Genomic DNA, 121896 nt, shown 5'->3' with positions numbered 1-121896 from the left:
CACTGCCGGCCCAGCACCGCCCGTGCCAGCACCGCCCATGCCGGGTGTGGGCACTGCCAGCACCAGCACCGCCAGCACCAGCACCGCCCGTGCCAGCACCGCCCGTGCCGGGTGTGGGCGCTGCCGGCCAATGTGTCCCCGCCCACGTGGCTGCAGCAGCCAATGGCCGCTCAGCGGGCGTGGCCACGTGCGGAAGTGGGCGGGGCCGGTGGAGCGCGGGAAGCCGGGACGCGGGAGTGGGCGGGCTCTGGTCGGGGTCTCGCCGGGTCGCGTCGGGCGGAGCGGCGGGAGCGGGACTCGGGTGGTCGGTCGGGACGGGGCCAGAGGCAGCCCTGGGGCGAGGGAGATGGAGTTCTCCAGCCGAGCGAGGCAGAAGCATGCACGGCTGGCTGGAGACCGGCGGGAGCAGTACCCTCACAGCCTGCAGTTTTATCTGGAGCCCCCGATGGAAAGCATCTCCTTGGTGGAGTTTGAGAGCTTTGCCATTGACCGCCTGAAGCGTGAGTAGCGTCCCTCCCTCCCTCCCTTTACCTTCCTCCTCCTCTTCCCCCCCCCCTTTACCTTCTCCTTCCTCCTGTCTCTTCCTCGATGCTTTGAATCCTTCCTGCCATGGCTGTGTATATTTCTGTCAGGCCTGGACGCTCTGTTCGCCTGACGTAAACGGGAGCTGGGCTGGCTGCCGATACTGCCGTGAGCTCCTGTTAAAGGAAAACGCGTTGCTCTGCGCCTTTCGGAGAGCTGAGCCAGATTTCGCTTATTGTAGCTGTCGGGATTGTGTAGTTTTGGTTTACACGGGAGGTTTCTATGAGCATGTTTTGCATTCTATGGATGTTGTGACATATTTGATGTCTCAGTACTACGTTTCAAGTCGTTGTGGCTGGCAGCCAGGGGTTCCCCTGAAGTCCTGAAAACTGCTGGATCCAAGTTTCCATTAGAGTTGAAACCATAGTTCTGAGATGGATCTATTGGAGTTAGCTGTCTGTCTTTCCTGGCTGACAATATGGATTCCAGAATTGGGCCAGCTGTTCAGGACTCACAGGCCCCATTTTATCCTCCATACTTCTTACCCTTCTGCTCCTAATACCACTGAAAGCAATTCCTGTGGCCTTACCCCAGTTTGTGCCTTTCCCAAGCTGTCATACGTTTAGTTTGATTTCAGCATGTTGTCTCTAACATGGACCTTTTCTTTTTTTGCTCAGTGCTTAAAGTAGTTGAAAATCTCGGTGTGAGCTATGTAAGAAGTAGTGATACATACAAAACTAAACTGGAGGCTGAGCTCCGGAGACTGAAGTTTCCATACAGAGTAAGTAAAGATCAAAGCACTGAACTTTCTTGTAAAATAAACTCTCTATTTTTTTTATGCCATTCAAGAATAGCAAATAAAAGCAGAGGTGATGAAATGCTATTTCTAAAACTTCAATTCTGTCATTTTGTTAGAGGTGTAGTTTTTCTTCGAAGGTATACATTACTTTCTTTACAGTAACCCTGTTCCCCTATAAGTCGGCATTTGTTGTGTAAAAGATGACTGCAATGAACAGCAATGGTAAATTGATTGTGAATATTTAATATGCGAGAGATAATTTCTCTGAAATAATTAGAATATGTTCTATAGGCTTTGGCTGAGGATGATTATGAGGCAAGAAGAAAAGATCATATCTCTCATTTCATACTACGCCTTGCCTACTGCCAGTCGTAAGTACTTTTTGGATTGTGCCGTACACTTACTATTAATTCTAAATGTATACAGGCAGTGCTTTATTATAGACATTACAGATGCTTCAGAGTTGCATGGCTACTAAAGAGAGGCTTTTTTTGCTCAAAGAGGAATTTTTGCGGGGATCTGATTTCAGCTGTGATGAAAAGGGATATGTGGAATCAATTAATACCTGGATTTTATAATAACTAAAAATTTTACAAAATTTTGGCTTTTAAACACATGCAATTGATTTCAGTCTCTTGATAGCTTTTTTTTTTTTTTAATGAAAGCATATCAGTATTAACTGTTTGTCAGGCATTTGCAGTGATTGATAACATAGTATAACTTCTGTATATGCTACGTTGATAACTGACCGAAGACCCGACTATTTAAATAGGCTTTTTATTATTGTATAGAGAGCACTGTTTTCTGACCAACTGAAAATACCTTCTGAGTTTGAGGTTTCATCTACTGCCTCTGTTTTTTGTCCGTATTCACTGCTGTGGCTGGTTGCACTGCAATTTTTTTGTTATGTGAAATTTCAATCAAAAAGTTGTTCCTGTAAACCACATTCTTTTTGTTTCCCCTGTAGTTTTTGGGTGAAATTAGAGATTGTCAGTGCTTCATGTCTGCAAGTAGTTTTGTTATACATTTGTATGAAGTCTTTACTCCGTACCACTGCAGTCTTTTTAGAATTAAAACTGGCAGATAAGAAGCGTATTGAATTGTTAATTCGCTAACCAAGCCACAATACAGTTAATTTTAATTAAGTGACTGTGATAGAATGCATATTATAATACTGTGATAGCTGACATGACTGAAGTGCTGCTATGGATATAGATTTGTGAACAAAAACAGGGAAGGTGAGTAGTTGGGATTGTGGTCTAACCCAGGATATGGAGCTGGAATGGATGGGGCTTTTCTTTGAAAAGGCTTTGGATTTCTGCTGCAGAACATCTGATCAGAGTAGGAAGTAGCAAAGGCCTCAAAAGCTTGCCTTCAGATGGATGAAACCTCACCAGAACAGGCCCTGGGTGACTTTTAAACACCCTGAAATCTTCCAGATCATTCATATCCCATCCTGTTCTTTCAAGTGACATCTGGGCTGTGCTGAAGACAGTTTGTCAATGTGTGTGATCAGTGAGACTGCTAGATCCGTGATGCATGTAAAATGAGGAACAGGTTGTGGATGTGAAGATCCATACCAGCCTTCTCTGCAGTGACTCTGATAGTGTAACTCGAGATCCTGAAAGAAGGGAGCAGATTGAATAATAGAATTGCAACTGAAATCCTTTCTCTATTTTACATACATAATTTATGATTGTGAATAACACGTTTAATATTGCCTTCTTTCTAGTGTCCAGGTTTGTTGTATTTTTATAAACTCCCTTAATCATACTAGTCCTGCATTGTATTGTAAGTTTACCAAAACCCCCTAAAAGGTAGTATCCTCAAGTAGTCTGGGGTCTAAAAGGCCCCTGAAAGCCTAGTGGTTTGTATTAGTAGCATTTTGAATGATCAGTTTGGCTTAATTCCAAAGCCACACTTTAAACATTTAGTTATTATTTAGATTATTCAGACCATTACTTTTTTTGTGGGAGATGAGATGCTTTGAGGGTGTTGGTAGTTAATAAAAATTTTGCTCTTGTGGAAGGTAAGAATTTGACTGAAGTTCTTGCTTCATAAATAAATTGGAGATACTGTTCAAACCCTGTGTTTCAGGGAAGTATCTTAAAAATTAGACTATAGGCAGGGCAGAAGTGGGCCGCTTGTTGAAGGTGAACTGCTGTGCACAAATGAATACAAGCTATTGTGGGCCACAGAAGCAGCAGGAAAGAGCCTGGCTTTGTAATCCGAGGGGCAGGGGAAAGACCTCTTTAGAGTGAGGAGGGGTTTTGGATAAAGCTCTGGGATGCCCTTTGGACAGCCTGCAGATGTCGTTTTTTGTTCCAAATTTATACGCACTTGCTGCATTTTGATGAAGTAACTTTTAGTTTCTGCTTGTACTTTCAAAAGGTGGATTTAGTGCTTACTCATAACATAGAAAATAGCATTCTAAGAACTGTGAGGTGAGCCTGTACCCAATGTTCCCTATTCACTCTTGAAAAGCAACTACTTTGGGGGTATTTCTATCATCTACAACTGGCAAGTTACCAAAAGATAAAATTGGAAGGCAGAGAGAGTATACTGTACTTCAAGTTTTTATCATACGAGGTCAGAAAAAATAAGGCTGTCACAAATCATTAGGTTAATTGAAGAAAGTTGTTAAGGTAGGAGTGATTGAAAAAATACACTTAAATAGACATAACTGCAAACTAGCTTGAATTCAGTTCCTGAGGCAGCTGTGTGTACATGTGTTTACATTTTCCTGTGACAGTGGTTTTCAGTTTTTAGTTGGCCAACAGTGCCATCCAGGGGTAAAAGTTTATATTGATTTCTCTTTTCTAATCTCTTATCAGTCCTCACCTGTAAATTGGATTGTTTTGATTTGGTTTTCATATGATCTGAAGTGGCCAGCTCCACCATTCTAGTCAGTTAAATTTGTAAAGTAGTCATCATCTCTTGACTTTCCTTCTTCTGCCTTCTGAAAGCCAAGACTTTGAAACCTATTCCTGTTTGATAGGGTACTTACAGTCTTGAGAGAACAGTTTCACACCTCTTCTAATGTCAGTTAGATCTGTCAAGACCAGGAAATAGAATAATCTTGTTTCATTTGCTTTCATGGCAGATGCAGATGTAAAGATAATTTTATTTGCATGTGAATGGGGGATTTTGCTTTTGTCTAATGCATCTCTCGTCTCTTTAGCAAATCAGCTAAGAAGAACCTTGAAAGTCACAGGAGCATAATTTTTCACTTTACTTTCTTAAGATGGAAGAAATTAATTTTACCTCTGCTCTGACAGCTAAACTCTTCTATCCAGGAAACTTACAAACATACTTTTGTGCCTTTTAAATTTTTTTTTGTGTTTGATTTGTGTCTGTGTCACATAACAAGGACATAAATTCTATTTCAAACTTAGCAAGGCCTGTTCACTACTCCCTGACATTTCTTTCTATATGATAAATTAGATTCCACTGCTAAAATTGCTGCCTCTTTATGTTGAGTAGCATTTCCTTTTGTGTGTTATCTGTACCCATGTTCCCCTGCTGTCTAGTCTTTAAAACTGAAACTCTGAGTAATCCATTGGTGTTGGTTGCCTAGTAAAGCAGTGATCTGGCCCATGCCCAGAGTTTTCATAAATCAGTGGTAAGTTGTTGGAACTCTTGCATTAATTGTGGAATGTTAGCTACTAGTCTTAAATTCCAGATTTACAAGCATCTGCCTTTCCTGAGGTACTTCTTTGTTCATGCTTCTTACAAGTACGCTGATTTTTCCTACCCCTCCTTGGCATGAAGAGTATTTCTATTCCAAACCCAGCCCCTCAAGTGCTGTTCCCTATATGAAAGAGGCTGTTTTTTAAATATTATTTTTATAATTGGGTATCTATGAACTGGTTTAAACTGTTGGGTAATCTGCACACCAGGAAGTTAAGTGGCAAAAAATGAGGAGATATTCTTAACATATACACTTCAATGATCTGCAACTCTCTCAGCTTCAGCAGCAGCTTGGTTAGTTATCTAATGACAGTGATGTTGCTTTTCAGTTAAGCTTGGGGTTTTGATAATAAATATTATTACTTTGTATGAGTTTGAGATGAGATTGTACAATTCTTTCCTAGGAAAGTCAGTTTAAAAGTATTTGCTGGACATACACAGTAGTGTGAAGTAGCTTGTCAGCTATTTTGTCAGCTGCAGGAAGAATCCACATAGATGTGTGTTTAAGAGAGAAAGTAGTATTTTCTTGTTATGGTAACTTAAGTGGGTAGGTGGGATTACAGCCTTTGATCTGCTTTCCTGAAGGAAAGGAACTATAGACTGGCTGGCCTCCAAAGCAATTATATATAATTGTGTTTGTGGTTTGTTTGTTTTTTATGTGTGTGTGTGGTGGTGGTGTTTTGTTTGGTTCCCTCCACAGGAAAACAAATGCACTGTAAATCAAGGAAAATGGAAAAAATTGCCACATCCCAGGGTTTAACTATAGTCCAGGATGGCCAGAGAAGAACTGCAACAGATCAGTCATTAAAGCATTAACTTCTATTTTAGGTTTCACTGATTATTATTACATCCCAAGCACTGGCACTGTCCACAGGATTATATTTTACAAAGCACCTTAACAGCCTTTCTGTTTGGCTGTTTTATGTAAGAATTACTTTTCTTCAAGCCATATTTCAAGCAGAGGTTTTGTCCACAAAACCACAAACAACTCTGTTGTGATTCACATGTTCCCTATGGGAAAAGATGCTTAAGTATTGTAAAGAGAACATGTAAGAGTGCAGTATTTCTGTGCTCCATGAATTCCAGTGGTAGTGGTGCCCAGGGTAGTTCTCAAAGGACAGTTCAGGAGAGTGCCCTGTGGTAGTGAGATACAGCATTATTTGCATTCTGTGCTTGCACATAAAGGGTTTGTTACTGGCACTCTGGTACCTACTTGCTGTGGCTTTGAGTAACATGCTGATGCCTGAGAATCTGAGCACTAGGATGTGAAGAGTTCCATGAGTACTTGGATTGGCGTCAGTGTTCTTTTATTTTGTCTTCTGACTCCTGTCCCTGTGTTCCTGTTTGTTCTACTTGTTCAGATGCAGTTGCTAAACCCCTTTTTCTCTTTTGTCAAGAGTTAAATCTGTTAAGTTAGTTCTGTTTGTGTTCCTCACCCAACTTCATTGCCATATATTTTCCTTTTGCCTGTTTCCAGGCTATTTGTTGCCTAGAATAGAGTGCACTATTGTCATGTTTTCTGAGATGCATGCATATTTCTTCAGCTGAATATACACCAAAAGTGACAATTAAAAGAAGTAGCCTTCAAAATATATTTGCCTCATCACATTATTTGTGATGTTAATTGTACAAAGAAGAAATATTGTGCCATGTTGTAGAAAAAAACTGTCCTTTAAATACCAAGGGAGAATGTTACCTACAACTGAGTATTTTTATCCAAAACAAGTAAAAAGTATTGTCTCTCCACAAGTCTTTTCTGATTGAGTGTGCATTACTGAAGGTTTCCTGCCTTCACTTCCAAGCTTCTAAGTGTGTGGGTCAAATGCCCCAGTCAGCATTACTGTTGTGTTGACTAGGTTTGCAGTCTAGTTCTCAAGCAAAGAAATAATGTATATTCAGAAATTTTTTTTTAATTATTTTTTTTACAGTGAGGATCTCAGGCGTTGGTTTCTTCAACAAGAAATGGATCTCTTTCGATATCGCTTCAATGAACTAACTGAAAGTTTAATGCAGAAATTCCTGGAACATGTTAACTTATCATTTGAAGCTGTAAGTGTGTTACTCTCTGTATTTATGTCTGTTGTTTTTTAAAATTCTAATTAAGATAGTTTTAGCAAATGTGTTTAAAAAAACAGAGTGCAGTTATGGTTTACAAAAGCCTAATCACAAAGAATTTCTAGACTTGGGGAATAGTGTGCGTGAGGATCAAGTGATGTAATTTTGTGCTACAGTAAGAGAAGCTCAGTTTGCTTCAGTCTACAAACACAGCTGAAAAAATGTGTAATTACACAGGTAAGTTAACAAGGTTTACTAAAGCTAAGAAGTATTTTTGAACCACATTTTTGAGTGGATTTGATCATAGGTCATAAAATGGTTTGGGTTGGAAGGGACCTTAAATATCATCTATTTCTGACTCCCTGCTGTGGGCAGGGACATTTTCTGGCAGACCAGCTTGTTCAGAGTCCCATCCAACCTTGCCTTGAACACTTCCAGCAATGGGACATCCATGACTCCTCTGGGCAACCAGTTCTAGGACATCACTGCCCTCACAGTAAAGAATTTTTTCCTTGTTTAAATTTACTTCTAATCTAAACCTACTCTCCTTCAGTTTGAAGCCATTCCCCCTTTTCCAGTCACCACATGGCTATTGTGAAAAGTCCCTCTCCATCTTGTAGGTTCCCTTCAAGTGCTGGAGGCTGCAATTAGGTCATCCCAAAGCCTTTCTCTACTGGTTGGTAGTTCACAGGGTTTTCTCTAAGCTTTTTAAAGATGGGTACAATGTTTGCCTTTTTCCATTCACCTGGGACTTCTGACTGCCATGACTTTTCAAATATCATGGGGGAGTGGCTTGGCAACTACATCATCCAAGTCTCTCAGGACTCTGGGATGCATCTTACAGGGTCCCTAGTTTGTGTTATTCAGATAAGAGCATAGTTTGTGTTCTTCTAATTAATTTTAAGATGTGGTTTCTTGCTACAGAAACCTCAGGAAGACTACAGTGACCTGGGAACTTTGTACATTGTTCCATTTGTGAGCACTGACATCTGGAAAATTATGTGCAAAGGAAAAATAAGTGCATTCAGTGACTGCTTATGATAGCTGTTGAGGATGTAGTTAAAATTTAATAATCCAAGTATGAAAATCCTGTATGGATTGCACAAAAGTGTAGCTTTCTGTGTTCCTGTCTCCATGAGGACACAAGGTTACATGTTTGTGCATGCTAAAAACCATTTTGACTCTTCTTGTTTGTGCATATTATATGAGTTACTGGAGCTATAGGTGTATAACCAAGACCCTGATTTATCTTAAATAACAAAAAATTAGAGGCTGGTGTCAAATACTGTAGCTACAAGTTGTGGTTAAGGATTTATTTATAATTTTAAGAGAAATTATGTCCCATTAAATAAGTTTCATTGTAACTTAGACTTGCACTTACATGTAAATTATCCTGTTTTCTTTTAATAGACAATCTGGTTTTTGCCCATTAAGTACATGCTATGGAGAATGCAGAATATAAGTTGTCCAAAATTCTGTAAATGCTCTTATTCCACAGTTGTTTTCTCATTATAACTTAAATTCAAAACATTTTCTATTTTGACTTAAATTCATTCTATTTCTTTTGATGAAAAACCTTGAAAATACAATACCTGTTGAGACAAACAACTGTTGGTGTTTTAGGGATATTACAAAAGAGCAGCTGCTGTTATAAACTGTTTTGTTTGTCTGAGTGGATTAAAGGAAAATGTCTATTGCAGTGTCTACATTAATGAGTCTAACAGTATTTCTCACTGCTGCTATGAACTGTTGGGAAGCTCCAGCTTTGCCTGTAGCTCTTATTGTAAACTTGAGTGAATAAAAATTAACATTCAATCATCACTCCATTGAGAAAGCCTTTCTCTTAAAATACCTCTTATTAGAATAACTTAAATATTCTAAGATATGTGGCTGATGTACATTATATGTTGCTGGACTGAAATATCTGGTATCATTGCAGGTTGGTACAGTACGATTTGTGCAGTGTTACTCTTAACACAGACTTTCCTGTATCTTTGACAGACTATTAGAAATGCCATTCTCTGGTTCAACAGACCTTTCAGTGAAAGGGGTGTTTGTGGAGCTGTATTTTTGTTGCTTATTCCCCAGCTTCATATTCTCCTGTCACAGTTTCAGCATTCAGACTTGTAAGAATAAATTAATGTTTGCAGATTGTTGGAAATAGCTAGGAGTATGGCTTGGTTTGGTGCTCCTGAATGTGCCTTCAATATGTCAAAATGATTAAGAACCTTACCTCTGCTGAGGCAAAAAAAAGCATCACTTCATTGAAAATATCCTTCTCTGCTACTGCTTTCACCCCCTGCTTCCAGTTCTCCTGGGAGTTTAGGCAAAACTAATCCTTCCTTGCACTACCATGTATGAAACATTTGAATATTACTAATGAATTCCATATGTATTTGTCGAAGGTCTAAATGCTATGGAGCTATGTAGAGGCCACTACAAAAGTAAGGCCACTCTAAAAGCAGTGTTCTTTTAGTGTTCTATTTGTAAAAAGAAATGCTTCCTTTGAAAAGGAAATCAGGGTGAACAATTCTCCTCATGTTTCCTTGTTAGAAGTTACAATGTTTTCATGCCTTACTGTGCATAAAACAAGATGGAAATCAAACTTTGTGCTCTACCTGTTAGAAAAAGAGATGGTCTTCAGAAAAAGGAAGTAAATTCTGATGTTCCATTTTCTATATGGGTAAATGGATAGAAATTCTATTACAAAGCTTTTGATTGCTTATGATGCACTAAGAAACTCCTAGTTAAATTTCTTTAACAAGAGGAGAGGTCTCTTGCATTTTCTAGATATTGATTCTGCTTTTAGAATCTGAGAAAGGCCAGGGTTGTTAAAGCTTGACCATGGCATAGTCTGGCATAGCAATGTTAGCAATTCTAAAAACCACTGTAAAATGTGATGCTCAGTATTTATTAAAAGAGCTGGTCAACTCTTTTGTGGGGAGGAGGAATAAATGGATTGTCTTCTACAGTTTTTTCACAGTTGTCTTCATTTACAGCACCAACAAAGTGAACCTAAATTTGAGAATTCAATAACTCTCACCTCTTACCTTTTCTTGCTTGCATGCATGAGAAAGTGATACTTACATATATATTTTGCAGGGGTTTTGCAGACAAAATTCTGAGATTTTGTGAATTGTGGATTGAGGATTATTGCTTAATAGAATCAATAAATCTTCAATCCCACTAATGGATAATATTTAAGAAGTTATAAAGATCTTTCTGTATTTAAGATATTTGAATACTTAATAAAAAGATCATATTTAGCAAATTCTGAAAAGACTGAAGATAACTAGAGGAAAAAAATACCAGATTTCCAAAGGTTTTTTATGTGATGGTCAGCTGTAGGGAGTTGGATATGATAGTTCTCTTCTCATGGTTCAAGAAATTTGTAATCAAAGAGCAAGAGCTTTCTGTAGTTAAAAATAGAAATGGAATTTAAGGAAAACTAATGTTTTATTTTTTTTAATAGGATTTCTTATGTCTAGTGGCTGACATTTGTATTGCTGATAGAGCAAAATACGCGGCACAGTGTTTATTACAGTTAGTAAATGCCTGCTCTGGGGAGTTTTGCCTAATAATACAGATGCCTTTCACTTGAAAAAGGAAGGCTGTAAACTTAGCAATATTCAAGCTAAACATGAGGACTTCAGTATGATGAATATGTCTGAACATGCACAGGATTATTGCAATTCAAAATTTTTACAATGTTTGTGAAAATAAGCTGTAATTATTTTTGTACTAGGTGTTGGTAAAGCAGTGTAAAGATGACATAGCATGTCCTCATCTGCTTGGAAGCCTTCCCAAACATTTTTGAACAAGCAAAATTTAGTCATGCATTTTTTTCATCAAAATGCCAAGCACTTATGCAAATGTTTCATATTTCTAAAGATCAAGCAAAAGCAATCATCAGTGCTTGTCCTGATTGTCAACTTGTGCAACTCCTGCATCTACAAGAACTGTCAATCCACAGAGATTGCGGAGTCTGTAATTACAGCAAACAAATATCACCAAATATCCATCTTCTAAGAAATTAAAAAACATTCATGTATTCGTAAACACCTTTTCAAGTGTAGTTTTTGCATCCTTACAAGAGAAACATCCAAACATGCTTGTCAATGTTTTTGCAAGCATTTGCTTCATTAAAAATACGTCAAAAAATAAAAAACAATAGTCCTGTTTACACAGCTCGAAAGTTAGCCACATTTTTAATAAATTAGTGTTTGCCATACATTTAGCATTCCTTATTCACCCACAAGTCAAGCAATAATAAAAAAAACACATCACACTTAAAAATCTCTCTTAAGTAAACAATTTTGTCTGCTTGGAATTCCCATATCTACATTTAATACAAATCATGGGAATTTGAGGATTACATAAATTCTTCCTTGGAAAGTTTTTACAAAGCTGGCACTGGATTAAGTTAGTCCCTCTTTAGTATTCTTTAAGAAGCTTCTGGGACTTGGATTTCTTGGGGAAAGATACTTTTTGAACTACTAACATGCAGATTGCATGTTAATCACTTGTAGGAATAGCTTTGGCTAGTCTCTTCTCTGACAAGTGTGGAAGATGCCTGGGCAGGTACTGCCCAGCCTAGTGGAACATGGCTTTGGTGCTCAAAATTTTACAGTACTCTGAAATATTATTGTTTATACCTACCAATTTATGCCAGCATGAGCAAGAGGTAGAGTGCATGATATTGAATAAAATGTGGAGAAAGGATGAGGGTAAAAGGAAAGCAAGAATACATCTGTGCTTTAAGAGTATTTTCCCCTGATACCTTTATTGGTTTTCTGTCACAGTAAAAGGGGAATAATGGAATGGTTCTGAAGGTGTTTCAGAATGTTTTAGTCTGTTTTATACTTTAAATATTTTAAAAAATGAAAGATTAAGCTATTTAAGGGACAATACTACCATCATCCAGATAAATATGGAAGCTTTTTATGTATGGCAGGTAATTTTCAGCACTCATGGCATATTAAATAATCTCTGTGCAGAGTCAGTCACGTAGGGAGCATCGGAAATCCTTAAGCAGCACTCAAGAGGAGTAAATACTGACATTTAAGGTGACAGAGCCCATCAAAGAGAATATGCAAACACAGGTGTGCAGTTGAGATTTACATCAATTTAGGAGATGAAAGTATTAAAATCTTGCTATAAATGAGTAATTACATCAATGATGCCTGACAGTTTCTGGCAGTAAAGACACTAACAGATTTAAAGATATTTAAAGGGAAATTTGTGAATATTTAGTAGTCATTGTAGGAAATATTTTAATCTCAAAGTACGTTTTTCAGGATATGAAGGAATTAAATAAATGGTTTTACAGGTAAGTGATATTTAGGCTTCAGCTACAAAGCTGTTCTTGACATGGTTAGAAACATCTCCTTTGAAGCCCTCAGTCTGGGTTTCAGCCTTTTGTCTGCTCTGCCTTGCATAATTTTTTAAGTCTCCAAGACCTGCCACTTGTTCTTAGACATCAGATGGAAGATTAGTCCTTTTAGCAGCTGCAGCTGTAGGGCTGTGATACATCTTGTGCTGATTTGGAACATTTAATGAACTTCTGAGTCCATTTCACTTGGTTCTTGTGAAAACTTGCCACAAAACCTGTTCACCTTAACCAGTCACACTTTCTCTCCCTGAGGATGGTCTTAGGGTCTCTTCTGTTCAGGTGGACAAATTGTTCTGTGGTTACTTTCAAATTGCTGTGTGGGGTTAATTTGTTCTGTTTTTTCTTTTTTTCTTTTTTTTTTTCTTTTTCTTTTTTTCCTTCAACACTCTAAGCAGCATTTTGAAGATGACAGTAGTTCCATTTGCCTTGCCTATGAAAATGTTGCAGCTTTGCTTGCAAAATTCCCTGCATTGGTGTATTCAAGTCTCACAGTGGTGGTCATCATTCTGCTGCTTTACTTTCCTTTTAGCTTTTTTAAAAATAATGTCAAACCAAACATATTTCTTCTTGTTCTGTCCGCTAGTTGAGAAAGGTAGGGCTTTTTTTTCCTGTTTGTTTTTTTCCGTCTCTTTGTATTTGCCTTCTATCCATCATTATACTTTCTTCTTTCTTTAAGCCTTTCTTTGTGTGCTGTTTTTTGTCATTTCTGTGAGCGTCCTTTGCCGTTTTTACAGTTTTAGATCAGATTTTCTTCTCTATCCCGTTCTCTAGAGCTCTTGCAGTGCCCCCAGCCTCATGGCATTTTAGTATGTGATCTGTTCCTGTTTTAATATACAGGTTAGGAACTGAAGTATTAAATTTTACTTTGATTGTGGAACATGGTTTAAGACATCCTTCCGTTTTGAGTTCAGTTCTTCCACAAGTGGCTTTTCCAGTGGTTTTGAACCCAGGTTATAGAAGATTCAGTGGAACTGTCTGGTCATTTGTGTGTGAAAGTGTCCTTTGGTGACTTCAAGGGTGTTTGACACAATAGGACACCTGCTTTTCTTATGCCCCTGAGGTCTGTGCACTGTGATAACGGCCGTGAAATCAGCTTAACACAGTTGGGTTTTTTTGACACAGGTGGATTGCTGCTTGTCTCATGTTTTTTTCCTAAGTACTGTTGGATGCTTTGATTTTTTTGCTGTACCTTTCCAGGAATTTAACTTGCATACGGGAATATGGAGTGGAGTAGAATGCAAAATTGAATTATGAATTATTTTTTGGTGCTATTCTGGTCATCATTTTGACTGTTCCAGTTTCTTTATCTTCAGACTCTTAGTACCTCTTTGTTGCTTCCAGAGGAAATGAAGATTAATAGTCATTACCGTGTCTTAATCGGTGTAAGGATGTTGTATAGTTGGATTTATATTTCCTGCAATGCTTCTGTTCACTATTATCTTTCTGCATTGTGCAGAAGAAATAAACTTCTTAGTGTAGTGTAATTCATCTTGAATACATGTTTTGCTATTTTCACTCCACAGAGCAGAAAAAAAATCATGTTTAGATTAAACTTTCTTACCTCTGAACAGCCTCTTGAAATTTAAAACATATTATAACCTTTTAAATAACTTTTACATTAGATACCTTATTTTTTGGGTAACAGCCAGTTATTTCAGAATCAGATGTCCTGATTTTTAGATGCTACTGTAAAGCACATTATTTTAATAAATGCTTTGGATCATAGTAATGGGGAAGGAATGGCAGATGGGAATAGTCAGTTGGGGGAGCTCAAGGTCTTTAGTGCATCTGCAGACATTTGAAGGAAGGAATAAGAACTGCAAAATAAAATGGAAAGAGCAAAATGCATTAGAGATGGATATTTTTTCCACAGTAGCTCTTTGATGATGCAGTTGAAGTGCATTTTAGCTGCTTTAAGCAGTAGAAATTAAACTTCTTTAATTTCCATTTTTATGATCAGAGTAGTCCTATGAGAGACTTTCTGATATCACTATTATGCTTTCTTCAAAAACATTTATCTCGGCAGTTGGGCAGTTGTATAAATATTTGTAGTTCAGCTTCTTGAAAAAACACTTTATGACTGCCTTTATTTGGTACAGAAGATCCTAAAGTCAGATGTGGATTAATGGGAATGGGGACTAGTTTGTGTCCCTGTTAACAACAGATACGTTTGAAAGAATATTCGATGTCATGTCTACCCACTAAAGGGCTGTGACTATAATTATCCATTTTGGAACAGGTGTTAATCCAGAATGTCCTTCTGATAAGGTTTATGGCTTTTCATTTCAGGGGCATCAAATTATATTTCTTCCTTTCCCAAACAGGATGGGGAAAAGTAGAAACTGGAGTCTATATTACTGTGTGGAAAGTTATGCCAAACTAAGATAATAACTATGCAAGTAGGCTATGGTTTGCATTTGCTAAGGAAATGGTTCTGAATTATATCTTACTTTTCCACTACTTAAATATTGTATTTGCCCCTTTGCTTGAAAACCAATGATGCTTATCTTACAGTTGACAGCAAAGGTCGTAAGTGATGCATGCCTAAGCGGGAAATGTACCTTATTGCCAAATACATAAGTATTCTGTCATTTAACTCCATGCTTAGAGTCAGAACAGAAACAGAATTGTGTGTGGAAAGGTTTAGGAGTAGGGTGGTTTTTTTAAGTGCTAGAGTTGGTTAAATAAGACAGTGAAACATGTACTATTAATACTTGAAAAAACATAGTGAGTTATTCTCATCTAAAGGTAATTAGGTTGATTGCCAACCAGCCTGGATATTCTAGTGAGCTAACATTTTGAGGGATGGGTAGATGGGATAAGGTTTGATTAAAATATTTAAGCTTAAAATGAGTGGTAATATCTCTCACAGACTTTTTAAATAAAGCTTGATTTTAATTTTTTTTATAATTTTTTTTTTTTGGGTGCACTGGCAGGATGTATGGGGTGCCTCTTTATTTACTCTTCTCTAACATATCCCTGAGCTGTAAGCATTACTTTGTTATTAATTACGGAGAAAACCGGTGCATTTTGCTGCAGTAATTCTAGTTGCATATACTTATTTGCGCATATGGTGTTGGTGATAGTCTATGAAATTGTAGAATTGAGTAATAGATGTGATTAAAAAATATATAGCTACTGGGGATTTCCTTTTTCACCTTCATAAGCATAATGAACAACAGTTTGTAAATGATGCAAAATGCTAATTAAAAGTTTTAATTTGGCAATCATCTCAGTTTGATTAGAAGCAGATGCTGATTATCTGCAGAAGTCTAAATGGACCGTTAGAAAGTCTTTCATATTGCTTAAAATTGACTTGTGGAAGTAAAGTCAAACTACAGCACCGAATGTACAGTTACTTATACCCCTTTAGAGCACTGGGGCACTATGATTCTTACTAAATGCTTTTGTGTACTTCATAATTTGAGTTAATTAGGAGCTTTACAGTCCACAGTAAGGCTGAGTCCTAGGTACTATATGTGCTCTTTCTGGATTAAGTACATTCTCTTTACTGCTTTGAGAAAGTTATTTGCTTTGAAACAAAAGTTGTGGGAAAGGCTACAGTAAAGATACGATGAATAAAAGCATTCTTCTTAATCTAGCTGAAAGCACCTAGACAACAATTGGAATACAGCCTGAATCCTGAGGCACATGTTCTGCTGTAACTCTGGATTTCTAAAATAAAATTGAAATGGCAGCTGTGCCAGAAATGTAGTGGAAAATAGGATCTTGTACACCAGGCTCTTCAGCTTAAGGTAGAAGGAGCGGAAAGGGGTCCCACGCTGCTTGTGTGATAATGTACTCTAGCACTTAGTTGTTGACCAGGTCATACTTGACTGCCATTTATCTAAAGACTTGGAAAAGGTGAAAAAACAGCAAATCCTCATCTCATCCTTAGAGATTTTCAGTTCTTAGCAGTTGGTAATTTCGGATTATTGGAAGAAAGTTAGTATGGACAAGCAGAAAGGTGTCATCAAGTGACTCCTTTTTTCTATAAGTATTTTAGACATTCTTATGGGGAATGAGAAAAGAGAAAATTGGGAAATCAAGTGTATTTTTAATAATTATACCCATATCTTGTACAGGAAGAAATTTTTTTTTAATAATCAAGTTAAGTTCTTTTATAGTGGTTGAGGTTAATAATGTTTGAAAAATGAATTTATTTTTTACATAGCAGTGAATGCAGTAGCTTTGGAGTTGTTTATATTGTTCCTTAATACAGCAGCATAAAAGCTGGTAGGATGGTTTCTGCAGGATGTAATTACTCTCCAAGTAGAATTTACTAGCTGCTGTTTTGGGCATAAGCTTCAGAAAATGATCTGCCAACTTTGAAACACTCTTCCAGGCTAATCCTGTGATTGAATCTAGAGAAACATTTGTTAACAAGTTTCTTTAAAATTGCATCTGATGTTATTATCCTGATTTGTAAATGAAAGAATCTTGTTGATGTATTTATCAGAAGGGTCTTCTGTTAGCTCTTTAGTCATGTGTGACTAACATGATTGTGTTAGTGTTTCTAGGTAATCCTGTAGTAATTGTTTTGTTCAGCTTTCCTTTAAATGGATATAGGGAAATGTTTGTGAGGGATGTGGGAGACTGAACCTGTATCACTGAGTTTCTCTGTGATTATGGTAACCATGAATTAGCTGCATAGTGAGGCAGATCATAAAATATTTTTTCTGTGCCCACTCTTGACTCAAAAAGTAAAACCCAACAATGTTTCAATTGATGGATAAGAATAAATAATAATATATAATAATTACAATTTATATTTTTAGGTATGCCAGCAGGCTGAACTTGAGCTAAAATACACAGCTGTAGTACTTTGGAAGATAAAATTTCCTTCTTAATTAATTTGTGCTTGGCCAAAATGAAATTGATAATCATCAGGTTTTTGAATGACAGATTTATGAGCCTTTGGAATGTTTTCTTTAAGGCTCTTCATCCTTTTAATTGGTAGGAGAGTTGGGAATGGTGTCCTTTGCTAATCAAGCCAGTATTCATTAATTGGCTGATTACACTTTAAATTTATATTCTCAAATTTAATGGTATCTAGGTTAATACTTTGGTATTCTAGTGCTAGCTTAGTTTGTAGTGTGATGAGTGGCAATGGAGAAGATTGATTAGGAAATGGTTATTTTTTCTGCTTTATACCTAGAGTCACAATTAGCAAAGCATCGATTGACACCACCTGTTTTTGGGAAGGATGTTGTGCTATTAGAGTACTAGCTGGTCTGCAACTAAAAGCAAATTTTAGAAAGTTAACTTTCTAAGGATACCAGTGCACATAAATACCTGACGCTGAATTTTGGAAAAGGAAATGTCTCGTTAAAGGACTTTTGGATTGGGTTCTTTTTCCCTTTGAACTGAAGATTGACGAGAGTGAGGCAGTTTTCTCTTGTTTGGTCTCAGTTGTTTATTTTTTCTTATCAGCATTACAAGGTACAAAGAGCTACGTGCACTAAGATAGAAAAGGGGTAAAATGGCTAACAAAGATCTTCTTCAAAGTCTTTTATATGTCCATTTACCCAATTAACAGATGCCAACTAAATTATTTTTCTTAGTGACCCAATGACCCAACACCTGTGTGCTGCACTGCGGCATTTTCTACCCAATCACCTACTACTACCCAAAAACCCCTAGGAGAAGAACATGGAGAAGAAAGAAGGACAAGAGACAGCACCCTAAATCCTCCATCTTGTCTCCTGTTTTCTAAACTAGTTTTTCACCCAGTGATTTAAAAAACTTTCTAATCTACACACTTACACTTTTCCTATCTAACTTTAGCATTTGTTCTCATGTATCACCATGAAAACATGCTCATGAATTTCATATTATATGAAATTCAGTGTTTTTTTGAATCCTATAACTAAGTACTAGAAACAAGGGTACTCAATCTGTATCTCAGACTCCAAGGAAAGGACTTGTGTGTGGACTTCTTGTTCCTTATTGGGAGACGTAGAGACAGTAAAACTAAGTAGTTGGCACATATATAGCACTATAATGTGTGCATGCATCTTTGTCTCTTCATTAAAACAGTAGGGATATCAAATTTATTTTGAAGTTTTTGGACTACCTCACTGACTGTGTTTGTTTAACCAAACCCTGCATATTAAATTATTCATATTTTAATCTAAATTTATGTGTCTTTGTGTTTCCAGGACAGTTCTGTGATTAAAAGTCAATGAATAAACTGCAGGTAGAAAGCAAGAAAATTAGAAATAATGCAGCTTCTCCTGAGTACTTGCTTCTTTCACTTCCTCTCTTTTTCAGTCTTTATTATTTCTAAGTCTCAGGAATTTATGATGAGTTGTTGAATTGTTTCAAGCTATGCTACCTGACCTATGTCAGGAGAGATCCTTTTCCTGGTGTTCTTTGCTTGTGCAAAGCAGTCTGACATAGTGATAAGTGGTTTATTAAACTGGCTGCAAATGAACGAGGCAAAACGAGTGAATTGTTTTCTTTGAGGAGAGTTCAGTCAGTTCTGTGTGGAAGGTCAGATGGTCATCAGGTGAGACCCTCAGAAGAATTCTATATTTATTTATTTTTTAATATTTTGAGCAACACAGTGTTTTATCTGGTGAAGATGACCAAGTTTGGTCAGAAGTTAAGCAGCCTGTTTATCTTTCCAATCTCAGAATCCTAAAAGCTGTATTTAATTGTATCTCATTTTTTAATGATTACTGGAATGTGTTTTTGCAGGTGCTATTTTAGGATGAAATTATTAAATATACAACCTGTAGTACTCTCATTTAAATAATTAAAAACCCCCAAAACAACAGTAAAAAATAAACTTTTCTAGCTTCTGTGAACCAAGAAAAATTGGAATACATGTTTCACAATGCTCTGGATGCAGTGATACAGGCATGGCCTCACTGAAAGCTTGAGTCTGACTTTGGTCTATGAGTAGTGCATTTCTTTGCATTGCAACTTCAGTCGATTTGATGAGAAAATGGTGAAATCATTAGTGCCAATGGAAGGTTATTTTGCATGTTCCAGTCTTTAGGGAAGCCAATTTTGAATGCATTCTGGAGTAATTTTCCAGCTTTAGTTAGGGGTTAGGATTATCCTTGTTTCCTCTTTCTCTCTATTAGCTAAAAACATGGAGGTCATGTGAATTTGGTAAAAAGGCAAGGAGCAAAGTGTTTGTGGGGCTGCTGAATGTTTGCTTAACCTATAAGATACTTGAGCCTGTAAGAAGGAAATTATTTAACAGCTTTATGTATATCATTTATGTATACAATAAATAGTGCTTTGCAATAATGTCTGTGTTTGCTTAAAAAATACAATTTCTGATAAAACTGGTTTTTTGGTCACACTGTCCACAGTCTTACCTAAATCTTTAGTCATGGTCCATTAACCTGGTTTTTTGAGGGTTCACCAGGATCGCTTTTACCCCAACTATGTTAAATTGTTTCTAATGACATGCAAGAAAAATCTAAGATGACTGTCACTACATCTGTACAAAATTGAGATGGTCAAATTACTAATAAAGGAGGATGTAGACAATTTGTGAAGTTTGGAATAAATTCCCCTTGAAATCAAGTGTAATACTTAAAAAAAGGGTTTTGTTGATGAAATTGAACTAATTTGTTTTGGAAGAACAAATAAGGAATCCTTGCCTTTCCCTCTTCTTGTTCTCCTCCCAGTATTGCTGGCCTGTCTGTAAAACAGTTTCTGGACTTCTTTAATAGCTCTCCAGGAAAAAGCTCCACTCTGTCCTTGGCCTGGCTTGATGGAGTTATTTTTAGTAAGATATCCTAGAAGAAATAATGGAATTGTAACCACCATTGCTATACAACGTGTTGTACTGTTTCTATATGGTCAGTGAGGGTTTGGAATGCCGTAGTGCACAGACTCTCCAAAGGAAATTCTACTAAGAATGCATAAAATGGTTACATTTAAAGATTGAAGCCACTATTTTGGAATTAAAATGAAAACTTACGTGTCTGGTAGGTTGCTTGCAGGCTGTTGCAGTGACTTAGATTTATACTTACTTAGACAAGAAATAGATCCTCTGGAAGGAATAATGGAGTGTTGTTACCACTGTGTGAAATTTGCATATGGTTTCAGTGTGTCATTTTTGAAAAGCAGGAATTTTTCAAAGTCTAACAAGAATGAGATTGTTAATGAGAGTATTTTCTTGTTTCATTTATAGAAACACATTTAATTGTTTTGATACAGCTGCTTTGTTAAAGAAGAATGCTTTCTTTACAGGCTGCTGAGCTTTACATTTTTACATGCAGAAATACAATACTGTTGTGTATTTCCTCTCTCTTCAAAGCTACATTCTTCTGCCTAGCTGGCATCTTTATTATTATTTTTTAAAGCTGATTTTCCTGAGAGAGTACTACAGATTACATCAAGATGCAGACAGGGTAACCATAAACCTTCTCAGAATTGCTGCCTTGGCTATTTCGTATGCATACATGAAATCCCTGTTTTTCTCTAAGCTACTCCTCCAAGTCTGAAGTTAAATGGTCTATTACTTCCAGGAGAAGTGGTTTTTTGTGGTTTTTTGTGTTTTTGGTTTTTTTTTTTTAAGTTTTCTTGGGTTTTTCAATTGAGAAAGAAAAAAGTTTTGTTTAAATGCCCATTTAACTGCTTATCAGTGTTGGTCAACAAATTAGATATTCTGCCCCATTCAGAGAAGAAAACTGCTTAAGCTCATCCCTTTCCAATGGAAAGACATTGGGTGACTTCATTTTGCATTTGGAATCTGCATATTTATTGAATGCGATGGCCTGGGTTTGGTTCCTGACTATTCCCTAAAATCTACCTTGACTGCAACCTTGTATCAGCTCACTGTAGGTATTGGAGCACACATCCAGTTTATGGAGAGCAGTGTCATGTGTTGTGCTTTGGTGACACTTCTGTCCCTTTGTATTTTGAGAAAGTATTCTGCCTTCCTTAACATTTTAATTCCTTTCTGTCAGAGACTACTCCCATTATACTTCATCAAAAGCATGTTATGCAAATGTGTGCAGATTTGGGTGCCACAATATAAGAAAGACATAAAGTTATTAGAGAGCGTCCAAAGCAGGGCCATGAGGATGGTGAAGGGCCTTGAGGGGAAGCCGTGTGAGGGGTGGGTGAGGGCACTTGGTGTGTTCAGCCTGGAGGAGACTGAGGGGAGACCTCACTGCAGTTACAGCTTCTTGTGAGGGGAGGAGGAGGGGCAGGCACTGATCTCTTCTCTGTGGTGACAGTGACAGGGCCTGAGGGAATGGCCTGAAGTTGTGCCAGGGGAGGTTTAGGTTGGGTATCAGGAGAAGGTTCCTCACCCAGAGGGTGGTTGGGCACTGGAACAGGCTCCCCAGGGAAGTGGTCACAGCACCAAGCCTGACAGAGCTCAGGAAGTGCTTGGACACATGGGGTGACTCTTGGGGTGTCCTGTGTAGGGCCAGGAAATGGACAATCCTGATGGGTTCCTTCCAACTAAGCATATCCTACAATTCTATGAATTCTATGAATCCTGAATATAAGATTAGATATAATTTTGTTAAATATGTATTTAAAAATAAGCTGAAACTGTTCTTTTTGTTAAAATCTGGTGAGGTCAAGTTCTTGCTAGCTGTCATTTATTCATCTTGCTTTGTTTTAATGCATATCTAGAGACAAGCAAAGATTGTCACAAGTTTTATTTTAGAGATGTTGGCTTCTAAAAACTGTTTTGCAGTTCTTGTTAATGCTTAAAATTATTGTAATTAATTATTGTAATTAAAATCTGCCCTTCTGCCTCAGAGGGAGGGTTGCTTAACACCATTGACCACTAGTGTTTTGCTGGTTTCTGCTTAATTAATTGTTAGTGATCGCTTGCAGTATATATAGCTCCTTTTCTCTTTTCAACTAAACTGATAATATTATAAATGAAGTAATATTTTAGCTCATGCTAATAAAATAAAAAAGCCTTATCCTAAAGTATTTCTATTTTTAAAACAAATTCTTAATTTTAGATTGGTGAAGACCTGAAAAATGAATTGGCTTATGAGTTGAGTGTGTCAACCCCTGGCTTCAGTCTGCCTAAAGTAAAAGAACAAATGTTCTATAAGGTAAGTAAAAACTGCTGAGTCTCACACATCTGTGTTTATTCTCTCTCAGTTAAATGCAAAGTTACTAATTTTACCTAATAGTCACAGTAAATCCAAGTAGGTAAAAGACTAATGAGAGTTCCTCTACGTCATGTGAGTATAGGGGTGGAGGGAGAGACTGGGAAAAAGAAGGAAGCTTTGAACTACCAATAATGTCTTCTGTCCTCTTACTGTCATCCCTTACTTTTGCCACAAAAATGATCTTGAGTTTTAATGTTTCCCAGACAAATGATTTAATTTAGCTGGCTGTCATATTGTTCAGGATGGAGACATTCTCAAACATCTGTTGCTGAAATCGGGTTTGGTCTGATTTTATTAGTCAGAAATTGTTTTGCAAGAGAAAGGGAGAGGAAAAAAATTGTAATGTGGCCCACTGATTCTTTGAAGTAAAGTTGGTTGGGTTCCAGATCTGCTCGCAAAACCTTTTGTATGTAGCTTACATGAATCACATATTTCCAGACATTTGAAAAAGAAATTCATTTTCAAATAACAAATCAGTAAGTCAAGCAAAGCTACATAATTGGGTCAATAGTTGTAGACACAAACTTTGAAGTAGCTTATTTTACCTAGTTGCATGACTTTCTGTAAGTAAGCAATATTTTCCCACCAAAATAATGATTAGCTATTCCAAAGTCAACATTTAATTTCACAGTCTTTGAGTTTTGTCTGGAGACAGTGTTAAAAGAGAGAAAATGACTTAAAGTTTTACTGGTCCATATTGAATCTTAGGGCTGTAAACATTGTTGCTGTGTTATTTTGCTTTTCCACAATGTGGGTTTTTCTTCTTTCTCAGGTTGGACTTGCAGATGCTGTGGATTTATTTAGAGCCAGAAAAGTATTTATTAAAGATGGCTTTGCATATGTGCCATTTAAGGAGATTGATGTCATTGTTTTGAATAACTATAGGACAAAACTGTCTAAAGCACTGGCGGTAAGTCAGATAAAGTCTGATTTTTATAACTCTTCTTGTATTGTTTGGTGACACTCTTGGACAATAGCTTTTTTGGGTTCTAAATTTACATGCTTCTATCTGGAGAATACCAGAAACCTTACTCCAAGTACTGGCTGCACTAAAAAACATTCATTGTGAGCTGAGTGTTCATTAATTTCAAATGGTATTTAGCATATAATGTGAATTCTAAAGAAATTTGTGCTAGAGGATTTTAGAAATTGTTTCTCACAGAGATAGTAACATGCCCTTTCATTTAACGTGTTACCCCTATGCACACAACTGTTTCTTCTACTCATATCTATCTTTTCTCCTCTGATATTTTGCAACAGTTTTTTTGTTGGAACAAGTGAAATAGTTGTGGGTTTTTACCTATGTTCTGTTGGTAAGAACTGAGATTAGCTCACTTGGTTAGAGCATGGTGCTAATAATGCCAAGGTCATGAGTTCAGTCTCTGTACAGGTCACCCACTGAAGAGTTGGGGTTGATGGTCCTTGTGGGTCCCTTTTAACACTGAATATTCTATGAACTCAAATGAGGATAAGCCAGAATATGTCAGGCAAAGGTAAAGTTCTTGTTGTATGAGTATTTGAGTTATCATACCTGGTTAGGATATCTGTGATAAACATGGTATGTGAATGTCCTTCTGTTAGTAATTTGGTGATCAGTTCAGGAATTGCTTGTTTTACAATATGAGACTCTTCACAGGGATTAAAAGTGGGTGGTCATGTCTAACACACAAAACTTTCGTCCTAGAAAATGCAGCATTGAATTACATGAAGGCAGTTTGGATTGCTTTTCACAAATGTTTTCAAAGCCTTGTATTGTTATGTTACATTAATACCAAGGTTGACCGTGAGCTTTTAGTAAACAAACAGTGGGAAGCAAAAATGCTTTCCTTTATCAAATTAAAAAAAGCCCCTTGTCTTTTCCAAGGTGCTCTGAAATTGTACACCTTATGGGAACATGCTTGTGTTGAAGATGCTATACCTAGGTCTCCAAAGCATTGAATGATTTGGGTGGTTGCCTAGCCTTGTTACATTGGTCATAACATTGCAGATGCATGTCACCATCCTGCATGTTAGAGTGATTCTAGTTGGGGTTGTAAGGGAGGAATGGAGTGAGAGTGAATTGTTGTGTTGGCACTGAGCTTTGAAAGAACAGTGAATAATTCATAGCACTGACTTTTAAAAAAAGTTTCATGTTGACAGTGGCAGAAATTCAGTTCAGTCAGTTATGCTTTAATCACTTACTAGTCAAGCCCATGAAGCATTCAGATGTTCTCTTTCATCATTTAAAAACAAGTTTGACATCCCAACTGTGGCTATTTCTTAAGGCTTTATAATAAGAGGAGTTGGTATTAGTCAAGCCTTCTTGGCAGTTCGAAGTACAACTACAGATGTTAATTTTATGTGCAAAATCAATACTGCAAAGGCCTTCTTTATGTATTCTCTGACCCATTTGATAGTAAATAATTTCCTTGTGCCATTAATAATGATTAAACTGTAGAAAGCTTGAACATTTTCTGTAACATGTGAGCTGTAATGTTAGTTCAACAATTGTTTTATAATGGAACACCATTTAAATTCATAGAAGTTTGCTTAATGTTTTATTCATGAGGGTTTCACAGTGTTTACAGTAACATACAAAATTATGCATCTCATATTTGAGGAATGTACTTTAAAATTCTGATTTTTTTAAAAAAAAAAGATCAGAAGATTCAGCTTAGTGTCATGGCTCAGACCCACAGACCCATATCAGAGCTATACTGGACCCAGTACTGCACAAAAGAGGATTGCTTCAGAGAAATCTGAAGTGGGACAAAAGGGGGAGAGGATAGAAGAAGGATCTGATGCATGGATACATGATGGAAGGATGAACCCACACTGAAGCAGATGGAGAGTTCCTGAAGGAACCACAGCCTGTGGAGAACCTATGCTTAAGGATTTTTGTTTTCCTGGAGTGCATGCCATGGGAGAAAGCCCATGCCAGAGTAGGGGGAATTGTGAGCAGGCAGGAGCTGTGGAGAGGAGCTGTTCTGGACTGAGCACAGCTGCGCCTGCTGTCCACCTGCTGCCCTGGGTGGAAGCTGTGGGAATCTCAGGTGGAGGAGCACAGTGCAGTTGATAAGAGAGGGAAGCAAAGGCATTGTCTTGTTTTTCTCTGCTCCTCACTGTCTGAGTCTTATTGACAGTAAATTACATTAGTTTCCCTCACGTTGAGTCTGTTTTGCTTGCAGTGGTAACTGTTTATCAATCTCCCTGTCTTCATCAGCATCTGTAGTAATTTGGCCCTTAGGTTGGGGTGAGTTATCTGTGGCTGTTCTAATATTTTGTCATGAGGTTTGTAGTTCTGCTGAGGTTGGAGGAAAGGAGGTTCAGCACTCTGGTTCCAGCTCACACAGCCATGTTAGCTTCTGTGTTTCCTGGTCTCTTTCTCTAAAGCAGCTCTCTGATAAATTCAAGGTGTGAGGATCCTAGATACTGAAAAACCTAACTCTGACTGGGATGCCTCCCAGTAGTGTTTGAATCAAATACATTGAATCTTTATGTCACTTTACCTTAATGAACATTACATTCAGAAAATGCTTTGTCCTAAAGCTTTAGTGTTTTTTGAACAATATATTTTAAAGCCATAAACTGATGCTTGAGAATGTGTAAATATTCCTGCTGTGTGAGTGCTTTTTATGGTGTGCTGACGAGTTTATTTTACAAAGACTTGTAATTATCCATGCATAACTGAGCCATAGATTTATTATACTTTTTTTAAATACTTCCCCTTTTTTTTTGCCTAGCAATTGAAGTAATAACTTGGCTGGTCTCTGAATTGTTGCTTTTGTGAACATTCTTTGTCAGAGCACCATATAGGATCTTACTGTCTGCAAATTAAAATATAACCTAGAAATAGCACTAATTGGTGCCACAAGAATTTGATTCCAGTATTAATACATACAATCTTGACAGAGCATTTTTCTTCTTAATTTAATACTAGCACTTTTTTACTTTGAATTGCTATCTTGTGTAATCTGAAAAAATGTCTACAAATAAAATTGTTGGTTTTGAGGACTCGCTGCAAAAGGAAGACCTCACTGGTGCTTTCTAATTTTGTATATTTTTTTCTTGATTCCTTTCCTGATTTGGTATGTAATATTTTAAACAGTTAGAAATGGGAATCAAATAAGTTGCATTACTAATATTTGTAATGATTTATCTTTTAAAATGAAATATTAGTCAAATAAATACGCTATTTTGGTTGACTTATCCTATAGCTACAAAGAACCTCCTAATTCAGAAAAGTATTGGTATACATAGCATCATCTGTGAAACATTTTCTTCCTAAAACACCTAAGTTTTTAAGCAGTGGAGCAGAAGGCTTTATGTGGTGGCATTAATGGGGAGAAAGTATGATTGATGATGGTCTTGTCACTTGAAATTCATTTCAGGTGTTGTGTTCCCAGTGTTAACTCAAAGTAATTCACTGTAACATAAATGGATGATTTTTATAATATGCACATACAAGGTTAGTAAGGTAATAACTTAGGCAGTGTAAGGTAAAATGTGATTACAGTGACTTTGAATCTCTCAGGTGAAGTTTGCAGTGAGAATTTTGCAGAGAAGCAGCTGGTCTTCATTTCTGATTATTACAAGGTCATTGTCTAAGGCACAGGTCAGCTGAATAAAATGGTGATATTCTGAGTGGGAGAAGTGATATTCAGGGAAATTATTTAGAGTGTGTGTGTTAAGACTGAAACTTGTATGTTGACTTGTTACTGGACTTTCCTTTGTGGCTTTTTTTTGGCTGTTGTCTCATTGCTGTCTGTTTTCTAAAATCCATCCTTCAGTGTTTTATCTCCTTTACTAATTGAAGTACATGTGTTCCTTTTAGAGACCCCATAGATTGCTAGCATAAAGTAATTATAAATAAAGTTAGGAGGCTAAATGAAATTTGACTGTATTCAGTATTTTTTCTATTTCTTCTCATGTCTTCTTGCATCTTTCATACAGAGTTTAAGAGTTTCTTAAGTACAAAATTTGCAGCATACGCAATTGGTGTGGTCTCTACATAGTCCTGTCTGGTTTGATTTGTATGAAAGTGCTTCAATCTTCACATCGATATTTCATGGTAGTCAAGCCAACAAAACAAGATTTGCATTATTTGAAGCATGTGGAAGGCTTGCCTAACTAAGTTGTTCCCCAAATTTCAGAAAAAAAAAATGGAACTGAATATATTAGTTGAAAGTACAATTTTATTTCTTTGTTGTGTGGTAAATGTGATAACCTGAAAACTTAGTTAATATGGCACCTGTTAAATGTCATTTATTAATATGCGGGTAGCAGTGATTTGCAAACAATGCACTTTAGTCAGTGAGAAAGAATTGTAATAGAATATGCAGTTGGTGAGTAAACAAAAGTCTGCATCTCAGGATGACACTGTTACAAATTTGCATTTTTCCTGATTATTTTCTCTTGGTGGCCTGTGACCCACAGCCATTTGCAATGTGATAGCTGTAGCAGTATCTATCTGGAGTTAATTTCATCCACTGTACTCTGGCTTAGCAAGTTTATGGAGCAGGCAGAAAGAAATGGGTTGAATCTCTAAACATTGTGATGACAAGCTCTCCAATTACATGATATTTTTTTCACACATTTTGCATTAAAATATGGAGAATGGCTGTTCTCCTTAGTAAAGTGTTATGGTGTCCTAAGCCAAGGAATGCACGTTGCACATATGACATTAACATCTTCTTGGCATTGTGGCTAATGAAAAACATTGTCTGACCTTTGGGGAAGGGCTAAATCTTAAATCCCTTTTTTAGTCAGAAGGAAAAATGGGAGATGACTGTCAGTAGATCGAAATCAGACACGATATAAATTGAACAACTGGTAGTCATATCAGGTCTTGGCAGATTGACGTATAGAATCTTTTTAGAGTTTGGAGCACTCCTTTAGGCTGTGTCACAGTAAAGTATGCACAAGTCTTATCTCAGCAATGCCTTTGCCAAGAGGTGTTTAAAAGAAACTCTACTGTAAAACTAATTTTAAAAAATCCCACTAATTTTGCTGATACACAACTCAAGTGTTTTGAACTCTTTTAAGAAAAAGGTAGCAATATGCTTTTTGAACTTACTGAATATTTATTTTCAGATTTTTAAATATAGATGAAGTAAATATTTTTAGAAATGCTTGTCACTGTTAGTATTACTGCAGCTAATTTCTGGGTGGCCTCATTGTATGACTTTCCATCTTACTGCAGTTTTCCAAAGGGTATTTAATCTGTTAATGTATTACTCCTTCAATTAATTGCTCATTTGCCTACCTATGCTACAGAAGAAGTGGGCTTTTTTTTGTAGTTCTTGTAAATGAAAATTATTTGTCAGAACAAATTTTTCCTAGTATTAGGAAAGCAGGCAGTATATTTGAACATCATTTTTACAATAAAATCACACTCTGGTGTCTTATGGACAGCCTGTACAGGCTATCACTAGAATTCTTGGAGTGCTTTCTTCCTGAAATATTTGAAACATGATTTAATTAGGCTGCAGATCTGAGCTGGAGTAGTTAAAATTTGGCTGTAGTAGCATTGGGCCTGTTGGTGAACCCTGCCCCCCTCCCTACCTAGCTGTGCCTTCATTTTCACCTCTGGCTTGAAAAGAAGCAGGTCCTGCTTGGATAATGACTCGTCTCCAGGAAAGCATCAGGTGCCTGTGCACTGCCTGTGCTCTGCTGCCAGGCTCCTACTGGCTCATCACTTTCCTTCTAGTGGCCATCGACGTACCTGCCCCACGAGTGTACTGCTGTATCCCTGAATGTTTTGACTGCAGGGATGTTTTAAAGTAGGGTAATCAGTATCTTGTGCTCAGCTGATTCTGAATGGTCGGTTGATTTGGGGTTTCTTTTGACTGGATTTCCTGTTGGATTACTGCATAGATCCTATGTGAGAGTTATGTACGTTTGGTAGTGTCAACATACATAAATGTTTTGTATCATCTCATTGGTCTGATGATAGCTTATCTGTGTGAGGGAGGAGGCAGTAAAGTACTATAATATAGATATTTTGTTGTAAAAATGGATTTTGGAAGGTGATGGTGTATTTGGAAGTCTCAATTCTATGTGAAATTTTGTAAAATCTTGCATGTGCTCTGTAGATTTTTGCCGGGACACTGAATTAGCTGTCCACTGTTTGAGTTGTAGAAGGGCAGAAAATAAGGTGAAGTATCAGGGAAAAACAGACCAATGAAGATACTCAGTTTCAATTTACATGGAGCTTGTGAAAGCTTTCTTTAGCTGTAATTTTTTTCTGTATTTATGTAAACAAATTCCTTTTCATGTAAATACTAGTATTTCTCTGTTTGTAAGGATTGATGTTTAATTTAAATAATCTGTGTTCTTGAACAAATATTAGAAGGCAAGGGTCTCTTTATTGCCATCTGTCACAAGTTAAGCAAAATGACATGGTTTATTAATGACTGCAGTCTTTGCTATATATGTACACATGAAAAAAAATGGATTAAATTTGGATGTACTCCTTAGAGCCTTTTAAGTAACAGAAAAACCCTTGAGTTTTCCCTGTTATTTTTGTATTTACAATGGCAAAGTGAGGTGAAGGTTGTTCCGTGACTATTTCTTAATCCCAAACATAGTTTGTGTTTCTTTTTACTCCACCCTTTTCATTTATAGACAGTAAAAATAAAACTAAAAAATGTGGAAATCCCAACACACTGCCCCCCGGACTCTCTGTTTAAAACTAAAGTGTGAATCAGGGGAATCTTCTTTGGGGATGGTGGAAATGTAGAATTACTTTTTTTTCAAAGTGAGTAGAATGCCACCAGTTGTCAAAGTGAATGAATAAAATCATTAATCACTTCTTACTCCAGATGACAGGCGTTTAAAGTAATTTTTGGAAGAGTTGAGTCTCCCAGGCACTATTGTAGAGTGCTAGGCATGTGACACCCCTTCTTGACAGAAACCAAATATCTGTTTTTCAATAAAAGTTAATGATAGCTCATATTGCATGAGAAAATAAATAAAAGAAATATAATAGGAGGATGTAAATGAAAAAATAAGGACTATGAATTAATTTATTATATATTTAAATTTAAAATCAGTCTCTTATCTGTCACACACAATACATTTTTTTGTGTTAGATATTTTAATAAGTGTGATTTCAAAGACAAATTACCTATTTATTTTGAAATGTAATTCTGAACTTTACTGAAATTTTCTCTAGATTGTTGCTACTGAACAAATTAAAATCTTGGGGTGAATCTGCTTTTAAATTTGGTATGTTCCCTGATGTTCTTCTCTATGAAAAAAAGGCTTTGGAGAGCAGGCATCTTCATGCCTGTAGTTACGTTTTCTTTCTTCCCTCTCAGTGCTTTTATTGCTCATAAAACTAGCCAGTTTTAGACTAACAGTTTTAATAGCAAATCCAGCTGGACTTTTGATCTTAACTTATTTCACCAGGTATGAAGGTGGGGGGAGTGTAGTGGATCATCTGATGATGTGGTTTTGCCAAAATTTAGGCTGGGGAATAATCCTGAGTTTTCATTATCAGTCCCCTTTCTAGAGGAAAACTAGACAATTCTATTAATTATATTTTTTTCTTATGTCATAGGATAATGCTGTTAGAGCCTGCAATAGGAGCAGAGATGATTGAACTAATAATTAGAGAGGCAATAATAAAAAAGTTCTTCCAAGCTGCATGTTTTTCAAACCACCACTGCGTTTAGATCTGCGACTTTGGGATTTTATAATGATTCCAAGACAATGGGTAATTATTATGAAATTAGGTCCACAGCCTAGTACTTGGCTCTTAAGAAAGTTAGTTTTTTTCAGGCACAGATGTGGGATACTTGAGTTCAGTTGGTGCAAGGGAGAATACATCATACAGGGCACGAGCACAGCCTGTGCTCTGCTGCTGAGGGATTAATAAGTAGATGTGGGCTGGTGGAGAAGGAATGCCCCTGTGCTGCTCAGTGCAGGGTGCTCTGCCAGCACTGCTGGCAAATCTATGCAGAAGCTGTGTGAAGGTCATTGTGAGCACTTCTTTCAGGTGGACAACTTTTCCCCAGGCATGAATGCTACTATGAGGAAGAGAAGGATATGAGATATTTGAAGAAGAGAAATCCATTTTATTTTGTTTCATAACGTCCTTTGCCTTTGTGACAGTGTCTAGAAGCCACAGATAATCTCTCAGGAAAAGAAGCAGCTTTTGTTTTAGTGTGTGTTGGTTTTTTGTTATTTTTAAGACATGGTTACCACTGAAGCATAATACTTTGTATAGCAAATGGTAACGTACTCTCATCAAGTAATTACTCTGAGCTCAGGATTAGTTCTTCTTTTTTCCTTACATTTTTTTTCTGAATATTGGCTAGCACTATTGAAATCTAAGTCAGTCACCAAGATTTCCCCGGGCACTGATGTGTGTTCCTTAAGCCACTTAAATAGTGTAGCGAAAGCAACCACAATGGGATTATGTGGTGCTGTTGCTTAAACTTTCAGTACAAGTGCTGCAGTTTGGATTGAGTGTAGTTCACATGTAAACAAACAGTAGGCTCAGTGTACGACAGCAAGGCGCCCTGGCAGCAGAGAAGGTTGATAGTACCTTGGGCTTTATCAGCAGAAGTGTAGTTAGGTAGGTGGAGAGAGCTAATTCCCCCTTTACTTTACACTTAATACACCACATTTAGAATAGTATGTCTAATTTAGGGGCTCACAGCATAAGAAAGACTTTGATAAACTGGGGCAAGTTTTGTAAAATTCTACCCTCTGTGTTTTCTGCCTGTCTTTACTGCTGAAGTTGAACCTGCTTACTAGATTGTCAGCTCTTTTCTGGAAGAGCTATTCTCCAGTGAGTTGGCCATCATCCTGCACCATTCTGTCATAGGTACCAGACTTCTCAGTTGTGCTTGGTGAATTTCAATTACAATCAGTCACCTAAATTGCTTCTGCAGCCAAGGAATAAGAGTGGCACAACACAAGCCCAGGCAACACGTGCAGTGTAGCACAGTCCACAGTGTAGCAGAGGCTTGGCTTACTCAGGCTCAATGTAAATGGGATCCTTAGCTGCTTGCATTTCACAGTGAGCAGTAAGCTGGTTAGTATCACTCCAACCTTCTAAAAGCTTTTCAGCCATCTAATTTAACCTGGACTATAAAGTTGCAGCTTAGATACAGGGATCTGGTATCCAAAGTCTTGTCAAAGCCAAGGCAAATGACACCTGCTATTCCTTACTCACAGATGTACTTGTTTTTGTGACAGAAGGAAGCCGTTGGTTAAAAACAAAGAAATTAGAAGTGCATTTCAAGAATACTAACTTTATGGCTTTCCCAGGGTCTGAAGTAAGACTGCCTGGCCTTGTTCCCCACTCATCCTTATTCCTCCATCAGAAGTTGGATGGAGGACTTGCCTTAAGCCATCAGGAGCCTCTCCTGATCAGAATAGCCTTCCAGCAATGGTGGAGAGTGGGTTCACAAGTTCAGCTCTCAGTACCCTCAGTTACATCCTGAAAGGTTTCACATGAAACCTGCATGAAACCTTGCATGAGAGGTCATTTCCTGGTAGATCTCTTACTGAATCCTTTTTGACTACTTGGTAGTTCTTTGCTTCCTTAAATAATATTTATAAGGTGCAAATGTCTGGAAGTTTATCAGTAGAGATGAGCGAAAAACATGAAGGTTAGAATTGCTCTCAAACTTGCATTTGTCTCTAATTTGTGGCATTACTCTTAGAAGCTAAAATACTTAAGATCTAATTGATTTCTGTTTACTTTTGGAAATTTGGGAAGTCATTATGTAATACTCCTTTCTTTGTTTACTATGTCCTGTCACTTAGCAAACATAATTAAACTATTCACTTTTAATATTATGTGGAAATGCTATAGCAGTTGCATTTCAGTGACTGCATAATTGGACTCAGAATTTTCCTGTATTTGCAGGCTTCAATAGGCAAAGTGGGAATTTCAAAATAGTTTTGGGTAATTCTGTCAGTTTTCAAGTTAGTTTGTTTTGCCTCCTGACAGTCTTTATTCATCCCTTTAAAGTGAGCTCTGTGAATGTACTGTTTTCTGGGTTGGACTCGAATTTAAGGAAACTTTCAGAAAAGGAAGCTCAAGCAAGTACTAGAAATCCAATTCTTTGTATAAATTTTCCCTCCAGGCTGCTGCAGTTCCACAAGTTTACATCATGTGGTCCAATTGGACATTTCACCCAGCAAGCGTGGCGTTTGGAGTAGATTTCTCAGTTTCGTGTTTTGTGAGCTGACTCTCTTTATGAGCTACAGTGGCAGGTTTAGTTGTGGTCAGCACATGGGTGATGCAGTGAGGTCTGGGGGTGCCACTGAGCCTGGTGTGGCTCAGGCAGGATCTGCCAGAGCGTTTTCCTGTTTTCCCTGCGGGCCCGGGAGCTCCCTGTGGCTGCACCTCCTGGGCACGGCTGGCACTGGGACACCATTCCTGAGACCTCTGTGTGTCTGTGATCTGGAGCTCAACCTTTTACATCGGGTGCATTCAGAATTTTCAGTGCCTTAGGTAATATTTTGTTTTGCCCCTGATGTTAAGACTATACAGGTTAATCTTTCAGTCATTAGACTTCATTCCATAAGATTTAGCATCAACTAAACCAAGCATCTGACCATAAATGAGCAATTACATTTTTCTTGTTAGTTATTATTGAGGCTGCTTACAAATGATTTCTATGGTCAATTCCTTGTACTTATTTTCTTTCCCTAGTGTTTTAATTAATTTTCTTCCTGATGTCATTGTATTCTTACTAAATGGACATATATTCCTTTTTAATAATCTCTGTTAAAACTTTCAGTCATCTTTAAAAGATGAGTGGTCCTTTCTCTCTGAATATTTTTTACCAAATAGTGTTGATTCTGGAAAATAATGCTATCTGGATTTACCAAAAAAGCAGAAAACTGTTACTAATTAACTTCCTACTCATTTGTTTTGAAAACTGCTTCTGTTTGCCTGTCTTTTCAGCTTTCTGAGGTCATTGCTTGGGCATTTTCCCTCAAGTCCTCTATAACCTGAAATACTGCAGATGTAGCATCATCAGTGGACAGCTGGCTGTAAAAGTCACCTGTGTTTAGAGCTTTGTTTGTGCCTCATTGTGGTTATATTCATCACATCTGACCTTAATATGACCAGTATTCTAGTTTAACATCTCTGTGTTTGATCTTTTCCTGCAAATATTGTGTATTGGATCTACCAGCTGGATATTTAAAGCATTGTCCTGCATTCAATACTGGAAGAAGAGAACAGCCTATTCCTGGTACTCTGGAGCCACAGTGTCACAGATTTTTATTCTTGTCAGCACTGCTATGAAATTGTGTATCAAGTTCCTTTTAGAAAATATGTATTCCAGGTTTTAGCTAGTATCTCAAGGTTATGTCTAAAGCTTTTCAAGGAGAGGATGTAGCATCTTACAGTCTTATTTCTGCCAAACTTGTGTTCTAGTTGAATTATCTTCATTGTCAGATGTAGCTTATGTTGAGTTGTGTATTCCCTGCCTGGCAACAAATCCAATTCTTCAGCAAGCTTAAAAAAAAACAAACCACAATTCTACTATAGGCTGCTATAAAAGTAAATAGACAAACCGTGTTACTTGCTCTTTGTAGAGCCACAGCCTTAAAAATAGTTATGCTAGGTGGTAACTGTGCAGCTTACTGCAGAGGTAACAGAATTATTGACATGTGGCTCTGTTGTTACCTTCCACAGCACCTTCCACAGCACACCTGTGTTACACCAAGCTATGACTGAGAAGTAGATGAAAGCAGCAACAGAGTACCATGCTAACAGGATGATTTTATCCTTAGGACTTGTGGTGGTATCTTTAGTGAAAGCTGTATGTGTTTAGCATATGTGGGGGCGAGTACATTCTGAAAATCATTCTGCATATTGTGGCTTTTCTGCATGTGAACTTAAATAGAGTGCAAACATAGTTCGGATTTGCTTCTACTTCAGTTCACATCTACCTGATTTAAATGGCTGTATAAATTTAGGTTGTCTCACACATCAGGAACAAGCTGAAACCCTCTTACTGTCTATGTTCTAGCTGGTAAACTGACAAAGAAATAGAGTCTTGAGTAAAAAAAAAAAATATCAGTTTGGAATTCTTCTGCAGTTGTCTGCTCTTGCAGCAAGATAAAGCAATAAAATAGCTTTGAAAAATATTTGACACATTTTTTGACATAATTTATCTGTGAGCAACGATCCCTGTATAGCTCAGTTTTGCTGTTTTCCTCCTGTAACATTTCCTCCTGAAGTTTACAATGGTCTTTCTCAAAACAGTAAAAGTAATAAGAGGCATAGTACTTCCTGAGTAGTAGAGATCTGACTTTATAAATCCTAACCCTGTTGGTGGTACCTTTGTGATAAAAATTATTTTCTGAGTTTTCCTGGACTTGCAATTTTAAGCCTTGTTTGTGAAATTTCAGTCAGAATAGCAGTGTTGTATATACTTTCATGCTGTGTTGAATTAAAAATATAGTTTAATCAACTCTTATGATCTGGTTATGCAGCATTAAGTTAGCAGGCCCCACAAGTGTTTAGAAACAGGCATAGGTTTAAAAAAACACAGCTGGAGATACTTTGAGCACTTGTAAAGATTTTTTTCATGCCTCTTGCTGGCCATAGACCCATGAAACTGCAGGTCTATAATGAAGAAGAGCAGTGTCGGGTATACTTACTTACTTTTCTTTTTAGAAAGATTCTGTTTATCTGCAAGATGAAATAAAAGATCTTTGGTATATGAAGTGATTCTAAACCACCCTTAGAACTGCACTGTATGAGTTAAAACAGGTATTCTAAGTTTCTCAAGCTAGTCCTAGTAAATTACATTTTTCTTATAAAAAAGTTCATTGCTATTTGTTGGTGTATCTTACAATGCATTTAAGTGCTTGTAATGACTAACTAATGGAGTATATATATATATACACAAATAGAATGTTTTTATTCTTGTGTGTAATAATTTAAAACTTGAATCAAAATAATATGTAAATTTAGGAAAATAAAACAGACCTATCAGTGTAGTCAGTGAATTTAATTCACTGTTAATTAAAGTAGAAGATACATATCACTGCTGTGGTCAAACAGTTATGGAGAAGACATATTCACTTTGTGTCTGAATATTGAAATTCTGAATGAGTCATTCCTAAAACAAGATTTGCGTCATTAATGAACAAAGTGAATAGTGAGAATGGTTTATGTTTTTGTTGGCTTATTTTACCTTTTCAAGTTGCCCATCAGTCCTGAGTACTTTTCTCAAAAAGGGTGAAGATTTATTCAGTCTTTGTTATATCAACTGAGTCATTAAAAATTCTCAGGAGCACATAAGGAAGATTAAATCAAAGCGGACTATTTCAACTTTTCAACTGTTTCAACTAAACAACTTTTCCAGTGTAGCTCATTCTGTGATTTTGTAAACTTAAAGTTTATGGGGTTTTGCTAGAGATTCCTGGGTTTTTTCGTGCATAATAGACTGTTATGTAAAGCTCTTTTTGTTTTGAGTGGAGGGTTTTTTATTTGGTTGGTTTTTTGGTGGATAAGTTTAAGTGTACTTGGTTAACCATTAGGACTATGAAAAACAGTTGCATTTTTATTGAAAATACATGTGGGAATCAACAGAATCTTGTTTCTGAATATTTGGTGATATGCAAGAATTTAACATGCTATTTTAAACATCTTTGCTGTGTTTTGGTTCAAAAAGAACTTGAGATGTTTTTTGGATTTGAAATGTAATATTTGAGTTAAGCAATGATGTTTTATGGAAACTGTCTTGGTTTTTATTTTAAATTTTGTTGTGTCTAGACTTGACTGTTTAGGTTGTATAACTTGTGTTCTATCACCGTTTCTACCCAGAAGCCCTGGTTGAATTCTGTGACTTCCCTTGTAAGTTGCTTCTGACCTCTCTGGTCTCTTTTAGTCTCTTTGAAACTTGTTTGGTGCAAGGTCTTACTATCCAGTTGTATTTCCTTAGTGGTGATAGTCTTGAAAAATATTGATCTGACACTGTTGAAAATTGCTTTAGCAATTGTCAGCTCAAGAGCAAGGCAAATGCTCCCATAGAATATCACTTTGTGCTGTAGATGAAGGGGGACTAGTTTGGTGAAAATTGTCATCCTTGTCTTTATCCAAGCTTCAGACTGTCTCAGGCAAACAAAATGATACAGTCCTTGTACACATTGCCTTCTTCATCTGGAGTACTTTATAGATACGACATTCAGTGAAGAGCAGCTGAAGTGGCCACGGTTGTCAGAGACAGAGCTGAAGTGGCTCTTTCTGAAAATAAGAGGTATTTGGCCTTACTTGGCTGAAAACAACCTCTTGCTAGATGTTACAAAAGAGCCGGTCATCTTTAGTACTGCTTCACTGGTAGGAAGTTTTCTGTACTTTTTGTTTATAAATAGATTATTTAATTGAAAAAATATGGTAAAAGATAAATTAATTGGCTAATTAAAAACAAAAAACACACTTGAAAAACCTGCATGACAATTTAGTGTGTCTTTTAGAGCATATGGTTAAGATCATTGTAGTCTCCTAAAGGACTGCACACTGGTTTTGATTTACTCTTTTCATTTTCATTTCTCCCTATACCACTTGATAGGCTTGGGTGATGAAATTTGCAATACTGAATTGGAGTGAAACTGAGCCTGGGAAGAAGAGGAGGGTCACAGCAAGGTTGCATTTTGGTTTTTTCTTTGTTTCCCACCACCCAAATCTATTTGTATTGCGAATACATGGGCTTTTGCCCAGGTTAAGTCTGTTTTTCCCATAATGGCAATTGATAAGTAATCCATGGACTTGTAGATCTATTCTACCACCTTCCCATTGAGGAGGGGAAGTATCCAAATGGTTGGGTGGGAGTCTGGCCCTTAGCCAAGGTCTACCCACCAAATGGTTTTATGACCAGCTCTCACATCCTTTGAAGAAAAGAGAGTTACATCAAACAAATCTCCTCTTGTCAAGCTGTGACTGGTATCATGGACTCCAAATAGGGCACTTCCAGCAAGGGTCAGGTCTTGGCTGGTGGCTTGGCTTCTCTGCATAGTGGTTCCCTCTTGGGCTCAGCCTTCTGCAGTGTTGAATGTTCATGGGTAAGTCACCGCCTCCTTTTCAGGGCTATCATTTTTTATTTATTTGTTGCATTCTAATTCAGGCACTTGGCATAAACTCTCACTGGCCTTCTTGGTGATGTTGTTTCTTTGACCTTTTCTATATCTAAAGACCACCTGCTGTTGTTCCTCTGAGGTGCTATCATTGTTTCGCATTTTGCCTCAAATGTAAAAATGCAAACTCTTACGAGTTCATCCATTCTTCTTGTTTTTGTCCTGCTCATACCTAAACCATTAAAACATGCCAGATGTTGGTTTTTGGGCCAGCTTATACCAGTCATCTGTGCTTTCCTCACAGTGTATATTGGTATAATCTAAAGAGCTAGAGCTGGACAAATGTAGTCAAATTCTTATCTTCTGAATGATCCTTCTACTTGGACAATATACAGTTGTTTCTGCCACTTCTTGAAGACATTAGGCACAGAAGGATTGAATAAAGGAAAATAAGGATGTTGTGTTGCATGTGTTCTTCTATTTTGACTTACTGACTTTAAAGAAGAGATAATATTTTAGACAAGTAATTTCTCATTTGACTTCGCTTTCTAGAACAATGTTCTATATAGGCTGAGGAGTGACTGTGATTGCTTTGGCATTTCCTAACCTCTTCCATTATCTCTTGCACATAGAGGAGAACAGTGTGATTTTCTTGACTTTGGTAACCTTATTGTCCCAGATAATTTTTCTCCTGCTTGAGTGTTCTGTACAGGCTTAGTCATGGTAAAGTCACAAGTTGTGTGAAAAGAAGCTAATTTTCTTATGCAAAATGGACAATGGCCTTTCACATGATTTTCAGTAACCATTAGAGAAAGTGTTGTAAAAAGCAAAATTAAAGAACTGTGCAGGTTTGGAATCTGTGTTTTTACGGTCATAAGGAAGATGTGATGCTGAGTGCTGTAGGAAGTATGCTTAGTAGGACTTGCAAACACTTGCAAGGACTAAGAAAGTAACTAATGGGTGTATGTATATACCAAAAAGGAGTCACTCAGTTCACTTGGTCCCAGTTTAGTGAGGGCTTTTTAGCTGTTTTGGTGTCCAAGAGTTGTGCCCAACCAACTGCAAAAGAATTAGTAAGGTGACTCTCACTGCTAAGTGATTTTAAAATTTTTATTTGCTGTTGTTGTGTTGATAAACTACACAGAACATGACTGATATGATATGTATTTGGATCTGGTAACTTCTAACTTTGAATTGTGTATAGACTTTATTCTTTTTGTGCTATATTTAACAATGGCTTTGCTGAACTATGTAGAAAGTAGCTTTTTATGTGCTTTATGTACTCTTCCTCTACACGGGTTATTTTCTGTTATGAGAGCGTGCTGCAAGTAATTGCGAGCAGCTTAGAGATCCTTTAGGGCTTTATAATTACTCAGCAGCCATGGTGAAACAGATTTGATGCTAGCAGCAAGAGTTCCTTGGCTAATATAAATACTTGAACTACTGATTACAGCCACTGATCCTCTGCCAGTAGTAATTACATCCTCTGTTTCTCCGCCCTGAGGGTGCTGAACTGCTGTGACTTAGGAAAAACCAAACTTCTGCAGTCTGTTGCCAGACACTTGGCCAATACCGTTGTATATTTTCATGCCTCCCGATGGATCATAAACTGTGGTTTGAAGAATGTTGGAATGATTCAAGAATACAAAGGATATTTGGTAATAGGTTTTGCTTAACAATGTGTTGTTCTTGCTTCAAAAGATGGATACCAGATCTGTTCAAAGGCTAATGTTTGGAGAGTACGTGCTTCATAAAAACTCCTTTTTAGTACTTCATGTATTTGAAGGCATTATTGTAAAGTAGCTTACCTTATCTTCTGAAATGCACTTGCAGTACCTGATTTAGTATTTATTTGGGTTGGTTTTCCTTTGCACATTCATCCGGCTTCAAACAACTTCTGTCTTTCAGTCCTGTACTTTTGGTTGCTGGACTCCATAGTCTCTTGGTGCCTGTTTTTGTGTGTGGAGTTCCTGAGGTGGCCAGCAGTGTCTGCACAGTGTGTGAGCATGAGGAGTACATGGTCAGCCTGGCTGGGGTTAGCGGCAGGCTGGCTGCGAGGGGCTGCGAGGGAGAACATCCCTGGGGCCTGAAGCCACCAGCTTCACCTTCGCTCTAGCAGCTTGCTGTGTGCACTTCTGCTCTGAAAGGCACTGAGCCACAGGCCTTCATAAGGGTCAAACCGAGGTCCCACTTCCATAGTTAAGTTCTAAGGCAGCAATATTTATGTTTTATAAATAAGTAGCTTTTTTGAAAGCTTGGTTTTCTGCCTTGTGAAATTTACTCCTGAGGGAAGTGTTCTTATGTCAGAGTGTATTTGTTTATTCAGAAGTAAAATATTTGTAATAACTGTAAATGCAAATAATAGTTTAAAAAAAATACTAGAGCATTGCATGTTGTTTGAGTTTCTAGTAGTTTTCCTTGATACAAATGTCCTTTTCTGCTTTTTCAAGAAAATACTTAAGCATTAACTCTTACTCACGTCTGAGTAGTGTCATTGCTGTTACTGGCAATTGAGAGTTGACACGAAATAAAATGTTGGAAAATTATGATAAATAGGCTCAGATTAATGCTAGGTTTTAGCCTTATGAAATTTGAGTGCCTGTCATGTTTTCAGCTCTACACACTAAAGATAAGAATGTAATCACTGGTACTTGAACATCTGGGAAACTGGGGCTTAAAACTCTATCAGAGGCTGGCAAGATTTGATTTTCCTTCTTAATAAAAGATAATCAGTATTGTAAAATATGCACAAAGGAGCAAAAGTGTTCCAAATGCCTTTTTACTTTTAAAAGATGGATATTTTTCCAAGTTTTAGCAACAAAATGATGATTTTCAAGCTGTGCCACATATTGAGAGAATAAAGCAATTGAAATTCAAATGCTGCCTTCTGAGTTTTGAAAGTAAGAGATTGGTGTCATGCAGGCTGTTGTAATAAATCTTTTCTGTGTTGTTCATTACTAAAGATCAGGTATGGAATTCCTAAGGATTATTTAAACTTCTTTGAAATTGTATAGTAAATCTGTCAAGGGAAAAAAGTAAATATATGAAGATTTGAGAAGCTCATTAAACACAGAAAAATGTTTTGCAATTGTATCCTTTTACCTTAGATGTTAGTGTATCTATTTTATAGTTTAAGGACTGAATAAGATCATAGCTATGAGAAATGTCAACTTCAGTAAGTAATCCGGGTCGCTAAGAACAAGTGATTTTAAGATCTTTTGTTACTAATTTTTCCTTGAAGGAAATCTAAGAGTAAAATGATCTTGTTTCCCCTTCATTTCATCCTCCTGAAAAAGGACTTAGCAATCTTTTTAGAATTTGTTAATAAAATCATGAGTAATTTAAAAAATTTCTCTACAATGCAGATGAAAATGTGGACTTTTGAGGGTTCTTAGAGAATGGAAGCTCTTGCATGCAAAACAGAAAGGCTTAGTCGTTCAGAAATATTTGGTACTGTATTATGTATGGTTTGTATTATGTATTGTGTATTTGGTTTCAACAGGTTACCCAGGGAGATTGCAAAATCTCCATCCTTGGAGATATTGCTGAACAGTCCTGGTCAAAGAGCTCTAGATGACCCTGTTCCATCTGAGGGTTTGGACCAGATGATCTTCAGAGGTGCATTCAAACCTCGGCCACATTGAGAATCACAGTTGTTGAAAACCAAATACACAACATACAGTACAGACAGTGTTTCTTGATGTTCAGATGTTCACATGTTCCTGTGTTTCAGTTTGCTGTCCACGTTTCATCTGGTCCTGTCACTGGTAACCGATGGAAAGAGCCTGGCTCTGTCCTGTTTGCCCTCCCTTAAGTTAGGTATATGCATTGGTGGAATCCTCCAGAGCCTCCTTCCTCCATGCTGAACTGATCCAACTCTCCCAGTCTTTCCTCATAACAGATGCTCCAGTCCCTTCATCTTTGTGGTCCTGTGTTGGTCTTTCTCTGATATGTCCATTTCTCTTGTAGAGGGGAGCCTAGAACTTGGACAGATAATTGATTCCCAGTAGTAAAATCTTGTTACTAATAAAATCTAAATATCTCTTCTGAAGTTCTGTAATAAAACTGATTTATAGTAACTGATTTTTATACAGTAGCAGACATTTATTTCCTGTAGTGCATAGGGCTTTAGTAATAGGGTTTGTAAAGATAAAATACATCACAGTTTTTAACTGAAGGTTTTTATGAATGTCTACATTGATGAAGCCGTGTAGTAGTAATGATGACTGTGGAAAATGAGCTTTTAATCAAGTATATTGGATGGGTATATAGAGACTTGTTTCTTCTCTTTTTGACTATATAGTCTTTAGCATCAGAGAGCTTTTACTAGAGTGTGGTTGTTCTTAAAGCAGTTTTGGAACACAGTGCTAGACTGATGAAGTTTGTGATGGATTAATGACCACAAACCATGGTTTGTGACAGTGACTTTGAGGGTCTTTAAATAATAATCTTTCATACATTCTAACTAACTGCTTCTTGTGTGATATTGGCTAGTAGCTTCTACCAAGAAGAGATTTTATGAAGAGATTTTGGCTTTCTCACAAATGAAGTGCAAGGGGCTGTGTGTGTGCGTGTGTATGTGTGTGTGTAACTTTAAAATCATAACATTAAGACCTTGGGGAAATCAGTGCTGTCTGAGTTACCTTCTCCCACTTCAGTAATGCTCCATGGATGCAAGTTAGTTAAAACATCACTGTATAGTTGAACTGTAATGCTCCATGGATGCAAGTTAAAACATCATTGTATAGTTGAACTGAGGGCTCCAGGTTGTGTTGGGGTACTGGAATGACCATTTAGTCTGTGAACCTGGGAGAAGGACTGGAAAAGCAACAAACTGTACATAAATAATGCCAGAAAAAGAAACAAAGGATCTGCATGCAGCCAAAGAAAAGTAAACAGTAATGAAGAGATGAAGAATGGTTTGCATGAATCAGAAGTTCATAGTGAAATAAAGTGAAATAAAAGAAACTATCTCATTTTCCATGCTTGCTGTGAAGGTGAGTGTTCCATTGGTCTATTTGGTTTGAAAATTACTAGGTATCTGGAGGTTGATAAAAAAAAAAGAACGGAGGACTAAATTAAGAGTTGTGAAAGCTCTCTGTAAAGGCTGAGTCAGTTGTGAAACAGTTGATAAAATCACTGAAGAACCTTCACAACTATGGGAAGTATTATTTAACAGAAGATTTGGATTTTGCTGACAAGGTAGCTTCTTAAATGTCTACTTCAATCTACATATAATTAAAGCCTGAAACACACATACACTTGTAAGATGGAATCAGTAACTTATTTCTAGGGGAAAATATCTGTTAAGTATCTTCAGAACTGTCAACTTCAGCTTTATTTTAGTGTGCAAAAAAGTAGAAGAGATGAGTCCATGTACATGCTGTCATGCTCACATGCGGGTAAAATGATTATATGCACAAGTAATAATTTTGCAAAACCCAGCAACAGTTTGTTTAGCAATTAACAAAGTTTAAGGATTGAAAAATTTTGCTTTAAAGACTAAATATGAGACTCCAATCCAGGTGTTATTTATACCTCAGTGTGAATATGAAAGCCTAGACATTTCCAAATGGCAAAAATAAATCAATTACTTTTAGAAGCAAGTGCCTGAGGAAAACATTAATTATTATTCTGAGTGCATTTGACGAATGCTGAGCTGAAATTAGTGGACTTGGGTTTCTTCAGAGTTCTTAAAGTATTAGGTAAGTATCTAGGACATGCTAGCAAGGACACTGCACAACTCTTGTTTCTTCTCTTATGGAAAATTTGTCCTTTGGCAGCTTGAATTAACTGGCAAAATGAAAAAGACATTATTTATATAATATTTAGAATATATATTTTGCAACATAATTTATATTTTATTATACTTGTGTATAGGTTTTAAGGTTTTAGGTAAAGCATCTAAGCAACATTGATAACTATTGTGCCTTACCTTTTTGAGTCCAAAAAGAAAATGTCAGTGCTAATAATATAACTTTAATTAATTTGTTTGTTTTTAAGTAAGTTAGTTGCTGCCTTTGATTTGCTTTCCTTAGACATAAAAGGCCACTTTATGTTCTGTATGATTTTCTTTTGGCTAGCTTGTGTTACTGTGAAGAGGCATGTGTGTGTGAGGAGTTGGTCGGGAGTTTTATGTAATTAAATAGCAAAACAAAAGCAAACCCACAAAACCAAGTTCAGCCTTATATTGACACTTATATCATCCACCAGTGATTCAGGAGGGAAAGTTTTTCCTGTGCGTTAGAAATGTCAGATTTCTTACCTTTGTACTAGAAGCCCAGTAATGGTAATCTGTATTATTTATTTCCTTTCTTCCATAAATTTGGTGGTACTAGATGGAAATAATCTAAATGCTTTATGTATTAAATTATATTGATCCATTTAAAAAAAATGTTAGATAATGTCAAAAGCATTTTTTGCATAGTTTTGTTAGTTTTGAAGACTGCTATTTGCTGTTATATAGGTTGTGTGTTGTGGAATAGATGTAACATTAATTGTTTGGTGTAGTTTTTATTGATCATATTTCACTGTAAGTGCTGCTGAAATAACTTCTAATAGCTGAAGAAGCCTTGGCAAAAATTACTTATTAATTTTGTACAGTGCTTGGGATTTGTAAGATGCTGTGAAAGGTTAAATCCCAACTTTTTTCAAAAGAGAATTGATCAGTGTTAAAATGTCAGCTGTCTAGGTACAGCAGCATACTGGCATGCAAACACTGCTCTCTTAATCCAGGTTCCCCAGCTGCATAGCATTTGCATTGTGACATTTTGTAACAACATTAGCACCATAGCTGATGTTTCAAAATCAGTCAGTTTTTGTTGGTATGAGACAGCCTGCAGCTTAGTTGGATGTTGAAGGTGTTTTTCGGGAGCGTAATTAGCTTGAATTCTTGGGTTCTGGCAGTATCTGCATCTCTTAACTCTTAGTGCAAAGTCATACAAACCAGGTAATGTAATTCTGAAATGTCTTTTAAAAAAATAAATAAAGGCAAACCAAAGTAATATTAAGGCTCTCTCAGAAGTACAATATCTTTCTAGACATTGTGTCTGAAATTTAATCTAAAGCAAGTATTTTGGTGCTTGGTGCATTAAAATGCCTTACTGGAGAATTCATATCCTTTAAAACAACATTTTAGAGAACAGCCAGCTAAAATTTAGATTGTGGTGAAAATGAAGTTTTAAAGTTTTAGAGCTTCTGTTCTTCAACAATGCTTCTAATCAGAGAGAAATGCATTAAGAAGTCTTTTGCGACTATTACTTTGTGAGTCTGAATTCTAGAATAAAATGTACATGAAAACTAGTTTTTGTTGCTGAAGTCAGATTGCAGTGGGAAAGAGATTTTACGTGAACCATTTATGTTTGAAATGTCATTGTTTGGTAGAGTTTCCCTTTTTATATGAAAGCATGGCCTTTTAATTGGACTCTGTGTAAGTGGAACTGACACTTAGACATGCTATTTATCGTAATCTTGCTGGATATTTGTGCAGTTCAAGTTCAAGACCAGGCTGGATGGGGCTCTGGTCTAGAGGAAGGTGTCACTGTCCATGACAGAGAGTTTGGAAGTCGATAAGCTTTAAGGCCCCTTCCAGCCCAGACCATCCTGTGATTCTCTGTTGATCCTATAAATATGTAAAGAGTACTCTGAGATGTGTGTAGTGTATCTATAATAATACAGTGAATTATTTTTAACCTGTTCCTTATCTTAAAATGGGAATGAGAAGAAGAAAGCTTCCCAAAGGCTTTTGTAGCATCTCCTGAAGATTGTATTTTCTTTTGATCAGATGTGTACTCCAGAAGGGTAGCTAATCTGGATAAACTAGGGTTAAGGAAAAAAACCACAGAATTAAGGTAAAAACTTTCATAGAAACTGTATTCTCCTTTTCTCTGGTATTTCTGGTGAAGGGGGAAAGCTGGGATCTGTTGCTCTGACTTTGAGATATGGCATGGCTACAGTATTGTCAATAAAAAGAAACATGAATGGTTTGGTTAAATAAAATTGATAGTTCTGTTAGATTGATTACTAAACAGATTTTGAATAAAGTTTGTTTAGTGTTAATGAGTTAGTTGGAACAAATGTAGTGCCTGTTAATGTTAAATAGCTATTGCTAAAGGCAGTCTCTGTTTCAAAAAGTTGAAAAGACCTGAATAGGTATAGTAGAGTTGGATTAGTAGAGCATAAAGTAATTTTATTTAATTCCACAAAAGATAATTTCTAATTATTCCTTTAGATGTACTATTCCTTTAGATGAGTTGCTGCTGCAGGTACCATTATGATGTCATATTTTACGCATTGTTTCCATTTTTATGGAAAGAAGCTTTTACCTTCTTTCCCTCTTGCACTTTGCTACTGTGCAGGCTCATACTGTGCCTGCGTGATGCATTTAATGGTAACAAATAGACCATAGTGCATTTGGGCACAGATAGATCAGGCAGTAAGCTGGGCACAGGCCCTGCAGGGAGACCTTGACAAATTAGAGGGCTGGGCAGTCACCAACCATGTGCAGTTTAACAAGAGAAAGTGCCAGATTCTACACCTGGGATGGGGCAGCCCTGGTTGTGTGCATAGACTGTGGAATGAGAGGCTGGAGAGCAGCGCTGTGGAATGGGGCTTGGGGGTCCTGGATGATGGAAAGGCACATTGAGCCAGCAGTGCCCTGGCAGCCAGAGCAGGGCCAGCCCTGTCCTGGGGACATCAGGCCCAGCAAGGCCAGCTGGGCAAGGGAGGGGATTGTCCTGCTCTGCTCTGCACTGGGGCAGCCTCACCTGCAGTGCTTGGGTGCCACACTATGAAAAAGACATTAAGCTAGCTGGAAGAGTCCGAAGGAGGACAACAAAGATGGTGAAGGGCCTTGAGGGGAAGCCATATGAGGAGGGGCTGAGATCACTTGGTCTGTTCAGCCTGGAGGAGACGGAGAGGAGACCTCATTGCAGTCTCCAGCATCCTCATAAGGGCAAGTGGAGGGGCAGACACTGATCTCTTCAGTTTTATGACCAGTGACACGGCTGGATTGAGATAAAAACAGTTTATTAAACAAAAAAGAAAACCAAAACAAAAAACCCCACAAGCAATGCTTACTAGCAGCAGACTGATGCCCAACCAGATCTTGAGTGATGGTAACTTTGGAAAAACTACCCCTCAGCCTTATTGCTGAACTTGAGGTTATGAGGTCACTATCTCAGTTTAGCTTTGAGGTGTCTGCATGTGCCAGTCTGCAGCTCACCCTGCCCTCTCCTCTGATCATACAGGCCTTGGGACTTGAATTACCTTAAGTCACCAGTGTTTTATATTCTCTGTAAATTAAACTGCTTCAACATGATTAGAGTATGGAGCTGTGCTCTTTACTTGACAACATTTTAATGTCTTTCATGTATCAAAAATGTCAAATGCCATGTTTTTGCTTTTTTTTTTCCTTTGGTATGAAGATCTTTATGTTGAGTATCATATAGAGGTGAAAGCAAGGCTGTGCTTTCAGGAATTTGTCTAAATTTCATTTCAGAATGGTTGGAAAAAGTCTTCACAATCTCAATTTGGAATGTATAATAGGGATCATCTTTCAGAAAAATGCTGTTGAAAAAGCTCATAAAACTTAGCTGTTTAAAAACACTAGCAATTATTTACCATGATCTTTGTAAAAGCTGCTTTTATTTACAATGTGGCTCTGTTAATAAAAACATAAGATTATAAGAAGAAACCTTATACTTGAAAATGTTACCATTTTTTTTCATAATCCAGGCAAGTTGAAGGAAAATGTACTCTTTCAGTTAAAGTCATTCAAATATTTTGATGAGGTCTCCTCAGCTCTGTTTAAGGAAAGCTATCCTTTGTGTTAGATAGAAAAGAGCACTGTCATGAGGATCCCACATCTTCCTGAAAATAAACATTTGAAATAACTGGGAAAAGTGTTTGTTCTAAGATTTGAAAAGTGCTAGATCTTATTTTCACAACACTATGGTCTGTAGAGAACATTACCTTGTCCAGGCAACATAATAGAGGAAAATGGGGGGTCATTTTCCTCCTAAGATTTGCGGATTCAGAAAAATATTTGCCATGTGGATTCTCCTTTGACTTCAAACAACCAAGGGATTGGCTTTTTGCCCTTTAATGGTGGATCCTGAGACTGCCAAGCATAGGCCACCCCTTCCCTAGTCTTTCATTGTAGCATCAAGAAAAACCTTGGTTAAAGATCACTAGGTCCTGGTTCTGCCTCAATTACTACAAGTCTCCTAAATTAGTTTTAAACCAGTGTTTCTGTTAATGGATAGTGCTTACACAGAAATAGAGTTTATGGTATATACAACTTTGACAATAATGTTGATACTTTTTTAGGTTTAGAATGTTACCTTTTTTTTTTTTCTGCTTGCATCATTGTTCGGTCAGACTTTCATAAACATCCTGTCATAAATGCATGGTTTTTTTCTGATTAAATGCAGTATTTCAAGTACTGCATAGAGGAAAATACAGTATGCTTTTCATATGTAAAATTATACCTATGTATTTGTGTGCACCCAAATAATGTTTTCTGTATCTGTTAATAATGGAGAAAGAAGCATATGGTGTTTTAGGTGGTTCAATCTTCGTTCTCATAACTTTGGTTGGTGTTTAGAAGGCTTCCAAGATTTTTTTCAGAAATAGTTTCAGATTTTCTGGTTGTGTTTAAAACAGAATTAAAGGGTTACTTTACAGGGGATGTGAATATAAAACATACTTTAAAACTCAATGGCAGGAAAATGAGTGGTGGTTTTTTTTTAATTAAAAGAAACTTCTGAATAAATGAGGTTTACTGAAGTTTTAGTGTATCATATGCATCTCAGTCTAGTTCCATAAAACAAGGGAACGTGGATCATGCTGTAATTGCAAGATAGCTGTTTACTTTAAAAGGAGGATGGATGGGTTGCTGAGAAGTGCCAGGTTCACGTGTTCTGCAGCAGTCAGATCGGATGAGTACACTTGGGTTGCCTGGGACTGAGAAGAATCATGTTGTGGAACAGTGATTGCTGCAGTCCAAGGCTCCCTCAGCAGCAGAAACAGCCCCTTCCTCCTTCCCTGCTGTCCCTGTGTTCAGTAGCTTCCACCTTCCCTTGGCAGACAGCTGCTTCGAACCCCCTCTCATTTATTCAATGGATGGTTTGAGAGCTTGAGGTGCCCATTTCAAATTTGATCCCAGTCTGACTTCTGCCTAGCAGCAAAGGCTGTGAAATGGATGTAATGAATGGGTGTAAGAAATAACTTATTTTTAATGAGTATGTATACTAATTAATTAATACTGCATACTATTTTTGAGTTACCTGTAAAATACTTAAGAACTTGATGCTTATTTATACAGTGTGAAATACCTTGAAATTTCTAATATGTTCAAAGGTAGTTTTCAAAATACAGCCTAACTTGGCTGCCACAGAATCTTGAAATGCATTTTTATGTTCAATATTTTATGTTAGATATATGTCAGAATTATCCAAAGTGCTACATTTGTTGCTTTTATAGGTGAAGGTAGCCACCTTTTATACAGATACTAAGCAAATTTAATACATATATTTTTCCAGTTATTTTAGTTAATACACTAATTAACTAATATTCTACTGATAGTGCGACATGTATTTGTTGATCTATAGATTGCTAGGTTTATTTTTGCAGAAAAATTTGAATGTTTTAACAAGAAGATTAGAAGAATAAAAATACGTATTTTAGAACAATCAAATTCCAAAACAGGTTGTGCCCATTTAAAAAGAAAAGTGTACACAGAGGCATGTTTATATAAAAGTCATGTGGTGTTAAATACTATGTAAATTGCTTTTATACAAATCTAAATTATATATAATATGGCTTCATGGATTATATTTACATTGGTAGAGGCACAATATGATTTCAAATATGTTTGGAAAAACATATACCACTTTCAGTGATGTCTTGCTATTAATTCTAATAGCATTGCAATTTTAGAAAAATGATTTTTCACTGTTTGTTAACTTGTAAATATTTCTGCTAGCTTCAGATTCTGGAAGGCTTAGTTATTTTTGGTAGGAGAAATTATGTCTTACCCGATGTATAAAGTTGTAACAGCGCAGTGTGACTTCTAACATAATTCTGGCCTTGTGCTATCAATATTTTTAAGCTAATATTTTATTAACTGTACTCCTTTTTTCTTCCAGCTGACAGCACGATCACTTCCTTCCATACAATCTGATGAGAGACTCCAACCTCTGCTTAATCACCTCAGGTAGTATAAAATGAAAGCATACTACCTCATACAGATTAAAGTAATTGTTGTGGTAGAATGCCTTAGGTACAGGTTTTTTACAGACCTCATCTGTATGATTTGCTTTGAAAAAAAACCCCAAAAGTAATTCTTCAACTTAACAAAAGCTTTATGAATGACATGGAACATAATATATAGAACTAGTGTTACTGCTGAGTAACAAAAAATAGTTGTAGCTTTTATAAAGTGGTGGTTTTTTATAGCAACTGCAAAGTTGTTAAGCTCCTTTACAAACAAAATAGATTCCAAACTGCAGTGCTCAGAGCATGTGCTTTCCTTGTTGCAAATATTCTATACTCTCTCCTCTTTTTGGAAGATTTTGCTGTCATTGATGAATGGAGTACTAATTTGTTCTTTTACTGGACCTATGTAGATGACTGAAAATTGAACCATTAGTGTAAATAGTTTGCCTCCCTCTTAGTTGTGTGTGTGTGTATAGATATATATCTGTATGTAAGTTTTCTAGTTTATTTGTAGAAGAGGATAAGCAGAGAACTCTGGTCTCTTGTATTAATGATTGCTTTTTGCCACTTTATATGGGAGACTTTACTTCTTACTTTGGCCATATGCAGGAGGACAAATTCCATACAATTAGAGCGAGCTGGTTTAGAATCATGGGATAATTTAGCTTGAAGTGAACCTCTGGTGATGATTTAATCTAGCCTGTGCTCAATGCAGATCTGGTTAGATCAGGTTGCTCAGGTGTTAGTTTTTGTAGAATTTTTAATGTCTCTAAGGATAGAAATTTACTTCAATACTGGATGTCAGCAATGAAAGGTGTTTTTGAACACATGCATCTTAGCATTAAGATCATTGAAATGATGTTGGCTGAATTAGAAATGGAAATGTTGAGGTTCCATCATGGCAGCACTGCATGGGGAATTGAGATGCAGATCTGGTTTGCTGGATCATGCTCCTTATTTTCTACTCTTGTGCTCTACTGCTTGAGCTATCTGTTCCCAAAACCTGGCATTTTGTTTTGATTTTAAAAAATCTCATAATTTTTATTATATAGAAGGAGTTTTATGTTTTGTTTTCAGTTTAAATGAGAATAAGAAAAATAGCTTTCATTGTATCTGTGCTTATTTACATATGATTGAAGTTTGTTCAAGAGCAATGAATGAAATGAATGAGAACAAGGAATGCAGTGTTATTGTTACTGTTACATTGCTGGGGGTACTTCTGAATGCCAGTAACCTTCTGTGATTTTATTATCCTGCATCTTACTGGGATTGTAAAAAATGCACCTCAGTGGCATACCTTTCTCAATTTGAAGATCAAGAGCAATTAAGTTAGCTTTTTATGAATTGTGCTCTCTAGGAGTAATTACTGAGAAACTGAAAATTTCTTTTGATGTGCGTTCTGTTCTATGTAAGCGGAACAGTACTTCAGTATCACAGTCAGTCCTGTCTGTGCATTTTTTTTTTAAATAAGGAGAAGGGAAAGGTTCCAAAATAAGTTACTTTAACAGGGAGACTATACCCCACATTTATGCCAGCTGGTATTTTTGTACGTTCTTGTGTTACCTTGGATATGTATGTTATACAGCTGGTAAATCACTTCCATTTTGCTTTTGTGAAAATGGAGGGACTGTTTCCTGTTTATATTTTGTCACCAACCAAAACAATGATATAAATGCTTCTAAGTTGCCTGTTTGGAAGTTCCTTTAAAATGAACAAAATATATCAGACGTTGCAACTTGAAAAGCAACCTCTGGCAGGTGAATAGGCAGGTGACCAAATAGATCATCTTGGTTATTTATTTCTGTGAATCTGTGATCTATTTTGCTTCATCTTGCTCATGAGAAAGGAGAATATTAGCTAGTTGTAGACTTTTTTACCTTCATTATCTGAATTCGTAGAGCAGTATTTTATTTTTGGCATACATCAGTAGACCTCTGTGAGGGAAGCAAAAGCTTAGAAATTAATGAAAAGAGCATACAATTGTAGGTTACAGAGCATTGTTTAGTTTTTAATGCCCCACACATGCTTTGCCACCTATTCAAATCTGCTTGTGACTTAGAAATTATCTAGTCCTCAAAAAAGGTTATTTTACTTTGGATTATGCCTTCATAGATATTTTAACCCATGGTCATTATTTTTTAAAAAGGAAATAACATGTATTTTGTAATTGGATTGTTCAGAACTAGATATGTATTTTGTCTGTGATTTTGTTCTCTTTTTATCCTGTTCTGTTTCATTGGCTCTTTTTAGTACTATTTGTACTAGACCCAAAAAAAAAGAGAGCATTTTTAGTTGAAATGTTAAAGTATTTGGTGCAAGATTGTGTTTAGGGATTTCACATGCTCACAGTAGGCTACAAAGAGATTGAACTTGCTGAAACATTAACAACTTAATAGAGATGGAACCTTAATATATAAATGTGTGAGAAGAACACTTTTTCAGCTCCTGCTTTGTATGAGGCGTACAGGCTTGTAGCTCTACTGTTTAAAATATTCATCAGGAGTAATTTAAAATGGACAAAACCCCTTGTATGTAATCCCATCACACTACTATAGGATTGGGCCTATAAATGAGTTGTAGGGAGAAGCTGAGTTGTCTTAGTTTAGTCCAGTGAAAAAGAAGCTTAGGGAAGATCAAATAGCAGCCTACAAGTGTTTGGAGGACAAACATTGTAGTATTGGAATTTTCAATGGTAGCAGAGGATTTAACAAATTACAGTGATCACACTTAGCAGCTTGGGAGGTTTAGATCAAACATTAAGAAAAATGTCTATGCTAGAATGGTAGTGCAGCAAATTGCCCAGATGTAGGTAGTCTTAGTTCATTGAAATTTTTAGGATTCAGCTAGAAAAGCCGATGGCTTACCTGACTAATGTTGGCAGTAATCCTATTTTAAGTGGGGTGTGGTACTAAATGGTCTTCTAACATCCTTTACAAACAACATTTTGATGGTTTTGTTAATTCTGTCTTCAAATGATAGTTTGTAAGGGTGATAGAGAAACCAAGTTCTTTGCAAGACTGGATTTTTTAAAATGGATAACACAGTACTCATGCAGACATATTCACCCTCCTTCTCACTTATGTTCATCTCACTAGCAAGTAAAGAATACACAGCTTGAGATACTGCAATCATTCACTATTCTCAACATCTACAAAGTGCCCTTCATATCCTTACTAAATCTTGTGATGCACAAACACATCTGTGACTAACAAAACATTTATCAGAACTGTCCTACAGCTGTTTATTTGAAAGTCATAGGTCTCATTCTTGGAAACATTGATGCAGTGGAGATTTTTTTCTTGGTCAACAGCTGTGTGAATGTATGTACTGATCAATGGTTACAAGATGTGTTTAGAAAACATCTAGAAAAAAATCTTAGTGACTAAGATTTTGGGTTTTAGAAAAAACAGTTTCTAAGTGATTGAGTCAGGCTGAATGGAGAGAGGAATTTCTATATGGAGGTAAAATAAAACTTTTTAAAGTGGAAAGTGAAGACATTGCTGCTTGCATTCCAGTAAATCACAAAAATACATTATGAGGAACTGCAGATATTTCTAGATAAGAACAAAGCTTGGTCAGGAAGTAATCTCAATAGCTGTGTCACATAGAAGAAAGCATGAGTCCGTATAAGAACTAAAACTGAAAGCAAAAAAATATGAGAAGAAAGTGAGAATGATCACAAACCTGATTAGTTTGTGTTGTAATGTGTTTTCAACCTGGCATCATTTTTGAAGGTAGCTTGTAGATGTCAGGTATCAAGAAAATTGGACCTTGTGAAATGTCATACACTATTTTTTAATGTAACAAATTAATAACTTTTCCTGTTTGCTTACCATGATAAGAATATTCCACCTTTTCAGAATCTGAAAAGTAGAATTATTCTTTTCCCTCCTGGCCCCTCTTAGCTTTGAGTTTTCTGTTCTCACAGTAGATTTTCCTACCAAGTCCAGATACAATGGTCAGCAAGGTTCAGAGAGCATGTCCTATTTTTAACAGTACCTTCTGAAGGCTTTCCTCATTCACTTGCAGGAAAACTTCTGTGTCTTCTCTTTGGACCTTTTCTCTCCAGGCCAGTCCTTTCTATGGATTCAAGGAAAAAGTAGTTTTCTTTACCTTGCCAATTTTTTTCAGTATTGGTATGATTCTGATAAATACTGTAGGGTACAAACGGATGACCTAAAGTGATTGTGGTAGAGCAGCTTAAGAAGTTACCGACACTCATTCTGTGATCGCTTCCTGCAAGGTTTCCCAAACTGTTTTTTTACAAACAAAGCAAATCAAACAGAACCCACCAAAAAATGAAGTTGCCTAAGAAACAATTGTTATCTGTTTTGTGCTTCAGTTGTAATATTTTCATGAGTATAATTTCTGTTTCGTTCATAGTTTACTTAAAGTGATGCAGGTCTGTTTCTACAAGGGAATTTAGATACTTCTGTAGTAGAATTAGTGATAATAGACACACATGGTTTAAATACTTTAAATTATTTATACCTTTTGTGTAATGAAAAGAAAATCTATTAAGTACAGTAAGTTTGTCTAATGTTCCAGTGCATCCCAGAAATAAGACTAAGGAACAAATAAATGTACGTATAATTAAACACTGTTTACACTGTAATAAAATCAACTGTTAGTTATATGCTTTTTATATTTCACAGTATTGAAGTGTCACAGAATAATGTGTAGCACTTGGTATTGTCATTTAGCAAAATGCCTTTTTTCCTGGAGTTAAATTCTGCATGCCTTCAAAGACTTAAGGTATGGGCCTTGTAAGTTACTCACAAAACCCCTCTTGCACAAAGAAATTTCTTCTTACTCAGACTTTGCAACCTGCTTTTTGGACCAATAATCAAAAAAGCCCCTGTTTACTTTATTTCCTGTAATACTGCCAGGTTTTGAGTTCAGTCGGGTTCTGGGTTCTGCTGTAAGAATTTCCCTGGGTATGTTCTGCATCCCTGCAAATATCTGCATGGAAAAAGTATCTAAAAGCAAAAGCTGGGCATTAAATGCTTTTGTTTGATTTGAAATTACTTGGGTGACAATGTCTGTGTGGCTGTCTCTGCTGTAGTGTACGGTTACCCTGAACTTAGCTCAGCTTTCAAAAGCTATATACTCATACTGTATGCAGTATGAGTGAAAGATGAGACAGCACATGTAAATAAATTTCTGTGCTATTTTGGCTAGGACTTAAACTGTGTTGGTATGTGAGAAATGCAGGAAAAGCCATCCCAGATTTACTGTTACTCTTCAATTTTTGAGTTTTTACTTTTTTTCCCCAGTAGGAATCCACAGTGATACATCAGGGGGGTTTTAAATTTGTTTTTGTGGTACACAAATGGCAAAGTAGAAAGATTTTTATTTTTACTGGAAGAAAGCAAAAAGTGACCCTGGCTTCACAAAGAGTAAGAAGAACCCTCATCTCAGTTGCAGATATAGAAAGAAAGTAACCATGAGTGGTCAGTGTAGAAGTGTGAATGGTAAATTTATTCTTGACTAGCCTCATAGGTGGTAATTTTTTCATAGAAGACTCAATAGATGGGTTGGGGGAATCAGTAGCTGTTGTTTATCTTGACTTTAACAAGGTTTTTGACACTTGTAACACCCTCATTGACAACTGATGAAGTATGGGCTAAGTAGACAGACAGTGAGCTGGACTAAAAACTCTTAAATGCACTGTTCAAAGGTTTGTGATACGGGACATTAAGACCAGCTGGAGGCCAATCCCTAGTGGAGTACCTAGGGCCCTTATCTTCTTTAGCTTCTGCTTTATTGCCTTGGGTGATGGAGTTGAGTGTGTACACAGCAAGTCTCACATCATATAAGACTGGGGAGAATGTTTTGCACCAGATGGATGCTCTGCCTTTCAGATGGACTTGGGCAGGAGGGAGAAATGGGCTGCCAGGAGCCCTGTGAAGTTCAACAAAGGGGAATAGCAAGGCTTGCAGCTGGGGAGGATTACCCCATGTGCCAGTATAAGTTGAGGGTTGAATGGCTGTGAATCCAGAAGACCTTGGGGTGTCTGTGTGCCACCAGGGTACCTGTGAAGCAAAGAAAGCAAACAGTCCTCTTGCATGGCATTAGGAGGGACACTTGCAGCAGGTCAGGGGAGAGATGATCCTTCTGCTCTACTCAGGACTGGTGATACCACGTCTGCAGGGCTGTGTCCAGTCCAGGGCTCCTCAGTACATGTGAGAAGAGACGGAGAGAACTGAGGTTGTTTGGCCTGGAGCAGATAAATTTCAGGAAGTGTGTGTGTGTGCATTTTATCAGTGCATGTAAATAGGTGTCCGATAAGGAGGAGTAAAGAAAGAGTGAGAGTCTTCTCAGTGGTATCCAGTGATTGGCCAGGAGGCAATGGGCAGAGACTGATATACAGGAAATTCTGCCTAAACATAAGAAAACACTTTTTGATTGGCAGGATGGGAGAACACTGAAACAGGTTGCTCAGAAGGTTATGAGTCTCTGTCCTTGGATATACTCAAAACCCAGCTTTATGAGATCCTAAGCAACCTGCTGTAGCAAACACCATTTTGAGCAGGGGTTAGACTAGATGATCTTCAGTGGTCTCTCTGATCTAAATCCTGTATGACCTCTTCTTTCAGATATAAGGGACAGAGGGTTTCTTTGCCATGTTTGCTCTAATGTTGGCTTTAAGAGTCCTCATTACTTGGTTTCTTGTTTTTGCATGATATGAAATATTTGCAGCCCATAATTGATAAATTATTTTCTTTCTAAATCTGTAAGCTTAAAAATATTTTGGAACTGCTTTAAATGATGCCATACTATTTGCTTTCTTTTTCAGCCATTCTTATGTTGGCCCAGATTACAGCATCCAAAAGAACACCGGAAAAATTTCTCTAGAGCAAATTGATGCTGTAAGTTGTATTTCTGGAGTTATATAGGATGTTGAAGTATAACTTTTTTAATGCAAGTACTCTGTATACAAACTAAATGTATGGTCTTTATCTTCTTTTCATTCATCTTTGCTTTGTAACTGTTGAATGAAATTGTGTAGAAGTTCAAAACAAAGCAGAATTAGCTGAAAATGCATCTAATCAGGATTCAGATTCAGAGTGAAGTTGCAGTGAAATGCTTAATTTGCTGTTCAATTTTGTGTACTTGCACAAATGCCTAACATAATTATAAGTAGAATTTAACAAAATTTTCTTAACAATCTTGCAAACCGTGTTGTTTAGTTTATGATTACTGTGTTGCAGTATTAGTCTTTTTCACTGCTTCTTTTTGATTTTTGACTTACAGGAGGGATTTTGAAGACAAGGAAGTAAATAAAATGAAAGTAAAACATGTGATGTGAAACACTGTGCATAAATTTTACAGAGTTGATTAAAAACATTATAACTCCTTTATCCAGATTTTAGGAATCATATGTTTTCAGTGTCCATCTTAATCATGATAAGTGTTTCTCTGGCAGGGAGTTAAAATCCTCTCCCCTTCCCTAACCCCCCAAAACTCTATCAAAGGTAATTTTACCATTCCAGATGCTAAAATAAAGCAGAGGCAAGAAATATTGCAATGCAAGTGTGCAAATATTTTTCCTGACAGCAATTAAACCTGTGTTACTTCAGAGCTGGAGACAGTCTGATACTACCACCTGTATAACTGTGTCCTTGGGACAGAGTTCTTGAGACAGATATTGAGTTGGATAGTTTATGGACTCACTTGTGTTATGACTTTAGTCCCAAGGCTCTCTGTACATGCATATCTTTTCTTCCAGCCATTGGCATTTTCAAATGGAGCTAATGAATAATCACACTGAACACATATCCTACAAATTAAATGATCAGTATGCCCTAAACAGAAATTCTTCTCTTGTCAGCTCTCTGTGAAGTCATTCCCTCTCTGCATGCGGCAGTTGCACAGAGCCCTCCGTGACAACCACCACCTCCGTCACGGAGGCCGGATGCAGTACGGCCTCTTCCTAAAAGGCATCGGCCTGACTCTGGAACAGGCACTGGAATTTTGGAAGAAGGAATTTATCAGAGGAAAAGTAGATGCAGATAAGGTAATTCAGCAAATAAAACGTATCTCAGTATGTAGATGTGGGGATGTAATTAATGTCTACATTGTGCTTACAGATTTGAATAGATGCTTTTTGAAGTAGAAAACTGGGAAAAAAGTACAGTAATTTATTTTAAAGGTGGGAGGTTTTTTATTTTTTGCTCTCTTTGCTTATAATTTTAGTCATTTTGTTGGGTATTGACCTGAACTATCGGTAAAAAGGCAACCCATAAAGAGGCTTTTATAAATGTGGACTAGAAACATCTTACCAGTAAATTGCTAGGAAACCACTGTTCTTTACAAAATACAGGTACTACGTAACTAAATTAATTCACCAAGCAGATAAGTGACCAAACCTAGTACTGTCTGTGATACAAGGTTAGCCTTTTTTGTTGTTTAATAAAAAAAATATTAGTTGGACAGCTCTGTGTGAAGTAGTCTTGCCTTACCAAATTTACAGTTGAAGAATGAAAGAAGAAACTGGGGACAGAAGAACATGTTCCAGGAAATAGTGAGAAAATACTGTTCAGTGCACTGGGATGTTTTACTGACATATTAGTCATTGGCATCACTCTTGCCAATATTTTTGAGAGTATTGTGGGTGAGGAAGATGTAATGTCTTAATTTTTGGAGGATTGTGAACTGCTCCTTATCTTGAACAGCTCAGGTACAGTGAAGCAGGCTTCCTCTCTCATCCTTCTCTGCCTGGCCTGTAGTACGTGTTAGAGCAGAGTTTCGGACCTTATCTCAGTTTTGTGTGGAGTGTGATACTTTAATATTGTGAGATCTCAGCCTTCTGGATTACCATGAAGTATTTTGGAGTGCTTGGTAGACAATCTTTAGTTACCTAAGGTTCTCTGGGCCATGGCTATTTATACAAGATACAGGGCAAAAAATAAAGTCGGCTAAAATGAATTATGGTACATACTCCTCTTCCAAGACATAGAAGATAGATCAACTTGTCTGCAAATTTTTTGAGAAAGAGGAAGGGATTTAAAGGTATGATTTGAATGAGTATCTACTCATACTAAGCGTCTGTTTATCTAGTTCCTTAAATGTGATATGATTTAAAAGGATTAGGTAGTTTGTTGAAACAATCTTCGAAATGCATTTTTTTACCTAGGTCTCAGGAACATCTCTAAAGAGTGGCAGTAAATTTTGAAGTTAATGCCAGTTTATTGCTAGTTGTATTTGGTTTATGTGGCCAGGTTCTGGTAGTGGATGGGGCTATAGGGTTAGGTTCTGTGAGAAGCTGCCAGAAACTTCTGCCGTTGTCAGACAGAGCTAATGCCAACTGGCTCCAGGAGGGATGCCCTGCTGCCCGGGGCTGAGCCCATCAGCAGTGGGGGGTAGAGCCTCTGAGATAACATTCAAGAAAAGGGGGTTAAAAAAAAGCCTTCACAATAGCAGCTTCAGCCAGTGAGAGTGAGAATATGTGAGATCAACACAGCTCTGCAGACACTAAGGTCAGTGCAAAAGAAGGAGGAGGATGTGCACCAGGTGCCAGAGCTGAGATTCCCCTGAAGCCTGTGTGCAGCCCATGGTGAAGCAGCTGTGCCCCTGCAGCCCATGAAGGACCAAGGTGGAAAAGGGATCCACTTGCATCCCCTGGAGGACCTCATGCCAGAGCAGAGGGATGCCTGAAGCAGGCTGTGACCCTGTGGGAAGCCCATGCTGGAACAGGCTCCTGGCAGGACCTGTGGCCCCAAGGAGAGAGGAGCCCACACTGGAGCAGGTTTGCTGGCAGGATTTGTGACCCCATAGGGACTCACACTGGAGAGCAGGTCATTTCTGAAGGACTGCACACCATGGAAAGGACCACACTGGAGCAGCTTGTGAAGAACTGAATCGTGGGAAGATTCAACATTGGCAAAGTTCATGGAGGACTGTTTCCTGTCGGGGGGGCCCCACTCTGGAGTAGGGGAAGAGTGTAAGGAGTCTTCCCCCTGAGAAGGAAGGAGTGGCAGAATTGTATGGTGAATTCCCATTTCCTGTCTGCCTGCACCACCTGTGGGGAGGAGGTAGAGAAAATCAGGAGTGAAGTCAAACCTGGAAAACAGAAGGGATGAGGGGAAGGTGTTTTAAGATCTGTTTTTATTGCTCATTTCCCTCCAGTGATTTCATTGGTAGTAAATTACTTATCCGAAGTAGAGTCTGTTTTGTCTGTGACAGTAACTGATGAGTGATCCCTCCCTGTCCTTATCTTGTCCCATGAATCCTTTGTTACATTTTCTCTCCTCTGTCTACCTGAGGAGGGGAGTGATAGAGAGACTTGGTTGGGCACCTGATATCCAGCCAGGGTCAACCCACAACATTAGCTGAACTCAGGAAAATCCAGAATTTTCGGTTGCCATAGCCTATATTTAAAGGAACTGAAAGAATAAAAACAAGCTATTAGAAACAATAATAGTATAAAGACGCATTTGTTATTTCTGTTTTCATAAAATATTGGGAGAACACATCTGATTCTACCTGCTTGTGCTTTGACCAAATATGTACATGCACATGTATGAAGACATATATTCACTTTGGATCCTGTTTTCAGTCACAGGGTTATGACTTTCTATTATAGCATCTCTTGATAGGCCCTAGAAATAAGTGAAGGTTTATGATCCTGTGTTTAGCTTCAAGAGTTAGAAAGCATATTGTGAATCAAACAAGGAGTTTGGTTACTGTATTTTTCACAAGCAGGTTACTACTTCCATATAATTTTGGTCCTTTTCAAGTTCTAGATAACCAGCTTCAATCTGGGATAAAAAAGAAAACTAATTTTTCATGCCTCTAACTGAGGTTGGTGGCCTGTGATTTTTCACAGTAGTGTCATACAATGTTTAATGTCCTGAAAAAAGGAAGATTAATACTACTTACTGCTATTTTCTTCTTTTGATATTTTTATTTTCTGGCATTTGTGCCACTGTTCCTTTCCTGTAGAGTGGAGATAATTAATTACACTGTTTCATTTTACTGGAGCATTGTGAAGATGTATGATACTTTTAAAGATTAAGGTTAATGATGTATTACCTACTGACTCTTGTATTGCAAAGAGGGAGCGTTAAATTTGCTGGAAATGGTTATGATTTCAAAATTGTTGGTTCATTTTTGTCTTTAATAGCTGCGACGTCTATGCCAATTTCCAATCCTAAGAATTCTTGTCACGCAACTTCGGTCTTCAGCAGGAAGGAAGTTACCATGAGCACATTAGCAGTGAACTGGCTAAGCATTGTCTCCAGGCTAAGCATAGGATATGGACAATTTGTGCCAAAAAGAACTCCTCCTGTGCTCTGAGTAACTGATTCAGGCATACCTCAGGGCTCCTTGATAAAAACACTGTAGAAAAGCTTTTAAGAAATTGTATTTTACCTTTAGAGAGGAATCCATGACGTATGAATGAGGGCTGAAGCCATGTAGTCAGTGGGGAAAAGAAATCAAGTAACACCTACAAAGAAAGTTCTGATAGAGATGTAGAGATGCTCTGTGAGTGAGGTGGGGGAGGGAATGGTCATGTATTGGCATGTTCACAACCGGGACAAATGCAGAATGCAAAATAAAACATTTTCTAATTTAGGCACTGCAATTAAAATTACTCTGCAAATTGCTAGGTTAAGAGTGCCTAAATGGTAAATTGTTGTTTTTCAGATGAAAGGATCAACTGCCAAATGTAGTTGATGGAGGAGTAGATGCATTACTTTTGAATGAATGGTTGTGCCAGTTGGCTTCATAACTTCAGTGTTCTTTTAAGACTGTTTTTTTTTTTTTCCTATAAGTTGTATTCTTACTCTAAACAGGTATTGATTCTCATAGATTTTTTTCACTGTTCTTGCCTAAAAAGTAACTCCTGACCCTGTAAAAAAAGAAAAAAAGGTGTGGGAGATGTGACTCCAGTGTGATTTAAAAATACACAAAGGTAATAAGATGACAAGAAAAATTAAATAATTAGAGTACAAATGTAAAAATGCTTTCATAACTGAAAATAAAAGTCCTCTAACAGGGATCATTCTAGTGGAAATGGTTACTGTTTTCAGATATTTTTGTATGATTAACCTGTGAATGTGAAAAGGAGGAGTTGGAAGATAATGCAGTATTTTGAACAAAGAAAAGAAGGAATGCAGAATCAGTTTCTTTAAGGTTTTATTCAGTTACTTCTTTAGCTAACAGCCTGGATCTGAGATTTTGATACAGATGGAAGGCTTTAAGGCAGCCCCTCACTTCTTGCTTTTCACTACTACATATACTTGATACATGTTCCTTTTCTTAGCAGTAATTGGTGTATGGTGGTACAAAACGCCCTCTTGTAGTACTGTGATTTTTTACCACTTTGTGCAGAAGTAAGATTTGCTGGTTATACACTCCTGTACTGAAAAGTAATTACTTTGGTACTGCACTTTGATACTTCACTAGTTTTAATGATTGTTGCATATGCTACTGAAGCACATCTTAAAATTGTGCAAGATTGTGGGGGTTTATTTATTCAATAAATCTCCAAAACTGAAGTATTATTATGTTGAGAAAACTATCCTTGTGACAGAGCAGCTTTATTGTCCTTGTGACTTCTTCTGGAAAATGAGACACGGCTCTTCAGCCCCTGTGTTCTAGGACTCTTTTTGCAGAGATGTGATGGCACTCAGGCTAGCAAAGCCATTTATTCATCCTGACTCAGTTTTCCAGATTAATTTACTGTAGTTTCTTGGGCATGTTGTTTTGTATCATAGTTGATTGCAAGTGGCATGGAGCAGGTTGTTTTCTAGCTGTCTGAGGTATGCCTCTTCATCCCTTTTGCTACTGAATGACAGGTGTTTTGCTGGAAGAAAGAAAAGGAAAGGTCACTTAAATTCAACCTTGCTCAGAGTCTGTTATTAGTAAAGAAGCAAACCCTTCACAATGAAGCTTTTGAACTTAAGTTGATCATTGATATATTCTTGTTCCTTCCACACGTGGTGATCCTGTATGAAGCTGAGTACTGATAATGTGACAGCCATATACTGCATCCATATGCAAAGGAATATGTCTCCTACTCTGTTAAGAAACAATGAAACTAAGCCAAATGATAGTTCCAGTGACTTTATTTTCCTGGCTCTTTCATTTCTTTTCCAAATGATCTTAGGAGGTTCTGGAAGTCTGGATTCAAGAGTGAGCCTTTATCTTGATTGCAAAAAGCTGGTGATGATTGTTTCTACCAAAGCAACCAGAAATTCTTGAGGGGGAGCTTGGACTAGGGACCTTCTGAGGTCGTTTCCAGCCTGAATTACTGTGATTCTGCAGACAGGGCTCAGTCCAGGTGGAAACCCATGTTTGTGAGAGCCAGCCACTAGAGGGAGACAAGATAGTATGGAATAAACAAATGTAATGTATAGATGCAAATTAGAACTGTTTATGCTCTAGTGCTTTGTAAGTCTATACACTTACGTTATTTTAAAAGCCCTGTGTATTTAAACAAAAGTAGAAGTAGGCACTTGGCAATCTTCAGGTCAGTGCTTTTAAGCATGGTGCAACTATCCCCAGTACAATTTATAATGCACAGATGATGTAGTGGTTCTTTAAAGCAGCCTCCACCTGCTCAAATCCTCAGGAATATTTTCTCTATCAGTCAGTTGGTTATGTTTGGGTTTGGTATTTCACTTTCTCATTTCTTAGAGATTTGTGGGGTTTTTTTGCTCTTAGATTTAATTATTTTCTTACTTTCCCCCTTCATATTGGGTATTGCTGGCTACTATTTTAGGAGCTACTATTTTTGATTCATAAATCTGAAAAGGATCTTTATTCTGTCACATTTTTAATTCTCTAATTATATAATTCTCTAATTGAATGTTATCTGCTGTTTTTGTTCTTGAATTATTTAAACTTTACAAATCTGCAGGCTAGAGTGACAGTTTGGACCAAACCTCAGTATTTAACATCTAAGAGACAAAGATAAAAGTGAAGTCCCTCTATATGGATTAAAATCTCATTTAAAAAAAAACTGTACATCAGTAGTACTGTAATATGTAAATAGGTGGCCAGGCTTGAATTCTCCTGAGATGTATAAACACTGAAACAGAACTTTAAGAAGATGTTGTTTTCTCTTCTAGGATATATAAAACAAAATTGTAATAAAAGTGCAGCATATATTGGCCGTAAGGTATTCTTTCCTGAATTCCACAGTGGAGGACTATGTCATGGTAGCAAAGTGTTGATAAAGGAAAGAATATGGTTGTTGCTTTCATTGGTTATCAGGGTTCTAGATACTCACATTATTGATTAAATTGTATTTTTGTGTTAAACTTTACATAAAATCACAAAGTTTTTTTTTCCTTCCACCAATGACTAAAAATTAGCTTCAGTAGAACCACTTACTATCTGTATTTGTCTTCGATAATTTGGAATTTATAGTTTCATACCCTAGCTGTAGTGAAATAGAACAGGTGAATTTTAAAGATTTTGAGTGAATAATTTTTATTATGTTTTTGACAAAATTACATTCTATTCATAATGTTATTATATGTTGAATGGCAGTACTTCCATAGTATAACTGTATGTTTCAGGCAGTATGTTTCAAAATGTGTTTTGTATTCTACGAAGTTAGCTCTCGAAATTTCTTTAATAACTAGCTAAAAGTGATTAAATTAAAGTGATTTAATTGTCAGAAGAAACACGAAAATGCATTTTTCATTTGCATGACTCATTTTTATTCCCAAACTTACTGTTTAATTTACATTAAACCTTTTCTTTCAATGCAAGTTCAAAATAAAATACAGTAATGTGCAGTTTTTAGGGGACTCAAGGCAGGCCTACATCCTAGGCCTGTGGGCTTGAAGTAAAAATTAATATTTAATTTGAATTTTAACCCCTAAAGCTAAAGAAAAGAGCCAGGTAAAGAAAATCCAAGTCTATGAAATCAGAGTATTTGTGCATAACTGCAAAGTGACTCAACCAAGATGTTGAGTTACGGGTTGATATGGTTGTTAGCAGCTAAATAGCCTCTGTGACAGTGATACACTCAGTAATACCAAGTTAAAAAGTTATTCTTGTTAGTTTCCAGAAATCAGCTTAGTATCAGCGAATCAAACATCAGGAGATCTACTCCTTTTCGTATAACTTCCTTAGTGGTCTTTTTGCATACAAATTGAAGCCTGGAGGACAACAGGTGTGTTGTTCAAATGGGACGTAACTGTTTTTGAAGGTGATACTCACCTGAAGACAGATGGCTGTTGAGATCGATTAACTGCCTTGATCCTGGCTGAAGAGAATAGTCTGGAGTCCCTTTAGTATTTTAATAAGCAATATGCAGAAGAGGCTTTTTGAGCCAATTTGTTTTATAGTAAAAATTTATACAACCAGGCATGAGAATTAAAGGCATGACCTCAAGCTACAAATACATGGATTACTGGTGTTGCATTTGAGTCAAGCTGAATTATTAGTATTCTTGTTGGTTGTATATGGAAAAAGATTCTGTTTTTTTTCCTTTGGCTATGGTAGTTTGCTAATAAGCAGTAAGCACTTATTTTAATAAGACTAAATTAAGTGAAAATCCTGAGGATTTATGTTGTGGGCAGCTGTTATTCTTCACTATTTGGTCCCATATGAATAGTTGGAGCTGAGCCTGACAACTAAGATTTTCTTGAAAAACCTCTTGGCATCTGGCCGTGGAGTTTGGAATCATAAAATCATAATATCCTTCTTTAGCTGAATGAAAATAAGCTTCAATTGCCATTAAAATTGGGTTAGTTTTGGCTTTATGGCTATCACAGTATGTGTGTTAAGTCCACACAAGATTCTTGCTGTCATGTATTGTTATTTAAAGTTGTGTTTTATAGGTGGGAATTCGTCCTTTGTTTCCTTCATGTCCTGTGTGTCCTGTGCACATTTGCTTATGCTTGCTAACACATTCTGTTCCTTTCTCTTGTGGAGTGCTTCAGAATTTTGAAAGCTCATTGGAGTGGTGTTGGTGGATTACTGGTCTGCATGGTTTGGTTTTGTCAATTTGTTTTGTGTGCCTATTGACTACAGCAGTAGGAAGGAGATTTGCAATGGATTCTGGAAGAGAGAGGACTGAGAGAGCACATTCACAGGGGTTGCATTTGATTGTATTCCAAAAAGGACGGTACTTAGAGACATGGCTTAGTGGTGGATTTGGCAGTGTTAAATTTATGGTTGGACTCAATCTTGAGGGTATTTTCTAACATAAACGACACTGTTTTTGTGATTATACTTGAATAACTTATTGCAGAGTGCTGTTAAATTCTACCAAATCATAGGAAGGAATTGGGACAAGATTTCTTACTTGCTGTATCAGAAGTAGAGATGATTAGCAATGCCTGTAAAGATATAATGGTGGCTAGAGGGAAGTCCCTGTTAGCGTTGTCAGTGTTACTTGTGTTTAATCTTGTGTACACAGTGGTTCTGGGAAGACTGCAGAAAATTAGCTCATCTAATCAGGGCTAGAGATAGCTGGTTTTTTCCTGTTTAATTAAGCATCGTGAGATGAAATCAAAATTGTTTAAAGTTGTTTGCATCAGATAATGATTTTTATTAGGACTTAGATATAAATAATAGTATGGAATTGCTGTCATTAAAATAACATGCCATGTTGCATTTGTGGATGTTGCTGCCTGATGTGATTAACAGAACAAGTTTTACAAAACAGTTGATACCATTTCTGCTTTCCTGATGGATAAAAAATTCTGACTTTGCTGCAGAGATTTACCAGTAACATCTACATTGTTCACATTTCTCACACAAATGTTTGTAGGTATTGCTGCTCTAACCTCTTTACTAAACAAAAAAATACAGACTTGTTCTGTGGCTGTTTGTTTCTCTTCTAGTTTGTTTTACTTTTGGTTCCAAATTAGACAAGTAAACAAAGCACATCATAATTCCAGTTGACACATAAGAAGTCAGATGATAAAAAATCAGATGTGAATATAAGATTGCATGTTCCACTTAATTTAGGAAAGTAAGATGAAAGTAATTTTTTTTTTTTTTGCATTTCTGCCCATATGCTATGTAAGTAAACAACACTGAAAAGGTACTGTTAACTTACAACTTTATGTAAACATAAATACATAAATACACATGCACACCCCTTCCAAGGGTAGATACTGCACCAGTTCTTTTTGGCAGGGGAATAATCTGTAACTTCACTTGATACTGTTTTCTTACAGTTTGTGTATAATTTGTTTTTTGACTGACAAACTCAAAGTTCTGAGCACTATAAGGAATAAAAACAAAGCAAACCCTTTTTTACCTTTTACTTGTAAGAACTTGTAAGCAGTATTGCCTGACCTTTTAAACCCAAGGTGCTTGCAGGTTTATCCGTGAAGTTAAGGATTCTAAGGAGGAAATGTCTTTGGGACATAATTATGTTTTAATTATGCCCTTAGCTAATGTAGACTCATATGAAACTCAGCCATATTTCCGTGTATTTCCCTCTGAAACTTTCCTTTTTCAAGCCTTAAATTAAAAATCAGCACATCAGTGTCTCTTACAGTTATCTAAGCTTAAGAATATTGACAAAAATCTGTTTCACTTTTATTTAATAACTGTTTTTCATAAGAAAGTATTTTTGTTACAGAAACTTCTCATTAAAAAACACACTAGTTTTTGCATAATAGATTCAAAGTCTTAAAGCAGTATTTCTTAAATGAGATGGATCTGGAATAGACCCTTTATTTTTCATCATTTTTTTGTTTCATGGGTGTTATTCCAATGGACCCCAGCTAAAGATGAAAACATTAAAGAGTAATGTACATGAAGGCTATAGTGTGCACATAAATACTCGAGGAATCACAGTAATAAGTGATGGTAAAATGTGTTTCAGTCCAAACAGTCCCTTTTTCAGTTTTCCCAATTGTTCTAGTTGAAACTGGAATTCTGCAGTCTTTGTTGTAACACTGATGTTATGATGGTATTTGCCTGTGATGCACTTTAAAATGTTATAATTTGTTCAGCATTTTTTAACCTGTTAAAAATGTATGATTTTCAGTTCTCACCTTCCAAATTACATTAAAAGGGAAAATTTTGGGCATGCCTGTGGCATGTTTTACTGATAGAGAAGAGCTCTAGCTATAATCTCTCTTCCAGGGCATTAACAGTGTTAGCATAGTTTTAGTGATGTTTAGCTGTGATAGCTACCATAAAAAGAAATAGGATCACTTTTTGTAGCTGTTATATATTAGACACAGAAATCTGTATTTCATAATCTAATGTATGAGCTGGTTGGTGATATGGTTCTTGCAGTGAAGAGAGTGAAAGCAATAATTATCTTTCCTGTACTAAAACTAATTTAGATCAGAATCTTCTCTCTTATGACTTGTTTTATTCTCAGCAACACACATTACTGTAGATATTCCATGATGTAGTGTCTTGTTAGAACTGCATGTATAAAAATGAATGTTGAAGCCTTGTTGAAGACCTTTAATTTTCTAAGATTCCTTTTGTAGTCTTGAATCACTTGTCAGTCCTTGCACTTCATTATCAGTGTAGAAGGACTGTACTTGTCAGAAGAGGTTTCTGTTTCATTGGCCCTTGCAGCAGCAGCAAGAAAATCATTCCAAGACATTTTAAGAAAAGTAATAGATGTATTTGCCTATGTGGCTGATAAATTTTTAAGTTTAGGGATATTGAAGTATCTGAGTGCCACTAAATATAGAGCTTTTAGTAGACTCTTTTGAATACCCTCTTAACCATACAGCTCTCTCTAACCATCTGCTGAAGAATACCTGCTGCACATTGCTGCACACACCACTGGTAATGCATTTAAGCTCTTTGGCTATTTACCCCAAGTTCTGAGATATAGGGGGTTAGCTGTTTTGGAGATGAAAATCCTTTCATCCGTACGTTTTTATTACCTTCCAGGACAAGCTGAATGACACAGCAGGTATCTTCCAGTTTTTTCCTGTGCTTTTTAACAGAAAAGTTTTAATAGAATTTTTTTAAATCTTGGTACTCTTAGTTGAAATAATACTTTAAAATCATTTTATCAAACATTCAGCTATCCTGTAATTGTGTAAACTGTTTTCAAAAACAAACCCCAAAATTCTGAATACTTTTGTTTGAGAACGTCCCTGTAATTGCTGTAACATCATATAGCCATCATATTAAGTCTATATTCAGCCAGTAGATCATGGCTATGTTTATATTCAGTCATCCAGAAAAGCAGCATATTGTATCAAATGTGCACTCTGCTGAAATATCACAATAGGCAAGATGTAAATAAAAATGTACTTTTGCTTTCAGAATTGATTTGACATTCTGCTTCATGTCTTTGAAATCTGTTGACTCTCATGAATAAAAACGGAACAGCTCTTCATACATTATTTGTTCTATGTGCAGTTTATGTTTCAGAAATTTAACATACTGATTTAGGAATGGGAAATGATGATGATAGGGCTTAAGTATTTCAACTTTTTAGGTATTACTGCTTCTTGAAAGAAGAAAACTAATTTTGTATGAAACGTACAATACTATTTAGCTGTGAAACTGAATTCCATAGAGTGTGGTATGTGCTAGGCTTTTGCTTCTCCTTGCATCCCTTCTTAAGTCCACTTACAAAGAAGAAAAACAAATGTCCTCAGATATGGTTTCTTTGTGGTTTTTTTGGGGCTTTGGATGTTTTTGTTTGTTTGTTTTCTGTTTCCCTGTTTCTCTTTTGGTCACCTGCTGTACATGTAGGTGTGGAAGCATGTGGTCTTTATGGCAAGTTTTCCTGTTAGAATTCCAGTTTGTTTTGTTTTTCATTTCATGTACTTACTTAATGGAGTTGAATTTGGTGCATGAGAACTGGGGCAATGGTAGTGAATTCTAACAAACTTTTTTTAAAAAAAACAACAATTGGAATAGTTTGTCTCCTTCTTGTAATTTGTTACCACAGTTATTTCCCTGTTTTCAGAAGTTTACATCAGGCACTGAAAATGAGATGTGTGTTACTTCTTCTGAAACAGTTCAGAGCCGTGGTAGTAGAGCTTCTTCTTCTGTTCCCATTTTCCCTGCAGTCAAGTCATCTTTTAGTGAGGAAAAAAAAGATAGGAAAATAAAGCTTTCTTTTGTCAAGTGCAGAAAGGCTCTTGTCATAATTGCAGTCTAGAGTTGAAATATGTCTTGATTATAGTGCACTTTGCATATGATAGAATATAAAATGCTCTTTTTATATAAGCAGTTATCTTTATTATGACAGCAAGGGCTGATACCTGCTTTCCTGCACTTCTGTTTGGTCATTAGCTTAAAATGTGATTTTGTCTTTTATTGTCCTGTTAATAAATAAAAAAAAATCTGGTTTTACAGCAGAGTTTTTAGAGAGAGAATGCCAGTGATTGTGAGCCAAACAACGTTGTTAGGAGAGCTCCAATATCTAGTTTACTCTGTGTTCAAAAGGATTTAAACATCAACTATCCATGTACAACATGTTTAGTGTTTCATTGCCTTGGTTTTGTCGTTCTTTTATGACTGCCTCAAAAAAGTTAAGTGTATATGTTTCTAGAGTAGACATAAGGAATACTTATCACCTGAGGAATTTTATTCATTACACAGTCTCCTTATAATTTTATTTTAAGAATTATTGGATTTTTTTTTTCCAATGATCAATTTATCTAGAAAATAAATCATTTTTTTTAAATCTGCACTTACACTGAGGATTTACTGACATCTTGAAACATGTGATTGGGACTTAATGTCCTTTTGTTCTGTCACTGATCCTTGTCCAAGAGGTTTAACCATATCTCAGTAAATGGCAGGGGGTTTTGTCACAGTTGTATCAAATTTTGATAACTTTGTCACTTTGGTTGAAGGGATGTTTTTCAGTTTTTCAGTCACTGAATCTCTTTGAGTGATGCTGCCACATTTGAAAATCTGAGGCTTAGGGTAAAATTCAAATAAAATTAAAGAACATCATATGAGAGCATTCTTGTTTAGGGAATTGGTAGAGCTTGAACTAGCAGTAGGAAATTAGTTTTTGGACTTTGGGTCCCTGGCCAGTCTTCATCCATCTTCCCTGTGAATCTGTAATACACAGTGCTGTTGTATACATACAAGTATGGATTTCTCTCAGTTTTGATACAGACGTACTGAATTTATTTTCTCTTTGATACACAGTCTCTTTACACTTGGATTATAAACTACCATTATGACTAATAGAAATCTAGCCTATATAGTCAACAGTGTCTAGAGAATGATTTATTTAATGAGCCTCCAGGGCAAATGGAATTGCTCCCCAGACTCCTCTGATTGCATTGACCACCATTGATGATAATGGTCATAATAATGATAATGCCTGGATGTATATGTCTGGAGTGGAATCTTATTTCTGCATTTGCAGTTAGTAACTGTTCTTCTACTGTTGAGCTTTCTTAATTATCAAAATAAAAATAGAGAGAGGACTGCCCCCCCAAATCACAAGACACCCCCCCACCCCAACAAGCAACAAGTGATGCACAATAAATTTGCTCCCTACGTGCTGACCAGTGCCCCCCAGTCCCCAAGCAGTGACCAGCAGCACCCACAGAACTTCGAGCAGTTTATGTACGAAGCATGATTTCTATGGTATGGAATATCCCTTAGCCAGCTGTCCCATCAGTTCTTCCTCCCAGCTTCTGGTGCAGCTCCTCAGTGGCAGTACATGGGAAACTGAGAAGTCCTTGACTCAGAGTCAGTGCTAATTATAAACAACCAAAACATCAATGTGTAAACAACATCGTTCTCATATGAAATCCAAAATACAGCATGGTACCATCTACTGGAAAGAAAATTAATTTTATCCCAACTGAAACCATCGGAATAATTTAGATACAAAAATAAATATAGCAATGTTTTGAAGTAGCTAATAAAATCTTTTGCAGGTGACCAAGCATGTGCCTAAGAAAAATTAAGGTGTTATAGAGACGCTTTAAGATGTGTTGTGCTGATAATTTGATGCAATATTTTTAGGCAGAAGACAGCCGCTGTGGTTTGTATTTTACTTTTCCTGGTTCAAAGTCTTGGTGCATGTAAATGTGTGAAGAAATTGTGTACATAAATTGTGTATTTAGCTAAATTATACTAAGGCAAGCTTAGACTGCTGAAAATAAAAGCCTACTGTATCAGATTTTTGCTAGTTCATCAGCCACACACTTTATGCTCATATGGGTAGTATACAAGGTGCTTGACTGATACAAAAAAAATTCTGATTTTCTTACAGCACATGAAACCATTTCCAGAGCTAAGTGGTTCTTGCCTCGTGTAGTTTGATAATCCTGGAAGTGGAGGGGAAAAGGTTTTTTTATACCGCTGTGAATTGGTCTGTGCTGAGTGATACACAATGTAGTAGTTGTCCAGCTCGGTTTTAGGTGATGTTTCTGATCTGTACCTTTGAGGTAGAAATTGGGCTACAGGATGGTAATTTAGGACAAATTTTTTGTTGTTGGCAGATAGAGAAGCATTTATTTGTGCTCCTAAATACAAATGTGCTTGCAAAAAAGATAATCTGAAGTCGAGGTTATTTTAAGAATGAGCTTAAAAGAGGAAAAGTTGCTTGGATAAAGATATGCCAACTAAGCAGTGTCAACAGTAATGATTTGAGTGACTGCCTAGGAAGTGGATGAAAAAGAGAACCAATTTTTCCAGCAGATACACAACTGTGTGTGATAAATTTATGAATTTGAAGCTATATAGGCTCAACAGTTTTAGACAGAAATTGACCAATGACTGTTTAAAAAAAGATGTTAAGCTGTTATTTCTTTGAATTTTGCAGACTTGGAACTAATCAGGTGGTCAGCCAAGAAGCTAGACAAAGTTAGTGCACCATTTTGTTTAGTTGATAGACTTTAAATAAATAAATTTCCCAGTACCGTTAGGAATAGATGCATAAAATCTTACAGGAATATATAAAAGTAGTTTTAACTGAAATATGAAAGTTTTGTGGAAGTGCGAACCTGAGCATACAGGGTTTGCAAGACCTTTCAGGAAATTTTCTTCCATCCTAATACGCATGCTGAATATCAGTTTTGATGAATTTTATGGGGCACCTAGTTCTATTTACTATTTGGAGGTAGTAATCTGCAAATATGGCAAGTGATATAAGGAAGGTAACTGTCAGTGATGACATGATGCCTATTGTTCAGTGACTGGAGTGGGTAAGCATTGTCGTTTCTTGTAGCTCTCTTTTGGAAGTGTGCTCTGTTATATCAAACTGATAATCACGGGGCAAACATGAGCCATGCTCTCCTGCTTTGTCTGTTGAAAACTTTCCTTCAAAGGAGAACATACACCTAACAAATGGTCCTTTTGAGGTACATCCTCATTCCATATCTAAAGATCTTGTATGTGTTTCTGTGATCAGAACTTGTTGAAAAAAGCTTTTCCTGAAATTTCTATCTGGAATATGGTAATCCGATATTAGGCTATGCCAGTTGCAAATTTATAGCTTTTAGATGTCTTTATCTATATCTGTCCCTTTTTATTTATACTATAATTTATAACTTCTATATCTTCTGATGAAGGCTATCTAGTACAGTATGCATGTCTTAACTAACATTTATTAGGCAAATTAATCTGCATTACCCTGATCCTCATGTGAATGTGCCACATTAAAGGTAAGTTCCTTGCTGCAGTACACTTACCTATACCAAGTGAACTTTCTCCCAAGCCTCCTTATTTCTGGCTTTGGACTATTGATTTTGTCCCATTTATCAGTACTAAGAGTTTTACTTCTTATAGGGAGAAGTTGTCTAAGAAAGCCTCAGTGTCACCAGGGCACCCAATATCACCGTTAGCACGTTCACTATCATACAATGGACATGTCAGTTCATTACAACAGGCACTGGTGCATAAAACCTCAAAACTACCCATTTGTCTGGTCTGAAGTGCTCTGCTGATGACATCGTGTGCATCCTACAGCCATGAAAGCCCTAAAAACCTTTGTCTATAGTGATCAAGTTAAAGTTTGGAGAGTTGACTTGCAGTTTTTTTAAAACAAGAATTCACATGGCTTCTAATGCAGAATTCTTGAATATTCCAAGATCCAAGTGGCAACTTTTGGTAGGGCTGCCTTTTCCTTAGTTTCTTGGCCTCAGCATCGATCAGTTCATTGCTTAAACGAGACGTATTTCTTGATCTCTTTCTCCCTTGCCAAACCCATGGCCCATTCACCTCACACATAAATTATAAATGTGTTGCAGATTTTAGAAAGCTCAGAGAGCTAAACAGAGGCACAGTGAGATAGTCCTGATGTGAGCCAGACAGTTGAAAAGTTGCAGAGGATCCTTGCTGTCATGTGTGACCAGCAGTAGGTCATCTCAAGAGTGTAATGATGTTGCTTTACTATTACTGTTTCATAGTAACTTAGGCAGTTTCTATTGATATTTAGCACAATTGTGGTGGGATGTGTAGAACATACCCAGCTTTTCTATGAATCATTTTTTCTTTTTGTTTTTGTTTTGTTTCATCTCAATGGAAACTCACACAGAGTACAAGGGAAATGTACTTGCTCCTGCAGCATCATTACTATTGAGCAAGTTCATATCACGGTTCAGTAAGACCCTCAAAGTTCTTAGAAAAATCACCAAAAATTTTTGGTGATTTTTCAAATCACTTAATTTGAGTCTGACATTTTACAGGTTGTTGCCATAATGGTCTTTTAATAGATTGATGTTAATATAGATGGTAATTGTAGTTTTGTGCATTTTCAAGCTGTTTCTCTAAAATAGTTTAAAGCCAAGCAATTTATAAGCAATTAGAATGACCTTGCAAACAGCTACATACGTATGTGATGTCTATAATTTATTTTGTTCAAGGAACTTTAATTGAACCACTTCAATTTGGAGCATTAGAATAAATAGGAAGGAACAGATCCCTCTGCCTTCTTGTTTCTGCGTATTTCAAACACGTCTAAGTTTACCTCAGTGCTTTTTCTAGCAAAACAAGTTGCTTCTTGTGGGATATTTTTTTTTTTTTTCAACTTTAAGCACATCCTAGAGTAATGTTATTAGGAAAGAATGAGGCTGACCATGGAGTTCATTCCCCAGTGTAAAAAGAAACCTGTTCTGCAGGTGTGTTTTCTATAATGAAATGCCCTAATTCATGGTTTCCTCCTGCTGAGGATGACCACACAGCCTGTCAGATACTGGCCCTATTGCTAGGTTGAATTGCTAAAATCCTGTTTCCTTGATCAGTGATAAGAAAAGCTGAATCACAAGGATGAGAGAGCTCTCAGTGATGCATGTAAGTGCACATGTGCCGACTTGTGCCACATAGCTGTGTTATTCTCTGCCATCTGCCACTGCAAAAAAAAATAAATAACCAAACAGGATTACAAGAAAGCAACAAGAAAACATCCAACCTGTCCCAAGGCCGTGTATTGTGTTACTGTGTAGTTGTTGTTTCTATTTGCTGCAAGAGCTGCTTCTCAGCATAAAGTAATGAGTTAGGTACTAAAAGTCATTTCTGTGGGCGTTAAGGCAAATGATGTGAAAAGTACAGCTCAAGATTTTAGTACACAGAACTGTTAAAGAGGAGTGATAATTTTCTAGGAAACTAAGCAGTACATCCTGATGTATTCACAATTTGCTTTACCCTTGAAAAAAAAATTTAGTCTAACTTAATTGATTGCTCAAATATCCTTTGTTAAGAAGATGAAATGTGCTTTAATTCATCTTTTGAAAAGGAGGAAAGATTCCAGAACTTCTGGGTAGAAGAATAGGTGGCTTACAGGATCACAGATTCCATCTTCAGTTTAATAGGTTCATGCAGAGATTGGAAATTAAAATGCAGACATCTTTGTATTTGATCCTTGGTGGTTTTCAGGAGTAACCAGACCATTTGCAGCTCCAACAGGAGCAGCAGCAGGGCTTGGCCAGCAGCTGCTGGTGCCCTGTGAAGGGATGGGGAGCTGTTCCCTGGCCCTTCCGAGTGTGAGCACACATCTAGAGAATTCTTTCTAACGATGAGTTGGTAAGCCCGACTCTATTGCTAGAAAACTTAGTGTTCATTTGCTATTCAGTCAACCAGTTCTTTTATCTCCTGAGCAAAAAGGTTGACTAGATAGGAAGGACTGTTCCTACCTGCTTGATACTGCCTTTGTCTATGCCGGAAAACAAAATGCTCTTTTCTTCCTTCCCTTTTCTTCCTTCCCTTTTCTTCCTTCCCTTTTCTTCCTTCCCTTTTCTTCCTTCCCTTTTCTTCCTTCCCTTTTCTTCCTTCCCTTTTCTTCCTTCCCTTTTCTTCCTTCCCTTTTCTTCCTTCCCTTTTCTTCCTTCCCTTTTCTTCCTTCCCTTTTCTTCCTTCCCTTTTCTTCCTTCCCTTTTCTTCCTTCCCTTTTCTTCCTTCCCTTTACTTCCTTCCCTTTTCTTCCTTCCCTTTTCTTCCTTCCCTTTTCTTCCTTCCCTTTTCTTCCTTCCCTTTTCTTCCTTCCCTTTTCTTCCTTCCCTTTTCTTCCTTCCCTTTTCTTCCTTCCCTTTTCTTCCTTCCCTTTTCTTCCTTCCCTTTTCTTCCTTCCCTTTTCTTCCTTCCCTTTTCTTCCTTCCCTTTTCTTCCTTCCCTTTTCTTTCGTCCCTCTCCTTCCTTCCCTTTTCTTCCTTCCCTTTTCTTCCTTCACTTTTCTTCCTTCCCTTTTCTTTCTTCCCTTTTCTTCCTTCTCTTTTCTTCCTTCCCTTTTCTTCCTTCCCTTTTCTTCCTTCCCTTTTCTTCCTTCCCTTCTCTTCCTTCCCTTTTCTTCCTTCCCTTTTCTTCCTTCCCTTTTCTTCCTTCCCTTTTCTTCCTTCCCTTTTCTTCCTTCCCTTTTCTTCCTTCCCTTTTCTTCCTTCCCTTTTCTTCCTTCCCTTTTCTTCCTTCCCTTTTCTTCCTTCCCTTTTCTTCCTTTCCTTTTCTTCCTTCCCTTTTCTTCCTTCCCTTTTCTTCCTTCCCTTTTCTTCCTTCCCTTTTCTTCCTTCCCTTTTCTTCCTTCCCTTTTCTTCCTTCCCTTTTCTTCCTTCCCTTTTCTTCCTTCCCTTTTCTTCCTTCCCTTTTCTTCCTTCCCTTTTCTTCCTTCCCTTTTCTTCCTTCCCTTTTCTTCCTTCCCTTTTCTTCCTTCCCTTTTCTTCCTTCCCTTTTCTTCCTTCCCTTTTCTTCCTTCCCTTTTCTTCCTTCCCTTTTCTTCCTTCCCTTTTCTTCTTCCCGCTTTTTAAAAAGACCTGTAAAGTCACTTTGTCAAATGTTCCCTATGTATTAATTAGTCAATGTTTGTTCTGAGCTTTGGATGTCTTTAAGCCTTGTTAATGATGAGTGCTGAATTTTAGTCTTCTTGTATTGACTTGATTATGAGCAGCATCTTGATGGAGAAGTTTCTTTTTTACTGCTAGAGTCAGGTGCAATTTAGGATTTTATTCTCAAAGTTTGTTTATATTTTTGTACACATTTATCATGTATATCATATATATCATATTATGTTATAGAGTTTCAAGTAACTATATTTTCAAAATCATTGAAGTGTTTTATATGAAAAAAATACATTTATGTTTCTATTCTGTTTTTATTGTATTTAGGCCAGTCAAGAGATTTCATAAGTATATGAATATTCTGACGTACTATTTGGACATACACAGGCCAAACAGGGAACTACTTTTATCAATAGAAATGAGAATATCCTTGCAGTAGTAGTGTTAGCAGTGATATGTTTGAATGTTTTTTCTCAGTATATTACATTCTATTAGTAAAGTACCAGAGTAAAAAATGAATTTAAAATGGTTTTTGAGAAGAAAACTTACATTCTTCTGGGAACTGTGTATATTTAGATGTAGAATTTGAGATTAATGCTATAATTTTGAATTGAGCAAGAACAGAGTTGTTCCTCTTATTTATTTTCATAGTTCTTTTTTGAGCCAAAGAGAGAGAGAAGAGGTATAATTCTAAATATGATGCTTCATTATTTTATCATATTTGTGGTTTTTTAGAACTTGAAGTATGTTATTTGAACAAATGTTCTTTTATGTCTTATAGTATCTAATGCAATTTAATGGAATCTGTATATTAAGTAATCTGATTTCTCTACAGATTTTATGTCACCTTTTACCACATAAAAAATGACATGAACTCATCTAATTGAATGGTTTCCACAGGTCTTACCTAAAATGATACATTGACAGCTTTGTGCTCGGCTGTAAAGACAAATGTTTGATTACATCTATATACTTCGGAAGATTTCATTTTATTGGAGGAGTTGGTAGTCTACTGGTAGACAAAAGAGAAAATATTTTCTATTCAAGCAAAGTATACTTCATTTTAGAATCTGAAGAATTGAACTTCAGTGCTGAAGAAACGAATAGGTGTAGCATTATACTTTGGGAGGACAAGAACATGAACCAGAGTAAAGAAATCTGTATGTCCGGGTTTTTTTGAACTGATCAGGCAATCAATTTGTGGACACTTGTGAAAGATTTTAAATTACCACATTTCTCCATTTACTGATATTGTGGGGTCCAAAATTTTGATCTTTATGTCATCTTATCTTTAAAGCCATTACAGAATTAGCTGAAGAGACCTTAAATCAGTGCAGTTACATACTTCTCTTGACTTGTGTCTGTAAAGCATGTATATGTACAAATGCAAGTTTGTGTAATATAAAACCCAAAGCTAGCAGTGAGCAACTGTGTTTTTATTTTCCTCAGTTTGAGTATGTTTGGAAAATTTATTTTGTTATTCCATATTTCTATTTGCAGAGAAGGTAGAATTACTGACCCAATATGTAAGAATTTATTCTTCTGGTTTTTTTTCAGTTTGACAAAGGATATGCTTACAGCATTCGTCACAGCTATGGGAAAGAAGGAAAGAGGACTGATTATACCCCATACAGCTGCATGAAGATTATCATGTCCAATCCACCAAGTCAAGGGGATTATCATGGTGAGTTCCTTAAGGGGAAAAATCCCAAGCATTTACAAACAGCAGAATCCCTTGGCTAGAGAAGTTATTCCTGTGGTCTCTTAAATTGTGTATTTAATCTCCAGACAGTAGTGGTCTTGAACTGTTATCTTTAGATCAGACTTGGTAACTGCAAGTTTTATGTACGTTGTGTCATGCAGTTCAAGGAGACTTTAAATGTGCAGATGCTTTAAGAAATGACCAATTCAAGGTGTTCTGAGTTATGAATTCAGTTGTACAGGAAGTCTGAAGTTTGCTTAGGTATTTTAAAAGCTCCCACAGCTGTATGACTAAACATGGAAAATCTGCACTTGCTTCACTGTTATTATGCTAATACTAAGTCATTAATTCAATTGTGTCTCAGAACTCACTCTAGGACAAAAAAACAACACTACTTAGGTGGAATTTTCTAAGGTACTTATAAAGTTATATTTTTACAATGGACTATGCTTTTAAAGACCAGTTGTCTCTCATTCCTTTTATTTTCTTGGGTTTTTTTTCCACAGCTATTAAATATACCAACAGTGTCGTTATTGAAAAGGAACTAATTTAAACTCTTTTCCTGTCAGTGAATAGGAACTGTGGCCTGTTTATGGTGTGATGTTTTATGTGACTCTTGAGCCTGTGGTGCACTGATAACTCTGCAGTAGAGTAATTATTTAAAGAGGAAAAAAAAAAAAAAGCAATTGTACACATGGGTAATTAACTTTCCTATTAATAAGCTGTTAGACAATTAGGAACAGCTTAGCTGGTCTCTTGAGTGCCTTACTGCACTAACTCCTGAGTAAACAGCCTTGTTTGTGAGCTTGCTTATTTTTTACTGTCAGGGTGCCCATTCCGCCACAGTGATCCTGAGCTACTGAAGCAAAAGCTGCAGTCATACAAGATCCCTCCCAGTGGAATAAGTCAGGTAAGGCATATTTTGCTTGACACTTTCATTAACAAGGTATTGCTTTTCAGTTTTACTTTCTGTTTGTGTAGGAATGCCATATGCAATTTGTCAGTATGTATTGTGAAATATCTCTTCTTATAAAAGGCTTAGACCTGAATTTTGGCTTTCTGGCTGCAGTGTTCCCACTGATGTGATGATTATTTATTGTTTAATATTATGAGTAGGTTTATTACAATAGTGGATACAATCCAGAATTTTTTTATACTTTATTTTGCTGCACTGTGATTAAAAGACGTTTAAATGAATCTGGCAGTGTTTTAGAGAATTTATTTTTACTCTTGCAGTGACTTGCGGATGACTGCTATGTAGTCAGTACTCAAATGTAATTCTTCGCTGTAATAAATTTCTAAAACCCAAACATTCCTCATTATCTGTTGTGCTAACTTCCTCTGAACAGCAAAAGCACATGAAACACCTAATGAAATTAAGCAGAAATTTTTATCGTCTTTTAAAAACTGTAGGCTTAAATTGAAAATCTATCTTACATAGCAAAAACAATGTAGGAATTGGAACTTGGAGATGTGTCCTGAAGAACTTGGAGTTCCACTGCTTGCTCTAGCAAGAGCTTAAGGCAGTGAGAGGTTTTCATCATTTTCATTGGAAGAAATGTACTGGTGAGGTTTAAGCTGAGACCAAACAGTTGTGTGTAGGTCCATAGGAAAAAGCTGCTTTCAACTGTAGTCTTCAGTTCATATGGAATGTCACCATTGCTTGTCACGCATTAACAAACTGTTGTACTAGATGGAAAAGAACAGAAGAGTTCCATTCAAAGCAGTCTCCTTTGGAAGGATTAATTAAGATACAAATTAAAAGATAATTGTTTTAGAGAGTTCATTGTTCACTATAGTAATTCTTCACAAATTCCTGAAATACTTGTACTTTTTCCTAGGAATGTTTTTTCTTTTTCTTTTTTTTTCCCCCTGTTTTCTTCTGGTTCATATCAAGAAGCATCTATATATCTGACAGGCCCTAGAGATACTTCCTTTGGCTATTTTTCCTTATACATACAGCAAGAATTGATGCTGGTCTGGAATTTTTATCCCGCTAATCATTGGAAAGATTGGTGAGGATTTACTGGCTTAGATGCCTTGCTGTATGTGTGGGTAGGATTTAGTACAGGTTATTTCTTCAGTGAATTTGCACAGTAAGACAGTATCTTCATATGTAATGTAGTTCCTTATTTAATGTGAATTATGATTTTATTTTTGTGTGTGTATGTGTTTAGGGTTTTGGTTTCTTGGGTTTTTTTTTTGTAAAGTAGAATTTGTATTTACTAGAATAGAAGTCTTACATTTTCTTATCAAAAGTGACTAAGAAAAATTGTCTCCATCAACATCTTTTTTGTCCAGAAATGGATGTTGTCCTGTCTGTGACTTTAGTGTTGTTTAAGTGCAATTAGGGTAAAGGGCTCTTCAGTGTCCACTGCTAGTGTTAAAGAAAAAAACCCACAAAATCATATATTGTCCATGTGAAACCTCTAATTAAAATAAAATAATGTAAAATAAAAGGTTGGCTGTGCCTGGGTTCTCAGAAATTAATCTCTTAAATCAGACAGTCTTTCAGATAGCCAGTAAGAGAAGAGGAAGAAAAATAAAAAAATAAAATAAAAGTTCCCATCTGTCTCCAAGTTGTCATTATTGCTACCCTTCCTTTTTGCTCCATTTTTATGGTCCAGTAATGTTTGTGTGACTAATAACAGTTCAGGATCCTTCAGTCCAGACAGTGGCTTTTAGGAGTCTTCTCTGATGTTGATGACAGTTGCTAAGTATCAGAAATGTTTGTTTTCCTTTAGCTCTGTGAATAAATATTAGGGGTGGATGGAGCTCAATCATTCAATGGGCTCATGTAACTACATTTCCAGTAGCTTGGTCTCAAGACTGGCATTCACTCAAACCAAACCCTTTGACTCTTAGACTTCCTTTTAACTCCAGGTCCAGTGAGAGCTCCCTTATAAACTGTTAGACACCTATTTTTAATGAATGGTTTGGAGCTTGAGCTTTTAGCTATGTATTTCAATAAATGGTTTGTTTTTTCTGGAGCTCAGGACCTCTTATGCTTGTTCCTTGCTCTGTTCCAAAATTCTGGGAATGATGCATAATTTTTCAAACATCAGTTTTGAATTTAGCTATGCACTGATGAATTGGTCCCCCACTGGGATTTTCGTCCTTTGTTTTAGAGTGCTCACGTCTTCCCTCCAAACCCATAAACAAGGCCCTTCCTTGTCGTGGAAGCTTGTTCCTCATGGATATCGTGTGAGCCACAATGGGGTTGTGGTCTTTTTACCCAAGATGCTCAGTTTTCTAGTGTTGTTCTCTTTTGTTTCTGGGGGTGTCCATACTCTTAACATGCATGCACCCTTTCCTTTAAAGTTTATAAGAGTTTCTGAGTTTTTCCAGTACAGATAAAGCATTTGGCTGCTGTCTGGTAGTAAAAAAATCCATCCTAAAGGGCTTTTTCACAAGACTGGGTGTGAAAAGGGAAAGCTGGACCTTGTGATGATGGTACAGAGCAAATACTGCAACACCGCATGTAACTTCAGTTGTTGGTCTGAGCATTAGACTGCTTTCATTGCATTCATTTTGTAGTACTGTCAGTAATGAAAAAAGTGATCAAAGCATTTGAACATGTGAATCTGCTCACTATGAAGTATTTGGATCCAATCTCTTATTTCAGTCTAGATTTTCTGAGGCTGTGTCTTGTCTAGGATTGTATCTGCTGAAGTAATTGTCTCAAAATAATGCAGCAGGTGACTTACAGGTCTTGCCTAGTTATCGTAGTGCTTAAAGCAGAGAGCTAATCCTGATGTTTATTCCAAGAACTGAATTATTTAACTTGTATTAATTTCATATTTTCCTTAGGTTAGCCTATATTTGTGATAGTAGCTTAAAAAAAACCAACAAAACAAAAGAACCTGCTTGGAGAAAGAAGCATTAGCTGAGCATCTAATGTGTGAATGTGTAAATATGTATAGCATTTGAATTTATAGTATATAATTTTTCATTTCTCTCTTTCTGGTATACTGCTGATGAGGTAAAATCTTAATGAAATCAGGTTTGATAATAGCTAATTAATTTGAAGAATATAAAGATTAAAGTATATATTAAGATACGTTTTTTCATATGAGACATTGAACAAGTGCATATAATGACAGGACAAGGGGGAATGACTTCAAGCTGGAAGAGAGGGAGGTTTAGATTAGATAAAAGGAAGAAAGTCTTTACTGTGAGGGTGGTGAGTCACTGCAACATGTTGTCCAAAGGCTTTGTAGATGTTCTGTCCCTGAAAGTGTTCAAAGCCAGATTGGATGGGACATTGAGCAATCTGGTTTAGTGAAAGGTTTCCCCATCCATGGCAGGTGGGTTTGAACTAGATGATCTTTTAGGTCCCTTTCAACACAAACCATTTTATAATTATGTGATAAATACACCTGTTGTGATGCTGTACTAAATGCACTGTAATGTGTTGTCTGCACATCTTACATATAGGGAGTTAGAAGTTATAGGCTTTGAATTATTTCAAAATATCTATTATTTTTTTCAGAAAGTTTTCTTGTAGAAATTACCTTTTTTCAAAATCATGTCAATAACAATACCAAAAGCAAAAAGTAGTGAAAATTTCTGGTTCTACAAACAGGAGAAACAGAGAGTTTAGACTAGTTATTTCTGCTTCTCTATGAGTAATAAATTTCTTTAGGGAAAAATACCCATGTCGATGAACAGCAGATAACTTCAGAAGAAGGCTTGTTCTTTCTAGTAGAATTTTTCTCTTAATTTAAAAAACTCTTTTTTCCTTCTAACTGGGTTAAATTAAAGGTTTTGATTAAGTCACTTACTGAACTTTGTCTAATATTCTTCAACAGATTTAGTGTTTTGGTGGGTTGAAGATGCTTCAGACAGATGGAAATAAATAAGCCAGTCTGTGCCTAGCCTTGTGAGATAGATACATGTTTCTATGGATGAAAAAAAATGCCATCAAAACACTGAACAAAAAACTGCCAAACCTGCAAAAAAACCCCACCACAAGACCACCACAGTGAAAAATACCCCCAACACTCACCCTGTTGATCTAATGTTTAAAAAGTTTTAGATTATTGCTGTCCATAAAAATATTTTCCCTTGCAGCTAAAGAAATTTTCCAGGAAAAGGTAAAAATTAATTGTACATAACTGAGTCTGTAGTAAAAAGATTTTCATGATAAGTTAATTCTGCAATGTAAAAAACCCAAACTCACTTTGAGTAAGTTGAAAATAACAGTAGATAATTATAGAACCCCAACTATCCTGCTATGCAACATCTTTACTTTGAGTGCTGAGGATCTGTAAAAAAATCAGGTGGCTGCATACATCTGCCAAACATCATCTCAGCCTCATTAGCAGTCAGTAGAGCTACATCAGAAAAGCAAGTTGCAGATGGCAGTGAAGAAAAAGGCACATAATGACAAACAGGATAAGTCCTTGAGTATGTACCTCTACTTACAAAATAAAGCAATGCAGTGTAAATGGCTTAATATATATAGAGGCAAAAGAATGCTGTTGTGAATTAAGCTTTGAGTGGAGGTCTGTTTCAGGGAAATACTGGGGAAAAACAGCTGCAAGCTTGCTTTCATTATGGACACAAATGTAGGTGAAAAGATAATATTTATTAGGGATGGTAAATCTGTTTCATTTTAATAAAGGATTGTTAGTTTCTCTTACAGAGAGGACTCCTTTCTAGTTGGGCTCCATTCTATTGCCTTGTTTAACCTTTTCTGTTTCTTCTTAGCAACTTCTTCCCTGATATAGCAAGTTAATGTACTAAAGCTATTAATCTTTAAATATGTTAAATATGCCCCTTATTCCCCCTCCCTTTCATATACGCAGAAGGTGAACCTGGTCTTCCATGATGTGGCCAGTTGAAACTTATATATATACACTAACTTTTTTAATCTCTTGGGGTTTATACTAAGAATTTTTCCATCCCTGAGTTTGTTTGCTCACTTAAGGTTCTGAGATTTAAAATGTATTTACACCTAAATTTAGAAAACTTTTCATTTATATAATTTTTTACATGTAATCTTGATTAAATAAAGAAGAATCTTGAGAAAACCTTAAGTATTTATAAACTAGGTTGAATTAGCTGACTTATTTCAACTGGAACATTCAGGTTAGACAGGTCTGAATGCTACAGAATATTGTGTATATTTTCTTTTAACTAACCAGTGGACAAATAGGTCTTCTGATAATTGCTCCGTATTAGGCAAGAAATACTTTTTAATAAAGTATATACCTATAACGTGGTTAGCATTTTCTTTAAAATAGATATGGCTCTTTTGTATGGTAGATTATATTGTAAGGAACAAACAAGCAAATGTAAGGCAATATGAAATTATTTGGAATAGATGAGTTTTTTCAATTCTTAACTACTAATTTTTTCAGTCAATTTCAAGGAGAGAGGAGAAAAGAAATGGAAATGTATGTATTTTTATATCACTTCATTGCCTAGCTGGCCTTGGCCTTTCTGTTTTACAGAAGGTTTAACAGGAGGTGGCAAGAGGGATAGAAATGTAATCAGTTGGGCTATTACAGAGAAATAATGGGGCTAAGTACTTTCCTGGCAGTGTGTTGCTGTTTTTATCCATTCAGCAAATGTAATTTATTTATATATCTGTCAATAAATACGAGGCAGCATCCGATAATGAGTACAGCAGGGATTTAAGCTGTATATTGCTGTGTTTGACACAAAGGTCAACCTTGGGAAATGGCTTGAAATTAACATTTCTTGAAAACTATTTTTCCTTCCACTGAGGCTATCTCTTAATTCCAGCAATTTTCTCTGTTTGATAAGCAGAGAGAGCATACATTTTGATTATATAAAGGAGGGAGGAGGTAATGAAACTTTAAAATATTTCAACCAGCATTGCATTCTGGTGATAAGAATGGGACTTTGTGCAGCACAGAAGAGATTACCTGAAGTAGAATTGGAAAGCAAATTGTATTTACAAAAGATGGCATGATTTTCCTAATACATGTTCAAAACAACCTATTCACTCACATATTCTGCTGAGCTTGACTAGAAATAGCTTCATTTCAAAAAGAACAAATCTGATTGAGGTAAAAGCATTCCCCTCTCACAGATACTTATCTAAAAGATTTGCATTAAATTTTCTTTACGGGAACACAGTAGTATTTTACTGTGCATCTGCATGAACTGGTAATGTGGAAAATAAAAATACAAATCGTGTCCTTGATTGCTTCATGCTTCAACCACTTGAATTGCTAGATTTATGTCAGCAATTATGGAAGAGATGTTGCAATATGATAGTTTGACAATAACTGTCACAACTATATTACCAAAATATAGATTCAACTTATTCTTGAAGTTAAGAATATTGAAATTACATTTTAAGGGTCAGGTATACCTTCTTGTGGTTTTATCTTCTTTTTAACCTAGCCAGGGCATTTTAAACTGTCATTTATTAATAGGATTCACAAGGTGTCATGTGCTGCAAATGTCCATGAGCTGTTGTGCAAGGCTGTCATGGAATACCTTGTTGAAAGTATCAATGAGTTACTTGTGAATCTGTCACATTTCTCTGCCCCCACATAGGTCCTGGAGCTGGTGAAGGGCATGCATTACCAACTGGCCTGTCAGAAGTACTATGAGTTGACACATGATGTGAGTAGCTACTATTCTTTGTTCAGCTCTTATCACCCACTTTGCCTTGAGGAAGACCTTGGAAATCATGAATGAAGCCCAGAGACTGTTTTCAGTTTGGCCATCCATCATTAGCTGTTTTGCCTTGCTAGTTTTCTTTTCAGTAATTTCAAATATTCTTTTGTAATTTTCTGCATTTATATGTTGATGTTATGAATACCCTCAACATTACTAGATGTAGTAAAATATTATATTGTCTTCCTGAAAAGGTCAATATTGTTGAATCTTATATATTTCAAGTCATATAGCTTTTTCAGTATCCTGCTTTTAATCAAATCTCTAGGCTTTAATACATTGAGCAAGTTTGATGTGTTTAGATACATCTTAAAAAATAAAGTATCTAAAACCTCTTAATTTAATCTCCCAGCATCTGCATGGTTCCTTTTGTTAATTTTTATTTGGTATTTTTTCACATTTGTAGTCATGCAATTATTTTTTTAAATCAAGATGAGCTTTCGCAGAGCTTTCCCATTTGCTTAATTGTAAGCAAAGTTATTTTAAAACTTTCTCCAAAAACTTTTAAATCAAAAAATGGTCACACTTCCATCTCCTGTGTGATTTCTTGATTCAAAGAAGCAGCTTTAGCACTGGTTCAAGAATCCTTGTCATCAAAAACAACCCCAGTGAAGCACAGCTCTTCTTACAGCTTAGCTCTCTTCACAAATATGGATGAGCATTAGATGGCCCACCCAGAGGCATTTACCACTGACTTTCCTGTTCTTACCAGTTTTCACAACTGATTTACGAGGAGCTGTATGTCTTCACATATTTCCAGCAGTCATATGTATGAATGTATAGCAAAGGTGTACCCTGAGCCTGTGTCTAGTGTTCTTCTGGCAGCTGTATTTTGAGAGGAACACTTTGTTTTATGATCTTAGAAAATGTGAAAACAAGTCTAACAGTCTGGAAGGAAATTCAAAATAACATGCAATTTAAAATTTAGGTAGCACTTGCTCTGTGTAAGCTCATGTCAGTAGAAATAATATTTTCTCAAGATGACTATAGACCCCGAGGTCAATATTCATCAAAAGACAAATCAGTACTGTGCATTTTAGGAAAGCTGTCTTTCCATTCTTCTATAGGAAATTCCAGAAAAGCATTGTTTTTTATCAATTTTGTGGTAATATAAATATCTGTCTTTGCTGCTTACACTCACAATCTTTCTGCTTTGCTATTTATATTGTTTCAGTGAGAGAAAACCGAATACACGGACACTGTAGTTTGAATGGCACATGCTTATGATGGCTATTTTTTTTACAGCATTTAGCTGCTCAACTTGTTACCAGCCTGCTTGGACTGATTTTTCTATTCTACAGCTATATGCTTTATTAATTTTTAATTTTTTTCTATGTGTCTCTGGAGCTGGTTACCTTTACTTTCAGTCAAACCTTTGCTTTCCTGTATATCACCTTTCAGTGAAGGAAATTTCAGAAGAATCAGCATAACTTTGATTGTTTCTCTGAGCGGGGGAACAATCTTAAGTAAAATTTTCGTAGAAGTAATGGACTTGCTCACATGGAGAATTGTAACTTAAATTATGTAAAAATTTTGCCAAGAAAGTGTTTGATAAGTGTTGGGAAGAGCTGTTGGTGTTGCCTCAATTCTTAAAAGTTATGGTGTATGTGAGAAAGGTTGTCTGTGAATGACTTTGTAACAGAGACTTGTTAAAGATTTTATTTCTCTAAGTTCACAGGGTCAGCTTCAGTAGTCTAGTGCTTAGCACCAAGACTGTGCTAATACATGCAGCTGGACTAGAGTGAGAATGATTAGAAACATTTTTTGGGGGGTGGGTGATGGGGGTTGTGTCCTTGCACTTCAGTGCTACCGGTTCAAATAGCATGGGCTAAGAAAAAAAGCTGATGCTCTGTGTATTCTGTGTAACCTGGGATTATTAACTTCAGTGCTCCTCTCCTGAGCTTTGGTTTCACTTTTTCACAGCCACAGAACAAAAGCAGACATAATTTGTGTGGTCCAGTGCATTGTCTTCAGGCAGGAGCTAAGATACACATATGCAGTTTGTTAACTCTTCAATAAGTGTGCAAAAGGAAAGCTGTTGCACCATGATTGCTCCACGTGATTTTTCTGTAATATCAGCTGTAGCATTATCAGCTGTCATTTTAAAAGTTCTTGGTTAAAACCCAAAGATGTTATGGCTTCAAAATTATTATTTCTGGATTTTCAAAAAATTGTGTGAATTGGCAAAACTGTTAGAGAAATCTACTTCCTCTATTGCCTGTTGTAAGTCTCAGCTAACTTACAGCTAAGTTAATGATGAGGCTTTTAAAATTAATGTGCTTTGGTCTATATTACTTAAAAACATTGTAAAACTTGTGTAAAGTTGTGTGAGCAGTCTAATGAAAAAAATACTTCCATTTTTGTGTTCAAATTTCTTGTGAATCCAGCCAGAGCAGAATATTTTTATTCAGAGAAATGATTACTGAACCCTGTTGAAAATTACAGAGAACAGAATTCTTTCTATATCACTGTATCACAAATTAAGATAGTGAAAAAATCTTGCCCTTTCTCTTTTAAGGCTCTCACAAAAAGTTGATGGTTTGAATGGGTGCAATTCTTTTAAGTAAGAGTTATTTAAGCTTCATCTGATAGAGTTTTATTTAAGGAGAATTCAAATTTGAAAAGGAAAAAATGGTACATGGAATCATACAGTTTTAACTAACAACCTGTAAATAGCTTTTAAAAACCCTCAAATTGGAACTCACAAATACCATCAATCACCTCTGAAAACACAGTTTTAGGCTCCATTCATACAATGATCTGCTTCTACAGCTTATTCCAGACTGTTAGGGAGAGAAGAGTTTAGAATAAAATTAAGAGTTACAAAGTGACTCTTAAATTGGTCTGAAGAGAACTAAGATTTTAAGGTTAAAAGAACCAGAGCTCATTAAGATCTTCTAAAAGGAAAGCCAGTTTTTCACTATATCACTTCTTTTTAAGCCTCTTTTCTGTAAAGAAGTAATTTATTTCTGGTGTAATGAAAATAGGAGCATGGATGAAAGCTGGCTGGATGAAAATCATCCAGATAAGACTAAAATCAAAATCAGTGATGACTTTGGGTTAAATTTTTGGGTTTTTTTTTTTCATTATGCCTTTGAGTACTAAATTAGAGTGCTAGGACTGTTATTTACTTTTAAGGTTTTTCAAGCAAGGTCACTCACTACAGTCTGAATTAGATTTTGTTATCCATGTCACTGTTTTCTAATGGAGCTAAGCTAGGCAGTGGTAATGCATTTAATCAGGGTTCTATTTAGAGCACACACTGATCCTCTGCTTTATGATTATTCACAAGTGGCTGAAATTTAAATTGATGGGGTTTGGCATATTAAATTAGCCCCAGGATGTCCTCAGGAGAATCTATGTGTGTGCAAAGTTACTTATGCCTGAATTGGCCCCTCCTTTCAGGGAAAAAAGGAATGTAGTGGGAGCAGAAATTTACAGGTATATGACTCTTAGTCTTCCACGGTGTGTTCTTCCCCATGTTTAGCAAGTCTTCCAATGTATTTTAAAAGCAGTATTTAAAAAAAATGTTCCTAGAAGTCACATGAACTGACAGGCAGATGAAAGGTGCAGATTGCCTTGAATAGGAGGTGGAAGCACTTTCTGAAGTAAGCATTTCCAACTTCTGAGCCTCCCAAAAGAAATACAAAAGTTATAACTCTGGTCTGTCTATATATCAGAATAGCTTCCTTTTAAAGCTGAAAGCTTTGTTGATTTGAAATACTTGATAAGTATTGATTGAATGTTCATTTATCCAATAATTCCAGAGCTGAAAGAATGCACCTGCTAAGTAAAAAGTAGTAATACAAATGTGCTGCACCTTATTCTAGTTTTAAGGTGTAGGTTCAATAGTCCTACATCTCTAAAGAGATTTTTTTTTTACTTTTGTGTTTTTAGATGTTTTGGGGTAGTATTTTTCTTTATTATGTTAAGACAGGGAAATAACACTGTCTCGTTCCAACAAAATTGGAACTTAATTGTTAATTAATCTGTTCTTGAATATGAAAAAGATGATTTTTAGATATAAGTGTAATAACTTGGTGTTCCTTTCCTTTTATGTGCAGGTTGATGACATTGGGTTTTCTTTGAATCATCCTAATCAGTACTTCACAGAGAGTCAGAAGCTGTTAAGTGGTGGTAGAGAAGTGAAGAAGGAATCCAGTAACTTGGGAAATGTTCAACAAAAAAATAATAGTCAGGAAAGCATAAATTCAAGTTCTACTCCCACTTCTTCAAATGCAAAAGCTGATACAGAACTGGAAGGACTGGAAGCATACTTCACTGAAGACTAAGCAGCTGTGTTATTTGTGTTATTTTTTTCTTTCTTTCATTCTTTCCCTTCTCTAGCTGGATTTTTCCCTATATTGAGGAATATGCACTTCACCACCTGGAAGACAGAAGCATTTAGTGCTCTGAGTAGGCTAAAAAAAATGAAAGATTAATATTAAAGTTGTAATTGCATCCAGTATTTATTCTTACTGCCTTAGGAAGCTGTTTTATAGGGTGTGTTTAAGGATGGGAAGTGAAACTGTCTTCACAATTATTTGGTAATTTTTGTCTGACTTACCTTTTTTGGTTTTCTTCAAAAAGATATTTTTATCCTCTTTTGTGATCACTTTTCTATGTATTGTCTTAATAAAAAGATTGCAAAGCAAAAGTTTTTTGTATTTTCTTTTTAGCTATATTGGAATGGTAATTAAGTTGGAGCTCTTACGATCAAAATTATCCTCTGGAGGAGTCTGTCTGTCTCCTCTATATGATGAGCTGAGGGAAATCAGCTTCCTAATTTGTACATTGACACTAAATTTAGAGAGCTGGTTTTGATACTTGGAAGAGAACATAATCAGAGTTTAGACACCTGTATGTAAGAAAGTAATAAAGAAAAGATATTCTACCAGCTGACTCGTCATGAAGAAGCTAAAAGCGTATTAACATATATTTCTTTTAAAGTTTCCTCAATGTCTGACTGTGGTTGGAGCCTCCCGTGTCCTGCTAAGCTAAGCAGCCACATGAATGAAGCTTTGAGTCACCTAAATTCCACCCATTCTCCCAAAGCCCAGGTTGCCCAACACACAAAGTGCTTTCAGTCCAGCAGCACCCATCGTGCGGTGGATGGGGGCTCCAAGCAGAGCTGGTATTTTCTAGCACGCTGTTTGGGATTTAAAAGACTTCACTTTTATTGTACCTGATGCTTAAGGAGTTTCAAGACAACATTATGCCCTCCCTGAAGGCTGACCTTGCTACCAGGGCAGCCTTTAACCACAAAAACACAGTACTGTCATTGCTAGGGCCTTGGACCAACTCTGTGGGGCCTGGACAGGGAGACTCACTGTCCTCCATTTCTCTGAGCTTGCCTTGCCCCACCTGAAGCTTTGTTTTAGCTGTAACTTTGTCTCTCAAATGACAGCTGTGCTTTGTGCAGTTGTGTGCTGTGATGCCTATGTTTATCATCATTCTGATATAATTCTGTGGCTCATGGCTAGAAAGCAGTAAGTAGTTACTTTGTGTAGAATTAATTAATATCTGAATTTAGGTGCCAGAGTCTCCACGGCTATAAATAAATCATCCAAGTGCCAAGCACTATGCAAGGATGGTTTCTCCTGTTGGTTAAGCTCCTGGCATCACTCCATCTGATGTGTGGAAGTCCATGGGATGTAATAGATGGTTAAAAAATTTGAAAAAATTTGAAGTTTCTTTGGCAGTGGTAACTGTCCTCTGACTTAGCATTACTGAATACCTGAGGTGGAGGTGCCTAAATGGACATCATGGGTTCCTTCAATAGAAGTGAAACTCTTTCAGACATTCTGTGAGATTTATGGTTTTAAATGAAACATCTGGGAGTAGAATGATGTCATCAAGGCAGGTGGATGCAGGTGATCCAAGGGAAGATGTAATTTCTGGTTCAGCCGTAACTTGCTCACATGGACATTAAACTTCAGCTCTTCATTTCTGAGCTTCGCTTGGGCTTTGAAATCTATGTTGGTAATGGGCTGTTTGTACACAAATTCTGTAGTGGATTGCTACATTAGAAGAAGTTAATTTTTAGAAATTCAAGCATAAAATTTTTTGAAAAATAAGTCTACGTTACAACGAAGATAATGTAACCACACAAATCCTCTGAATGAAGAAATCTTAAGTGCAAGAAACAAGGGTATTGGGCAAAGCCTTTGTGCTTTATTGGCTTACTTTGTTTTTGTGGTTTTACATCACTTGATAAATAGCATTACAAATGGCCTTAAACTACATCTTCCTTCCTTTTATTAGTCAGGAGGGCTATAATTAAGTGGCAGAAAAATGTACAGATTACGGCATACAGTTGCAAGTAACTAACAAAAGATTGAAATTAATGCTTTTGTTGTTATTTGAAGAAAATGGAAATTTACTTTCATATTTCACACACTTTGACTGTTTTGTGTTTCCTTTGAAAGCTGAATATTTTGATAATGATGATATGGAAAAATCTGAAAGAGAAGCCTCCTTGTGAGCTGTTGGCCACTGAGGGGCTTAAAACTTGTACTGCTTTGTAAATTCAGTAAGAATCTCTTGTCCTAAGGTTAAGGAGCTGTTTGAGATTAGAAAGGCAGAATCACTGAGAATATGTAAATCATTCATTTGAAAACATTTCCTGTGTTATTGTAGTGCTATTAAAGTTATACTTAGGAAATAAGGATTCTGAAAATAAAAGACACCCTGATAGAATTATGTGGAAGTCAAAAATAGCAACAAACCAAATTACCAGATAAATCAATAACCAGAGTTCCTCAAAATTCCAATTCCTGTTTTACAAATTGAAAACAAAATGTGTTTCTGCAGTAAAGCATTTCAGATGGATCTCTTTGCAAATATCAACTCTTCTAAGAGGGTCTTTAAAGTGAATTATATTTTGCTACTTGAATAAAAACAAGACAAACACCTAAAATTTGGAATTGTGCTGTAGAAGACGCTTCAGTATTCTGCATCAGTAAAGGAGATACTAAGATAATACTTGATTGCATTTCTAAGGGGTTGCATTTTGACAGAATATAGCCCTGTGCAGCAGCCATGCTGATGTAGGAAGTAGTTTTCTTTCCATCCAACATCTGATCTCAAATGTACCACTGTTCAGTTTGGAGTTGGATGTTTCAAAAGGAATGCTGGCCCAAAGCTTGTGAGGTGCTAGCATCAAAGACAATAAAACAGTCTCTAATTTCAGAGCCTTTCAGGATCTAATGATGAAGAGAACGTCACTGTTGGGCGTTCAGCAGAAGGAAGGGTGAGGAGCTCCCAAGCTGAGTGTGGCTCTAAGTGCTCTGCTGAGGTGAGGAGTGCTGCCCTGGCAAGGGGAATAGCAGGAGCTGCCACCACTGTCATGGCACCGTAGGAGCTGATCCACGCGGCCATGCACCTGGTGCTGAGTGAGCTGCGTTCCTCCTCTGCATGTTCTGGGAGGTTTACTTCGGGCTAGTTTTTGTCTTGCACTGTGGCTGGAGTGGTCAGTAGCAGGTAGAGAAATGTGCAGAATGTGCCTTTTGTGTGAATTTGTTCCAGAAGGGGCAGCGTGAGCCAAAGCAGAGCAAATGGAGGTGACTTGAGAGCTTGCCTTAAAAATGGTGAACATTTCCAACAGTCCTAAATCCATGTAATTTATCTTGGTTTTGGCTGGGATAGAGTCAATTTTCTTCCTGTAGCTGTTACTGTGCTGTGTTTTGGACGCAATATGAGAATAATGTTGGTAACACGCTGATGTTTTAGATGTTGCTGAGCAGGGTGGACTCTAAATCAAGGACTTCTCAGTGTTCCATGCTCTGCCAGTGAGCAGGTGCATAAGAAACCGTGAGGAAGCACAATTAGGACAGCTGACCCAGACTGGCCAGAGGGATATTCCATACTGCAGAATGTCATGGTCAGTGTATAAACTGAGGGGAGTTATTTGAGAGTCACCAATTGCTTCTCAGACGGGCTGAGCACCAGTCAGTGTGTGGTGAACAGTTGTGTTGTGCATCGCTTCTTTCTCTTGGGTTTTATTCCTCTCTTCCTTTTCATTACTATTATTATAATAATAGTTTTTTAAATTTTTGTTTCAGTTATTAAACAGTTCTTATCTCAACCCATGAGGCGTGGGTTTTTTTCGTTTTCAGTGGGGGTTTTTTGTTGTTTTTTGTTATGTTTTTGTTTTTGGGATTTTTTTGCTTTGGTTCTCACCCCTTCCCCTCATCCCTCCCCAGGAGTCTGTGGTATGTGTGAGCTTTCAGGTGAGCTTACTGATTGCAAGCAATTAGAGATGGTTTCCTTGTTTTCCCCAAGTACATATCAGGGAAATCCGGTGAATTACAGATGGAAAGATGTATTTAAGGTCTCCATATTTGAGTAGTTCTTTTGGGTGTATTTTGCATCATGATACTTCAGTTGTTATTTTTTTAAAGTGTATATAACATATTCTAAAATCCATATCCATTTGAAGTCCTTTAAAAACCCACAGAAGAATCATTTTTTTTTTCTGCTTGTACTCATGAAGTACTCTTGGTAATGGTATTATCTCAACATCATAACTTCTAGCTGTGGTATCTAATTGACAGAAAACTGAAGACTTTCACCCTTTAGCACACTTATTTGCTGAGATTTGTTTAAATCCCTCAAATGTTGAAGGATTTATGGTGTTTGAATTGGACAAAGGTTATGATCAATGGGTGTAATTCAATCCCACAAGGAACCTGAAGTGTTTATATAGGTAAATGGATTGGAAAACACGTATAAGAGGGGTTGGGATAACATCAAGAGTGAATTATAGCTGTGAAATATTGGGAATATATACCTAAATATAAATATAAAATACAAACTAATTAACAGAGGAAGCACTGGAAGCCTTTAGAAGCGGGTTAGGATGGGTGAAAAGTGGATCAGTAGCTGGAGATTTGAAGGTGTTATCAGCATGTATCAGTTGGGGGAGAGCAGGACTGGGTGATTAGGCTGCAAAAAAACAAAGGTGTATGAACTCTGAATTTCTCTTAGGATAAAAATTGCAACCACAATGAAAGCATCATGAGAAGCTGTGTTTCTAGCTGAAAGTTTTCAGCCAAGTTGAGGATGTTTTGTCATGTAATCATAAATTTTAATTAAGATGGTTCGTGATCATGGGATAATGAAAATGACATCAGTATAGTGGAAGAAGATGTGGCAGAATGTTTGTTTTTCTTAGAAGAATATTGCATTCTAGTCAGCATCAGAGTTGTATCATAGGACGTGTTATACAAACAGAAAGTCTCTGCCATGCTCAATGGCCAGACTCATAAAGCAAACTTCAGTAAGAATCAGTTTAGATCAGGAGGGTCTTTGCTCAGACTGAACGAGTCAAATGGATGCATGCAGTGGATGAAATGTAATAGTCTCTGTTGTGCTGTTCTAAGTAGTTGGCCTGGCTGGCCCTTTTGGCCACTAAAGCATATGACATGGATTTATTTTTATGATTAATACAAATTTAATATTCTAAGCTGAAAGTGTCCCTGGTTCAGGCAGCTTCTGTAGTGCTCTTGGGTGGGATATAGAGAGAGATCTAATCTAAGAGAGATGGAAGAGTCAGAAATGTGTGATTCACCCACTCAGTGCTCAGGTCTTTGAATTGTCAGTGGTTTGGCCAGCTACAGTTTTCAGAGAAATTGTTGGCTGTAGAAAAATACCAGGAAGCCTACTGAATTACTTTAATTCTGATCTGATCTTTGGTATTGGACCAAAATTAAAAATATGTAAAATTCTTAATGTGCTGTAGGTAAAAACCAGTAATAATTGCAGTTACTGTATGACTTTGAATGGAAGAAAAGGAGAATCCTTGTCAACTGTGGCTTAGGAAGGAGGTGAAGGTTTTCTTATATTGTCTCTCAGTTTAATCCAGAGGCACTGTTGAAGAGTGGTTTTACCTACATTGATCCAATTTTTCTCTCTATTTTGATATCCTAAGGAGTGGTTGTAAAACTTCCTTTTCCAGGACATAGCATTAATAGAAATAAAATTTTCACAGTTTGGGAAACTTTTCACCTTGATTTAGGTATTCACCTATGGTCTTACTTCTCAGTTTCATCACTACATTAGTACATCAAGAATAACAAGTACAAATATCTGAATCAACATACAAATAAGAAAAATAAAAAGAGAATTATTTAAATACACATATCAGTTGTAGCGTGTGTAATCAGTTACAATAATCAAATATGTTGGTAATGCAGCCATAGTAATCTGGTGAGTGCAAGCTTATGTGAAAGAGCTGCAGTACTCCTTTCCCAGGTTATTTCTACTTGGTGTGTTTAGAAGTGAGCCTTAAAAAGAACATTTCTCCCTTTTTTACCATGCATTTAAAGATTGCTATAATTTTGTTTTGTAAAAATTTCAAATTTATTATGCATTGGAAACATACATTGTAATGTCCTTTTTAAATTCATCACTGATACTCACAGATTTTCTGTCTCTTGCCTCTAAGTTTTGGCTTAAGCTCCCTCTTAGGAGCCATGTAAGGCCTTACCTTGAAACCTCAGGATTTTGTTGGTTTGGATTAAAGAATCCAACTTCGTTCAATTGTTTTTTTCATGCATCACCTAAGAAAAAAGTCCCTATACAATGAAAATTCTGAAAACCTTCAGAGGCCATATGAAATAAACTGCTCTCTTTGCCCTTCTAAAGTTTACATCAAATGAAATGATAAGTAAAGAAATTAAGTAAATTTTCTTCTAAACAGGGGGGCTGTAATTACACCGAGGAAGCCTTATGACTATATTTATTCCAGTTCTAGAGGCAAAGCTTTTCTTTTGATTTTTGAATTATTTTGGGGCATGTATAAATGGGACTTCAATTGTGAGGGAAAATGAAACCAACCCCAATATCGTTATCAGAAATAGTAGAATATTCAGCCTGCTGAACTGCTTCCAACCTGAAGGCCAAAACTATCTGAAGCACAGCCATCAAGCTGGAATATCTAAATTGGCTGTCAAGCATGTTTGATGGGATATTCACTTTTTCTAACTACAGTGTGTGCTCCCAGCGAGTATCGAATTAGATGGCAGAGGAGAGCCACTTGTTTCCTGCAGGTAGCTGGAACTTACTTAAGCCAGTTTGCCTGTGTGACACTTACTTAGGGTGCTTAAATGCCTATCTGGGAGAGAAAAATCATATCTCTCTGTATGCCATCCAGCTGTATAACTGGTTCTGCCAAAGTGCTTTCTATAAATGGGTTTTATGTCGGAATAACAACAGCTGTACCATAACAGACTTGTCATATTTTTGCAAGAAGCGTTCTTAGCACATGATTGTTTAATAACTTGGTAAGTTCAATATTTATTAAATTGTCTACTGTGCAGATTTAGAGTACTAAACCCAGTTCTATGCAGTAATGCCAGCCACCTGTACTCTCAGTTCACAGTTTAGACTCACTTTCTCTAGGGCAGTTGGTAGTTGGTCTTATTTTTTACCAAGTAGCAAACTCTAGAAATGCTTCTTTCCTAAATAGAATTCAATGCTGTTTCAAAAATTTCACTTGCACTCTTCAGCTGTAGTGATTCAGTACTTTCTGGTAATCTTATTAAGAAAGAATTGTTAAAAAAAAGTTTTAATTACATCTAAACTGAAAAAGAAAAAATGCTACATTTCTTAATTGCAGTCTGTTACTGAAGTTTTTTGAATTCAGTGGAGCTTATTGCCAGCAAAGTTTGTTCCTTATAAGTTACTTTTTAACCATTCATGTTAGTAAACCTAAACCTGTCTGACTCTTCCTCAATAAGAGTGACTGCAATAACCATTTTCACTGACAAAAATCACCTAAGGAGCTTTCTGTAGCTTGAAACAACAAAATCTTAGAACAGAAAGGAAAGTAGTGCTCCTGTATACAGTGTTATTCTTCCAGTTGTCCTCTTCTTAATCATCATAACTGTAGAGAACCTTTACTAAGAGCTGATGTTGTTCATAAATCTGGAAGAATTGTCTAAATAAGGGCATCTCAAACTTCGATAAGGACCACTTTTAACAGCTATTAAATTGACATTATAAAGAAGTGAATAGACCCCTTTTACTGAGCAAGGTTTATCCTGTAATTGGTATTAACTTATCTCTCAACAGGGCTGAGATTCCTAGTATCAGACTGAACTGTTCTTCATGACTTTTTTCATCTGAGGACAGAAATTTGGGTCTGACAGGCAGGTGGGCTGTACTGTGTGCATTGAACAGCTGCGTGGAAAACTCAGAGCTCACATGCTGAATTCATGTGAGAATTCATTCACAAGTTGAATGCTCAGTTTATAGCTGCATAAGGAGTTAAGCAAGTTGGTTTAGTCTCATGTTTTTAATACTGTGAACTAAAATGAAATGGTAGAAATATTACAGAAATATCCTACTTCCTCTACCAGTAAGTTGGAGGTTCCTGGCATTCATTTAAAATTCAAGTGCCTAAATATTTCAATTAAAATCAAACAAACAACACCAACATATGCTATTCCTGGGTACATTAGAAGAGTCTTAATTTTTTAACAGTTGCTGAGTGACTGTTTAGGGAATGAAAAATTGGCTCTTTTCTGTGCTCCAAGTAAATAAATGCAGTTGGTGTATCTAATGTATCATGGTGTTAATGTAGTGAAAGTCTTGCATGCAAACCCTTGAATGTTGCTTAACCTAAATCTACCCCCTGGAAGTGTGTTTTTTGGGTTTGTTTTGTTTTGTTTTGTTTTGTTTTTGGTTTTTTTTTTTTTTGCTTGTGTGGATAATTTGTGGTGCTTCACTGAGCAGAATCTACAGCATGAATTAGCTGTGTGACCAAATTGTAGTTGCAGAGGGTAAATTATTAAAACCATGGGTTACTTTGCATGCTTGTTCTGCCAGGTGGAAGACTACACTCTAAGAATTAAAGATATACTTCTGAACTAGTCTCAGTGGGACGTTTGTAAGTGACTGGTAAAATCATAACTTCCCAGTGTAAAGAAGGCTTCTGTTGGCCATCAGTCCTGCTTTGCTCATGTTTCAGAACAGTTGTTATCACTGAAAGGAGTCCAGCATGGTCCTTGGGGTCACAGGGTGGCTTTGGAATAGAAAAGGGAGGGACAAAAGCATCAATATGTTTGTTTTCTGAATGGGTGAACTGGCTGCACAGTAAATGGGACATGGGCTGTGGGCTCTGTGTGGCAACAGTCACCAGGTAACTACGAAAGCTGGAGGTCTTGTAGGTGACACCTGAGGGACTTTATTTAATACTCATGGTTGTTAGAATACAAATACCTCCAAAAAATCCCCTAAGCTGTATAGATTTTTCACTTCTATTAATGCACAAAATCACACTATCCAAAGAATTGTGACGTTACACCTGCCCATAAACCAAATAGTACAAAGTGATCATTTCAGTGTTAGTGTTCCATTATTACAGGAAAATGCTGCTGTTCCTATTCCCTGTTATTAACAAGGGGGTGATTCAGTGCCACAAGCATTTCCCCTTGGTAGGCAGACCTTTTTTGTGCGTGTGCTCTCTGAGTAGGTTTTCAGTTGAAAACACTCCCCAGACAGGGCTTTATTGTTAGATTTGCTCTTAGAAATAGCTTTGGCTTAATGGAAGCATTCAGGCTAACTTCATTTTGCCATCATCTCTTCTTGTGTGTTCTGTGTTCAATGAACTGGAAAGAGGGAAAATATGTACCAGGAATGTCTGAAGATCCACCTGCTTCCTCCATCAGGCTGTGGGAACCTGGAAGTTGCTAAAATGCTGATGAGCCACCTGAGTTGCAGCACTTTGGTCAATAGATGTAGTGTGAAAGATTGCTTTTTCCAAAAGAATACAATTTCCATTCCCAAACTCCACCACAATACTGAGGTGCTGTGTACTGTGGATTGCTGTCCTGTGACTTTAGAGCACCACAAAAACATGGAGTGTGATAAAAATCAAGGCATCTTCCCCTGAAGGACAAACCCTGTCTGAATTCACTTACTCTGCTGCTGCAATACACTTTTCCCATGGAAGATGTGTTTTGTAAGGGGCACACTGTACAAAATGCAAAGAGGTGCAAATCAGACAGCAGCTCCCATTGCTACTCCTAAAAAAGATACAGCAAAAAATAGTACTTCAAAATGATAAAGAAAAGGTTGGAAGGATATAATAATATTGTTACATGTATTCATTTTTAAAGGAGATATTGCAGCAGGGTCTCATCCTTCATGGTATAACTGTGCAAGAATATGGAAGACAGAGTAATTTTTGTCCCAAACAGTTTACAGTTTAAATTATGAGATAATGTAACAAGTAATATAAGAAATATGAGGGGCAGATGATTAAAATACTAAGTGGCAAGAAGTGTGATTGGTGATATCTTTACATTTTTGTGTTGTTGTATAAATTGAAGGTTTGAGGTGAGTTGTTAAAACAGTCTTCTCTGGCCACTTGCCTGTCCAATATGAGCAACTGGGTACTGAGGAAGGATTTGAAATCAATGAATACAAAGAAAATACATGAGATCAAATTTTATGCAAAGTAACCCTGAGATGAAGTCTGTGCCTCCCTTACTGTCTGTGTTCTCTTGCTGTCCACAAACTTCTTCAGGATCTTTGAAAATGCAGAAGCTCTTGTATGAACACGGGCTTTTGCTTTCTGACTCTTAATTCTGGATCATTCATGTGGCATTGCAATGACATCAAAAGACACAGGAACATGCCTGTATGTGTATGTCTGTGAGAAGAATGCTTTTGTGTCTGACAAGGCCTTCAGTCATGCTGTTCCTGTTCTCAGTGTTCAGAAATATTTACTTCTTTCTTTGCCTGGGACTTTTGGAGAGAGAACAATCCAGGTCTTGCTTCTGATGTTGTCCAAATCTCTCTCATTCAGCTTTTAGTCTGGATTTTTTTCCAAAGCAAAACTTCCACCACAGAAGCATTTTGACATGCAGCAGCTGTGCTCCCATGTCCAACATTAATGGCACATTCAGAAAAGTTTGTAGATTGCTCCAAATGGAGTATGGGTTTCTCTTGGCAGGCCTTTCAGCTGTATCTTGTTCAAGGAAAGAAAAGGCAACAGTAGCTGGCAATTCTAATTTGATATGAGTTAAAATACTGGTTTTGAGTGACACTGGGCTAATGCACATCATGAGATGACAATTTGTCATTTCATCCATGTTAGCTCTTAGGTGTTAGCTCATAATTATTTTTAAAGATTATATATATATTAATATATCAGGGTTTAGTGCACTCAATTGCATTTATGAGTGATCACAAGGGCATCTAAAGGCTGGATTTCTTTGCTTGTTTCAGTCAAAATAAAAATAAGTAAATATTATGCACACAAACTAGTGATGATAGCTTCTGTTTTTAAAGACCTTTGGTTAGAAAGTAGCTCTGTAACTCAGGTGATGAATACTGCAGCTACTTGTAATCTCTTAATCCCAGCTCTAATTCTCATAGCATAGAATGGCAACAAGCAGCTTGATATGTGCTTATTGCCTATTCTGTATATTGCTTATTCTGATGGGCAAATCTTAAATTTTCATTGCTAATGCTGCTGCTTTTTACTCCCTGAGGATTTGAATTTTAATTAATTTTTTACCTAACCTGATGAAGCTGAGTGAGTCCTATAACTTTCTAGTCCATACCTCATCTCTGACAGCTGCAACTCATTGGATGCTTAGGAGAGGAAGGAAACGAGTGGGCAGTGATCCTTCTCTGGGTAGTCCATGAACTTTAAAGCAGTTTTTTTGAAGTAACTTACATTTTTTATCTTGGCATTCTTGTGTTTCCATGATGTGATTTTTGTATTATATGAAAAAAAATGTTTATTTTTTTTTTTAAGTTGGGTGCCCGATCGTATCATTATATTGTATGATGAGAAATAACAGCTACCTGTTGTTTTTACCTACTCAAAATAGCAGGTTCTAGATGTCCTGGTTTTTGTGAACAGAAGAGTCTTAATGTGCTTGATATTTCTGCACACAGATGTTCTTCTGTGCCTCTCATATTTCTTCTTCTTGTGTCTTTTTTTGTAGGTGGTTTATTTCTACCCCAGACTCCAGGCTGTGTTTTCAGTCCTAGGGCTCCAGAGATTCGTCTGGTCACTGTTGCAGTGCAGCTGATGAGTCTCACTGCACATCTTGTGCTCAGAGGCACAAGTTCACCTCTCATGTTGACCCTGCATGAATGCTTCTGTCTACCTGGTAATTTTGGCTGTGGGCAACCAGAAGTGGCTGGACATGATGCAGAGAAAATTACTCTCCTGTGTTTTCTTAGCTCCAGGAACATCATCTGCCTGGTAAGCAGCTGTGTTTGAGGCTGACCTGCTTGAATATTTATTAGGATTACATAGATCAGTGATGTATCTAGGAGATCTAGTAGAAACAATTCTGTAACTAAGAACTCACAACAGCACGTATTTTTTCTCATTTAAAATATCATATTGTGTTAATATTTACCAATAAAGAAAACAAACATGTCTCGTAACTAGAATATATGTGTAGAAGGAGGTAGTAAATTAAACAGATATAATAGGAAGGATTTTTCATTATATCGTTTTTCATAAAAAATCCAAGACATCTTAACCTTTTTTATGCTTCCTGATGAATGCTGAGATTAATAACTTCATTTTTATTAAATATAGTCTAGACCACTACATGAAGCCCCGAGTGCTATTTCAGACATTTCAAATAGCTTCTGCCTCAAGTAGAAGCTTCAGCTGTATTAAGAAATCTAGCTCTAAAAAAGGCTCTATTTAAAAAAATGCTCATTAAAAAAAAAAAAAAAGGAGAGATGTGTTCTGTCTTCACTTCTGGCTTTCAGGGAAAGAATAAATATAGGGCATCTAGCCTCCTCTAAATTGTTAGATATTTTTTTTTCTTCTTCCCAGAAAATTGGTTGTAGGTGCGACAAACATGATTTATCATCCCTCCGGACTGCATACAGGTACTTGATTGATTTCAGTGTTGTGAAAGCCAAAGCCAGCCCCATGTTTTATCATCATACTCCTCTGTGAGATCTTAAAGGCTGGATGAAATACCCCAAATATAAACTATTTTTGTTATTACAGACTGACCAAAGAATAGAACTGTGTATATTTTGTAAACACTTCCTCTATCGCTGGTCTCATATTCTCTAAACAAAGGTAGTTAAGGTTCATAAATGTCTTTGTATTTGAATGGTCTGTTTTGTATTCTAGTCTTGTGATTTTATAGCTGGAGTGAAACCCTGGGTTCAGCAAATTTCATATACTAGCTTATGTGCTGCAGCAAATGGTTTTGGGATGATGCCATAAAATGGATCTCATATTTTAGTAATTATTTTATAATCATAACTGACAAACATTTGTAATATACAAAATAACACACATCAAAAAATTAACAGAAATATCTTTTGCTTGACAGATTTGACTGACTAGGGAATAAGAGAACTTTTTCTGTTAATTTAACTCTTTACGCAGCCTAATAATCAACAACAAACAGTTTTTCAATACTTGAATATTCAAAATGTATACCTTGATATTTTATTCATCTTTGACATGATGACAGAGCTGTCTTCCACACTCTAGATAATTTCTCCTAATGTGTTAGGCTTAAGAGATGTGTCTGGAGTGAAACAACCAGCAAATTCTGTTTCCTGCTCTGCTCTTTCTAGCCCTAGTTTTTTTATTTCAGAGCTACCAGTTGAACACATTCAAGAAACTTCATGATGAGCACTTGAAACGTATTCAGAACAGAATTCTGGTCACTTAATTATTTTCTGACATCCCAGAATTCCTTTAGAGAATTTTTTTTTCCACGTTTAAATAGTACTTTCAGGAAAAGAAGCTTGTTAGAGAAATGGAGTCACATAAAGAAATCTATGAACCCTGAGCAGGTGCCAAGTTGTTTGGCTTTTACCTTTTGTTTTTCATTTGGAATGGATATGTGAAGTATTGCTTTGTGTTTCTCTACAGATAGATAAGTAAGCAAATGCTTTTGTTCCTGGCAAAAGGCTGAAGAAGAAGAAAAAGAAAATTCTGTTTCTGCAGTCACATTTGAGCTTTTAGTTCCAAGGACATAGCATCCAAAAGCCTGAGAGGTACCAACCAAAAAAGTCAGAATGGCAATTTTTAAAGAAATTTTTTTTTTTTTTTACTTTTTTCCTTAAAGCAATACCTATGATGAAGATGAAGAGAGTGTTTCCATCATCCACAAACCTCAGCCTTTGTGGGAAAGTAAGCATTTCCTCTGCCTGCTGAGCAGTATCGAGGCTGGGGAGCTACCTTGCCTTTGACAGGGTGCTCTTGTATGCAGTCAGTCACTTGCTTTTCCTTTTCAGAGTAAGCTTAGGTGCTTATTTTATCTCCTGATGTGGAGGAAGTCAGTTTTCTATTTTTAGAACATGGTCTATTTGCTCTCCACTGCTGATCAACATACAAAATATCCTGTTCTCTGGCAGGTGTTCTGTCTCTTTTCTCATCCCTAGAATTTGAGTTGCAGGGAGAGGTGCTCATTTGGGAGCTGTTCCATAGTAATTTCCTTTTGTGAAATGATAGGCTAAGAAACTGTACTAATGAGGACTGCTCAGGAGGTCACACACCAGTGGCAGCTGTCAGGATGCACTGTGAGCTACTGGGGGTGGCTGAATACAGCCAGAAATAAATGCTTTGTAACAATCCACTGTGGGTGAAGCTTAGTAATTCTTTGTTCTGGCATACATATTTCTTATTAATGCACCACACAACAGCATATCTTAGGTAAAAATAGCAGTAAAAAGAGTCACTTAATATGATTTTTTATTTGCTTTACTCAAGATTTGAAAAATTAAAATGCTATAGGGCCTGGTGGGAGAGAACAGTTTTATCTACCTGCATTACAAAAGGATACAGAAAGGTTTTCAGAGACAGTACTGAAAAGCTGCAGAGTCACGTCTTCAGGATGTGCAAGCAGGTACAGTATCCAGCTTGACTATGAGGGATGGTAAACAGGGACTAGCAGGGCAATCCTGGCAGAAAGAGAAGGTTCACATGCTGCCAGAAGTAGGAAGAACAGGGTTTTGCCTTGGTGAACGGGAAGACGATGGGCAGATCAGTAAGTTACGATGAGAAAAATATAGTGTTGCCTGCTTACCAGAAACTATCACATTTTAATGTCGGATATGAGCCTAAGGCCAAATATTTCAAAGTTTACAAGCTGATTGCAAACCCCTCTCTCCATCTACAGTGAAGTTTTGGCAGGGCTGAGCCTGTATCTGGACTTTGTTCATTGTGTTCTTAGTGTGGTCTCCCTGGGAAATTGTGGGGAAGGGGGCAAATAACCAATTTGTAGTTTAATGCTCTGGAGGGGTACAGCTGCAGTAACAGACTTTGCTGTTGACATCATCTTTTTCTGCTCCATTAATCTCTTAATCTCTCTGTGATATGCCAACAGTGGGCAGAGACACTTTCTTATGGGGAAAGCCTTGTATGTTGGGACAACAGTGAATTTATTCACTATTTTCCCTTCCTAATAAATGTATCAGATTCACGTTGTCTTAGCAGGCACAGCTCTTAGGGCTGCTCTTAGGGCTGTCCCACTGACCATCTCCTTTCTTGCAACTCAGAAACCATGCTGCAGAGCCTGGGACAGTCTATGTTCAGTTTGAGACATGGCCCTGAATTTCCCTGGTGGTTTGTGGCAAATTGTCTACTTGCCTCACCTGCAAGCTGGAGGGAACCATTCCTCCTTAGCCCAGTTCTGGCCCATTTGCATCAGTCTATACCAGATGTATTGTATCTCCTCCTGTAACACATGGAGAAGACTGTCTCACCTGCCTGCAATGACAATGAGCAATGATGAAAATTCTCTTTTCATGCACATGATATGTAAAGGTGTATTTTACATTAACAATAACTTTGGATTTCAATGGGAACAAATATTTCAGGGAGTCTCCTCTGGCATCCTGATACTAAAAGTTCTGGGTGTTTGGGACACTCCTACTTGCTAATTCTGTCATGTTCTGGATTTCATGTTGATCCAGTGATGCTAGATTTCCATCTGCCATTTGATACTACCCTCAAATCTTTGTGCTTAGATAGAGAGAGGGGTTTACAATCAGCTTGTAAACCTGGAACTGTTCCCACTCCTCTATCACAACATGACTTCTTCAGCCATCAGGGCTGGGCATGGTTGTGTGTAAGAGGATACATAAGGTAGGAAATGAAATCTTCCTTCTGACTGCATGGGTGGTGCAGGCTGCTCCTGCTTTGAGTTCAATCTTCTGTTCTGCTGTTTGCTATAATAGTCAGTTCAGATGCAGCCACAAAAAAATCTGCCATGAACAGCTCCATCCCACTCTTCAGAGTGTGAAAACCCCTATTTAAGTTATTTGCAGTGTTGTGGGTATCTAATTATTCTGAATGTTGTGTTTATCTGTGCTTGTGTTCCCTCCCAGTGCAGCTGGCACGGCTGTGTCTGAGCTGACTATTACAGCAAACAGAACAGAAGACTGAGCTCACATCAGGAGCAGCATCATCCATGCAGTCAGAAGGAGCTGGAATACTGCATCAGCTCTGGGCTCCCCAGCACAGGAAGGACATGGACCTGTTGGAGTGAGTCCAGAGGAGGCCACCAAGATGATCAGAGGGCTGGAGCACCTCTCCTGTGAGGAAAGGCTAATCAGGTTTGTTCAGCCTGGAAAAGAGAAGGCTTTGGGGTGACCTCCTTGTGGCCCTCTGTATCTTAAGGGAACCTACAGAAAAGGAGAGAGACTTTTTAGAGGACACATAGTAACAGGACAATGGGGAACCTCAAACTGAAAGAGGGTAGTTTAGATTGGACACTGGGGAGAAATTCTTTACTGTGAGGGTGGCCAGGCACTGGCACAGGTTGCTCAGAGAACCTGTGGATGCCCATGCCTGGGAATGTTCAAGGCCAGGCTGAATTAAACTCTGAGCAACCTGGTACAGTGAAATGCATTCCAGTGCAGTAAAGGGGCTGGAATTAGAAGGACCCTTCCAACCCTGGTCATTCTATAACTGCTTATGATCTTAAAACTGGTTCACCTTGCTTCCCCCTGCCCAATGGGCACTTGGTAAGTTAGAGGTTTAATTTGATTTGCATTTATCTTTGGGGGCTCCTGAGCCCTGTAGATATGGCATCAGTTTGTCTTTTTTTCTGCAGTCCTGCTGGAGATCTGTTCTGCTCAGTGGGACAACAGGAGGATTCAAATGGGTTAAAGTTGGGTAAGGTGGTAATAAAAAATATAGGAAAGAAGAAAATTTCACATATAATTCATTAAAGTGTGGTATGGCAAAGAGGGAAGCACAACCGTATTTTTGGATGGAAATCCTAAAAGGTCTATCAGTCAAGATGAAATCTCACATTACACATTACAGCATCTGTAGTCCAGAAATTCCCCTAATTGCTTTGCTGAAATCCCTGCAAATCATTTTGTAGATTACATTGAAATAGTTTCTCTCCCTACCAAAGCATCATTTTTGCTAATAATGGACACTTTTAAACAGGAAATGAGTAATGTACAATCCACTTGACATTTTTAAAGCTGAGTTCACGGAGGCAGGACGTCTGCCAAGGAAAAGTGAGATTGTTACCTGCACTCCTCTGATAAATGTCATGGGGTGTTTACCAAGTGTGATGGCAGGTCTTTGCAGTGAACTCTTCCTTGTGGATTCAAATCAGTTTTGAAGTATTTGCACCAATGTTTGTCATATTACAGATCGAAAATCATTGCCCAATGTCTTTGGGCAGGCTTTACTTGTCCCTGTCAGGATTTGCTAACATCAAGCTAATTGCTTTCTTACTGTTGGAATAGGGAGAATGATGTTTTCTTGGGGGTATTTTCACAGTTTCCTGGAGCAGGGCCTGCTGTGTGGAATCTGAAAGGACCTATTGCTCTCCAGCCATCACCAAAGCTTTTCACAAAAGTCCTATGGGAAGTAAACTCAGTCAGTAATGATTTTTCAAACATCCAAATATTTTTAAAGCATGTGTACTAAGCTATTGGCACCTATTGAAAATATGCTACTTTATAAAATGCATTTCAGGAGACCAAACAATTTTTCACAATTTCTGGTATACAATTAGAAAACTGCATATGCCACTTAACTAGGCCACAAAATGGTTCAAATTTAATAAAATGGACATGTAAAAGCCTCAGATACTGGTTGCAATAAAGAGATGGACTGCTGAGCTTTATAATAACTGCAGAATCAACAAGACTCAAAATATAAATAATTAGTTGAATTTGCAGCCACTTGGCTGAATTGCAAATTTAATATAATTGCATTGATTCTCTGCATAGCTAACACACATTAATATTTACTTGAGCAGAGAAGGGGGAAAGAAAGCAGAGATGGGAAGCCCTTACCTTAAAGTTAATCAGATTACTTTTGACTTAAATTCCTCCAGGAATGCTGAATAGGTTAACAGGCATTGTACCGCAGTAATTACCATAGAAGAAGTGTTGCACTATTAAAAATAATCAGTGCCTGGGATTTATTTCTGAGCATTTGCCTTATGTGTTCATATAAAATGATCTGAACAATAGTAACTAACATATAATTATAGGTATTTAAAAGCCATTATAATGAAACAATAGCTTAAATGTGAGCTCAGACTTTACAATTTTTTAAATGAATACACATTTATTCTCATTTTAGTTTATGATAATTCTGGCTAATTTCTCTCTACACTGAAGCTTCTTTCCAATTTTCCAGTTGATTCTAAGCTTATGAAACCCAAGGACTGAAGTACTTTGTGCAAACTGTGTATGCCTCTGATTATTATTATTATTGAAAAGTTATTGATATAGGGACATTCTCATCTGTTGAAATTGCAAGTTTTGGACACACCTTTTAATGACATCTGTTACAAAGGCTTCTCAGGTTCTTGCTTGGTGCTTGCAGCAGAAAGGCTGAGGGGTCCTCTAATGCACAGTAATTTGTGCTGTCTTATGAGACCATAGGTCCTGCCATGTGATTCTGGTTATCACTCCCATTAGCCAGTTTAAAAGCTTTCCTCAGAGAATTTAAAATTCTAGCAATTGTGGGCCAAAAAACTCCCTTTCCAACCTATACAGAGCTTCCATTTTTAATCCCCTTTCCTAGACATCTTAAAATCACTCCATGGACTCCTTGTGGGTTTGGAGGCTGCAAATTGGAAGCCCATAATTTAATTTATACATTGGAGTATTGATAGGACAGTATTGCACCTGGGGAACTTCTGGGAAATCAGGCACCTCAGGGAATGGTGGTTTAACACTGGATATTGGCAGCAATTATCTGATCACTGTGCTTTTCTCCTGCACTCTCTGTGCAGAGTTGTTCCAGCTCATGCTTCCAGTAGACAAAACTCTGTGGTGAAATATAAAACATTTAATTTAGTTTTGTTTTCTTTTCTGGCCAGACTCATTATAAAAGTAAGATGGTGCTTATGTTACCCAGTAACAGGTATGTAAGGCAGTTCTCATAAATAGATGTGTTTATTTTCATGGCACAGCAGCTGGGCAATTAATACAGCTTGTTTTCACAGGGTGACACTGAGGTCACCATTCTAACCTAAGGGACATTATCTCTTACTTGCTAATATATATATATGTGTATATGTGTATATATTATATATCTATATCTGTAATCCATATATCTATATATCTAATCTATATATCTATATATTTATTTTTTTAAACTGAAAAAATTTACAACTTAAGCCCAAAGTGACAGACAAAATATTTTTTTAATATATGAATTTGGAAACAATTATGTCTGGAAATGAGCATAACAGATGTGAAACTTCTTGAATTTCAAAAGACAGCTTCTTTTGAAAGCAGCCCTCTACGGATCACATTTGAGGTGATTAAATCATTAGCAGGCAGCAGGGACGCTGTAATACTGCTTTTCTTCAGCCTAACCATTCCACTGTGCAGCCCCTTTTCTCCTCACGTTGCCACTTCTACTTGAGCTGATTACCAATGTGATCTTTGAATAAACCTACTGGTTATACAAGAAAAAATGAGCATCTGAGTGAAGTTGTTAAATCTACATTTATAAAATTATCTCCCTGGACTTAATTATCACTATCCTGCTGCATGCTCTGACTCTACACTTGCTTATCCCTTGACTTCATTCTCTTGTCTGATAATACAACGTCTCATAATCCACACAAGCCTTGCAATATATTTCACTCACTTGCTGACATTTCACTTTGTTGTTGATATTCATCCTTAGGTATCACAAATTCCTGTCAATTAATCAGTCATAAGTCTGCAGAGTGTTATTGCAGCCAGGGACTAAGCACCCAGCTTTCAAATGAGGCAGCATTTATCAATTCATGTGACTCTTACTAGGGAAAAAGAGAAACTGCACTCTGCCATTGCCAGCAGGCTTGAGGATGATTAGACTACAAGGCAAACTCTGGACCAAATCCTTTTGGATCTACAGGAGACATCTTAAAACTTCAGTGGGTTTTGGCTCCTTCTAGCTTTATCTCTTGTCATCTGCTGATTTTTCTCTCTTGTGATTAAAAAAAGTTTGGCTTCCCTGTGTGGCCTTTAAATGCTCTTTCGAAAATTATTATTTCCATGAGTTCTAAGAACAAGAGCTGGCTCAAGCAACTGCAGAGATAATATGGGTTAGCTTTTCTTCAGACTGTGGAAGAAATTAAAAACTGAAAAACACTTCTGGTAATCCTCCCCCCTACTTTTCCATGCACAATTTCATGCTTTCCATCTGTTCAACACACAGTAGAGATTTTATTAATGGAAATAGACTGTTTCTTCAAGAATGTGCAAGCTTCTGAAAACTAAGAGCAATGATGGCCATGGGTGGAGTGTGAGCTGCACAGCACAGCATGACACCTGAGGCAGGGTTTTCCCTCTACTGTTTGCTTCCACCAGGCTTACCTGTATCAAAGGCAAAACCAAGAAAGCATTTCTGTCTCCTGTAAGAAATACTGGTGTATTCTGCTTAAGAGAGCAGCTTCCCAGGTAGTGGTTAATTTTCTGATCCCACTCTCCACTCATCCATTTGCTATCAAAGCCTCAAACTCAGGAAAAATTACTGGCTATAACTGAACAAGGGTGTCCATGTGTAGCAAATTTGGATTTTTTAGTCATCTAAACATTGCTGTGTTCTCTGTCCTTGTTCCTGAGCAGTGTCATAATTAGTGGTGAAATATTTACTTCCCCAGAATGCATTCCAACGGTGCTTCATCCAAGGAGTCTTATAGCTCTGTGTAACATGCATTTCATGAAAGAAATTCTGTGCTGGGTCCGTCTAAATGTGAGGCAGAGTTTAAGGGATACTGAGAATTACACAGGCCCTCGGATTTATGAGCCCAGGAGAGACTGTAAAGCTTTTGTTGAACCAGTAGCTTGCAGTGTCTAAAGAGGTGGAGTGACAGATGTGTGAATACTCTGATGAGGTTTCCTTATTGCTCCTTAGCATATACAAGGCCCACATACATGCTGCTGACATAACAAGCAGGAGAAATATATCCAGTTTTTAATTTATTAGTGTTTCAGCAAAATTCCTGGCAGGCTGGTCTGCCTGGCCGGTAGGGAGGCAGGGCTGGCTCTGAGCTGCTTGGCACATCAGCATTATCATTCAGGGGAGGAACAGTCAGATTTTGGATTCAGAGAAGGCTCAAGTGGTATGGGAGGGGAGGTTGAGGCTTTTAAGAGCTTCATTCTTGTGCTGCTGTTTGAGGGACAGGAATGGAGAGGTTTTAGGCCATCCACCTTCACATATACACGAGTGCAGGCAGGTGATGAAATGGTCAGCTCTGTCTGCACTCAGGGCTGAGTCTTCTTTCAGTGAAAGATTAGTTTAAATATAGATGTTTCTAAGCCAAGTGTGAATTGCTATAATTTTATTCCTTGTCTAGTAGTCCAGAGCTAAATTTTTTTGTCAGAAATACAAGAAACATCCAAACTTATTTTTTAAACTTATTTGTGAAACGTCTTCCTCAGAGGGAATGGCTTTTGAAGGAAATTCCTGTTCTGAAAGAAGCAAAAGGGGGATTTAATTTACATCTTTCTAATTTGGGATACGTATTCTGACTGGTATAGCTGTAATTTCTGAGAAATATATGATATCTAATTTTTTTTCCAAATCACTTTTCATCCAGGTGCATGAAAAAAACCCAAACCTGAGACCTTTGAAATTTTTTGCAAGACAAGAAAGTCATTCCGTGCAGACTTATTTGGCCAGTCTACATGATTTACACATTTAATCTCCATGGTATTTGATGAGTAATGATACTCAATGAATACTTGAGCACTGGCTGCTGTAGGGGTGGAAGATCAGTGCAGAAATCTGAGGCTAAGAAATGTCAGTCATGAAGTTGTCAGGGTGAGAAAAAACTAGATGTATCATTAACAGAAATGTGATCCAGATCTCTGAAAAATCTTGAGTGTCAAATTTGTGCCTAAGAACTTTTTATCAGCTTTGTACTTCCTCGATCTGGTTTTAGGCAGGCCAGAAGTGCAGCCTGAAGGGAAGTGGCAGTGGGCTGACTGTCAGCACTGCCAGCAGCTGCTCAGGACTGTGTGTGCTCCAGAAACAGTTGAAGGCCACAGCTGGAACCAGGCTTGAGAGTCAGGATATGTATGTGCAGACACACATTATCTGTGTGTACATACACACATGCAGCTTGTGCTGGGGCTGGTTGATTGTGGAAGCAGCAGCTGTGCTGGCACCATGTGTCTGCTGAGCCCTGCAGCAGAGATACTCACAGAGATTCTGCTTTGGTTACACTGCTTCCTCAAACAGCCTGGCTAATGTGATAAAAGCATATCTGTACCTGCTCTAGGGGTTAGCAGAACTAAGCTTTGAGATATGATTTGTATTTACTTATTTATTTAACATTCATAACCAACATGCTGTTGCAGTAAAGCTTTGCAGGACAACCTGAACTTGATAAAATTATCACTGCACTGCTAACCTTTGCACAGTGTGGTGCCATATTTTAGGCAAGGCTGACTCTGTTTTTATTGGGATGTTCAATGTAACGTAGTACCACAATCTGTCAGTCAATAAAAATGATATTTCCTCCCCAGGCTGTATGTGTTCTCACCTGTTACAGCAATATTGAAATGATGCCAGTTGCATTGTGTTTGTAAACAGTGCCAGATTGGAACTGCATGCTCCATTCTGTAGGATCATGTCTGTTGTGTGATGTGAGCATCACTCAATTAACCAGCTCCCTTTGTTTTCCCTGGATTTCTCCTTGACATTTATTTCTGGGAAGGCAGATCCTGCAGGCAGCTTTATTTGTGGTTCAGGAAAAAGACACACTTTAATGCCCTCACACCGTATTTATCATCATCTCGCCTGCCTTGCAAAGGTAGCGGCAGATGTTGTGATGGATAGAGGATGACTTGACCAGTTCTGCCGTGGTTTCTGTAAATGTTGTTCTTCATCTTTGGGCAAAGGCACATAGTGTAGGAGACGCTTTCTGGGGACGGTCAGAGACACAGCAAAGACCTCTATAATCGAGTTAGGTGTTAGAAGTTTATTTCAGGGCGTGGGATAGAGAGAGAGAGGGAGCCTGCTATGAGCCAGCAGATAGAGCTCAAAGCGGGCTCAGAGAGAACAATACAAAAGGGAGTAAAATATGAATACATGAGCTCAAGACTTAAGATTGCTAAGAAAGAGAGTAACAGAACAGAAGTGAGAGAGCCGGGGGAAAAAGAGTAGCAAGAGAGTCAAGAGTGCAGAAAGCGTGAGGCAAGAGGGCTAAGAGAGACTGAGAGACCAAGAGAAACAAGAGAGACAAAGAGAACTAAGAGAAACAAGAGAGCGTAGTAAGAGAGACCAAGAGTTAGGAGAACCAAGAGCTAAGAGAGACAAAGAAAACTAAGAGAGAGAATTCTCTTTTGCAATTACTTATATAACCTATACCTTTGAATATTCTATTCCTTTACTAACCAATCTTTCTAAGTATACTAATAGAGTAACATTTGTGTGCGACCTATAGAAATCGCTGCTTTTGCATATTTTTAGCTATCTCAGGGTCCTTTAGACCTTTCTTTATAAGGTTGGGAAGAGGGGTCTCAGCTTGGTTTTACTGCAGGAAAGAATGTGTTCTGGCATACCAGCCCGGTTTCTTTGAATTATTCAAACCGTGCTATCATTTGTATTTCTTCCTTAGCCCTTCTGGCTAAGGAGTCATATTTATAATTTCTTTCTAATTCTACCTTCCCAACAACATAGTGTCATTTCTTGTGGCTGTGCCACACAGCAGAGCTCTGATCTCTCAGCTCTTCACTGTTGGTGTAAGTAACTATTGCCTTTTAAAAGAGGTTTTGCCTGATCAGGTACTGAAGTTGCTGTGCTGTGGTGTTTGGTTATGGTTCGATAGAGAACCTGCTTCTCACCCTTCCACCTCTCTGGGGGTACAAGCACTGCAGCATTGGGTGGGGTCATTTATAGCTAAAATCCCCAAAATGATGTAGTTGCAAATTAGATGTACGCATCCAGGGAAGGAGATAGTAAGGATTTCACATTAATAGAGAGCTTTGTCATTTAAATTGAAGGCAAGAACTACTTTTCTATATTAATGTGATTTTGAACTGTTTCCAGTGTATTATCATTAAAGGGACATACTATTAGGAAAGAATGTAGTTGTGCTCCCTGGAGAGCAGAGTTCAGTGTTGTCATCTTATTTGTTATCCCACTTCATTTCTTAGTGCAGATTTATTCTGTCCCCATCTGCCTTGAGCTCCTTTTAAACAAAACTTCAAACAAATGAGTCCAGGTAGACATAATTTTCCTCCTTATTGTCAGTGGCAATGTTTCCTTGGTGCCTGTGGCAAGGAGGACCTTCTCAGCCCCTTCTTTCCTTGTGTCTCTTTGGGAACAGAGCTCACCACGGGACTGGAGCAGCTGCCAGTGTCAGCAGCTGTGTGCCATCACCCTGCTCTGAGGGTGGCACAGCAGAAACTGGGGTGCAGGACTGTGCCATGCAGCTCCCTGCTTGAAGGGTGAGAGAGACTGATGGAGCACAGGTATGGCCCTGATGACTCAGACTGAAGTAATTAATTAATCTAATCCCCTGCTACATGCATGGCACAAGAAACTGACTTTTTCTCCTTAATCAGATGAATGAACACAAAATATGACTGTTCCCTACTGGTTGTGTTGTATTAAGAACTGCAAAACCCCCAGAGATTAAATAACATTTCCAGAAATCAATCTCACTAGCTACTTACTGGGGTTTTCTTCCTCCTAATATGCAGTGAAGCTATAAAAGCATAAAACTGGAGTAAATAAAATCAGAATATGAATATTATGGTTTCAGATACTGGATTCCATTAGTTTTTTAGAAGAAGGAGGAAATAGTTATAAAATTACAATGAAGCAACTTCAATAGTAGGAAAATAACAGGTGCATTTTGTTTGTTCTTAACTGCTCTTGGTTAGGGAATGAATCTTCTCTTTTCACTGTAAGGCTTTGTCATAGGTTTTAACAAAAATAGTTTGGGATCAGCTCAGATGCAGCAATGTCTGCTTGCAGCCAGGAAATATTTCCTAATCAGGAGACATAGCCATGGAAGAAATTCTGATCTCTCTCAGGTAGCAGCTTTAGAAAACTTACCTTTCAAGGTGTTTGATAATATAGGAGGATGTGTGGAGTAAATCAAATAAGATTATAGATTTGGGTTAGAATAGCCTCCAAGATTGATCTAAGCTGCCCCAGAACTGGGCACAGCCTCTTTCTTCCCAAAGGAAGGCTTCATAGCCAGCCTTTTGTCATCTTTGTGCCCCAGTGTTCCAAGCAGATCAGGTCTGATGGAGAACATCAAAGCCAAGTTTGCTCCCATCACTTTTGAAAGGTTACTCCCTACCTCCTGTCCCCCATATATTGCCTAATGTGCCTGATGACTGTTAAAGAAGAGTTATTTTTATTTCTTGCTCACTCAACAAAAACAAAGAAACAACCCCCAAATCCCCTCCCCCCACAATCAACAAAACCCAAGCTTGTCTAAAGAAAAGCAGCAAAATGTCAGTGTTCTTAGGCAGAGAGTTCCTGCTCTTGTGGTGGATTTGTCCCCCTGTGTACAGGCAGGCTGGTGGCTGCGTGCGGGCGCTGGGCTCATCCAGGCAGATATCCATTAGCTTCATCTGTTTCATGTAGGCAGAAACTCGTGCTCTCAACAGGGGCTTGTTGTGCTGAGGCTGTCACTGTGAGTAATGGCTGCTCGTGTGATAACTCAATGTAACTGTTGGATAGCGAATGACTTACTGAGGCTTTTCGTAGAACAACTGTACAGCACAAATTCAAGTTTTTATAAATGGGGACTGGTGTCTGTTGTGATAAATCAGATTACTTGTTTTGCCCTGTACTTCCAGCATATTCAATTTGCACCACAGTACGACAAACTTATTGTGATTACAGACTTATTTTTGCTGTTGAAGGTGGCAATGGTGAAATGCACATCTAATGATCTTGCTTTCAAGATTCCCCAAAATTTCTCCCAGCTGTTGCGGGAGAAGCCAACTGGCCAGCACGCTGCAGGGCACGGGCTGAACCCTGCTGTCTTCAGGAATCACACACCCTCTGCTGCAGAAGGACTGCCAGGGTCTTGTTACGGGTAAGGGCTGAGTCTCGCCTTGCACGGGTGCGTAGTCCTTTGCACTATGTAAAGCAATAGGTTGCACTGCTGATTCTGGAGCTTTCTCCCTGAGGGCCTTTTTTTGGCCTTTGGGACCCAAAAAACAGTGAAAAGAGACTTAAAATAAAGTGATCAGACAATTTCAGCAGCTCTAGACAAAATATTTTCTCTTCCCACACACATAACCCTTCTGCAGTAAGCCTTACCTATTTTGCTCTAGGTGTCCCATAGGGGTAAAGCACTGGTTCTCTTCAGCTCCATCTCTGAGGACTCATGCACTCAAGTGGTTTGGTATGCAGTACAAAGTGTGAAGACTGCATGTACAGTTCATTGATATTTCTGAAACTTACTGTTGACTGCCTGATTCCCAGCCCTTTATTTGGCACAGGTAGCATGTGGTGAATGACAGCACAATATATTGCAAACCAGCTTCCATATTTTAATCTGGTTTTTTTTCTGCAAGGAGAGGGAGATTTTTTTCCTGGCACTCCTCCACAGCTCTGCACAGCCTGAAATTAAATTGCTAGAGCACTGCCCTAAGAGATTTTAATTTACATTTCAGCAGTACAAAGTAGCAGTTACTAAATCTCCTAGTTGGAGTAAGCTTAAGGTTCTGGTTAGTCACTGAAGTTTTTGATACTGGGGAGAAATAGGCATTTAACTGTAAGGATTAAGGTATAATTTTTTTATTTTTTTTTGCTGTGGAAGGGTAAGAGTGCAGGAACTCTATCCCTCTATTAGAAGGGTTTAAAAAGTACCAACCCACAGTTTTTAGTTCCACCTCAGCTGAGGACTGAGACAGGAGAGACTTGTCTAACCTGATGCTGCTCATCCTAGGTGAAGAGGAGCATGCAGTTCCTCTGCCCCTCCTGTACCCTATTGTGTGTGAATTATTAACTTACTGGAGACAAAATAAAAGAGGCCAGAAAAGGTCAGGAAGTGTAGTTTGATGCATAGGTAAAGGAGGCTTGTGCCTAGAAAATCAGGGATGTAAGAATGACCTTGTTTCCAAACTCTGTCTCTGGAAGAGCCTGGAGAGCTGCTGCATCCTGCAAGAGGACAGAGTTTTAAGCTGTGCCAAGGGGAATTATAGGCTGGCTATTAGGAAAAAGTTTTTTTACAGAAGGGGTGATAAAGTGCTGGCATAGTCTGTCCAGGGAGGTGGTGGAGTCACCATCCCTGGATGTGTTTAAAAAAGCCTGGATGTGCCATGGTTGAGGTCTTAGAGCTGGGTTGGACTCTCTGATCCTGGAGTTCTCTTCCAACCTAGTGCTTCTGTGATTCTGTGTGATTGACCCCTGGGCTGTGGGTGAGCGGGGAAGCCCTGGCACCCCTTCTTTTCCTACAACTCCCTTATCCTCTGTCCCTGTGCTGAGACCACATGAAGCTCTCCAAGGTTGCTCCTGGGCTGGCCAGCTGCTTTCCATCCTGCTCTGTCCCCAGATACTCCTCTGTCCTATGGGACTGGATTGCCTGTGTCACTGAGAGGCAGCTTGGCAGCTCCACACCTGATGGCTTGGACAACCTTAAACAGTGTGTTTTATTCTGAGGTAATTGCAAGGGAAGACACAGCAGCTGGTGGAAAATTCTGGTATGTGTTCACAGCATGGTTGGCACAAGGCATTCCACCCTGTCCTCTGCCTGGGCAGCTGCGAAAGGCAGTGCTGCAATGAGGAAGTGGGTCTGGCAGGCAGAGTGAAAACCAAATAATGGGGAGGGAAATCATCTCTTCCTGGCTCACTGATGCTTAAAAGAAGCCAGACTTCTGGCTTCTGCAGTTATTTTTCTGTGTTGATAATTTCCTTTCACAAGGAAATCTTTCCCTCCCTACCCTTACCTCTCTGGTGCGCAGAGGGTGATGGGGAGAGTTATGTTCTTACCTGGCAGTGGCTTTTCCAGATTGCAGCGTCCATGCCAAGGGAGAAGATGTGGCCCTGACAACACCTGATGAGGGGCCCCTAGGCTATAGGGCATTGCTGTAGTGTATGAAGCTGCTTCACCTTTATTTTTAAGTGTCTTTCTTGGACTGTGGCACATCTGTGACTTGCTCCTGTGGTACAACAGATGTCTGACCCATTGCAATGCCAAAATCTAGAGGCACAACCTAAAAAACCCTGAAAAATAAGAGGGTGGACATCCCAATACAAAATTCTTTTTAATAAGGTTAGTCTGAAGAATCCCACTGCACAGCCATTCTGTGGAGTTACTCTCTTTCTACACTTGTTACATTGTTGTTTTTTTCTTTTGGTATGAAAAGTTTATATCCGTGCTGGGGAAAAGCAACCCTTCCAATGAAACAATGCTGAGCAATGCTGATCTGACATCAAAATGACTTTTGATATGAGCAGTTGAAATGCTAAAGGTTGTATTTCCAGAAACTGAAAGCACATATTAAGTGGAGGAACATTCATCTGAGCATCAGCAGAGTTTCCTGAAGCAGAACAAAGAGGTAAGCTCCAAGCACCCATCTGATTAGAAGCTAAAAGGATCTGATTTTACCACTGAGCATGCTGTGTAAACATGTAAACATGCCCTTATCTCCCTTTATATTTTCTGTTGCAATCTCTTGTTCTTCTTAAGATGTTTTCTGTGTCTTTTCTGGAAAATAGAAGCCTAAGTCCCATTACCCAGATCCCCCTCTGTACCACCTGCTCTGTGAAACCCACAGGATGTTTCTCTGTGTGTTGGAAAAATCAGCTGGGATAACAAGTACAGTATGCTTACTTTAAACCTATACCCCAAAGCCCCCAAACCTAAGCTGTTTGTTGACCAGGACCACTATTCCTTGAGGGTCACCTTCCAGATTAGCCTGGGAGCAGCTACAAATGCCATAAGTGCTATATGACATTACAGAGAAAGGAGCCAGGAACCAAGGGCAGGTTACTGTAAAAAAATGACTTGGTTGCTTAAAAAAAGAAAAATTATAGCAAATGAAGGTATGAGGCAGTCAGTGACCTCTGATATTGTATATCTGACTCCCTTAATGCTTAACAAATGGTTTTATCTCTGTGGCTGGCTTTGGAGGAATGGAGCATGTACTCAGTCCAAGCATAAGCATTTTTTCCAGAATAACACAGAAGTTAATGTGCTACAATAAAAGCATCTGCTTTATTTAATGACCCATTTCATCATGTGATTCCTGTCTTCAGCTATGAAATGCCAGCAGTTTTCAAGTAGGCTGGGAGTGTCCCAGCACTGATGTGCCTGTTATCTTATTTATGAGAAGGAAAGAAGCAAATGAGAGCTGTAAATTATTTCTGTCAATTCTGGAGTCTTCCTCTTCTGACTGGGTCTGGCATGGTGGCCCCTGGGGAAACTTCTTCTCAGACCAAGCAGAAATCTTCTCCTTTCCCCTTTTTCTGCTCTCCTGTTCAAAAAACATTGTGTATTTACAGGCAAAATGCCAAAAATGTTTTGGAAGGGCCCTGGTGTTGGACTACAGTCTCTGCAAGGCAGCAATGGAGCTTCCCTCATGCAATGCAGATGGGGCTGGGCCATTCAGAGATGCTGCTCTAACACTTGCCACTCCTCTTTGCTGCATGCTCGACCATGAGAATAAAAACAGATGAGTTCTGCTCTTACTGTCCAGAAACTAATCTGGTTAATAATAAATGGTGATTATAAATTATTCTACTTTATGGAATATACTGGAGCAGATGAGGTCAGCTGCCTACAATCACACATTCTCCTAATTTCTCTAGAAATGTTATATTTAAAGAATGAGGTACAGTAAAATATAATTATTCAGCCAGTGTTGCTAACTGGAAAATAATGCAATGCACTTGTACATTTTGTATTTAAAGGTGAGAAGACTTTTCCACGTATTTCTCTAGCTTGTTCCTTCAGACGCTCCTTTATAGTCCTTTTTGGTATGGACTCAGTTCAGAATAGCCACAGCAGAATTCCCAGCAGGTGTGTGCAAAGCTACATGAAAAACATAATATCCACAAAGTTAATTTTCAAGCTGCAGTCTGCTTACGCAAGCACTACAGCTCTGCTGTGGGGAAAAATAGGAAATAAAGGTTTTCAGCAGACAGT

At 37.4% G+C, this 121896-nt stretch overlaps 1 protein-coding gene across 1 annotated transcript; it reads left to right on the top strand.

The window, feature by feature from the left end:
* Positions 1-288: 288 nt before the first annotated feature.
* PRIM2 (DNA primase subunit 2) lies at positions 289-91994 on the top strand. Its single transcript, XM_005518120.3, has 13 exons — positions 289-500; positions 1200-1303; positions 1613-1692; positions 6940-7060; positions 22415-22510; positions 23343-23480; positions 50758-50825; positions 57627-57699; positions 58662-58847; positions 79534-79660; positions 80506-80588; positions 87215-87283; positions 91402-91994. Exons 1-13 carry the CDS (start codon positions 347-349, stop codon positions 91627-91629), a joined length of 1527 nt encoding a protein of 508 aa, XP_005518177.1. The 5' UTR covers positions 289-346; the 3' UTR covers positions 91630-91994.
* Positions 91995-121896: the final 29902 nt, after the last annotated feature.

The sequence above is a fragment of the Pseudopodoces humilis genome, chromosome 3 (genome assembly GCF_049639895.1).
Source record: "Pseudopodoces humilis isolate 2021_Gansu_Grassland_sample_001 chromosome 3, ASM4963989v1, whole genome shotgun sequence".
In the NCBI taxonomy this organism is placed as follows: Eukaryota; Metazoa; Chordata; class Aves; order Passeriformes; family Paridae; genus Pseudopodoces; species Pseudopodoces humilis.
Note: the sequence above shows the minus strand (reverse complement) of the source record. Positions and strands in the feature narration are given on the sequence as shown.

What these genes read in the sequence shown, in the direction of transcription:
- PRIM2 (XM_005518120.3), top strand. Translation starts at nt 347, where the DNA reads ATGGAGTTCTCCAGCCGAGCGAGGCAGAAGCATGCACGGCTGGCTGGA. An exon ending in TTAACTTATCATTTGAAGCT is followed by an intron (nt 7,061 to 22,414) that starts GTAAGTGTGTTA and finishes TCTTAATTTTAG; the next exon opens with ATTGGTGAAGACCTGAAAAA. An exon ending in CTCTAGAGCAAATTGATGCT is followed by an intron (nt 57,700 to 58,661) that starts GTAAGTTGTATT and finishes TTCTCTTGTCAG; the next exon opens with CTCTCTGTGAAGTCATTCCC.